Consider the following 101,928-nt stretch of genomic DNA (forward strand, 5'->3'; position numbering starts at 1 on the left):
AGATTTTTAAAAATACTTTCTCTGCTATCTGTTGGAGTGGAGATTGAAGCATCTTTATAGCTTTCAGCAGCTTGTGCATAGTCCTGGTGCTGGTGGTGCTGGACATTAATCAGTGCTGCCAAATTCTGCTGGGAAGGAATTGGTCCTGGCTGCTTTGAAGGGTCAGGGTTCTGTGTTCTCTGCTGTGTCTCAAAAACCTGCAGCAACAATGAAATGTGCAAAAAAATAAAGTAATAACCACAACAATTCCTGAAAGTTTTTCAGAGCAGTTTCATTTGTCTGTGTGAAGGGGAGGGCACATTGAAATCTCCTTTTCCTGTTCCAAACCAGAGCACTCAATTCAACAACTGGCTGTAAACTTCTCTCCCCAAGCTCTGAGGTGACTTTTCCCAAAATCCCAGTGATCCCAGAGTGCTGATGGCTGCATCACTGACTGCTGCCAGCCCAGCTGAGCAGCTCCTGCATCCATCCTAAAAGCTGGAGCATTTCCAAGGGCTCTGTTTGCACAGGAAATACCTTTGTCTACCAACCCAAGCAGCTCTGATAGCACCAGGACAGTGTAAAGGAGACTAAAGAATAAGCTGGGGAGGCTCTGCAAGGCTTTGCCATGAGAAAAATCAGATGTGAAACTCATATAATGCTCTACACAACTGCAATGAATAGAGCTGTACCACAACTTCCTTTACCATCAGCATCTTATTTCTATGAAATGGAAATTCTGTTTTGTGAATACAAGAGGGAGCTTGAAACACACCTGAACAACAAAATCCACAAAAATGGACATGGCTGAACCTTTGTCTCTGCCTGGCAACTCTTGAATGTAGAATTATTTTTCTTTATGCTTCTCCAAGGTTAAAAGATTCAATGCTTTACAAGTTCTGAAGAGGTGATACTGTTAACGAGGTGATATTGTTAACAAGGTGATGATAATTTAAATTCTTTATGTATGATGCATATATGAAAATGTTGTCTAATCACTGTTAGAATTCCCACTTATGAGCATCCTGTGCATGCCTTCCAAGAGGTATAAATAAATCTGACTGAGGATTGTGACAGATTTATTAATATTTAGCAGTGAAGTGGATAATTCCATCAGATACATAATTGTTCAGGACTAAATTCAGTTGTTCACATGATAAAGGTCCTGCAAATAATCTGCACAAGTGGAAGATGAAATGAATCTCCTTAAGAAAATGCAGTTGAAACTGGTTTGGTCTATGAGGTGCTCTTCCTTTTAATTTTGAATAATGACTTCCTGCAAACATTATTGTCCTCTGTAATGTTGACTTCTTACTCCCAGTTATTTTTACCACAGCATTTTTTAGGGTCAACTTATTTCATAACCCTAAAATTTATTATAGGTGCATTACTGCATAAATATTTTGCATTGATAATGAAGGAAGAACTAATATTCTATTAATATTTTTCATAATTCTTAACTAATGAAACTCATTCACAGAATTTCTCTCTGTATTTCAAGTTTACTTCTGAAGCTTACTGATTTTAGACAATCAATATTTGAAAACACGAATCCTTTGAGATTTTGAATGTTATTCCTTTTTAATTTCTGATGAGTTCTACAGTAAAACATTTCTGAAAGAAGCCAAAATCTTTCTGCTACACAATCCTTCTGCCATACTGAAAAATTACTTGTACAACGGGCTTGAGAAATGTTTAATAACAGCTCCAGTCAAGAATTGCCTGTTTTTTCTCCACAGACTGAAAAAAGAAACCTATAACAAGCTCAGCTGCAGCTTTTTATACTGTATCTACAGATCTAAATGTAGAGCAGCCAGCACACATTTCACATTTACATAGGAACCTTTAGAAAATACTGATATTGCAGGCAAGCTGTAAGTGCTAAGCACACAAAGAGCTTTGAAAAATAAGCATTTAAAGTGTGCAGCTCTCTGCAGGATCCGCCAGCTCTGTGTGACATTGTTTTATTTCCATTGCCATGAATGATAAATGACATTTCTTTCAAAATTCAATACCTGCAAAAGCAAAGACCTGATGTAGATATCATTGTGTGGAAATGACACAACACTGAAGTATTTGTAGTGGTTAAAGCCCTGTAACAACCACAATATATTTCTGATTTCTTGCTAGTTGTTATGGTTCTAACCTTGCATTGCCAATTACCTGGTTCTTATAATGACTGATTTTATTATAAAAGGAAAATCTTCCGTGGACAAACTCTTTTGGAGAATGCCTAAAATATTAATTTTAGCTATTTATTACCAATAATACAATTCTATTTTCACTGTCTAATACACAATTAACAGAATAAAATTTTAAAAAGTTAAATTTCAAAAAGTGTTTGCTAAGAAATTTGGTAAAAATTGTCAGCAACCACTTAAGGATTTACCAGTTTTTATGACATGAATGTGCCACCTTTGTTCAGCGTCACGGGGGACCAAAAAGTCTCCTTTGACCGTTTTCAGAAACTTTTTAAGATGCTAAAGCTTGAGCTTTTAAATGCAGACTGTTTCCTGTACAAGACAACTAACGAGGAAAGAATAATTACACACACAAAAAAAAAAAAAAAAAAAATCCCAACAAAACCCAAAAAGAAAGAAAAACAAACAAAAACCCAAAGGAAGAAGAGGCTGAAAAATCCTAAAGTCCTTGCACCTTTTTGTCACTAGGTCAGGATTTGCCTCTTAGTGGAACACTGAGTAAAACCTGTTCAGAAAGCTCTTTAATTCCAGCTTCCTTGCCTCTGGCATATAATTAAATCAAAGTAATTCCTAAGTTGCAACCAAATATAAGTAGATGAAACAGTGTTAACCCCAACCACGACTTTATTTTCCTCTACAGAAAGAAATAAACTTCCTTCCCTGTCTGAAAAAGTTTTGAAATAATATAGAAATATTTACCAAAAAAAATCAATTAATAATCCTGGATTTTATAGTAAAAAAGAAATGCAATCTAGATAATTATAAACTAAGGTACAGTATGCATTAGATTTTGCATATTTATACTTATTCATATTTGGCTAAAAGTCCAATGATCTCATTTTACTTTTTAAATAGTGAGGCCTTCTGCCTTGCTATGGGTGAAATACCATTGATACACTCCCTCTCAAGATCCAGGAGACATTTTCAGCCTTCTGTCAAGTCCTTCATCATTTTTATCCATTAGCTATAAAAAAGTTATTGTATAATATAATTAATTAGTTCCCACATTCTTCCCGTTTCTTTGATTTTCCAGCTCTAAATCATCCTCAAAATCCAAAACTGAAAATATTAAAATTCTAAAGACTGAACCAAAAATGGGCTAAATGTGAAAAATTTTGAGAAGTGAGGTAACATCAACAAGACTCAAACAAAGAAAATCCTCCCAACGCTTGAAACACACATGCATGCTTCTCAGATTGTGGTGCTGAAAGGAAAATTGTTCATCATTTACCAGATTGGAAAGTAAAGCAGTAAGTTTTCTCCTTTAGAAAAAATATTTTTAAAATTTAAATATTTTTGCAAAAAAAGTCACACTGATTATACAACATATATATTCACATACATATTATATATATGTCTCCACTGACAGATCTTTGTTTTCCCAAAATTTATTACCTCTAATGGCATAAATAACTTTCTTCTCTAGTGCCTGAAACACTCTTGTGCTGATGTTTCAGGAACACCCATGCAACCATTTAAAATAAATCTTTAGTGCAGCACAGAATCATCCTCGAGGGAGCCACATGAAAATAAAACTTGATTTCTCCCTGTGAGAAGACACAATGTGTCGCTACAAATCCTGCTATGCAATGCTGCTCTTTAATAATTTATTGGAGTCTCTTTGCCCCGGCTAAGCTGACAAATTTAATATGGAAGTGCTGCTCAAGTGTTGAATAAACATGAGCTAAAGTATTTTTCCAAAAAAACAAAACTGCTGCAGAGGAGTGGCACGGGGCAGATTAGTTTTTTTCCATTAATTTATTGACAGCAGCACTATTTTTGGGGCTAGTTTCTTTAGTAAATTAGATAAAATACTACTTAAAACAAGCTTACATTTACCAAATCACCCCTAGATTTCATTTGTTCTACAGCTCCCCATTGAACCTGCAGAGGTGGATGAAACACTGGATCATCAAATTTCAGACTGCTGGAACTTGTGACAAGCAAAATGTAAAAGCAGAAGTTAAAAAAAAAAGATCATCTTATCCATATTTTTACACCTTATGTCATCTCAGTGTGTATCTCTCTTTCCAGGCTTTTAGATTACGAGGAAAACCAGTGTTTGGTTTTTTTGATAATGCTTTGAATGATCTTTCAGTGATCCTTCACTCACATAATATATTTATCTTTTAGCCACTCATAAATATAACTCAAAGCATTGCTGCTTAGTTTCCTTTAAAAAGCCTTGATAAAACTTTGATGAGAGAGTTTTTGAAATCCAAGCCAGCAGATTGCTCCTTTTTGTGTATTTCCAGATGTGTGAGACAGGTATTCCTTTATCAGAGCCATGTGGGCTCTTCCTGTGGCATTCACAATCTCTGAAAAAATCCCTTCACCCAGGATTTTTCTCCTGGGAAGTTGAAAAGCCTCAGAGAAAAAGGAAAACAATTCTTATCTCATTTGCTTCTCCTGTGTTGTGCTTACATGTGGAATGTGTTTGGAGATTGTTTACCCACAGGTGATTGTTCCATTGGATTCTGATGTAAATTGTTTTCACTCTTTGGCCAATCAGTGCCAAACTGCATCAAAGCTCTGGAAAGAGTCACAAGTTTTCATTATTATCTTCTTAGAATTCTGTAAGTATCCTTTCTGTATTCTTTAGTATAGTTTAGTATAGTATTCTTTAATACAGTATAGTATTATAAAGTAATAAATTAGCCTTCTGAGAACATGGAGTCAGATTCATCATTCCTGCCTTCGCCTTGCTGGGCATTCCCAGCAAATACAATATCTTCCCAAGAATATAATACTCAGGTGCCCACTAAAAATATTACTTATTGGAGTTTCTCTTACTTTATTAAGGCTTGCAGACCTCCCCTTTAGATCTCTGCTAGAATTCCTCGTGTCTTATGTTGGAAATGGGTTTGTGTATTCTGAAATGGGTTTGTGTATTCTGTTCCTATCTGACGGGGCAGTTATCTCTGTCCATGGGGCAGTTTTTTCTTTCTCTCTCCCACAGCCAACCCTCCCTGCAGGAGATCTCTGCTGTCCATGGCCACTGAGTGTCCCTGCAGGGCTGATCCAATCCCAGCATCCCATGGGGAGATGCTCCGCCCAGGGGAGGAGCCAAGCATTCCTACCTGGATCCAATCTGAGCCTGGCACAGCACAGCAGCCTTTGCCCCCTGCACTGCCAGAGGAGCAGCTTTCTGCTGCCCTGCATGGCCAGAGGGAGCCCAGGCCCATCTGCAGCAGCCCTGGAGCTGCAGAGGAAAACTCCCCCCTTGTGCAGGATCCCTGCTGCAGCAGAGCCACAGCTGGCACTGCAGGAGGGCTGAGCCCCCCTGGGATGGGGCTGGGACACCCCCTGACACACAGGGGGCAGGGACTGCTCTCACTCTGGCAAGGTTGTTCGGTATCACTGCATTTTTATTTTAATTTTCCTAATAAAAAACTGTTATTCCTACTCCCATATCTTTGCTAGAGAGACCCTTAATTTCAAAATTATAATAATTCAGAGGGAAGGGGTTTGCATTTTCCATTTCAAGGGAGGCTCCTGCCTTCCTCAGCAGACACCTGTCTTTCAAACGAAGACACATTATTAAAAATTTGGATGTTTTGTATTTCCCAGCCTCCTGCAGCCCAAGTGCTTGAAGCAAGCAGTAGAAAACATCTGCTTGTGGTGTGCCAGCTCATTCCCTGGTTCCTCCAGAAAGATGGGGTAATTACCATCTATTCCTGAAAATTTATTGCTTATTTTCTCTCTTCATGGGCTCTTTCACCTCCACCTTAACATAAGACAATGCAAAGAAAGGTTGGGGATAGAAACCTCCTTATTGCCTTCTGTGATAAATGCAAAGAATTCCTCTTTCTTTTCTCTTCTCTTTCTTTTCTCTTCTCTTTCTTTTATCTTTCTTTTCTCCTTCTTTTCTCCTTCTTTTCTCCTTCTACTAATTTAGTACTGGAATCAGACTCTCTCCTCTGGCATCTACTTTTGGTAAGTCTGAAGAAATGTTTCTCATTTCTGTTGTTTGTAAAAATACAAAATAAAAATTCAACACTGCAGCTCCTCATTGGTTCACCTGTTATAAAGACACAAAAAGCAGTTTAATACAAAATACAGCTATGAGATAAGGTTCCCAAATATACACAGCATAAAAATCCCTCAGATAAATGTTAGGCATATTTTTTTTTCTGAATACTTTTATTTCCCATCTGCTCAATGAATGTGATGCACAGATCTGCAGTCACAGCTTAGAGACAACTCCAGGGAAAAGTTACTTAAAAAGGCTCCTGAGAATATCCTGTGCTTTCTCTGGATAAATATGAACCAAAGTGTGTGGATTTTCAAGCATAAATAGTTCCTGAAGTGTGACAGGGAATGTAAGAATTCATTTGGAAGTAAAGACACAGAATGGAAAGAGCAGCTTTTTTATTTTTTCTTTTTGTTTTTTCCCTTTTTTTCTGTTTTTATGCATTACACTTGAACCACAGACATTATGTGGATGGATCCTTTGAAAAATGAGATCTTGGAGGTGACAGCAGTACTACCAAAGAGTAGTACTGAAATCAGTACTTTTATACTGAAATGAACATGTTAATGCAAGAAATACAACTAACATTTTAACAATATTAATGTAATAACACTTCCAATTGTTTCTGCTACTTTGAACATTTTCAGAAGTTTTCTATGACTTAAATTCATGAGTTAAAGGCAGAATCAGAAGGATCCACCCTAAGTGGAACAGAGTGGGGCAGACATGAAATTTCAGGGGGGCATAAATACCACCTAAAAAACCTCTTAAATATAAATACCTACCTACTTAAAAATACCACAAACCATCACTTGTAAAACAGCAAGATTGGACTATTGATTTAATAGTATTAATCAATGCTAAAAGTTGTCTCAGCTGGTAGAAACACTGTTCTTGAACACAATTTCTGCCAACGGAGAGAAATAGAAACATAATATTTGTGAAAAATTGGCAATAATATCTTTTTGTATTATCCTAACAGGGGGGTGATTTTTAAAGGCTGCTAGAATTAGCAATAATATCTTTTTGGATTATACTCACAGGGGGATGATTTTAAAGGCTGTAAGAATGAGAACAGTAGTGGGCAATTTGGGGATTTTTTCACAGTTTTAAGCTGTGCCAGGGGAGGTTTAGGTCGGACATCAGGAGTGTGACAAATGCCAAACACTTGGTTTTTTACAATTTTAAAAGTTTAATAGTAATAAAATGGTTATAAAAATAGTAATACAATTAGAGTAATAATAATTTGGACAATTTTAATTAGGACAATATGAGACAATAGAACCAAAGAGTTACAGGCGTCCGGGTACGTTTTTATGGGCAGCATGAGCCTGAAAAAGGACCAAAGTTAACAAAGAATTAACCCTTAAAAACAATAACCTGTTGCATATTCATACATCTCATACATGATGCATAAATTCCATTCAAACACAGGATTCTGTCTGGTCATCATCAACTTCTTCCTCTGAATCCAACAGCGCCTTTGAGGTGGGAAGAAGTTCATTTCTTCTGATAAGAGGGCAATAAATTCTCTTTCTGTGAAAGATTCAGGTGTCCTGTGGTTGCTATCTCGCTGCGAGTCCTTTCTTTAGAAAAAGTATCCTACATAGCATAGTTTCTATTTTAACATATTTTTTATAACCTAAAACTATATTTAACACACTTACTTAAGGAAATTAATACAGCATTGCTTTCTAACACAACACATATAATATTCATTGTAATATTCGCGAAAAGCCAATCATAAAATACACATTTTTCACAGGAGGAATTTCTTCACAGAGGGTTGATCAGAGATTGGAAGGGGCAGCCCAGGGAGGCGGAGGAGGCACCGTGCCTGGAGGTGCTTGAGGGAACATTGAAGTGCCATGGGCTGTCCCCACAGTGGTGTTCGTTGATAGCTTGGATTCAGTGATCTCAGAGTTTTTTCCCAACCTAAAAAATTCCGAAATTCAGCGATTTTGGGACTCTGGGACTCCAGCGCTGGCCCCGCCCCTCAGGCCTGACCCCGCCCCTCAGCACAGGCCACGCCCTTCGGCAATAGCCACGCCCCTTCTCCGCCCCCCACAGCAACGCCTCGCTTCTCCCGCCCCGCCCCCGTCGCTAGGGGGCGTTCCCCACCGGTCACGCGCCAGGGCGCGGAGTCGAGCCGCGTTCCCGCATCGCTCCGCCGTGTGCAGGCGCTCGGCTCGGCGCTCTGCTGCTCGGGCCTGCGGGAGCGGCGTGCGGGCGCTGCCGGGGGCCGCGGCCGCCTGAGGGCCGGCTCCGCTCGGGTCCGGCGGAGCGCTGCCGGCGCGGCCGCCATGGGGCTGGGCTCCAGCTCCGAGGGCCCCGGCGGCGGCGCCGAGGGATTCCACGTGCACGGGGTGAGGCGGCCGCGGGGAGACGGAGGGAGGGAGGGAGGGAGGGCCGCGAGGGGCGGCGGGCGCTGGGGCGGCTCCGGCGGGGTCGCGCTGCCGCACCCGGTCCGCCCCGGCTCCGGCCGTTGGCTCCGTCCCGGAGCTGCCACGGCGGCAGGGGCGGGGCGGGGCGGCCGCGCCGCTCCCGGGACCCGCGGGAGCTGCAGCGAGCTCGGGGCCGCGACCTGGCGGGAATGGGTGCCGAGCAGCCCGGGGGAACCTGAAATAGTTCGAGAGTAGAGCAGCGATTCTTCCCTCCCTGTTCCCCGCCTTTCCTTCCTGCTCGCCTCCATCTCTCCCTGGTCTCTCTGCTCTTCTTGTTCTCTCTCCCTATTCCCTTCTTCCCTCCTTCCCTGCTCCCTTCCCTGTGGATCCCCACAGCATCACTTCAGGGGGTTAATTCCTTTTCCAGCGGTGTTTCCCCCGTGGCTGCCTCTCCCAGATTCAAGTCTGTTGTAACTCCTCTATTTTAGCAGATGTCTGCACATACAGAGATGTAAATGAATATCTGGAAGTTTAAGGATGGGCAGATAACAGCTGTTTGCTTGAGTTATCCTTTCTTTTAGTGTGTATTTTCTTTCCCTGGAATAAGAATGGGAGTGTTGCTGCCACGTGCTGTTTCCTCTTCATCTGCATTCTGCGTTTCTCAGCATCTGTATAAAGCTGCCTGCTCGCTTTTGATGCAGTTCAGGGCTGGGATAAAAGTTAATACTTCGGCTCCAGCTGTGGTTACAGTGCTCGGTCTTGACTGTTTAAAAATAAAGCATGATTTTTATTCTTATTTTTGCTTTAGAAGCTTTACTGCAGTAACTACGCTATTAAATATATTTTTATAACTTTTATAGGTAGTTCTGCCAGCAAAAGCCCCAATACCAATACAACTTTATCTATTAAAAAAAACTCCCATATGTATATTAAAAAAAGTTTTAAAAATTATATTTATATTTATAATTTTGGTAACACCAGACCAAATATAAGATGTAACTTTCCTAGCAATGAGCTTCCCAGTTTAGGTGGTGCCTGGGTTTTAATTTTTTGCTTAAATTGTGAGGTGGCCCTCAAGAGTCAAATATATCTCAGGTTAAGGGCTGCTGAGTTAACAAAAAAATGAAGTCAAGAGCAAACTGTCAGGGATTCCTTAACACCATCTTGCTTTGTCAGTGCACCTTGAGGTGGGTGGATTTAATGTAATTGCAGAATTTTTGTGGGGTTTTTCCTGGTATGAATGTGTTTTATGAGTGTTCTCTCTAGTGATGGCATCTCTTCTGTGACAGCTTTGGTTCTAGTGAAACTGAGATGTCCCAGCTCATATTTCTTAGGAATCTTTTGTAAGTGGTGGCAGTTTTCTTGACCAGAACTTGTGGGCAGTGTGTGTTTGTGTAAATATTCCTGTTCCAGTGGGCTGGGAATGTGGGAACCCAGCTGTCACTTGTGTTCATGGAAAAATGGCTCTGATGCAAGTGAGGACTCTCACAGTGCTCAGGTTGTGAGAACCACAGGAGAAAATCCTGCAGCAGCACCTTGAAAACCCAAATTTTCTCCAAAGTATTCAGAATTTAATAATTCCAGGCTATGAACTCTGAATCACATTATTTGTGTCTTATATGGGGTTCAAAACCTGCTTTTTACAGCTTGATTTGGATATCTGTTCATAGTTATATAAAAGTAAGAGCCTAATTATGCACTGCTGCTTGAGGGTGGTCATTTGGTGCCTTATCTCTGGCTCAGCTCAAAAGTAAATATTGAATCAAGTGTAAATATTAACACTTTCCCTTATGTAACTGGAGGTCAGTGTGGAATAACAATAAAATCTGTGTTCTGCAGGTTCAGGAGAACTCCCCAGCCCAACAAGGAGGACTGGAGCCTTTCTTTGATTTCATCATTGCCATAGGACACACAAGGCTTGTAAGTCTCAGATGATTTTGTTTTCCACCTCACATGAACTGTGGGCACTGTAGTGATGATGAAAGGTAAAAACCACAACTGTCACAAGCAGAGAAACTTTTCACATTGGACATTAAAAGTAAAGTAAAACTTGCAGAGGTTCAAAGTCTCTTTGGCTAGCCCCAAGTTTGAAGGAAAGGTTTTGTTTATGCCTTTACTCACCTTAACTTCTTAGCAGGTTAACACAATGTTTTTGTTATTGCTCATTTGGACATATTTTCTACCACAAGGTGAATACTGAACTGGTGAGTCAATAGTCAGAGCTCAATGTTTGTTTAAACAAACTTGTTTCAACACTTGATAAAACATGGAAAAGAATCAGTGTGCCTGCTTATACATCTGAGCCCAAGAATTCCTGTGTATTGAGTTATGGGAGAAGAGTTGAGTTTTGGTTTGATGGGGTTTTGGTTGGGGTTTTGTCAGAGCTGTGCCTTGTATGCTCCACCATAACCACATTCAAGCTGAATTCATTAAGTTTGTCTTGGTTTTATGAGAGGAGATGTCTTTTTTGGAAGTGATCATAATAAGGGCAGATTTTTGGGGAAGATCATTTCATTTTCTAACATGACAGAAATGAAGCTGTTCTTTCACAGTCAGTGTGCAGTAACTTTGGAGGGCTGTTGAAGAGGAATGGGGCTCAGAAACATGAAGTGAAATGTTGCTGCTCGTTGTTAAGACTACAGATGGCATCTGATACTGCTGGTGTTATTTAACAGCAGTTGTGAAGGACAGGAATGCCAGTGATGAAATGGAATAACAGGAAGTACTTATGTAAAGGGATGTGTGTTGACAGTACTGGCTGCCTTCTAGTAAAAGAAAATTGAACTGGAAATTGCTGGGATTGTTTGTGAGCCACACAGCCTAAACTTTGATAGTTTTGGCTCTTTGTATACAAATTCTGCCACATGTTAGAGGTGCAACTGGAAATAATGTTAATCCTGCATCTGCTTTACAGAACAAGGAGAACAATATGCTGAAAGACCTGCTGAAGGCAAATGCCGAGAAAGCAGTGAAGCTGGAGGTGTACAACCTCAAAACGATGAAAATCCGAGAGGTGGAGGTGATCCCCAGCAACATGTGGGGAGGCCAAGGCCTCCTTGGGGCCAGCGTGAGGTTCTGCAGCTTCCAGGGAGCCAACGAGCACGTGTGGCACGTTCTGGTGAGCAGCAGAGCTTGGCTGGCTCCTGACTGTCTGTGCAACCTTGTTTTACTGTGTGATGTTTAGTGATGTGCAGTGATGCAGCCACTCAGGGGAAGGGAACACTGTCTTGAAGGTCTGTCTGAGCTGCTTGAGTAGGGACAAGGACAAAAATAACTCCATCCCCAGCAGACCAAACAGTACAGGTGGAAAGGGTTTTTTTCCTTTTATGTTGAAGAATCAATGGCAAAAGTAAAAGGATTCTGGCCTGGTGTCTCTGTGTTGGCTAAACTTCACTGAAATAATTTTGATGTTACAAAAAGCACCACAAATTTATTTTAAAATTAACAGGAAGAGCTGAAAGAGTAGAACTGAATAGGAAAGAATGTTTATGTTTGTGGTTGTTTAAGCAAGTGCATTTTCTCAGCATCTTCAGAGGATGCAATTTTAGATTGGTAACATCTTCTTACTCATCATGTTCTACATCATTCTTACTCATCACGTTCTACAGGATGTCACAGGTAGATGTAGACTATTTGAGAACTTCTTTTTTATCCCGTTTACAAATTGTTCTTTCCCTCCTTGCTCTGGAATTAGTGCTTTTTGATCTTGCTGGTTTCTCCTGCTGGGGGTGCAGATGACTCGTGTCATTCTTTCACAGGACGTGGAGCCTTCGTCTCCTGCAGCTCTGGCTGGTCTCCAGCCTTACACTGACTACGTTGTTGGATCTGATCAGATTCTGCAGGAGGTAGGGTGCACGTTCCTTCCAGCAGGCAGTGGTTGTCTTTGTGCCTGCCCAGTGTTTATTGTTTTGTATAAATCTCTTCAAACACATGGGGGTGGCAGTGAGGGATTTTGGAGGGTTGATGTTTATGGCAGAAGCTTTATTGTTAAGGTAAACATTATCTTTCTTTTTAGTCTGACAATAAAAAAAATTTGCCACTTAAGATCAAACTACATTGGTGATTTTTCTATCTCTGAGTGTTTAATATCTCACATTGAGTAAATAAGTATGTAAAATGTTGACTTGCACATATGGGTTTATTAACTACTACTTTCTGGTTTTTTTTTTCCTAGTCAGAGGATTTCTTTTCCCTGATTGAGTCCCACGAGGGGAAGCCTCTGAAGCTGATGGTTTATAACACTGAGGCAGATTCCATCCGAGAGGTGGTTGTGACTCCCAATGGAGCTTGGGGTGGAGAAGGAAGGTACTGATCTCTCTTGGTGACAGGTTTGACACTTGCTGTAAATGAGCTCCTATTAGGAGTATTACTGCTATCAGTTATTGGTGTTTCCATGTTAAGCCTTGTTTCCTCACACTTGTCACCCAAAACTGTTAATCTTTACATTAAAAAAAATCAGCTTAGAATTAGGAATTGGGCACATTCAGGATCTAATCCTGCCCAAGTTGAATCAAATGGCAGAACTCCTGTTTGAGTTCCCCATTAGCAGATTCTTTATCTGCATTCTCATAGTCAAAACATTCAGCTAAAGCAAGAACAAAACCCACATCTGGTCAGATTAAATATTTTGTAAAGATATAAAATAGTTCACTGAAAGCTAAGCAGTGCATGTCTCAGAGTTGATTGCAGAGCATTCCTTGAGTACTCTTAAGTGGAAATTCTTGCAGGTAGGTATTTCCTGCTATAGATAAAAGACATCAACTATTCTTGTTTTAAAAAGTTAAAATTTAAAATAATAGCTTTGTTAAGAGCCCCTTTTTGTGTTTTGATTTTTTTTCTCTTGTACAGTTTAGGATGTGGTATTGGATATGGCTATTTGCACAGAATTCCAACGCAGTCCACGACATCAAAGAAAAAGCCAGAAAGCAAATCAGCTTCACCCTCACCAGAAACTGGAACTCCTCTGCCATCCACTAATGGTTACACAGAGGTAGGAAAAAAATAAATTCCAATCTCTGCCACATGCTCTGGAGTTTCAAAATTTTCTGCTGCTTGGGACAGTGGTAATACATAATGTTTGAGTACAGCATTCAAGTTTATTGAATGAAATGCAGTTGGGTGAAGGGAAGGGGAGAGCAGGTCCCAGATCAACAGTGGCAGCTGATATAAATTCTTGCCAGATATTTTCTCCCTATTTTCAAGTATTGCATCCTACAGCTGTGCCAGTCAATGGGCATCATGTTAGAACACCTACTTCACTAGGAGAAAGATAGATACACCTCCAGGAACCAAGTTCTGAGAACAGACTGGCTTTAAAAGGCTGAGCTGGAACATGTCCTGAGTGGTGTTTGTCTTTCAGTTTCAGCATCACAGCTTCTCTCCACTGGTGCATGTGGGGACAGGCAGGATGCTTTCATGGGAGGGTTGGGGACAGATGAAGCTTTTGATGTAAAACACTGTTTTTACTTCTTGCTGTCTTGTTCCAGACTCCATTGTTGGCACCTACCTCTCAGAATGACAGCTCTGAAGCAGTTCTGAACTTGGATCATTCCACAGAGCAGGAAATGAGTGCTTACTCACCAGAAAGCTCCCTTTCTCCTCCTCCCCCTCTCCAGAGAGTTATGGATCCAGGTATGTTTTCTTGGGTGCTTTTTTTCACCAATTCTTTAGAGTACATCTAAATAAATTAATATGGTCTTAAACAAGCTAGAGATTTAAACTCAGAACTGTGAGCACTGGTGGTGGTTTTCCTTGAGGTTTTTGATTTCCCTGGATTTCAAAGCTGTAGAGTTTAGCTACCAGGTAAGTTAAAGTTATTTGCCTTGAGTAAGAAGGGTACTTCACTGACTTCAGTCTGGATTGAACATGTCCTTTTGAATCTAGAATTTTGTGTTGCATCTAACTAATACTTGCTTTCTCCTTCAGGATTTCTAGATATGTCTGGAATTTCAGCTTCTGAGTTCACAAGCTTAACAGAAGTGTCCAACCTATCCTCATCTGCCCCCTTCAACATGCCAGCAGCAGGAGCTTCTGTAGGCTCTGAAACATTAATGCCAAAGAGTGAAGCCTCTGCTTATTTTGGTAAGTGCAGTCATTATTTCCTTTGGGTCTTGTTTCTGGAATGGCACCAACTCATGCTTGCTTAACATCATCACAGTTTTTGGAAACAGGCAGATTTTAATAAAAATCAGCAAAAATGGGATGGAAAAAGTAGTAGAAATCAGGTTTAGAAATGGAAAAATTGAATGTGCTTTTCCTTAAGCTTATAGCATGTGGGTCTCTTTCTTTAAATGAAAATGCTGAGGCACCGTCTGTTAGCCTGCTATGTTTTGGATTTTTACCAACTCTCTCCATTTCCCAGAAAACTCCTCAGCTTTGGACCCTGAAGGTTTAACCCCATATCCTGAAGGATCAGGCAAGCAGCCCTCCCTGGATGACCTCCTGCCTTCAATTCCATCTTTACCTTCTCTTGATCTTCCTCATGACATTTCTTCAAAAACAACACTAGGAACTGATGCTGATAACCAGGAGCCCAAGGTGCTTGTGAACAGCATGGAGAGCTCCCTACCCACTGCTCCAGACACACCACAGCATGAAACAGCAAGTGAGCAGAAAGGAGAAGCAGCTGCACAAGAGCCTGAGTGAAATGGACCCTGCTGCTGTTTACAGACTGCTGAATATTTTTCTGATCTTGAAAGAATTACAGTTACTCTATTTTGTTAGTGTAGACAATACTAGAAAAGAAATCACATGAAGTACATGGCCTGTTGTCTTTTCTAATCACTGTTTAATGGATTGATCTATGTTCAGAATTTGAATGCTGTCCAAAATCACCCAATCAATAGAGAAATTGATGCAGAAACAAGTTAGACACTGGCAGAATGTCAAGTTCATGAATTCAGATTTGCCTAAAAGTGCTCCTGAATGTATTTACAAAGGCACTGTGCCTGAAGAGTGACACTTAGTGATGATTTTTATCAGTATGTTTGATGGCATTAAAAATATTTATAGTTTTGATTTGTTAGAAAGCTTTTCTAATGGTACATATTGGTTAGACTGTTCTTGTGACTTGCAAGGCATTTTTACACTAAGATACTTTTACTTACTACTCTAGTACTCTTACTAGATTCTTCCTTTTCTTGGTTTAATTCCCTTCTCTGCAACTGTCCTTTGTGTACCTTCTTTATCCCTACTTGGGCAGGAAAGAAATACTGTGGGATTTGAAATTGCAGTCTCAAATGGGACAAAGCCATGGTGGTGGCTCCTGTCGTTCACTTCTGCTCTTGAGTGGACCAGGTGGGGGCCTTGCAGTTAAATAAACAGGGGGGGAATGATGGTGGTTACTTGAAATAAATTGAAGATGATTTTAAAGTAGGGGTGATGAATCTTTTTGCTGAAGATTGAATGTCTTGGCTGCTGTAGCTTTCCTTTGTGCTTTTCTATTTACTCATTGCTATTGTTATACAAATTATTTTAAGTTTAAAACAGGGCTGTTGTGCAGCACCAGTAATTGGTTTTTGTAGCCTTTTTTTGTTTGCATTTGTCTCCAAATCACTTCTGAATGTAAGGGCAAGCATGACATAAACAATGGAAGACATGGATGGTTTTATAATCCTCAGGGCAGTGATTTATCATGAATTTCAAAGCTGCTGATGGGCAATAATGGAGCTACTGCAGTGAAAACCCTTTGTAAGTGAAGAGAGTGGGGTACAAGGCTGGTGTGTGTTTAGGCTATAAACTAAAGTACACTTATTTAGCACAATATTGCCTGGTTTAGTTTTCCCTGCCCTGGCTCCTGCTCTGTTTCTGCACTGTCAGCAAGTGACACTGGTGCTGATGTAGGGGGGACTCAGGGTCCCACAGCTTTACCTGTGACAGCTCAGCTTCAGCCAAAGGGTGCAGGCAAACTCACAGCACATGAGGGCTTCAGATGAGTCCACCCCGACAAAAAAAATGTCTCTGATCTGTTGTTAGTCTGAAATACTGCAAGCACAGTAGTTCTGAACAGGATTGACAAAGTACCTGTTACTTTAAAGAATGTATTGAGCTCTAACTAAAAACAGTAGAATTGACAGTGCATTCTAGTCTGCTAAAGGGTCTGTTAATTGTGGGCCAGTTTTATTTCCCATGTTGCTAAAATAAATTTCCTATTTTGTTCCCTCAGCTGAATGTTACAAGGGTGAACAGCCAAACACTAAAAATAAATGTAATTTAAACTATAATTTAAACTATTCCTAGGCTTGTTTGATCTTGGAGCCTGATGCCTAAGACACTTAGGTGGTGTTTTATTCACGTTGTTTATTTAGGACTGTTTCTAGTCCTTTATCGTTCTCAAAAATGGCCATGAGATGGCAATAGCTTATTTAATTGACTCTGTACCATAAACACCTTTTAGAAATCTAAGAGCAGGGAATGTCAAAACTCATGCTAGATTTCAAATGTCACCATAATAAATGGGTTAAACTTACTTCAGTCTGTGTCCAGCCTCTGTGTGTTATGTTAACTGGCTCTGGGAAGGGGTTTGGAAAACCAAGTAGTTAAACCTTGAGCCAGAGAATGTTGTGTTCTCCAAACCTGAAACATGATCATTCAAATGCTAAATGAGGTGAAGAGTTGGAGCTTCTCATCAAATTTCTTTTCTCTTACCAACTTGGATATTCCCTCACAGCTGCAAGTGGAGAGTACTCCTGTTTGTGGGTGCGAAGTGAGAAAAGTGACTGAAATTTTAGTTTCAAAATAAAAAGAATGGGAGAAGCACCTGAGGGTGGCTGGATTCAGAGCCAATACCAAACAGCCACTCAGGCTGCTGCTGTCACAAAGATGTTTCCAGGTAAGCAGGAGCTGGATGTGACCTTTCTCCCACTGTGTGAACTTTGAGAGCTCTTCTGCAGACACAAGGAGGATTATCTGGGCAGCATCAGAAGGGTAGAACAAAGGCAGGAGGAGAAGGAGGTCACCTCAGATGGCACAGCAGCAGGGTGGTTTGCATGGCCAGACACAACAGGATGAGCTGCCAGCCCTGAGCTGCTCCCTAGAATTAGCAGCTGAGCCTGAGGACACAGGCCTGGCAGGCATTAAATCCACAGAGGCTCCCAGCAGCTCAAGCATTGGAGTGAGGATTAGGCAAAGCCCATCTCCCCTGAGCCCTGCTCCTGCCAGTGCCACAGCACCCAGGCATGGCTGATGGGGTGAGCCAGGAGGAACCTCTGAGTCCCAGCATCTCCTCCCACCTCTGCTCAACAAAGGCCACAGAGAGCTGGCCAAGCTCTGCCCCAGCTGAGGCTGACCAGATCCATGGGAACTTTCCACAGCATAACCCTGTATAGGAATGATTGTAACCCCCCAAGATCATGATAAGGAAATAGAGATAAACACACAAATCTCATGATTAACAGCAATATGGATGCTGAACTTGAACGAGAGAATGTGGATGTGTTTATTGTCTTTAAGTTAAGCCTACTAGTAGAATTATTTTAAGACCAAATTCAGGCATTGATGATTTAATTTTTCCTCTTAACCTTCCACAACAGGCCTGACAATCTACTGAAGTTCCTGCTGGACTGCTCTAGGCTCTGTGCAGAGGCTGCTCAGTCACACTTGGCAGCGGAAATACTGCAGGAAAATGGATCTCTGCAATGCTGAGCACAGATCACACCACTCACACAACTGGTGGGCTCATGTACTTCCACATGCATTCTCCATCTTCCCCCAAAACTGAGCAAGGATTTTCACCTCCAAGCAGTAACACAAAAACAGGCTCTTAAGAGAAAGCAAGTTACTCATTGCATTGATTAGCATGGTCCATTTCCTGGGCACTGCCACACAACTTCCTTCTTGGCTTTTGCCTTAAGCAAATACTTAACTGGCATTGCTTCTGCTGTAGCAGAATTTCAACTGCTTGCTCAAAGTTACATTTCTAAGCTACAATACGTAATTAATATGTGTCACAGGCACATATTTCTTTTATGAAAAATCCTTTCCTTAGGATTTTTCCTCCTAAGAAGCCTCAGGAACAACAGGTAGATCTTTGATTAACCCATGTTGGTTGTTTCTAATTAATGGCCAATCACAGTGAGCTGGCTCAGACAGAGAGTCCGAGCCACAAGCCTTTGTTATCACTCTTTCCTATTCTATTCTTAGCTAGCCTTCTGATGAAATCCTTTCTTCTATTCTTTTAGTATAGTTTTAATGTAATATATATCATAAAATAATAAATCAGCCTTCTGAAACATGGAGTCAGATCCTCATCTCTTCCCTCATTCTAAGACCCCTGTGAACACAGAGACAAATATGTAATTATTACATATGTAATTAATATGTAATGAAGCATTCAGAGTCCCCCAAAAAAGACATCTAGAATAGTGTCACAGTATCCTCAAGACAGAGATCAGACATGTCCCACCCAGGCTCTAGTCAGCACATCTCCTCTGCATGGTGTTTGCACAGCTCTGGACAGAAAAACCTCCACTGTAGTACAGGGAGCTCTTTCAATCAATCACTTTCCTGTTAAGTGTGTGTGTGCTCCCAGCAGCTCTGTGATCCAGCTGGGAAGTGACTTTTCCTGCCTCTGTTCAGGAGCCAGCACCACATCCACAGTGTAAGAGCATGTGCTTAAAGACTGATTCTAAATGTCATGTTAAATAAATTTCTAGGGATAAAGTTTAAATCAAACAGGACCTCTGTGAAAGGAAAAATCATCCCTTGGTGTAATGTCCCTAAACCAGTAACTGCCCTGCCAGCCCCTGGCTGCCCCTCTCCTGGACAATCCAACAAATAAATCCTAAGACCAAGAGGCAGAACTACACTAAGGTTCCTTCCAACCCAAACCATTTATGATCCTGTAATAAACTCATCCAGTTCCAACCCCCTGCCATGGGCAGGGACACCTTCCACTAGAACAGGATGCTCACAGCCCCATCCAGCCTGGCCTAGAACACTTCCAGGGAAGGTGAGTCTACCACCTTTCTGCCTAGAGCTTATTTTGAATTTTTTTTAGTGTTTCTTAAAGTTACTGGTAAATCCTTCAAGCAGTTCTTCTCATCCTAAAATGGTACTTACACTTCAGCTACAAGTTCTGAGCCAAGCTCTCCTGTTCTCAGCCCCACCCCATCTAAGAATAAAAAATTACCTGTCATACACAATTTAAATGCTTCTCTGGGAGACAGGCTGCACTACTAAACACCAGATTTACAACTCCTTCCCATTAAGAACATGGAAATTAATTAATTTTTGCAAATCTGCAGCCTTCTCTACGATTCTGGCAATCAAACTCTCTGCTCACAATGTTCCCAGGGGCTGTGACTCATATTAACTCAATGCTCTCCTCCTTCTGCCTTCAGGACTTTTACAGACAGCACAACTCCAGAAAAGGTGACAATTTTAAAGGTAATAGCAAAAAAACCCCTTCTCTCACTTTATACACCATGTAAGTCAGAGCTGGGAATCTGGGAGCACATTTGGGCTCCGAATTACTGTGAGCTCTGAGAGAGCAGCTCAGCTGACAATTCCCACAGCAAAAGCTCTGAGCATTCTGTCCTGGCATTTTCAACATCAGGAAACCCAGTTTGATTTCCCATGTGCCTCTTACAACCTTTCCACACCCAGACAGCTCAGCAGCAACTTGCACAGGTCACCTGTTAGCACAAAATACTTCCATGGTAAAAAAGCAGCACAGCCCATGTGACATTGTCCCCTCAACAGGACTCAGAGCTCACATCTGAAGGTCTGCTCACCTCAGAAATTTTTACATCCAACCACATTACAAGGTTATCTTCACAGAATTCTGCTAATTCTGCCAAGGCATTGCCATTTCTTCAGCCATTGCATTACTTGAGGCTTCAAAACACTCTGAAGCCCTTTGTTAAATTCAAGCTCCAAAATCACACAATTTATCTAGTACACAAAACAACTTGAAAATATTTTAACTAAAGCCTTTTATTCTATACAACTGTGAAACATCATTTACCCTTCTGGCATTGCAGACTCTTCCATTAATCTTTCCTGTTACTGTGTTTTGGGATGGTTAGAAAGAAAAAAACAGAAGGAAAGTTACAACCTTGGGCTGATTTCAAACAAAAAATTACTGTGAGCAACTCCAATGTATACAATAGGACAGGAAGACAACCAGGAAACAAAACATAACCCAAACAGTGCCTATTGGAACAGACAAAGACCCTTGCTAGTAATAAATACAAGTCAGGACAGATTACCAATAAAAGTTACAGTTCTGTTTAACCATTTAATTCACAAACAGCACGAAAAATGTGCAATTAAAGCACAATTGTGTCAAACTAAGCATACACAGAAATGGGGATAGACAACTGAACTTGATTCTCAAAAGATGGGATAAGACATGCTAGCTTGATTCTGAACCATGGTTTTGTCTAAGCAATGAATTTGTTTTGCTGGGTTTAAAGTGCAGAAGGGAATGACTATTTTGACTCTATTTTGACTATTTTTTCAAATAAAACATGATGAAAAATACTTTACTTTTTGTCTGACCAATACAATCCCAGTAATAGAATTTATTCGGACTTTCCTTAGGCCTCAACCTAAATCTTGATCACAAGATACAGGAAGGGCTAGAGCATGTGTCTCCTGAAGAAACTCAAATATTATACTGCCCCTTGAAGGCACTTGTGCTTCTGCTTCAGACAAGAGTAATTTTTAAACCATTTCTCTATGAGGATTTGTGATTTGCTCAAATCTGGCTACAAATGGTTTTCTGGGATATCCCCACATTTTCCTCACAAAAAGCTGAAAGGCCCTTACCCTCCCTCCCCCCAATAAGTTAAACTTCTATAAAAGATTACCATGAGCCTATGACAGTCACAGATTTTTAGAAATAGCAGTGAAAACAAGATCTGCATAAATCTCTAACAAAAGAACAATTGCATATAAAACCTCAGAAAAGAAGAATCAATATTTTTATCTCATGAATATGAAATCTGCTGAGAAGCTTTTAAAGTTTAACATTAAACATATGAAGTTATAATCAGAATGGTTTGAAGTTTTAACAGAATGTCACATACTTTTGGAGCACAGTTACCAAAAATTAGACTAGTGTGTCTTTAGAACACCTAGGACACAGTGCAGGAAGAAGTTATATATATTTAGGAAAAAAAAAATCTATAAGTTGCTGCAAAGCATGTTCACTCTATTATGATGCACAGCATCACTGGACTCGCATTGCTCTGATATTTTTCTAGTGTTCTTATCTTGCATGTCAACAGCTCTCTAAAGCAATTAAAACAATTCTCATGTTAACCCTTGGTTTGCAATTAAATGGGCCCATTCATTCAAGTATGAAACATCTATTTTGTGGTGTTTTCTCTTCCAAATTTCTTTTAGTGGTAGAAATGCTTAAGTAACCTGTGAGAAATCATTGCTGGAACTTTATGAATGGAATGTACTAAAAATACCTCATGTGCAGTTCTTAATTACATTGTGAACAGTGACTAACACGGCCAAACCTGTTTGATACCGAGCACGAGCAGATGAGGGATTATGTTCTGGAAAAAAACCAAAAGCCAAAAGGAGGAAGCAAAAGTCTGCACTGGGTTGTCATCCACTCTCTGTACACCTCACACAACACAAACCACTCAGGGACCTCCCATCTCATTGACTGAGACTAGGACAGACTTTAGTTTAAGTCATATAGATTTTTTTTGTTCCTCTATATTACAGGTCTATTAGTCACTTGAATTAAATGTTTACTTCCCATCCATACTGAGGCATTAGAAGTCTCATCTACCTTAGGGGTTCAGGGCTGCTCTAGAACTACTCTTGGAACCAGCACAGCAAGGTCAGGTCAGAGATGGCTGCTCTGGGTCCGCGCTGCCCTCACGTCGATTTCTGGCGGTAGTGAAGCGTCAGGTCCCCGCCACTCTTCCAGATGAAGTGCTTGACAGTCCGAAGGTCCATGTTGGGGTCCAAAACCTGCACAGCAAAAAGGCAGCTTTTACTCAACAATTCTGCCAGGCTGGCAGAAATTGAAAAAAAACAAAGCAAACCAAACTGAAAACTGATACCAAGATGAGCCATGCTGTCACCATCATATTTCCTAAAAAATCCCTTCACCAGGATTTCTTCTCCTGGGAAGCTGAGAAGTCTCAGAGAAAAATGAAAATAATAATTATCTGATTTGCTTCTCCTGTGTTTTGCTGCTTTGGGATGTGGTTTGAACACTGTTTACCAACTGGTCATTGTTTGATTGGTTTAATGTGAATTGTTTTAACTTAATGACCGATCACAGTCCAGCTGTGTCAGGACTCTGGAAAGAGTCACAGGTTTTTCATTAGTATCTTGTAGTATATCCTTGTATCATTAGTATCAGTATCATTAGTATCCTTTTTAAGCCAAAGGATTGTCTGTATCCTTTCCCTATCCTTTAGTATAGTATTCTTTAATATAATCTAATACAATACCATAAAATAATAAATGAGCCTTCTAAGAACATGGAGTCAGATTAATTCCTTCCTGCCACGGAAATACCACACCATGCAAAAGCTCAGATTTTTCAATTAGCAACTGAGCCTGATACATTAGTGAAGGATTTTAGCAGAGTAACATGTAACTTCAGATCACAACCACGTCCTCAGTGCCTAATCTCCATTACACTTATTAGGCAATTAATGGTTTTGGACCAATTTTGAAAACTGCCAAAAAGGTAGAACTCAAAACATTCAAGAAATGCTAAAAATACAACTCTATGGAATTGTATTAAGCCCATTTGTTGACTACGAGCATGTAACCCCATAAGGACCCCATGCCAGACCAAATTAAACAGGTTTATTATGAAAACTCCTTCATCTACCTATCTGCAACTGTCAGAAACTTGTGTCAGCTCTAAGTTAACACAGTCAAAATATTTACTTAAAGTTAACAGGTAATCTGTAGCATATTTCAAGCTCAGAACTCAAAAATTCACAACCAATTTACTGCTAGAGCCTGGTCTTGATCACAGGGAACTTACCTGGTCCTGGCACAGAAGTTCAATCTTCTCCTCTGCTAGCACAGCAATGTCCTCCTCCTTTTCTTGTTCTCCTGCTTTCTCGTTGTTGGAGGAGCTTGTGGTCTGAGACTCATTGTCCAAGTTGATGATTTTCTCATACACATGTTCCATCACCTTTCTCACCTGAAGCATGTCACTGGCTGACAGCCTGTCTCTGCAGGAGTTAGAGGAGTTTGTCAGGAGAAAACTTGAGAAACAAACTCTATTTCTTATCTTCACAACACCTCCCTTAGCTGTAGCAAAATATGCAGCTACATAGAGATCATCTTTATATTGTCTGGTAGTAAATTATCAGGATCATCCACAATGCCATGATCATAACAGCAATTTAGTCAAAGAGTCACACAGCAAATAACTCAAAAAAGGAGTTGAGATATTCAAAAGATGAGATAAAAATCTGCATTGATTTCTAACCAACCCAGCTCCCAGTTACAGCTCATGTGAGTGGCAAACTCGTTTGCATTCCCTACTGATAGTTTTTGTCCCTTTTCCTTTCAAAAAGCAATTATTCATCTCTGTTAGCAACAGAAAACAAAGCTGTGGTTCTGAACAGAGAAACAATCTATAAATTCATCTGTTTTCTGATTAAATACCACAAAAGACAAAGTGCCATTTCAGCAGGCACTTCATAGACATTTCTTAGCATAAACTTGAACAACTGCCTGTTGAACCAAAATCCACAGTGCTTTTAAATATTCTGATATAACTTAGAGCTTTAGAGCAATGCTGCTAAATGACTAAGAACTTCTATAAATCCATCAAGCACAAAACAATTCTCTGGAAAAAAATCAGTGAATTGGTTTGGTGGTTTTTTTGCTGTTTGGTTTTTTTTTCTCCTTGAGCTTGCAGGTTTTTTCTGCAATTTGGATATTCAATGTTAATAAGTCATATTTGCATTACTTACTTTTTTAGAGTTTTTGCCCCTGATGATGAATGAGGTTGGAGGTAGAAGGGAATCTTATTGAACTTGGGCATATTTTTCTAGAAGACAACAAGTTTCAGAAGAGTTAATTTAAGATGAACCATTATCAGCTCCTACTTGCAGCAGCTGCTATGTGAAGTATATTCAGCTCCTAATTATCAAAACTCACGAGATTCCTAATCAACATCCCCACCACAGCTAAATTCCAAATTACTCATACTCCTGAGACACTTCAATTTAGATGATGCACAGATCATCTAGCTTTTGAATATAAATTATCATTTATTTCAAAGGCAATTAGATAGTATCAAAAGGCAGCAGCAATATGAAGTGTATTCTCTATTCCTGAGTTCCTCACTAGGAAAGGATACCAATTATGCACAGGACTTTGAATTCTTTATCTAAGACAGGCTGTCAAAAGAAATTGAGCAAGAAGTACTTTAACTAGAAACATCAAAAAATGATGCATCTCAAAGGGTCTTGATTACAGACCTTGAGACCACTTATTTTAAATACAAACACAGCAAAAATTTAAAATGTCATTTCAGATGCTGCAAAGTTAATTGTACTACATCTTAAAAAACCTAAAAGAAGCCAAACTTATACACCCAATACTCACATCCACAGTGATGTCAATTACCCATTGTGGCACTGTTTCATTAAGAAGCATGGATTCAGTTTCACCACCTGAATCCCGACATAGCAACCTGAGACACAAAGAAATAACCTTTATTGTAACAACAATTATTGCCATTTGCATTAAAAAGCTTTCAGGAGAAGTTCTGCCCTTTTAATGGGCAGAGAGCCTGAACTCTGTTAGGATCATGAACTTACTGGGGAAGAAATTATTTATTTTCTGTAAAGAGCAGAAGGAGCTGTAGGAAGACAGATCCCAGAAACAGAGAGTAGGATCTCAGGAGACTACAGCTATGACACAGAAAATAGATAAAAGTACTTTGCTCTGGATTGTGTTATGTTTGTGTGTGAAGTACAGAACTGTCAGGAGAAGGGGAGAGGCACCTGGCATAAAGCAGTTCTCTCCTCTTGAGAAAAATGAGCTTTGCATGTCAAACATCTGCTAAGACCTCACTTGAAGGAAAGAATAAAACCAGTTTCAGATAATGTGCGCATGCAATGATGCAAAAAAGCCACATTTCATTTCATACATTGCATTTAGGTATTTTGTCAGAGTCCTGCAAGCCACCTTTTAGCTCCCATAAATGTGGCTTGCTCCCTCCAATGGGGCCTTTCCAGTGCTCCCTTGAGGAGCAGGAGCAGCTGCATAAGAGGGAAGATCCACCAGAACAGAATGCAGGCAAATACTAAGCCCCAAGCACAACACATTGATACATTGATACTGCAGGGAAAAAAGTCAGTTTTCCAAGCTGAAAATGGTTTCCCTGTTTCACTGACTAAAAGTTACATCATTTGGGGCCTGTTCAGCCTGGGAAATAAAACCAACAAACCAAACATGCCCCATCCCTTAAAGTTAAAATCCACTATGTCAGTAAATATCAAACAATTCACAGTGTTTGCAAGTTCAGCATTTGTTTTGCAGCACTATTAAAGTGTCTCTGATGTATCACACATCACAGTTGGGTTTTTCAATGTAGAACAAGAAGAAATAGAAGGGTACCAGTACACACATTGCAATACAGAACCTGTGTTCCTCCCTGCCAGAGATCAGGACCTTCTACTGGATTTATCAACTAATTTTGGGAGCAGAAGTCAATTCTCTAGTGAGCAGCAGCTCCTGAATAATTCATCCTCAGAGATCAGCACAACACACAATCTAAAGTAGCACAATTTCATTCTAAAATACAGTTTAATTTCTCAGTTTGCAGAAAGAGGGCACTCAAAAATATCACACACAACTAAGGACTGTACACAACTCTTACTGCTTTAAAACCCCACATGATGCTCAAACTCACATGCTCAGCTGGACAAATCATCAACAGCTGCTTATTCTGCCTGGCAAGGGCATGTCTTAAATGTACAGAAGAGAGTGAAATAATATTTTTGATAACATGCCTGCTTGCACTAAGAAAGGGACTGCTCAGCCACTGGATTTATATTTGTAAGTTTTTATACCTGAACAAAGTGCGTCCTCCAGCCTCACCAAAAATAACTGGTGTATGTGGTGGCACTTGGAAGTATCCATTTCCCTTCTGAACTCTGTTCTCCTGTTCCCCATTCACTGTTGGGAAAAAAACACATAAAACAGCAGTGAGACTGCACTAGGCCTTAAAAATGGGCACACATTCCACCTACAGCAGGTGCATTTTGTAAATTAATAAGGTCATGAGCCTCATGAAAACCAAGGAAATCCCCATTTCCAACATACAGCAAGTATATAAAAAAACACTAGAGAGTAACAAGATCCATACAGGTTTGTGGCAGACCTATTTCAAAAGCCTGTGAAAAAAGGAAAATAAAGTCCAGGAGTCAAAACCCAATCATGAAGTTTTTCCCCATTTCTTTTGTCAAACTGAACAATAGTAAAATTAGGACTCAGCTAAAGAGACTCTGCTAAGACAAGACTGTTCTGCCCTCTAGAGTGACAGTACAGAACTCTGAAGGGTTGTTTGCACTGCTCTTCTACCTGGATTTGCCAGATGTCAAAACACCGTACTGGGAAAGCTCAGACTCACAGTGCCTTGAACTTCCTCTGTTATAAATTCAATTTATTATAGCCAATTACAGCAGTAGGGTCTTCAAAGACTGAAGAACCTGATTCTATATCAGGTGGATAGGACAAGATTAAAGAAAAATCAGCATTATTTATACACCTCTTGAGCAGTGCAGCTTCTAATCAGTAGGTATCTTGAAACAATGTAGAAGAATTTGGATGCCTGACTTGCACTTGGGAAAATCATCTCCATTACACTGTAGCACCTCATTTGTGTTGAATTCAAGCAACATTAAGAAATTTAAATGGCACAGACTGAAGAGATGAGTGATTCCTCAGCTTTCTAACCAGAAACATATGTATTCAAAGAAAGGTCAGAAACTGTAACAAGCAAAGAAAGAAAAAAAGAAAATCTGTATTGGAAGGGGTAAACATGATACTGAAGTTACAGCAAGTGAAAAATCCTATAGTTTGAAAGATTTTTTTCATAACACTTCTCTGAACAATTGAGAGGAACAACACTGCACATAATTTGTGTTTATTTAAATTTGTATCTCTACAAAAATGCCAGTGCCCAACAGGTACACTTCACCTTCTCAAGTCACTGCTCAGTGCCAGTCTCCTAATTTTTTTTCTTCTGGAACAGCAAAGAAAATATTCTGTTGGAGTACTCCAAACATTCCACTAATCCACAACTCCACGCAGGAACAAGCAGGGTAGCATCAATAATCCAACACCACAGAAGCCTGTGAGTGACCCTTGTCAAACCTTGTCTGGCTCTAAGCTGCAAACTGCCAATACACAACAGTCTGAGAATCAGCAGCTGGATCCAGAATAATCTGCCAAGAGCTCTAAACCTCCTTGGAGGCCAGTTTTGAAAGAAGAAAGCAACTAATTCTTGGCACAGTCCTGTCACAAAGCAGTGAGATATGCTGAATGTGCAGTTTTCTTAATTGCATCATCTATCTGTAAAAAGCAATTTCTTAATCACCAAAAATGAGACTTCAGTTAACTCTGACCTGGGTTGAGTTGATTTCCAACTCAAGAGTTAAGAGAGTTTCTTATTTTGCCAAATTCAGCCTCTACCTTACATTTCACATGGCTTTCATCTAAGGCCTGATTAGGCTTGGCATTATTGCCTTAAAAATGCTAAGGACTTGAAGGACCACTTTAAGGACTTCTCTATGGAATTACTTCATGTATTATTACCCTGAATGTATTTTTTCCAATCAAGCTTTTCTTTGTTCACAATACCTAGAAGAAAACTGGAATTATGTCAAGAGAATACTTGCTAATGTTGGATAACTGAATTATTGCTATTTCCTGTCATTATCTAGTGTTTCTTTCCCAAGTCAAGCCTCAGTTTGCCAGTAATTGTTTTTCATCAATATTTTTCATCATGTTTCTGTAACTTCAGAATCATTTATTCACCTACTTTTTTTACAGACAGAGGGAAGATTTTTGATGATACTTTCAGAAATACAACAGTTTCTAGTGTAAAGCACATTTAAAAGTGCTAAAAAACATGAAGTCTATAATGGACAGAGAGAAAGGTGTAAGACAACAAATGTATCTGTTAAAGAAACATATAAACAAACAATGTAATAAAAAAGAAAACATTAAAATACTAACCATGGTTTATCTCATTTTCCTCTTCATCCATTGGATTGATATGTGTTCTAGGCCAATACTCCAGAAGTGCTTGCAGCAGAAGCCCTCCAAGGTTTACTGTCAACACACAGTGAGGCAGAACATCAATCACACAAAAAACCATGGGCAATACAATATTGTCCATTTGATCCACAGCTGAAAATTCCCCATGAGTTTGAGCAGGTCTGTTCCCAAAGCAAACTATTTATGGGCACAGAAATCTGCTTGTCACAATCTGGGAGCTGCATGTTACAATTTTTCAGGAAAAGCTGATTTTAGAATCCCTGCTGTTGGATCACTCCTGTGCTTTAACATTCTCTACATTAGGTTATAATTATTTTTTCCCTATTGCATCTTGAAAATTTAAAACAAAATTAAATGTAAACCCTGAAGATGACTGTTTCAGAAAGAAAGGAAGTATTTTCTTTGGAGAATATGCTACAGAATTTATTATTTAGAAAGCCTCACAATCCAATCAGATACTGACATAGGTGGTACTGGAATACTTCAAAATATATATACTGGAATTTATTCTGATTTCTTTGTTAAAATAAACCACTATTATTAGTTAAAACTTACATTTTGGATCAGAACCATCAGGACTGCTAAATCCAGCATCCTTTGCTGAAACCCAGGCTGCAAAGCAGTCACTTTCATCCAAAGTAATTGTCAACATCTGTTGGCAAAAAAACATGAGAAATGTAATAGTTGTTTGGGATTAAGTAAGTCTATAAATCTCTAACTTTGCTCCAATAAATCAAAGAAGTTCTGAAAGCATGACAGCACAATTTGTTTACCAAACTGTATTAATTCATAATTGGTATTGGTGGACTGTACCACAAATTAACTTAAAAATATGTTACTCCAATTATTAAGAAATAAAATTTGCTGTTTTAATTGAAAATAAATGTAATCCATCAGATAAGCAATTAATGTTCTTCTAAAGTTAACAAACTAAAATATTTTTGAACAAACAATACATGAAAAAATGTGAAACATGACATTAAAGCAACAGATGTAGGAGCTGTATCTCACCCCAGTTTTCAAGTCCACTGAGAACCAGTTTGGCACATAAACCATTTTAAACCTCTTCTTAATTTCTTCTTCAAAATCTACTTTCCCAAGGTCTTCAACTTTACATGCCTGTTCACCAAAGGAAATGTACAAGTACTGAGTGATATCAACACCTCAAGACTTTTCCTTGATTTTCATACACACTTGGAATGATTGTTACTTATGATCTCTCCCTGAGGACTGCAGTCCAAAATCATCCAAGTTAAAGGTTAAATCTTTTTTAAGAAGTCGAACTGTGATCTATATTGTGAGTAATTTTTATTCTTCATTTATTTCTGAGGTAGTGGAATCAAGCCAGTAGAGAGGTCTGGAAATGTTACTTCAGATTATTAGAAAATATTTTCCCTACACTGAGTAGGCTGCTGTCTTCCAATACCCCCTGTCATTTCTCTCCCCACCAGTACCAATATTTCAGTACTCCATCAAACACCAATATTTCCAGCACATCAAGCAACAAATTCAGCTCAACTACTGCAATGGGAACTGTAGTGAGTGAATTTCTGTGAAGATAATTTATTTCTGTTTTTTTCATACTTTTACTTTAAAAGTCCTCTAAGTAATTCTGTTTAAATCCAAATTATTATAATCCACTTGCAAAGTCATCCTGAAATACTTGTTTTAGGCAAATTCTGAGGACTGCAACCTTGGAATTTATTCCCTCAAAATCCAGGAAAAGTTACAGGAAGCAAAGACTGAAGAGCAGCTTCAGGTAGGAAAACCTCCCTTTCTTCCAGCATCTTCAATAAAGTCTCAGCTTTCAAGTGCAGGGAGCAACACTGACCTGGCAAATCATCTCACCTCTACAGTGAATATGGATTTAAACATGTATCAAATGACACTTCTCACAGCCTTACTAAGAAAAAAATACTTGAACGAAAGTAAAAATTACCATTAGCATTTAACTTTGGTCCTGAGATCTAACACTGCACACTTAAATACAGATTGAAATAAAGAAAACTTTAAAAAAAAAATCTAGATAATTGTTAGTATAAATCTATATCCTCCAACTTAATTTCTTTTTTGCTTCAGTCAACAACTCAGTAAGTTGGCTGAGCATGCTTTACCTCATTACTGATCTTGGCTGCTGCACTGCATAGCTCAAGAAGGAAAATATTTAGAATTTAAACAGGCTTTTGCCAGAGAATAAATTGCTGACCACCTCACTGATGTGGGATTTGAGTCCTTTCTCTCTGCACTCTTTCCCCTCTCCTCTGAGCAATCATTGGGTAAAACAACATTAAGAAATGTCACACCAAGTCTCCCCAGGCAACACCTGGCAGGAGCCAGGCTTCCTTCTGTTCATTTTCCTGCCTTCCTGACTTACCAGCAAAGACAAACCCCCTTTGAAACAAAACCCCATCAAAACACACATTACTATTTCCTGGAAAAAATTCAAGGGTCTGCACTTCAGGAGAATGCAGATGACAATACTGGATTGAACTCAGTTGCATGCAGATATCAACCTCATCTGGGAAAGCTACAAAAAAGCTCAGAAACGCCCCTTTTTCTAAAAGCAAACTTTGCATAACATCCTGAGACAGAAAAATGATTTACTTTCTACAACAGAAATCTCAGACACTAAAAAAGTATAGATAAAAAAGTGGCACAAAATAATTAAACATCCAACAGTAGAAAATCTGAAATCACATCCTTACCTTCAAGACATCCCAGTATGCCACATTATTATTTGTGTCTTTGGTTAATATGTGCCTCTTGTCATTAAGAATGTGGCACTGAATGATACTAGCACCCCCTGGCAAACAAACAAGAATTAAGATTACTACTGTCATTTTAATCTAATATCACATTCAATTAAATTGCATGACATGACATATGCTGTTCTTTGGTTTCACTTTTTTGTGTAAACCTTGGATACCACAAAAGTTTAAACATGATTTTAACTCTAACCAACAGTGGATAGACAATAACCACATTGTTCTGGTTGAAATCATAGTAGCAAGTTTTTTAAAAACTGAGTCAATCTTAAAGCTCTATCACTTGTGCTAAAGAGAACAGATTTTACAAGATTTTTTTCCTCTGCAAAACAGCTGTTTACCTTTTATAACTTGGTCAGGCTGTGTACACAGGGGTGGAATGGGATTGGTACAATCATTATCATAATCTCCTGAAGCTCTAAAATTATGGATTCCCTTCAAAGTCTAAAGAAAGAAAGAAAATAATGACACATTCATAATCATCTAAAAACTCTGCTTTAATCTATGAGTAACAACTGCCAGTTCATGCTGCTGTTTAGATGTTAACTACCCAGTTCCAAGAAATACAATTTGTTTTTAAAAGCATCATAAACACAGAGCAAAGAAAGTAATTCAAAGCTTCATACCTTTTGAGCAATTTCAATATTAGCATTTTATGATTTATTCGAAAGAAAACTTACACATCACAGTACATCCAAATCCCCTGACTACTCCATTGTATTCACAGACTGTAAAATGTATCACTTACCCATTTATTCACAGAGGATTTAGTTGTTGCTACCCAAAGTGCTGGAGGAGGATCAGCTGATCTATCCAGTTCCATCTAAATAATGAAACAAATTTTCAGTCATGCTTAACTTAGTTTCCCTTTGATAATTTGTATTGTCTTGTATAGAGCCACTCCTATAATCAAGAGTATCTCAGAAACAGCACTACTTTCAGTTTACTGCAGAAATACAAAGTTTAAATGAAAAGTAACTAAGATGAAACTTGTGAAAAATCAAGAGGAATTATAACAAATACTCAACAAATGAATTCTAGACACGGGCAATCATAGATGCAATGTGTATTAACAAAGTAGTTAGAGTTACTTCCAGCATGATGAAATTTTGCCTAATGGACAGTTTCCTAAGTACAGGATTTTCTCAATTACTTTGTGTTCAGACACTTCATATGGTTAAAATGAGAATTTAAGAAGTTTTATCCAAAAGAAAAAGCAGAATTTTATATATTTGGCTCTGCCATTACATTTCTCAGATCACTGTAGCCAAGATTAGAGGCTCCTTCTGACCTTTGTACAGCTGACCAGCACTTTCATTTTCCATTTTGAACTGAAATCTCACATCCTGACTTTTCCAGAACTAAGTTAAGGTATTCAGGATTTTATCTTAACACTCCAAGCCAGAATTCACTCCCAAGGAAAGCCAGGCTGCTCATATCTATTAGCATATGTTTTGATTGCACACTCCTTATACTTTTGAACCTTATATATAAAAGATTCAAAAGTCATGTCATTAAAGTAAAAGACAGCAAAAAAAATTAAAAAACAGCCTCTTGGAAAGATTCAGACTTGTGCATGCAAATATCATGTTTAGGTGTTCAAAAAAACCCACAAACAACTTTACTCCTGGTTCCCATGAGTATGTAACAGATTCTAAAGCAGTCCTGTGCACATATGCTGCTGCTAAGAAAAATCCACTTTTTGTACAAAACCTTGGCAATGCCAGCTCAGTTTCTTAAAATTTCTTAAAACTGTACTAGAGCCTGATAAACCAAACTTCTCATGTGTGAAGCATATTCAATTTCAGTAATATTCAAATTTGCACATTTTCAGTAGCTGCCAGGCATCCATCTTCTTCAGGCAATTAAACTTCAGATGCAATTTGGGAGACAGAGGCAATCTGCTGAAGATGTGGTGTAGTAAACACTTGTTAGCCAATGTGAATTATGTAATCAATTTATACCTCAAGCCACTGTTTCATGAGAAAACATGCAATTATCCTTTTATACTGTGAGAGTGACAGAACACTGGCACAAGTTGTGAATTCTCCATTCTTGGAGATACTCAAAACCCATCTTGATGGGTACGGGGGGAAAACTGGGGGGAAAACTGGGGGGAAAACTGGGGGGAAAAACTGATCCAGAGCTCTTGGGCAGGGCAGAGAACTGGACCAGATGATCTTCAGCCATCACTCCAAACTTCAGACACTCCACGATTCCCTGAATTAAACTCATTTACCTTAAGAACTGGTGCCTTTTCTTCACAGATCAGCACCCTGATATCAGGATTTCTTAGATCTGTACAATAAATCTTCCGGTCTCTTCCTCCTGAATAAATATGAGTGAAGGCTTCATTGACCTGCAGAGCCCAAACACCCTCATCATGGACTCTGTACGTGGCTATGCACCTCTGCTGCCCAAGGGACCACAGGCGGATTGTCCCGTCAGAGCTGCCTGAAAGACACTGAGCAACAACCAGCACACTTCAATCAAACAGTTATTTAAGGATTTCAAAATATTTTTTAATAAAAAAAGATTTAATCATTTATGTAGTTATATTTTTCCTCTAAAATGGTATTAAATTCTCATCAGGATTTCCAGTATTTTATGTAGTCCCAACACACATCTGGATGAACAGCAATAAAAACAACTTTCACCCATCAGCCTCTCCACCTTAAACCACTAAATATCTGCAATCTATGATAATAAATAATTACATTGAAATGGATTGATGACTTTTTTCTGCTCTCTGTAAAATGCCTCTGTCTCAGGTTAAAGCACATACCTGGGTGCCATCTCTGTTCAACAACAAAGCTTTGACATTGTCTGTGTGCCCTTTGAGTTTCATGAGTTTTGCACAAGTCCTTGGATCCCACACCCTTAGAACCTATGGGAACAGACATTGGATAAATGACATTAACACCATTCTTCCCACCAATGTGAGAAATTGAGCCTTTATTCCCTTATTCCAAACACGTGGACATTCATCACTGAAAACATGTCAGAACAAGACAGACATAACTATATCTCATCCAGCTCTAATAATCAGATGTGATCTTCTCCTAATTTCAATTTAATTTGTTCTGGCTTCTTTTGTCATAAAGAAATTAAAGAATGGAAGTGACTGTAAAAAGGACAGTGTGATGAGGACATAAAATGTGCTTCTGAGAATCTTCTCAGATGCTTCACTGGTGTATCCTAATTTCTGTTTTATATTGTCTTGGAAATAAAATTCTCTCAAGGTTAGATTAGGTAAAAAAAATAAAAACTCAGAGATTTAAGTCTATCTTATCTTCCTTAACAAAGAGCAAGGGCTGTCTCTTGGGAACATTTGAGTTTCATTAGCTCACTTAATTTCCCACCTCCTGCAGGGATTTTGCAAATTGCTGGTACCTTCTCTCCTACCTGCAGCAACTGCTTCAGTTCTGATAATCATCTGAGTCATGTGTCCTCAAAATCAGAGCTCTTGTGGGGAAATGTAATGATCCCTGACAAAGAGGGTTACACAAGATGATCTGATTGTCTCCCCTATGTATTAAAGCTCTATGGATACATCACATCTTCAGACTGAGGCAGGGTTTGTATCCTACACTTGCACTCCCACTTAAGAGAAGTGTCTGCCCTCACTATTGAAAACACAAAAGCTGCTACAGACATGACATTGAAAATGAATAAAATTGTCTCTTTATATTGAAATTGAACTGAAGTGAAATGAACCCCTCCAAATTTTGCTTACCTTTTCAGTGGACCCTGATACAATAACTGTTCCCATTTGATTCATTGCAAGGCTGTAGATTGAGTCTTTGTTCCCACTCAGGGAAGAAGCTATTTCAAAATAAAATGCACATTTTCAATTTTAATGCTGTTATTTGAAGACCATACTTATTGACTCAAAACTGGTATTTCAATACTCTTTGACTCATGAAAATAGTGCCACTCTGCCCCATATACAGAGTTGCTTTCAGAAAGACTATATATAGTCAGCATAGTGCTGGGAAAACCCCATTCCAATTCTAAATCTACTGCTGCATAAAAACAAAGTAACCCCTCAGATTTATGGTTATTACAATTTTGGTGACCTTTTGGCCTCACAGTTCTGTGCCAGGACCATCAAGCCACCCTTGCTAACTTATATCATTGCAATATGACACTTCTTTGTCATCTTGTAACACACAGCATTTGGATTTAAGTGCAGAGGTTTTTTTTTTCCAAGCAACAGTAAAAGTCTATATTTTGTATTAAAGGCTCTTCTAGTTCAGAAGAAATGCAGAGAAGTTACACTGCAGCACTGAAATGTGTTATTTGAGCAGGGATGCTACCTCTGCACTTATGAAAACCATATGGCAGCTCCTTAGCATCACACCTACCATCAGAGCTGAGGAATTCCATACCAACCAGCCTAACCCCCTTTTGGAGATTGAAGTACCAGTCCCTCAACTCAGAAAAGCACAGACAGAGCAAATGAAAATCATCTATTTAGAGAGCACAATCAGGCATTTCATCAAGCCTCAAATCCATACCATCAGTATACCAAGAAGGCTGAGAATAGCAACAAACTGCATGGCCAGTAAAAATGTGAAACTCCACAATGATTCATTTATATGATGGAGCTAAGTTTCCAACACAGGATTTTTAACCTAATATCATAATTTAATATTACATTTTGTCACAGTGGAGAAACCTGTGTCAGGAGGGTTTAGGCTGGAAATCATGAAGAGGTTCTTCCCCCAGAGGGTGGTGGGACACTGAACAGGTTCCTCAGGGCATTGTCACATCTGCCAGAGCCCCAGGAGCATTTGGACAACAGTCTCAGGCACAGGGTGAGATTTTTGGGGCTGTCCCATGTAGAGCCAGGAACTGGACTCAATGATCCTTGAGGGTACCTTATAATTCAGGATATTCTATAACCCTATACTCTATAGATATTCTACATTCTATAATGCTTTTCTGGGAGAGAGAAGCAGGACAGGTGACTTCCTAAAAGATGAGGGTGACATTGAGAATTAACCCTGATGAGTAGAATTTACAGTTTCTCCTTGCCTTCCACTCTCTACTGAGTTAGATCTCACCAGGGTGTTATCCTTATATGTAATCAGTGCTTTGTGTTACTGTGTGCTTTTTAGTCTAGTTTATCTAGTAACTATTCTTCTGACAGATTTGACAAATGTATCAAATCCTGCTTTATGAGCTGCACTTCCTGGGTTTTTTTCCAGCATCTATACCAAGAAAAAACCAACCTCAAATCACAAAACACAGAAAAATGTAGCAACAAATAAGCTAAGAGAACATTTCTATAAAAGGCTGGTTGAGAGGTTAAAATCTTCTCAAGTTAAAGTTCTATCAAGTTTCAGAGAAACCAGCATGTCACAGTTCAGGAGAAACAGTTCAAAGAGACTTGTCCTCTATTCTAAATGCCATGACTGTTGGCTGCTCTAGATTTCCAGCTATTACATAACACAACAAATGGACTCAATACATGCAAACTCCTCCTTCAAATTTCTTGCCCTTTTTTCATGTACAGACAGAAAAAGGCATCCATAGTTTTAAACTGACCTCACAGGTTATGCTACTTAATAAAATGGATTGCATTTGCCTCCCCTCCCCAGGTACCTACTTGTGACAGTATTATTTGAGGCAGTCAGTGCTGTGAGAGTATTTACATCCCAGAGGAATATCTGTCTGTCAAGCCCAGCAGATGCTACCAGCTCCTTATCTTTTGCATATGCTAAGGCTTTCACATAGTCCTACAATAAAATAAATGGAACAATATGAATCAATGTTATCATCTTGAGGTCTACATCTTAATAATAGTAAGAATGGCACTGATCACACACAGTATTTACAGATAATGTTTTTCACCTTATGCGTCCTTAGTGTTGACATGCAAAATCCCTTATGTGCATTCCACACTTTAACAGTAGTATCTGAAGAAGCAGATATCACTAAATTGGAAAGAATAAAGACTAAATTTTAATGGCTTATATATTACTTTAAAGCATATTCGTACTACTCTAATTTGTTTTTCAAAAGAGATTAAAACAATTCATATAACATTTCAATTTTCATTAGAACAGCTGCTTACACTATTTACCAAAATTAAAATATACATCAAAAATTAATTTTACATGCTAAGAAAAGATGGAAAACAATTAAAGCAGCAGATAATTTACTTGTATACAGTTTCTGAATACTGCAGTTCTGAAACTTTTAAGTACTTACATGTTTTGCCATTGCAGCAGAGCACAATGTCATTTACCCAATCTGTGTGATGTTCCATAGATGCTATATAAGGGTCTTGCTGTAAATTAAGAAAAAATAAACTCATCACCAATGGAGAAGATTGTGACTATCTGTCCTGGGGTGACGTTATGATGCTTGTATCCCCATTCATCTGTTCTGTGCCTTAAAGACTGTCTCTGAGGAGTGAAAGTTTTGTTTGGGTTTCTCTTATCAGGGACACAGAGACGGGCAGTACATGGGGCTGCTTTCGCTTTTTGCTTTTGGCTTTTCTGCTTTGCTTGCTGTCTCTCTGCTCATTAGCTAGTTTAGCTAAACAGTCCAAATTCCTTCCTGGACTGTTTCTCCTCCCCTGTTCCTGTGACCATCTCGAACCTGCTCCGGACTGGGACTACCGAGGGTTGGCACTGTTTGGCTGCAGCAGCTGCCCCAGCGCCGGAGGGACTGAGAACAGAGCAACCACCCCCGAAAGAGACTTTCTGATTTTGTCATCTTTCTCAGAGCGGTGTCATTGGGTATTGTTCATTTTGTGTGCTGGGGGGTGCTGTGCCTGAAATAAACAGGTTCTTTCTACTTCTCTCCAAGAAATTCTTCCCGAACCAGTTGGGGGGAGGGGCCGCGTGGGTTTGCTTTTTGGAGGGGCCCTCCTTTGCACATTCTTTAACAAATTTGCCCTAAACCAGGACACTATCACATCCTGTTGTGGTACCTTCTCCAACCTGCATATGGGTTCAAAGTTTCCTAGTGCAGAGTTGTTTGAAATCACTCTCCCAGAACCCTTTTTGTGAGAACTAGAGTTATGTAAGACACCACAGTACGAACAATATCAAAAGGATTCTGTGATCGCAATAACTGGCAGCTGTTAAAACACAGCATCAGGTACGGCCCTGTAGGCAGCTTACCAGCAGGATAACTTGGAAAAAAAGCACGTTTAGAGCCAGGGAGGCTGTCCTGACTGACCTTGTGCTGATTGACACTCCATATCCTTATGATGGAGTCCCGCCCTGCCGTGAAGAGTCTGTTTAATGCTGGGTCCAGCTGAAGCGCATTCACCCCGTTCCGGTTGTACTTCTCCACTTCATCTCTAATCACATAGGAGACCTACAACACATTTGCACAAATCCAATTATGGTACTAAGATATTGACATGGCCATAAAATCTGAGCATCTAATTTCATCTTTCTAAGGTTCTTGAGTAGAAAATGCAAAGAGTTTTACAAGCTTTGTCTGTCAGCTTGAGAGTTCAGCACCACCAAAGTCATTTGCTCCCAAAAATGGGGAAGAGTCAGAGGAGATTCAGCTGGAGCCCAGTAGATTATTTTAATCACTGCAATTTAAGCTCAGTTAGACCCAGAGAATCCTCAGTTCAATTCCCTGCTGTGTGTGCACATTCTGGGTGATCTTACACAACACACTGGGTCTGTGTGTCACTTCCCAAGTGGGTCCCACAGTTTCCATAGCTGCAATGCCAGTATTTCCCAACCTCACAAAAGAGGGGATATGGTCACTGTGGATTACAAAGCACTGAAAGACTGCAGATACAAATTCAATAGGTGTCTCTACTAATTTTAAACCAATTTTTAAGAACTACCTACCTGCCAATATAATAAGAAACTCAAACTCTTAGTGCTCTTTCAGATAAATTATCCCATTAGTTTCTTTCCTTCCATGTTTGACAGTACTGTGTGTAAAGGTTATTTCATTGATTTGTTTAGAAAAACTAAGAGGAAATTTCAGGAGACCCTGAAAGGCCACAGCAGTCTCCATTATTAGTGTTCAGTAAATACAATTCTAAGACACTGCAGTTGCTTCAGAGCTACTGTACTCACTTTCCTGATCCCTGGGTTTACACACTGCTCTGAGGAAAGCCCTCAAAAAAAAAAAAGCTCAAAGCTGAGGGAAAAGGAGGGGAAGACGCCAGTTATGCATCGTCCCAGATTCTATAAAATATAATCAGAACAAGGTAAAATTTCATGCTTGGTGTAATCAAACCTGCTGAAAACAGGAATCCTCTGGATACACAAGCACCAGTGTTCTGACAATGCTTACAAGGCGTAGTCATGGGCTAGAGATCTGAAATCAATTTTTCACTCCAGTAACTGTGTTAAAGTAGTATAAAGAAAATGTTTTCCAGATCAGATCTCAGTGACACAAAATAAATCCAACAAATTATGATGTTCAGTGGTCCTTATCACAGAAGTATTTCACAGCAGCTCAGATTCTGTACCATGAGAGCTGACAGGTCCATTTGGTGAATGTGGGAAACATCTCCACCAAATTATCCCATCCTCAGGCAGCACAGCCAGAGCACTGATGCTTCCAGAAAAAACATGTCCAGTGCTATTCTCTGGTTGAGAAACAGCTGCAGCAGCTCTACAGACCAACACTGAAGGACCAAAATTAAGAGCCTCCTGCCTCAACACTCTCCATTAACATCCCACAAGTCCTTCACTACACTTAATAATGTACATGATAGATAATTGTATATGTACAGCACCATAACTGTATTATTATATCCTCAATGCTCTTAAAGACCTTCTGTCAGCCACTCTCAGCCCTTTTAGTACCACAGCTCTTCCAGCTTTAGTTTGTGTCCTCATTTCCAATACTTTCAGCTTCTCTCACCCATTCCAGACTCATCCATAACATTTTCACTCCCCATGCTCAAGTTTCCACCTACACACAGCTCCAGAGATGCTGCTGCAAGGAGACACCACCAACCACACAGAAGTGCTCTGATAAAGCACTTCAAGCACTTGAGGTATTATTTCTTTGTGAGATGCAGGGAGCAAGATCTGTGCCAATCCTTACCTGGGCTTAATCATATCACGACTCTATTGCTGAAAGACCCACAGATTATGTGTACAAAAGTCAAGGTTTAACATCATTCCAAATTCACATTGCTGTCAAATTCTTTGAATAAAACCAGTGAAAACACTCAGTTAAAAATACTAAATGTCAGCAGCAAGACACAAACCTAGAGGTCAGTAGATCAAATTTAATATTATTCATTAGAGAGAACAACATTTTCCTGACACAGTATCAGATTCAAGATCAGCAGGGCCCTCCACTTCTTGTTTTCCCAAATGCTACCAGGATATTCTTGGAGAAATCCTCAATTTCTGGATTTGTTCCTCCTCTGTCAGTCACCTCCCATATTTGTTATATAATAGGGCCCTTCACCTTTCATTTTCCCAAATGCTACCAGGATATTCTTGGAGAAATCCTCAATTTTTGGATTTGTTCCTCCTCTATCAGTCATCTCCCATATTTGTTACATTTTCAGGTATAATTTAAGAGCTCTTCATTCCACTCACAAGTTAGATTGTCAAACTATGTTAGTCACCTAAGCATGATAATGCTGATGCTTTCTGCACATAATGTTACTTCTTTTTAGTTTAAAAGAAGTCAAGAAAAACACAGCCATAAATATTTAAAAATGCAAAAAAATCCCCAAATGGTGGCTTACTTTAGTAAATAAGGTACTTTTCATGTATGATTAAGACTTTCACAGGACTTTGGAAATTGAGTCATATTTCTACATTAATCTTGATGAAATTAAAGTCAGCTCAACCAAATGCTGTTTTTCCCTCACAAAGAGACATAATCAGAGGAGAATGACAACCATTTCTCATTATCAACAGCACTGAAATAGTCAAAGTTAATTTGCCCTCTATTGCCTTTAATGACTTCCACATATTAATTCAGTCAAACATCTCTTGGCAAGTATTGTTTTTATTTTAAAAGAACTGGGATAAAGAGAGGGGTTATATTTTTTCAGTGCTATTGTTCCCTGGTAGATTTGAATTGGATCTCAGCAGAAGTTGAGCAGGAAATCCAACATCATCTTTCTTTCTCCCTGTGACAAACTTGAAAATAACTCTGCTGTAACAGAATTAAACAAGATTAAAATCTTGTGTTCCTTTTATTGGTGTAAATACAAGAGATCTTTGATGCAAAAAATATAGCAAAACAACAAAAAGAGTTTGATACAAAATTTCCCATCAATGACTGCTACTGTGCACAGAATTCAACCAGTTATTTTTGTCTCTCATAATTTTACAAAGTGTTATTTATTGTCCAAGAAGGAAGAGCATACATGTCCTGATAAATTGTCTTAAAAATTGAAGAACTAACAATAAAAAAAAGAAATTCCTATTTTATTAGGTAATGATAACTTCCTCCATGTCATGTGGAGAAACCATGACAGATATTTTTCAATCATAACAGTAATTCTAATCCAAATTAAATAAGGACTTCTTATTTTTAATTTCTGATACTACAAGGACAAACAAAGAAAATTATTCTGTGGTCAGCAAGTTGATAGGACACAACATCAACACTTGAAATGAACACTGCAATTTGAGCAGCTGGCTAAGGACAAGGCAAACCATCTGACCTGAAAACAGTATGAGCTGAAAAGGACTACAGCAAAAAATGCATTCTCCAACTCCTTTTGGACACCTAATGATGTCCAAGTAACTGTCAGTTGTTTACACTGAAAATACTGAATAAATTTATTTGCTCATCCAAAATAATAAATATTGACTGGTCTACTCCTGGTAACCAGGCATTGGGACTGAAATAAACATCTTGTGAATTAACAAAACTAGAATAAGACATGCAGCACATGTGGCTGAACTAAAAATAACCCCATGAGACATCTGTTGCACACCACATGGAGCCCTTTGGAAAGGGAGGTATCACACCAGAAGCATCCAGGCTTGTACTTAAATGCATTAATTCCACATTAACACAGAGGGAAAAATTGGGGGCTCCGCAAAATCTGTTGAAAGGCTGTTGAAATGCATGGGGAACTTAAAATGTATCAATAAAAGCAACAGCAAGTTGACTAAAAGAGCTGAAACTTGTGTAAGAGTGGTGGAGACACAGCCAAGTCCACAAAACCAAAACATTCACAAAGAAGGGAGGAAGATTGCTGAAAACCCACACGTGTTTGTCCATTATGTTCTTATTTGGGGAGAAAAAGGTGAAAGTGCTTTTTTGTTTGGTTGGGTTTTTGAGTGACACTTAGCAGAGACTTAAGAAATATTAGAAGATTTAGTAAATATACAAAACTACAAAAACAAAGTATATTTTCAAACCTGCGTGTACAGAAACATATCTAAACAATATAAACGTAGTGAAGTTCTGGCTGAGGAGAAACTGCTGGGATAAAATTCACCTCTGCTCCTGAAGAGCACAGATCTTATCATTGAAGATAAAGCACTGGAAAGGAGTGTGGAGACCCCAGAAGTGAAGGCTCTGAGACATCAGTGGCATTTTCTCCATGCAGGACAGGATGGAGCAATCCCTGCTGTGCCCTTTCCAGTAGGGGCAAACCACAGGGGCAAAACAAAAATTGGGATTTAGATCAGCACTGGCTGGGAGGAGCAGAGCTTGTGGCATGTGAAATATTTAATAACAACCAAAGCTGTGCCATTGACACTGCTGCAGCTTTTATAAGCTCCCAGAATGAGTAAGAATCTTCCACAGCAGCACTGCACAAACATCCACTCATCATAAAGAGTTTATGGGATTCAGGAGCCTAAATGGACCAGGAGTAATCATTTTAATGACTACCTGAGAGCTCCAGACACAAAGCTGCTGCCCACAGATACATTTTGGCACACAAAGCCAAAGGAATTTGTTGCAGGACTTACACTTATCCATGCAGGAAACACTTATATCAACTGATGTGGGATGATGTTACCCTCGTTACATTACATGCATTATAATACTTTATCTTCACAGATAGGTAAAATCTGCTTTTACAACAGCCCACCCAACCACACAGAGGAAACAGTAACCAGCTGAACTCTGAGGACACTCATTCCTTGTTTCTACGTGAGCAATTAAAAAAAAAAAAAGGTATTTCTCAAAATCATGGGAGGGTTCTATGAGATCTGAATGAATGAGATAAGCAGCAGTGAAGTACCAAGGAGAAAAAAAAAAATCAACATTGCTTTACTGTCTTGGTGGAGCATATGTATCCCAAAACCATGGTTTTTAATTAAGTAGATTATTTGAAATTTTATCGAGGCTCCAGAATAAAAGTCATGGAAGGCATTAAGAAGCTCATTTCATTTTACCCTTTTAAAATGGAATCAACATACCGGTTATTTGTTTGCTTAAGCATTATATATGAAATCAATACATTTGTAATTATAATTTTTATATTTATTATATAAAAATAACAGATATCACATCTAGTAAGCTGCAGTATTAGTGCACAAATATGACAAAATCAGTTCAAAGAGATCACAATGGTTTGGGTTGGAAAGGACCTTAAGGACCATCTCATTCCAAGCACTGCCACAGGCAGGGACACCTTCCAGGAGGCCAAGCTGGTCAAACCCCCATCCAGCCTGGCCTTGCACACTCCCAGGGATGGACAATGAGATTTTCTTACTCTGTACAAGATGTGAAGCTAAAAAATGCTTAAAATTCATGCAATCATATTATAAGGATGCTGACCCTTATAAGGAAAATTCTCTATGCTGTTCTGAGTTTGGGAGGAAATTTATTCAGGCCAGGGAGCAACTTTGGGAGAGCAGTTACAATGCAACCCCTCCAGGGCAGCTCCTTCAAGGCACCTGCTGGGAAAGCTTCACCTTGACTTGACTGCCAGGACATCTGAAAGCTGCAGCACATGGCCAACAGCAGCATCTGACACAGCCCTGCATCCTCACTGCCTCCCTCCCAAATCAGTGTCTGACACAGCCCTGCACCCTCACTGCCTCCCAAATCAGTGTCTGACACCCTCACTGCCTCCCAAATCAGTGTCTGACACCCTCACTGCCTCCCAAATCAGTGTCTGACACAGCCCTGCACCTTCACTGCCACCTAAATCAGTGTCTGACACATCCCTGCACCCTCACTGCCTCCCAAATCAGTGTCTGACACAGCCCTGCATCCTCCCTCCCTCCCAAATCAGTGTCTGACACCCTCACTGCCTCCCAAATCAGTGTCTGACACAGCCCTGCATCCTCCCTCCCTCCCAAATCACTCAAGCTCACTCCTGCAGCCTTCAGAAAGGCAGGGCTAAGCTTCACAAACACCTGCCACTGGACACTTCAAATGCCTGACTCCCATTTAAAGATTTTAGCTACTCTTCTTTTTCTATACATGGAATTTATTTTGAGGCCTAAACTCTGATTACACCATTAGAAACTAAAATTATATGCAGAAGCACCCTAAACTGGCTATTTTGGATGGCTTTGCTTACCAGCAGAACAGGTGGATCCAAGCTAATAATAGTTCTGATTTCCATAAATTTCCACCAGCTCTCCTGCCACATAATGAATCAATGTTCCTTCATGCCTGAGAGGTGTCTTTTGTAAAAGCCTCTTCTTCCATCCCCACAGGTTTGGAACAAATTTCTCCAACTCTGTCTCTCTCTCAAAAACTCTCTGTGGAAGCATCCTAAATGCTCAGCCATTGGGAATTAAAATAAATCATGAGTGGTTTTATTTGTTCATTTGCAGCTGATGGATAAAACAGTCACTTAAAACTCCTTTACTCAACAAAATCCTGTCACTAACCAAGCAGGTGAAATAATAAGAGTGAAGAAAAGAAAAAAAACAGCTTCTAGTTAAGCTTTATAAATGTTTATCATGGAATGGTTTGGGTTGGAAGGGACCTTAGAGATGCTCTCATTCCACCTCCTGCAATGCACAGGGACACTTTCCACTATGCCAAGTTGATCCAAGCCCTGTCCAAGATGGTTTTGAGCACTTCCAGGGCTGGGAAACTTCTCTGGGAAACACAACCAACCTGGATCTAAATCACAGTGCACTGCTCAGACACAGACCAGTGTCATGTACAACAGTGTCATTAGTACATGAGGTGAAAAAATACACACAGCACAATGAGAAGAGACAAAACATCACAAACCAGCACAAAACCACCTGTAAAAACAAACTTGGACAACAAAAAGTAGTAGTGACAAAAGGAAAGAGTGAGCTCTTTGATGCATGCTGCTGTCAGGGAAATACTACTTCATAAATAGGAGTGCATCAAACAAATATCAAGGTACAATAAAATCCCCCTGCTTAGGGGTGTAACCTGCAGAAACTTGTTCACAGCACAGGCATTATTTATATTTTAAATCATACCCCGTTTTTTTCTGTCAAGGCAAGGGAATTCTTTATATAGAATTGAAAGAGTGCTTTCCTTAACCACAGAAAACACCAAATGCTCTAAAAGATGCCATTTCCTCTGTGTGATAAATGAAATGTCAATAACCAAACCCATCTCTGTTTTTAAAGTTCCTAATGCTATTTCAAGCCTAATCAATATTTCATTTGATCCCACTGGATAGGTACAGCTGAAGGCAGGCAACATCACAAACAAGAAGAAAAGCATTGAGAACCATAAAATAAACCCATTTTAATGGCTTTTAAAGTTAAGTCTTGACTTTTTATACATGCTTTAGTAATGCCAGTCTCCACCAAGGGTACAATGAAACACTTGGGCCCAAACCACAGGGTTTAATTCTTCCTCAAGTGTGTTGAGAAAGTCTACACCCACCTGGCTGCCTGTGCCACGGGTTTCCTTCAATAAATGCTGCCTGGAGCTGGCAAGGAATATTTCTGAAACTTGAGAAGAAAAAACCCTGCTCCTTGCTCATGTGTGCAAAGGTACAGAGTGTTTTACAGAAACTAAGCAGAAATATGATGCAAACAGATCACAGAATCATGGAATGGTTTGGGTTGGAAGGGACCTCGAAGATCACCCAGTTCCAACCCCTGCCCTGGGCAGGGACAGCTTTCTCTAGACCAGGTTACTCTGAGCCCTGTCCAACCCGGCCTTGAAATATTCCAGGGATGGAGGAGCATCCACAGCTTCACTAGGAAAACTATTTCAGCGTCTCACCACGCTCGCAGCAAAGAATTTCTTCCCAATATCTAACCTAAACCTACTCTGGCACCGGACACAGCCGAGACAAGAACCGCAGCTCTGTCGCTGCTGGGAACTCCCGTTCCACCCAAGCAGGTCTGGGGACACCGTTCTCCCTCTCTCCTCCCGTGCTCCGCCGCTTTTGATCCGAGCTGCTTCAGCTCAGCCTCCGGCGGGCTGCAGAGCCCGGCCCGGTTCGGCAGCGAGCAGCAGCTCCCCCCAAGCGCTGCCTCAGGCGGCCGCTCGACCCCTCGGCCGGCGGAGGGACCCCGGGGGCGTGCGGCGCTGCCTCCCCTCAGCGCGGCGCGGCTGTGCGAGACGAGGCGACTGCGCTGCCATAGAAACCCGCAAGGGCTGACACCCTGCAGCCGCTGGCGCGGCCCGCGAGGCTCCGGGCTCCCTTTGAGCCGTGCCGGCCCCGCCGCGCCCTCACCTGCACTTTCCGCCGCCCCGCTGTGTTCTGCCGGTGATGCGCCGCCATCTTGCATGTTGACACTGTGGCGTCATGTCCGACCGGAAGTGCCGGCCCCCTCACCCGGCCCGCGCGAGGCTTTTATACGCGAGCGGCAGGGGTGGGCGTGGCTAAGAGGGCGTGCCCAATGGGGGCGTGGCCGTCGTTCCCGCCCTCACGGGGTGGCCGCCATGTTGCCGCCTCATGAGGCGCCGCCTCAGCCCGGCCCCAGGGCGGGTCAGGTCTGTTTCCTTCGCCGTCCTGCTGCTCTTTCTCCGTCCCTTTTCGCCTCCTGGTGCTCCTGAGGTGTGTTCGTCCGGCTTTGCTTCGTCTCGAGTGGTGGCGAAAGGCCAGTGTTGAAATAAGAAGGGCCCGCTTGAATAAACTAAATCAGCGGTTTCAGGTGTTGGTAACAGTGAAAAACGGCAATCACTTGTTTTTTAAAATTTTAAAAGTTTAATGATAATAAAATGATAATAAAAATAGTAATATAATTAGAGTAATAATAATTTGGACAGTTTGGATTAGGACAATATGAGACAACAGAAACAAAGAGTTACAGGCGTCCGGGTACCTCTTTCTGGGCAGCACAAGCCTGAAAAAGGACACACATTAACAAAAGATTAACCCTTAAAAACAAAAACCTGTTGCATATTCACACATCTCATACATGATGCATAAATTCCATTCAAACACAGGATTCTGTCTGGTCAGTGTCAGCTTCTTCATCTGAATCCTGATGGCATCTTCAGAGCTGAGCAAGGCAGGAAGAAGTTCATTTCTCCTGATAATTGAGCAATAAATTCTCTTTCTGTGAAAGATTCAGGTGTCCTGTGGCTGCTATCTCACTGTGAGTCCTTTCTTTGTAAAAAGTATCCTACATAGCATAGTTTCTATTTTAACATTATGTTATAACCTAAAACTATATTTAACACACTACTTAAGAAAATCAATACAGCATAACTTTCTAACATAACACATGCAATATTCATTGTAATATTTGCCAAAAGCCAATCATAAAATACACATTTTTCACAGTAATAATCAGTCTTTTAGCAGTAGTTTTATACTTCATTAATAATAGCCAGAGATTTCTCTGTGTGGGATATATCAATTAAGAAGTGGGGATGTTGGTTAGAGCATGTTGCTGATGGGTTTGATCCCCATATGGGGCAGTCTCTTAAAAGTTGGACTCCATCATCCTTGTGGGTCTCTGCCAACTCAGAATATTTTGTATCTCCTTCTGTATCTGCTGGGTGAGGAGCTGTATGAAGTTGTGTGCAAGGCTCTATTCTCAGCACACCATTTCTTAGACTGGTTACTTTATGGTAGATCAGTAAAGGTGCTAATAGTTAATCAGTGAAAGAAGAATGCTGTGAGAGATGAAATGATGCATTCAGGTATTCCCATTCAATGCTGGCTGCAAAGCTAAGCAGAAGATAAGGATATTTACTATTTCTGCTGATTTAAACTTTGCTTGTTTTGATACAGATCAGTTTTTCTAGCAGTGCAGAGTTCAGTGTCCACGTCGCAGTTGCAGGTGGAGTGTGGGGTTGTGAAATGAGATCTGCCTTGGCCAAAGCCCTTCCTTCACTGCAGTGTTTCACAGAATCATGGATTTGGATTGGAGAAGACCTCAAAGCTCATCCAGTGCCATCCCAGGTTGCTCCAAGCCTTGTCCAGCCTGACCTTGGACAATTCCAGGGATCCAGGAGCAGCCACAGCTTCTCTGGGCACTCTGTGCCAGGGCCTCACCATCCTCAGAGGGAATAATTTATTCCTAATAACTGAACTAGAATCCAGTATTTACTGGTTAGATTAAGCAAATTTAACACCAAGTTAATGCTGCAGTAGTAATTTCTGTCCTTTAATCCATCAGCAAGAGTTGCAGTTACAGACACAGCACTTCCAGAGAGCCACTGCAAACCCTGGGCTCACTGTACATTGTTATGTGAATAACAGTGAATATTTTTGTGGCTTTTACAGCAGATTTTGGACATGATGGAGTCTAAAACTGTGGGTTTACTGGAAAGCCTTGCTTATGCAGATGTAGAATATGATATCTCAGGAGATTTTAGTCACACAAAACATTTAAGTCGTATTTTAGATCACCAAGTTTCACATCCCATAAAGCACAGCCTAAATACAGTATTTTCAAACAGTTGCATCTGAGTCATGCCATAAATTATATATAGCCTACAACACTTTTGGTTTCAAGCTATATAGAATCTACCATTCCTTTGGGTATTTTTTCTGTGATTATCAGATCTTAAATGTCTTATATCTTGAACTTGTGTAGCTCTTATCCCAAGTAGAGACCTATTACAGCTTTTCCTGCAGGATTAGAGAGGTCTTTTTTTTATGCAAAACATTTTCTACTTGTAGTTGTATAATTATATCTTTTAAAAATGGATTTGGGAGTGATGTCCTAAAACCAATTAGTTCTTTTATCCCAAAACAGCATCAAGTCCACTGATGTAATTCCTGGAGAGATCTGTTTAGTCCCTAGTTGCAACAGATGGTGATTCCAATACCTTCATCTGCAATATATTCTATTCCTTCACTGTTCTTATGCCAAAAAAAGGTTTTCTTGTGCTTCATCTGAATTTCCTGAGCTCAGTCTCAGCCTTTTACTTCTTGGTTCACTTCTAGTGGACATGAAGATGAGTTTGTTCCACATTTCTTCTTAACTATTTGTCATGCTGTCATGTTTCCTTCCATCTTCTCTCCCCTGGACAAAATCATACTTCTCAGGCTGCAAATCATTCTTACAGTGTATTCCTAAAATCTTGTAACATTTTAATTCTGTGACTGTCAAGCTTTATGAGAGAGAATGCAGCAGCACACAGAGGAAGCTGGGAAATCCCACAGCATTCTAGAAGTCACTGTTATTAAGGAAATACAATCTCTATACTCTTACTTACATTGCTTGCTCTTCATTACAATGTTTATTCACTCAACGCTGACATTCTGGGCACTTCCATTCTTCCTTCTCTCCCCATCTCAACATCCTGCCTTCACTCCTGAGACCTGCTTGGCTCTCCACCACTTCCTTTTTGACTCAGCAGCAGTTTGCTCACTGCAGTGTTCTCAGAAATTCACAATCTATCTTAGGAAGATCAGATTTTCATGGAAATTGAAAAATAATCCCTAGACTCATATAAACATCAAATTCTTTCTCTTCCAAAACCTAAAGCAAACAGCTAATGTTATATACCAGATCATCTTACCACTTTCCTACTAGGAAATGACACAAACATGATGAAAGGCTGGAAGGTTTCCTGCATAACAAAGAAAACATTATCTACAATGATTTTTTTAATGTAATATTGCCTTTATTTGGGGTTTGGTACACATACACACAAAAACCAGAAAATTATCACTATTATGATACTCATATTTTTAGCTGCCCTCAGTAAATGTGATCTTTGTTGGAGCAGGCAATCTCCAGAGATCTCTTCTGACCACAATGGTTCTGTGATACAAAGGCATCACTGTACAGTTTTTCTTCTCCTTAAATTTAATGTCCTGACAAGTTGAACAAGCACTGCATTATATACACTAATAGCAGCCACAATATACTTAAAGTTCCTTGTTGCACCAAAAAAAAAAAAAGAGGAAATCCTATTTTAAAATTGCATAGAAATGTAAAAAGCAAACTTCTCTGTCTATAAACAAAGTCAATTTCAAATCAAATGTACAAAAGATGCTGACTTTTGTACATTATGTACATTTGTACATTATGTAATACTGACACAGTATTATCTTTATGAAATGAATAATCCATTGGTGATTATGGATAATGAAGTTATGGTTGGGGTTTATGAATGAAATTATTATTTCATTTATCAAAGAATAACACAAAATTAACATCAGAATTTCTCTACCTCTAAGACAAGACAAGAAATCACTTAAGTGTGTGCATGGAAATGACTTTGTTATGAGAAGAAGTAATCTGCTTCTTAATGGACTAATGTATAGTGGAATGTAGTCAGGCACTTTGCTCAGTATTTACTTACAGGGAAAACTTCACTTTGCCTCATTCCTTTCCATCCCAGAATCCAATAAATCTCCATGCTTTGTGTATGACAGCATCTGAAACACTTTGGTAATTACCTCTAGCCTGAAGCCAGCACACATCTAAACAGAAAAAAACAAGCCTTCATTTAATATTTAAAAAAAATAAACAGTAAACACATTTCAAGTTTGTCTTAGGAGATACCTTAAATCATAATCTCCCACTGGTGTAACAATCTTCCCAGTGTGAGTAACAATCAGGTTCATGACAACTGAATTTACCTAAGTCTATGTGACCTGATGGAACACATCCAAAAGCCTGAGGGATTTGTCTGATGTCTCTCTCTAAGTATTTGAAAAGTCAGGGGAAGTCCCAGGTAACTGAGAAAAGGGAAACATTTTTGCCCATCTTTAAAGAGGGGGGACAGGAGGCTGCTGGAGCTCCCACCCTGTTCCCTCTGTGCCTGGGGAGATCACAGACAGATCCTCCTGGAAGCTGTAGTGAGGCACACAGAGGACAGGGAGGTGACTCAGGACAGCCAGCATGGCTTCACCAAGGACAAGTCCTGCCTTGTGGCATTCACATTCTCTGGAAAAATCCCTTCACTCAGGATTTGTCTCCGGGGAAGCTGAGAAACTTCAGAGAAAAAAGAAACAATTCTTATTTCATTTGCTTCTTTTCTGTTCTGCTCATGAAAAATGTGTTTAGAGATTGTTTACTTGCAGGTGATTGTTTCATTAGATTCTGGTGAGTTGTTTTCACTCATTGGCCAATCAGGGCCAAGCTGTGTCAAGACTCTAGAAAGGGTCATGAGTTTTCATTATTATCTTTTTAGCCTTCTGTAAGTATCCTTTCTGTATTCTTCAGTATAGCTTAGTAGTATGTTCTTTAATATAATAAGAATAATATAATAATTACTATATAATAGTATCATAAAATAATAATAAAATATTTATAATAGTATAATAAAACAATAAATTAGCCTTCTCAGAATATGGAGTCAGATTCATCATTCCTTCCTTCATCAGGGCACCCTGCAAATACCATACTGCCTGACCACCCCAGTGGCTTTCTGTGATGGAGTGACCACATTAGTGGATGAGGGAAGAGCTCTGGCTGTCATTTCTGTAAAGCCCTTGACATGGTCCCCACAACATCCTCTCTGTTATGCCTCAGGTTTTGGCTTTTCTATTTTTCAGATTCTGGGCTGCTTTAGTGTGTAGTTCTGAGCTTCATATTAGGGAACTGTGAGGTCTCTACACAGAGTAGGGAGACAAAACAATTCCTGCTCCAGCTGGGCACAAGGACAAATGATCCAAATCTCAGCCCAAGAGCACAAACAATGTGAACTGAAGAGAGAGAAACAAGAAAGATGGGACTGCATGGGCTAAAGCTGGAATGGGACAACGAACTGCAAGATGCAAATGGAGCAGAACTGATCAAAGTGAGAGACCCTGTGACCGGGCATCCATTTTGTGACCATTTTGGTTCATCTTGGGTGCAGCCCTGGCTGGGCTCTTATGCTGCCCAAGGTGGATCCATGGGGGCCTTCTAATAAATCCCTGCTTTATTCTTTAACTCTGTCTAGCCTCTGTTCTAGGTCAGCCTTCACAAGGCATCATTTGAACTGGAGAGAGATGCATTCAGTGGGTGCAGTGTTTAGTGAATAAGGAATTGTGATTTCACCCCAGCCAACAATCAAAGCTCCTCAGAGCCACTCGTTGACTCCCCCACCATTTTACCCTCTGATTCAGGGAGGGAATCAGAAGGTTAAAAGCTGGAAAACTCATGGGTTGGGTTAAAGACAGTCTAACAGGGAAAGGAAAAGCCATGCCTACAAGCAAGGAAAACCAAAGCATTAACTCCCTGCTTCCCATGGCGGGGCAGGTGTTCAGCCACCTCCAGGAGAGAGGGGCCCCATCATGTGGAACAGTGACTTGGGAAGACAAATGCCAACACCCTGAATGTTCCCCCCTTCCTCCTTCTTCCCTGCACTTTTTCCTGAGCATGATGCCACATGGGCTGGAGTATCCCTTTGGTCAGTTTGGGTCGCCTGTCCTGGCTGTGTCTCCTCCCAACCTCCCATGCCTCCCCAGCCTCTTTGGCCAGTGTGGCCATAGGAAAAGCAGGCTCTGGGTAAGCCTCACACAGCAATAACAAAAACATCTCCATTTTAGTTTTTTTACAAGTTGCACTCTTGACATGTTGAAGTTTAGACTTTAATCATACAGGGAGGTACAGTAAGAAATAGGTGTGAAACCAAATCACTCAACCTTTCCTGGCCTCTTGGTGTTTCTCATTTCATGGTTGTGTTTGGAGGCCGTGCATTAGAAGGGGATACTTCGTAAACTGTGTTAACGAGACTACATCAGAAATGCTGGAAACCTTTCAGAGGTTGTAACAGCAGGATTTTGCTCTTAGCATCTGACTCTGGAGAAATGTTAAATGCTTCAAAAATACAAATACTGTTTTTCAGAACACTAAGAAGAAACAGATGGAATAACTCGAACTTCAGGCACTGAGATAATTTTCAGACTTCTTCAGTGTAGGTTAGGTCATTAGGCAGAAAGCTATTTTGTGTAACAATGCCTTTAATGTGTACTTACCATAAAAGCTATTTCCTGTTGTTCTGTAAAGTCAATTAGCTATTTACCAAATACCAAATTTCATGTCTGTCGATTTCTTATTTCATTGTGCAGCATGAGAAAAGGGAAATGGCAATCATGCAAATTATTGTCGTGATAAATACAGCATGTCCTTTACACTCTTAGATTCTTTTCTAAGAAATATTGAGTTGCACATTTTGTTTATCTCACAGATAATTTGCCAAAGCCCCTCCTTTCTTCTGGACTTGTGCCTTTGGAGATTTTGTATATTACTTTCTCTGTGCATTGTTTTGGTTTTACTGTGTATGTAATATTTAGTTATTCTGTGTTCAAGTGTAACAACCAGATGTATTTCTGTATTTCCCCACCCCTTTTTTTCTCTTTTCCTGATATCCCCTATTACTCTTGTTCTTGTTCCAGGGTTATGATGTTTTATAAGACATTCCAGGAATCTCCTCTACGTCTTGAAATTAGTCACCCTTGAAATTAAGGGGAATCCTGATGCTTCTGACCAGCAGCTGAATTAGCTGGCCCACAAAGGATACATTTGAGTTTGCATTGTAACAAATGTGTGTGCATTCCTTAGAGATCACTCTTAATGTGATATTCCAGAGGTTATAGTGCTTCCCAAATTGTGGGCACTGCATTCCCTGTGTGCCAGTTTCAGACAGGAAGGAGGATTGAAAATTCTCTGAAGGTGCAACTGGAGTAAACAGAAATCTCTGCAGATAATTTTCATTGCAAGTGTCTCCAATGCAAATCCTTGAATTACCAAGGACTATGAAGTTTTATTGCTGAGCAGTGAAGTACCTTTTTAAGATAGGTTTGTAAGAAATATCATTTATGAGCTGTTTGCATCAGAGTTAGCAACTGTTACACTTGATGCCTAAGGAGGCTACCTAGAACAGAGGCTATAAAGGAATTAATAGGTATTTATTAAAAGGCCTTTAAAGGATGCACCTTGGGTAGGACAAGAGCCTGGACATGGCCCTACCTAAGATGGACCCAAGATGGACTCTGTCATGAGTTTTCACACTTTTATAAGTTTTGATCCATTTACATATTGGGGTTAATTGTCCAATTACAGCTTCAGGTTATGCAGTCCCATCCTCCCAGTTTGCTCTCCTCAATTCACTTTTGTTTTGACTTTTTGGGCCTGAAGCTGCAATGGTGTCCTTCTTTCTCAGGCTGGGAAAAGATTGTTTTGTCTAATTAAACTGTGAAGAGAACTTGCTAACATTTTATATAAAGTTCAGTTATATACCAATGCAGTACAGAATCTGGAAAATATGAAAGCTAAAACTTAAGGTATCACACTGCTCAAGATCCGTATTATAATTAATTATTGCCCTATGAAAATCAGCTGTGAATTTCTTGTCTACATAAAGCAAGGTGGAGATGCAAAAACAAAGGTCTGCTGATGCCATCAGACACCAATGATTTTGGGTATTTGAGAAGGCCACAGGTGCTCACAGGCTGTTTTGGTAGAAAATGATCCATCCTTTTAAACACTGGTGCCATTTTATTGGTCTGCATTTGACGAGTTTTAACTTCAACTTGAAAAGCCATCCAATATTAAAGCTCTCATTCATCTCACATCAGTCTTTATGATTTTCTGTTGAGAAATTCTGTCTGTCACAAAATCACTTGTTCAGGTTTACAACATTTAAACAGTTCCTCCTCTTTAATTCAACTTTCTGATTTTTACCTCTAAAGTTACTTGGAAACCTTTTTTCTTTGCATATAGTAAGGAGACAAAAATAACAACTGATTTTTGTTAATAAAAGCTTTTTACTATGATTATGACTTGTGTTTATTTTCATTATGCCTAAAAAAGACAACCTCTATTCCTGTGGTGCATCTATCTTTAACAAAACTCAAAATCTGCCTGTGCTCCCTCTGACATGATTCCATTTCCTGCTCTCCAGAGTCTGAGATTTTGCTTTTAGGAGACTATTTTGGTGTCTGTGTTCACACCTCTTTGCTTTTATGTGCACAGCTGAATTTTCTGTGTTTTGTGGGGTTTTCTATGTGAAGAGTGATTTGCATTTGCTGATTCTAATGGAAATCATTGTGTTTGTCTCAGACTCACTTGTGGTTGGTGCTGGACAGTGAACAATAACCATAAACTCATAATCATAAACTGTAATTAACAGTTGTGATTTGCCTCTGTGAGAATCTTGACCTAAATTAAAACACTTAAAATGATACTTATATTTAATAGCGTTCTTTGTCAGTGGATGACATGATCTAGTTATGGATTGTATGATTTTGTTTTGCAGAAGCCATTTCTTCAAAATATGAAATATCTTTCCCAGGCTTTAGTAGTTTTCCTTCCAACTTTTATGCTCAAAGCTACTGGATGTTTTAAACTTGCAAGTAAAGGAATGTTGATTTCTCCATGAAATCTTTGGTAAATGTATTTTTATTTTGTCTCTGTAAAACACTTCTTTGCTCAAACTTTCTGTGCTTGTATGAATCATACAAATACACTGTTGGAGAGATCAGTGCACAGATTTCAGGATTAGGTTTACAGATACATTGATGGCAATGATTTGTTTGTTTGAAATTCTTGTTCCATTCCCTCTTTTATCCATCTGGAATCTTGTGTCCAGCTTGTGATTTTAGCCAATTTGAGAAACAGAGTACTTTAATAATACAGATATATCTTGGAGGATAATGTAGTGATAAAGAGATTTTTGATGATCTGAATTTCAGGTGTCCCACAGCAGGATTCCATGGTCAGCAAGTTATTGAGGGAAAGTCTCAGTCACACAGGAAAAGGATGGAGGTGGCTGGATGGAACCTGAGGATGAGAGGGTCATGCAGTGTGCATGAGCTGTCAGATGCCTTGAAATCTTTCATCACTGAATTTCTGATCCATAATTTAAAGCAGCAACTAATGTTTAGAGTTATGGCACAGTTACAAGATACATTTAATTATGCAAAAATCTGGTTTATTCAGCTCTTGACATTTGTACACTCTTAGTCATTAAGCTAATGGTGGTGTGCTAATGCTACCAAGAAGAAATATTTGTCTTGTGCTCTGGCAATAAAAAGGAAAAAGAAAAGGGCTGTACTTTGCAGTTAATGGAGGAAATAGATCCACGTCAAAAGCATGGTGAATAAATTAACAGTAATTTCTGTAATGAATCTAATTTTAGTAACTTTTATAACAAACATTATCTTTTTGCTGTTAAATGTCAGCTTTTTTATTTCCTGAATTTTCCTCCTCCTATTTCCACAGGAATAATGAATGAAAAAGGGCAGAAGAGAGTGCTGTTACTCTGAGGCTGGTTTTCTGCCCTCTCCCACTGTAAGAAACTGTCTTCCTAATGGGAGAAAGGAAATTTTCCACCGTAGCACAAGAGAAGTAACTTGTCTGAGTGTTTTGTGGTTAGCTGCAAGTCCTAAGCTACTGCAGATAAAAAATCTCTGAGCTCTTGCTTTTTGGATTTCAAACATTACAGTGTCCAGGAGTGCAATCCTATTTGCTGTGTTGAGGTCTGTGCTGATCCCCTGTGCCTCATTTTTCACAGGGCCAGATGGATGGAGAAGATACAGCAGAATAAATGCATGCAGGTAGGGATCTTTATTGCATTTAGTGGTACAGCATTGTAAATGTAGTGCCTTTATAGAGGGATGCTTGAGTGATCTTGAAAATTCTGCTCTCTTAATTGAACTTGTCTTGAGAACATAATCTTGCTTTCTAGAAAAATAACTTACACTGGTACTTAAAATGTCCTGTTGCTGCTTGCACCACAGAACACTTAGAGTTTTATTTCTTTTAAAACCATCTGCAGTTGTAGCTATCCAGAAAAGTGTTTAATCACTGTTTGTTTCTTTGTGTGCATTAGTGCTGCCTGGCTTTTAAGGATAGCGTAGTTCCTTCAGTAGAATTCTTCCTGCAAAACCCAGAGTAGCTCTCTTATCATCAGGAAAGATGATAGGAAAGATTTATATTCTACTTAATAAAGAAGAAAAGAAATTTCAGACAGTAATGGGTTCTGTTGATGTAATTAAGAGAAATAACTGTACTTACCATTAGGGCTTACCATGAATGTGGATGTGTGTTACTGTCCAGGACCTGTTGCCAGCAGGCTTTATACACCACTTTAAAAAAAAAAATAAGTAATTTAGTATATGAGGATAAATGCTGTGATTTTCATTTTGCTCAGAGAAGGTTTGTAGGTTTTATTGAAGGTTGTGATATGATATTGAATGTATTTTGGGCTCTGGTCTTGGGTATAACAGATAGTATATTTGAATTTCAGATTTTGCCTGTATAAGATATAATGAATGTATGTCAGAGACTGAGAATAATATAAAGTGAAAATGAATGAATGAAAAATAGTAATATTCGCTCCAATTTCTAACCAAAAGCTTTTAATGAAAGACAAATTTTGTGCCAATATTTAATGCATGACTGCATGGTTAAAAGCTTAGAATGAAATGTGAGATAGGAAACCTTTTGTTTTCTTACCATTTTACACATATATTTCCAACTGAAGAAAAATCCATCTTTGCTTTTAATAAATATAGCTGTGATTTAAACAGAAAGAAAATAATTAATATTTAGGTGATTATTCTTCAGAAGTATCACCCAAGCACTTTTCCCTTTCTTACAGTGTTGTCAGTGAGAGCACAAAATTTCATTTACTGTTTTCAGAAATGCAAACAAGCTCCTCCCTCCATCCCTCCCACAGGCATCCTACTACAAAGAAAACTTTCTGCATGGGAGCTGGCTCAGGAGAAATGATGTTGTTGGGAATGGAAAGGTGAAGGTGAGAAAAACCAAGACTTTGTTGGAGATAACAGCCAGCCAACATTACCTTCAGAAATCTGTGTGAAGGCTTGTCTAGTTTGAAGGGGATATTGTAAGTATTTTGATTTTGCGAAGTATTTGTATACTAGAGAAAACTCAATTGCTGATTATTTTGATTTAATTCTATGTCTATTTGATCAGAATATTTGGGGATATATTTATACATGTGTGTGTCGGTATATAAATAAAATATATGCAGATATGTTTCCAAGTATTAGATGTGGTTTTATTTTAGGTACAGGGAGCATCTATGTAAGAAAATCTGTCATTAATGTAAAACCACTACATTGCTGTAAACATGTAGCTCTTCCTATAATTAACATGTCTCAGGGAAACATTTTACTGATATATTTGTCATCTTAATTACTACTAATTATTGTTATATTAATTATTGTCATATTAATTATTATCGTATTAATTACTGACTGCTCTGTTTTATCACCTCATGCAGAGTATTCCTCAAATTTTCTTTAGAATTATCTAATCTTATTTACACTGAACCTGACATACAAAAATTTCTCTACCTACACATGTCTGGAATGTTTTTCTCATAAAAATACTGGTGAGTGATTTTTTTCTAGTCTAGCCTATTACACAGATTTCTGAATTTGGAAGTAATGAGTGATTATATTATATTATATTATATTATATTATATTATATTATATTATCTTTGTCTTATTTTTTACACATGTTAAAAATCAAACCACTGAAAAACTGCACTGGTAGGAAAAAAATTCCAAAAAAACTGCATTGATAGATATTTATCCAACCCATCCAAACACAAACTTTTCCTTGAGATGGGGTGACAAGTGAAAAGTGGAGAATGGGGGACAAAGTGCTGGGTGGAAGAAATGGCCTTGTATTTTAGAAAAACCAGTAGTCCTCTAAAATGTCCAAGTTGGATTTTATTGAGGATTAAATCTGTTAGATCTTTTCACCATCACTGTCAATTAAATAGAATAAAATGGTGATCAGAAACAGAAATTTTTTTCTGTTTATTGAAACTGAATAGGTGTAGCAGAAGCTTTTGGCAAGGTACGGAACAGAAAATAGGGAATTCCTGTCCTGTTTCATAAGGTGTTGCTGTGAGCTGCTTTCTCTTTATTTTTTCTTATTTCAGGTGAAGAGGTGAACACATTTTATTCTTTATTCCTGTGTGAAAGACTATACTAAATGCACACTAAAACCAAACTACAGTTGGCTTACTCTTTATTTTTTTTCCAGATCCAGGTGCTCACGGGAAATATTCAGTTGGTGGCCCTTGACAAGGGAATAGATATGAGTGATTTGACACTCAGAATTGGTTAAAATCCATGCAAACTGGATTGAAACACAAATAGGGACATTTTTATATTTACATTCCTACTAATTTTCCTATTTTGAGAAACATCTCATAAATGCCCCTTACTGACTTTTATAGTATTTTACTGAGCAGTTTTATCAATTTCAATTCTACATTTGGGGATTGTTGATATCTTATGGTCAGTAGTTTGATGGCTGCATCTAAAAGGAACTCTGTGCTTTTAGGGAGCTAAAAAGAGTTCTGAAATTTATACAAATGGAGTCAAATCAAGGAGTTGTATATAAGACTTGAATTTGTATTTTGCTTTCCAATCCAAAAGTCTAAATTTGTTAGTTATCATCTCTACTGATTAGTCAGTACCCCAGCAAGCATTTTGTAATTCACGTCTCTGAAACCTTGTATTAACAGACTCATTTTTTGACATTGCTTTCCTATTCTAGAAATATCCTTTATCTTAAGGAATTTTAGTGACAAATTGTACTTTAGTAGTGCTCATTGTCTGTTTCACTTAATGACTCTTTTTTTATCCCTTTTTAGTACCTTGCAGGTCATTTGTTCACTAAATTTCATCAGTATATCTGGAATTCCTTGGGTTTTGACATAAAAATATTCTATGTCATTTTCACAGCATCCTTAAGCCAACTAGATTAACCTCAAGCAATGCCTAGCTTTGTACACTGGACGCAATTCCTCTCAAGATGGGAAAACCAAGTCATTTCCACTTTAATTAAAAATAAAAATGTGTTAATGCATCCCTGATCCTGTGTGTTAATGCATCCCTGATCCTGTAGAAAGTGATACTTTAATAACTGAAGGTACCAGTGCATTTGTATCTGTTACTGATGGACTGGTCTCTGCTAAAGGACCAGAGATGCAAAACCTGTTGTAGGATTTCCAGCTCTTAATTTAATTTAAATGCAAATTTCTTTCATTTGTTATACTGGAAATTAACAGATCTGAGCTGTAATCTTGCAGCTGCCTCAGCAGCATATTGACACAGTACAAACTGACCTGCAATTTCTTTGCACTAACTTGTAGTCACACACCCAAGTTTCTTCTCTCAGTTTCTAGAATAAATCTGATGCTTATGCTACTACTAAGAAAACTTGTTCTGTATCTTCTCTCCCAGTTACTGGGGAAGCTTTTTTGTCCCATACAAAAATTGAAATTATTTCTCAGAGTAACACTTTACCTCAGTGTCTTCCCTTAAAAATCCAACTAATTCAGTAGTATATGGTGAAGTGGTTGAGTTTAGCTGAGCCTCAGGAATTCCAAGTAGTCACTCTGTCTTTTTAATATAATTATAGGCCTTTATATTAGAAGTATTTTTCAGTCACATCTTCTTAGCTTCCTTTTTCCTAACCCAAGTCACAATCTATAAACACTTGGAAGTTGATCAAAGGCCAGGAACTCTGTTTCATGTGAGCACAGTGCATTTCTGGTACAGGTCTGCTGAAGAAATCCTCTCATGAATGTCCATGGAAGTTTATCCAATTATGACTTCTTGTCACAGTTGCTGAAGGGAAGGTGTTGCATCTTTTTGCTCTTGATCAATACTTTTGTCTCATTCTTATTTTTTCATTATTATTATTATTATTTTAAATGCAGCTCTGAAATCCTTAATACAAAACTGATATTTGCATTTGCTAAAACCATTTTCTTTGCTTAATTTATTTCAGTTGACGTAGTTCCCTAAAAGCTGAGTTTCTCTATTGTCCTTAAAACCACTTTGAAGATAAAATTGGTCTTCTTAGAGTTATTGGAAATTAAAAAAAAAAAAATCTCGATTTTCAATTTATCTTCTGAGTTTTCGATTGGAAATGGGTCTGTGTGGTTTGGCAAAGTAACAGTTCTTTGGTTATATACTTCCATTTTGTTACCATGGTAAATTCTGATCTCTGAGTTGCGGTTCCTGATCAGATCTGAACATGCTTGGAAAGTCCCAGAGGAGGAAAAAAAAACCTCTCCCAAGTCCCATAAACCCCAACAAAATCATTACACAATCACTTTTGCTTGCATATTCTTTTAAAATAAAGATATCTGCATCTGAAGATGAGAGCTGTAATTGCAAGAGAATATTGATTCTCTAACATGGTCCAGATGCGAGCTCACAAGGAGTAGCACAGCTGGACCTCAGCAATCAAAAATGCAGAGTGTTTTAAGGCCTTGGCAGTGACCAAAATTGTTTATTAAATGGAAGTAATTGGTTTTGACGTGAGTCACAAAGGACAAATCATTCTGTAATGGGTCAATATTTTCTTCATCTTCTGTGGATGAGATCTGGTGTCATGTAAATTGCTGTCATCTACAGTTCTGTGGTAAATTTGGGCATTAGTAACTGAATACTTACAGTATTTGCCTTGTCACCTCAGTGCTTCTCATTGCCACCCTTCCCCTTTGTCAGGGATTTAAACCTCAAGCAGAATAATTGAAAATGCAACTGGACAAAGCCTTGAGCTGAATTTGGTGTTGGCCTTGCTGTGGAAGGGATCAATCTGATGAGTCTTAGAGATGGGACATGTGAGACTTAATTCTGTTTTCAGGAAGTACAGAAGAGGAGTAACAGAGGTGCAAGGCTGCTGATACTTTAATTTACAGTGAGAAAAAGATTAGATGATTGTCAGAGTTGTGATAGAGTGTGATCTTGATGCTACCAAGCTGGAAAGGCAAAGGAAAAAAAGTTTCTCTTTTGTAACCTGAATTGCACAGGGGGGATCCAGATTAAGTAATTGATCTTTATTGGGTCTGGTTTTCATTACTCATCCTTCTAAATCCATGTACTTCTAGTTGGTTTTGCTTTATATCTTGGGTGCCTCCTATATATCCTAATTTGCCTTGCATCATGGGTGCCTCACAGCAGGACCAGCTGGTCAGAAGAGGTGATTGTCCTGCTGTGTCCAGTGTTGGTGTGGCCTCATCTGGAACACTGTGTGCACTTCTGGGCCCGGCTATTTAAGAAGGATGAGAAGGTCCTTGAGTGTGTCCAGAGGAGGGCATCAAAGCTGGTGGAAGGGCTGGAAGGAAAGCCCTTCAAGGAGCTGCTGAGGGCTTTGGGCTTGTCTGCTTTGGGGAAAAGGAGGCTGAGGGGTGACCTCATGGCTGTCAGTGATTTCATCTACAGCTTCCTGAGGAGGAGAAGTGGAGAATGAGGTGCTGAGCTCTTCTCCCTGGGATCCAGTGATAGGACATGTATGGGAATGGTCCAAAGCCACACTGCTGGGGTTTACATGGGACATGAGGCAACGTTTCTTTGCCAAAAGGGTGCTCAGACACTGGAACAGGTTTCCTAGGTGGATAGTTGATGCCCCAGGCTTGTCAGTGTTTAAGAGGCACTTGGGCAGTGCCCAAGGCCTTACAATAGTCAAGAAGTTGGGCTGGATGGTCATTGTAGACTCTTTTCAATTGAAATAGTCTGTTCATAATCTACTCTATTTTATTCTATTTTGACAAAGAGTTTCAGAGCAGTAAAAAATAATTTATCTAATAGATATTAAAGCAGTGTGTTATTTCTGGTATTCTGTAACTGTCAAGAGCTTTCTTTCTTAAGTTACCTCTAGTACTGGAGACAAACAGTCAGAAGGAAAAATGGATCCCTTGTTTTGGCCATCAGAAGCTAACAGATTTCGACGATTCACCCCTGAGTCCTTGGCAGCAATCGAGGAAAGGATTGCCAACAAAAAAAAGGAGCAAGTCAAAGTTAAAGAGAAGACTAAGGAGACTAAAGAACAAGGAGTTGAAGAAGATAAACTTACTCCTCAGCTTGACCTGAAAATCTGCAAAACGTTGCCATCTCTGTATGGGGACATTCCTGCAGAGCTGGTTGGGGAACCCCTGGAGGATTTTGATCCATACTACAGTGATCACAAGGTTAAAACTTCCCAAAACTTTTTTTTTTTTATTTTTATTTTTTCCTGCTGAGCTCTTAAGAGATAGTAAAAGCTCTGTTCAGGACGTGCTGGGGTTTGGTTGCTCTGTTGACAGAGCTTTGAACATTACTGACAGCTTTTGGGGGAGAGTTGTAAGGTATGCTCTGCATTATGGAATGAAGAGGTATTTTAAATTCCAGTCAAGAATCAAAATTAATCATGAAAAAATGATATGTGAATGGTGCACTTTAATAGTAAATATGTTCTGGGCTTAGTGATGCTTTGTTTTCCAGAGCAGTTTCTCTGATGCCTGTGGGGCTGAGCTCCCTGTTGTGTAAACAGTGCCTGCCCAACAGTCAGTCACACTGGAATTGCAGATGCTTTCACTGAATTACAAATACTATACAAATTAAGAGAGGCACATTTAAGATATTTCCATTACTTTGTGTAGCAAACCTATATACTTTAATTAAATTAATTTTCTGTCTTAAATTAATATTCTGTAACTTTGTCTCACTGACTTTGTTTGTTGTTCCATCTTTATATTGCACATACTCCATGCTATTCCAAAGTGGTTGGTGATGCTGACTATAGCAGTGTATAAAGTTGATAGTCTAGGAATCCCTTCTAAATTAAATACTTAAATTGAATTATTACTACTGTCAAAGAAGACTTGATATGAACAGCAGAAGGTTTCATCCAGTCCTAGCTGCTGTTTTAATGTATGCCAGCAAGGTATTGGAGTGTAATAATTTTATCAGAGAACATGCTTTAGACTTTGATCTTCCAGATACCTTTTTCTTAAAGTAATCAAAGTGATACTATTGATGAAGAAGAACTAAGGTTGATTGAGCTGAAGAAATTTATATTAAAGTTAGGAAACTGTTTTTCATTCAAGAGATTTCATTTTTACTATATGACAAATGTGCTGAGCTACATGGACCTTAAGGTAGCTTAGAATGAATTTACAGTGTTATGTGACAATCTAGAGATATTTCAAAATTAAAAATTTTCTATGGCTGTCCAGGATTTTGGCAGTGCTACACAATCTACATCTTGTAAATAATCTCTTGTAGCCTGTAACACTGTCTACGAGTAAGGTATTAAGACTATTGTTACAGTCCCAGAGTAGTAATTTAATTACTTTGACCAAATGAATATGATTACTTGCTCTTCATATTCATTCCCATTATGGTTTCTTCCTCTCAGGCAATAATGAACTTCAACAGAGCTGCTTTTCTCCAAAATCTGAATAATCAGGTCACAGCTCCAAGTTAGAATAAAAGAAAGCTCTGCTCCTAATTGCAGTTAGATATAGCTCTAGATGCAGACTTGAAAAACTCAACAAGTAATTTTTGCACAAATTTTTAATTCATTCAAATGTTTCATGTACTGTGAATCTTTTTTTTTTTTTTAATAGACTTTTATGGTGTTAAATAAAAGGAGGACCATTTTCCGATTTTCTGCCACACCTGCCTTGTTTATATTTGGTCCTTTTAATCCAGTTAGAAAAAAGGCAATTAAAATTCTGATCCATTCATATCCTTTCATTGGTTTCCATGATTTGAATATGAAAATATTCTGTGCCATTTTCTGTCATTCTGTTCCTCTGTTTCTGCTTTTTCTGCTTTTATTTGGAATTATTAATTAGTGGAAATAAGTCTTTTTAGGTGAACATATCTGAACATGTCAAACATGTTATGTCCCACTACTGTCCTAACTTCTAAAACCATCTCCTCATGCAGAGAATTCATTTTTATATTTAAAACATGAATTTTACCCAGCTGAGAAGATTTGATCTTGGTGGGAGGTTCTTGAGATGGTCCTATGCAAGGATAGGAATTGGATTTTGGTGATCCTTGTGGGTCCTCTCCAACTCAGGATAATTTGTGATAAGTTTTTTTGGAAAACACGTGAAAAATTCGGAGCATATTCAAATGAAAAGTTATCTTATGAATGCTTGTGTGGTGTTTGTGTGTGGAAATCAGCAACTTGCATGAACCTCATTTTGTATAATATAGAGGTTTTTTCCTTGACTTACTATTCACAGTTTTTATTGGCATTATTACATTTACTGTGTTACTCAATTGTATGACTATGACTATCCCTCACCTTGTAGAAACCAACTGGACTGAGTAAGTACCTCAGTGGCTATGTGCTCACTATTTTTTCCAAGGATACTAATATGCAGGACTAAAAATTCAAATAATGTGGTGGTCTAATTCTGGGGCTTGAAAATTCTTGGATAGACCCCTGAGGAAGGCTGAGGATTGTTATTATATCACCTAGTCTTTTGTGGAGATTCAGTGCCTTTTCTTAGAGGTTCTCACCATATGCCCTTTTTTCTGCCTTGCCTAATTTTGCCATCTGGAGTAACAGAGGAGGTTGGCTTATTTTTCCTTTTGAGGATTAAATCTTTCTGAGAGACTGGGCAGCAGGATTTTAACTTAATATCTTTCATTCTACAACAATAACCTGAATGCCTGTTGTAGTTTCCTCATGCAAAATCTATAAAGGAATAAATATTCATTCTGTTCTTTCCTCTGTTTCCTGGTGACTCTCCTAAGTCAGTTGTTCCCACTAGGAAGCCACTTATTTGTAATGTCTTTCTTCCTTTGGTACTTGTGCACTGTATCCAGTGTAACTTGAGTTCATATTCCAGAATTAAATCTGGAAAATGTGCCTGGAGCCTCAGAAGTTCTGTAATTTTAATTCCTTTTATTTTGGGGTAAGCATGGCGAGAACTTAATTTTCTGTAGGATTTCTTTCAGTTGTAGTGTATTTGTCAGAATAAATATATAAAATGTGCAAACTTAACAGGCTGAAATACATCTTTGTTGTTATTGTTCTGCCAGAAGAGTAAGGCTTTGAACTTTCCCAGCCTGCTTTAGAACCTAAACACAGTCTTGAAAATGTTCCTTAAGGAAATGTGAGCTATCTTTCATCCAGAAATAGCATCATATGCTTATGTGAATGTTTGTGTTTGTAGATTTATATGGAAAATTTACTAAAATTCAGGAAGACATCTTGTCCCCATGATGCTTCGGAAAGTAATGCAACCTGTCCTATTTTGCTTCACATTTTCTACCTTTATCTCCATGCAGGGACTAAATCAGAGAAAACATAGAAATGTGCCTGAATGTGTATCAGTCTCATTGATATTTTTATTTCTGTAACTTTAATATACACTTTCCTCCTTAGACATGTTTTTACTGCTGTCTATACCACTGAAATATTGATTAAAGTAGTAGCAAGAGGATTTGTTTGGAATGAATTTACTTTTCTTCGAGATCCATGGAACTGCTTGGATTTTTCTATTATTATTGTAATGTAAGTAAAACTCAGTTTTTCTTTTACACTCAGGGGACAAATAAGAGAAAATAACATTTGGTGTTGCTGAAATTCCTTACAGTTGTTGGCATCCTCCCTGCTAAACTGTGCTTGAATAACATTTTGCATGCCTGCAATGAGAAAAACAGACTTTAAACTAAGACCTAAATGAAAAGCTCATCTTAGAACTGTGTGATTGTTCTCAATTTAGTCTTTATTTGAATTTTGTCAAGAGGTAATTGCATAAACAGCCCAAACCAAGCCTGCCCCTTTATGTTGTCTTAGCTGTGCTCTGGATCAGATGAAACTCATTTGAGAAGGGTCCAAAATGGGGCACAAGGTGTTGAATGACTTGGTGGTAAATAACTGGTGAAATCTCGGTGTCAAATGATGCTCAAGGAAGAACACACCTTGCTTTACATACAAATTTATGGGCTCTGGAATAGCCTCCACTTGCTTGGGAGATGATGTTGGAGTTTAAACAGACAGCTTTGTGAAAGCACCACTGCAGCATCCAGGCATGGTCAGAGAAGGAGGGGGAAAATGAAGATATCAGGAGTAAGGACTAAAGAAGAAGAGCACACATTATTTCTCTGTGTAGACTTTGTTTTAATTCAGGACTTTGTATAGTTTTGCTCCTCTCATGTCAAAAGATGTCAGAATTAAAAAAGCTGCAGTGAATATGTATATCTGCAATTCCACATACCAAAAAACTACATAGAGTAAAACTCACATGAAAAGACAATTGCAGAGCAGGAACACAGTTGAAGTGTACAGCACAGAGACAAAAAGAGAATAAATAATATTTTTCTTCCTACAATGAGAGCTAAAGGCACCAAATGAAGTTTTCAGGTGGCAGAATAAAAAAGAAGGGAGTAGTTTGTAGCACTACAGGTAGGTTTTTCCTCATTTGTAAGTAATAGATGATATGTACCCATGTGTCATCACACACATCAATATTTATATGAACTATTATTCTTATGGGTAATAATGAATTCCTAAGGAGCTTGAACACTGTTGATCATCAGCATCTATCACTAGATAGTTACTCATAGTTGCAATTATTACAAGACAGTCCAACAGGTAAAAAATTTACAGCATAAAAACAGCATAAAAAATTTAATTTATGGTCCTTTTTCCCTACCTGCATCCCTAATTAATTAATGTTCAATTTTACAATATAGTACCTCCACCTGTTTTTTTTCCATGACTTATAGTACAACAAAGAAAACTATTTAGAAATGAGATCACCTGCTAACTCAAGTGTAAATATTGCTTAGGGTACTTGATAATTATTCAGTCTTAATTATTCAAGACTAGGCAAAGCCAATGTGCTCTGATCTGCTGCTGACAAAGTCGTGCTTTGAGGGGGAGGTTGCCTTTTCAACCATTTTTGTCTCAGATTTTTTTATTGAGACTTTATTTTTTAAGGAATTCTGTTACCAGTTATGAGCTTGTCATGAGATGAGTCACAATTCATATCCTATCTGACATAAAGAAGTCTTAGAAAATTTGTGATAACATGTTAAAGGGCTGTATAGACTATGCAATGCTTTAAAATACTGATTTGATGAAATTTTCTAATTGTTGAAATGTTAAAATTGAAACAAGTTGCAATACTCAAGTTCTCACTGACTGTTTAAGGTTAGAGAGCCCCATGTGGTACAGAATAAACACATTATAAATCTACTGTTGCTCAACTTCCTTCTGTTGCGTGTATTTTGTTTTGAGATAGCTTCAATATGTATTTTGATGAGAGAAGTCTGAGTATAAGAGTGTGGTTATGACATTGGCAGTTTTATATTTATTTGACATTTTGATGGATAAATCTTCCAAGGTTACAGCATCCAAATCCACCCAAAGTAGGAACCTACTGTATTTATTTTCAGAGGCACTGCTCCAAAGCCCCACTGCTTTAATCCATGCCTAGAAATTGAATTAGATTCCTAATTTTAGGCATGTATCTTAGGATGCATTTTATGCAGTGAATTCATTACTGCCTGCTCCATAAGAAAATGCTTTGAAAAGCTCCATCTTGGTCATTCAGTTGAGTGTGGGTTAATTTTGCAGGTACCTGGCTGCATCTCATAGTGTTGGCAATGTCTCAGTTCTTCGAACTTTCAGAGTACTGAGGACTTTGAAAGCTATTTCAGTAATACCAGGTAAGGAACAACACACCTTACTGATTTTCTCTCTGCTTCACCAGAAGGCAAATTCTAATTCCACTCCTGTTTTTATCTTCCAGTTCTCTGGTCACTTTTTGTGACCCCAAGGTGTGACTGTTTTGCACCCTCAGCAGCATCCAAACAATTTTTTAAATCATTTTTCCTTCAAATGACAAAGGCAAATTTATATTCTGCATTATTATTTTATTATTTTTTTATCCCATTACTGATGTACATTTATATTTAGCCCAGTGCCTTTGTCTCTTTAATTTGTCTTCCTGGAGCAACCCACTGTATGTAATATGTTTTCTTAACATAATATACCTAAACCACCATATTTCTGGTTTCATTTTCTTCCTCATTAGCTAATCCTTGTCTGGTTTATTTCCCAGAATGTTGATTTTACATTTTGAGAAACTTTAATTTGTTTCCTTACTGACCACAGCCACTCTCTTGATTGTATGTAATACTTTGGACAGTGTGTTGTATATGCCATCCAGAATTCAATATTTTTTGTAAGTTGTGTCCTTAATTAGGGTACCAAGGATGACTTCAGAGTCCAACTGCAGAAATTGGCTTGAAAAATCTATAAATTACAGTATCTCTCATGGTCATAACATATATTAACTTTATCATTTCCATGTAATTGTAAATATATTTTGATTTTTTATGAAATTATAGCATTAATGAAGCATTGAAGGTGTTTAATTTTAGTGCAAAAGCCACACATCAATACTTTGTCTTTAACAAACCTGCATCTGTCATGACTTGTCATATAGGAGCATCATTACATTCCTTTTCTGACATTCTATGTTATTGGATCTTATTTTCCTAGGTCTGAAAGTCATTGTAAATTCACTTGTTGAGTCTGTTAGGAAGCTCTTGGATGTGCTGATCCTGACTGTATTTTGCTTGAGTATATTTGCACTAATAGGCCTTCAGCTCTTTATGGGCAATTTAAAATCCAAATGTATCCTCGATAAAACTCAGTACAATGACTCATTATGCAAGGAGGCCAAGATATATGTACCAAATGATGCAGGTAAATGTTTTTCTTTTCTCTCTTTACATAATCTGTGTATCTTCCTATGTATGTATTGATTTTTCACAGACATGTTAATGTATAGTTGAATGTATTTCTGCCAAGAAGGTTTGTCCTTCCATTTGCACAAGTAGTAATATGAAGTCTCTAGGACAACTGAATATGAGATTAGTGAATCTTGGATTTGGAGAAAGATCAGCAATCTGTGGGAGGGAGGGACTGAGTTTTCTACAAGCATTTTCTTCCTTATCTGTGCATTGCACAGGGATATTAATTTTAGGGTTACTGCACAGAGAATGATTTTTTCCATCACTTACTCTGTAATTAATGGATTTTATTTACTTTACATAGAGATTCTTATTTTTGCCAAAGATCAAATAGAATTTTACATTGTTAGTTGTGCAGCAAATTGTTACTGTTTATTTTAAATTGCCAGAGAGACAGATCTGCTGAGAATCAGTCCTGTTGAGAAAGGATCTTTCACAGAGGTTTGATCCACCAGTGTTTATAAAGTGTAGTGATATTTGGTTTACTGTCAGAAAGCTGTAGAAACTGAAAACTTCTAATTTTATGATTCTTTCATTTTTTTTTAATATTAGACCAATGCTTCAGATTGAAAGACACTTCTGAAATATTGCTGTGTGAGTACAGTGGAGGTAACAAGTAAGTGAACAAAGCACTTTTAGTACTTCCTTCATTTTTTCCCCCAGATGAACTATGGTTTTATTTTTGGTCTAAAAGAATGGTGATGATTTTTCAGGAGAAAGAAATGGATCAACAGATGTGTTAAAAACCACATATTTCACACCAGAAAAAGGATGAAGAACAAGAATGCAGCCAATTTTATATGTACTTTGTTGCTAACTACTGGGAGTATAATGATAAGGTAGAATGATAAAAATGAGAAGGAGAACAGATCACTAAAGACTTTTAGATATTAATAAATTCTCCTCTCCTCATCTTAGTGAATTATTTAAAAATAAAGGCATTTCCATTTTCCCCCACTCTCTGTATTTGTTAGGACATATCCCACATCAATAAGAGTTTTTGTCTAGTCCCAAACTAAGGTTTCTGTCTAGTTTTCTTTACTAGATAAATGGTTTTCTGGGATGGTCAGATATGAATCAGCCCTTCTGGCAGGAATATTTTGGGGAATAATGAAACCTCTTTTCAGACAAACTGAACAAATCTTTATTTGTCGCCGTGTATTAGTTGCATTCAGATTCAACTGAATCTCCACATAAGTATTGTTTAACATTTCTTTTGTGGTTAGAAGTGGGTGTCCAGAGAACTATACCTGTGAGAAGATTGGGAAAAATCCTGACTTTGGTTATACAAGTTTTGACCACTTTGGCTGGGCCTTCCTCTCTGTGTTCCGGCTGATGACCCAGGACAACTGGGAGCGTCTGTACAGACAAGTGGGTACTGCTGGAATGACTTTAGATGTGCAAATCAGAGCTTTATGTCCACTAGAAAAGTCTGTATTGGTTTTAACATTACTGACACCAAATTTCTTCTAAAATCAATGTAAGTATTAAGGAAATAGAGTCAAGTGACTGAGCTGTAGCACCTTATGCAAGTGATGTTGGGTGGCAGCAACCCTGATGTGAATGCTCATAGTTTTGTTGGAGAACACTCTCAGGTGGTTAAGAGCTACGTAAGAGTTAAATATTTGTGTGTAACCACCAAAGGACTGAGATATGGAGCAGACCCAGCCAGGGAGCTCCCTGCTACTGCAGGGAATGTGAGGATTTGTCACGTTCTCTGTTCGTCTTCCTTTGAAATGCTGACTCCTCACCAAACCTTTTGGCTCAACGTACACACTTTCATTTTTGACAACATGGTACTAAAAAAACTGGGGACTTTATATTTTGATTCTGAGAGTAGAATGTAACTTTTCAATTCTGTGTTTTTTTGAAAAAATGATGTAAAAATACCTGTAGAGAACTTCCTGGATCCCTTATATCTATACAGTACCTTTGCCACACAGGAACAATACTCTCTGCCTTATTCTGTACCTTTCATATTGCACCATTTTAAATCTTTTTTCCATCAGCCTTTATTAGCTGTGACTTTTTTAAATGGATGCAACATCTTTTGCCCTTTGAAGATCATGTTACTTTTAGTTTTTAATGTCTCGGAGCTTAGTTTTGAACCATCTCCTCTGCTACCATTAAAAAAAATATAAGATAATCAGTCTAAATGTTGCCTCTGATTCTGCAATTAAAACATCTTTCATGATTTTATAGTAATTCTAGCTTTCATCTTTATTACTGAGTTTCATTAATGTCTTCTACAGTCACCTGTTTATGTCTTTACAGATGAATTTGTCTTCTCATAGCTTAAACTCTGTTGATCATTTGCCTGATTTGCTGGAAGATATTTGATTTCATTTTAATTTGTTAATTCTTTTCTGCAGTATGTGACATTTTTATGTATGACTTAGACCAGAAGCAGATCCTAATGTTTTTCATTGAAAACACTGTAATACATTAACCTTTTCTATTGCATAGAAAAATAAATTGTTTACATTTATTTTGAAATTGCTTTGTAAATATTAGTTTGTTTGGAATTTATTACCACCTTTCCCTTTTCCTCACAGACCATCCGTACCTCTGGAGTGTCCTGCATCTTTTTTTTTATGGCAGTCATCTTCTTTTGCTCATTTTATCTCTTCAATCTGATCTTGGCTGTGGTAACCATGGCATATGAAGAGGAAAACAGAGCAACACGTGCTGAAACAGAGGCAAAAGAAAAAATGCTTCAGGATGCCAGACAAATTATAGAGAAGGAACAGGTTTGTAAATTATCATATATGATCTGTAGTTCCTTTTGTTTTTTTCTGTTTGTGAATTAGGGAAATGATGTTTTGAATTAAACATGGGCTTCTTAAAATACTTTCTGACACTCCATTTCTCTTTATGTCTTTATAAATGTACGTATGCATGTACATATATGTTATACAAAACCCCATCATAGAAGCAAGTTAAAATATACTAAGTTTTAGGATTTGCAGACCTGACATTGTACAGAAATGGCTTTCTGGCAAGAAAGTAATTTTTATGACATTCCATGAATGCTGCACTCCATAGTTTGTCCTGTTGTTGTACAGTACCATTATTGCTGTGCCCAAAAATCCCTTTCTCTGGGTATCCCTTCCTGATATTACTGCAGGAAGGAAGCATGAGTGGACACATTTTATCTTCTACCTTAAAAAAAAGATATCCCTGATCTTCTGCTAGCAGTTGGTAAAGTCAGACTTGTAAGAGGACAAGCAAATATTCTCTAGCAACTATCAAATTTCATCACTGAAGTGTTAGGCATCACCATTTTACCAAAATAGTTCAAAAAGTTTCCAGAAGTTCCTCCTCTACAGTTGTTGACAGCTCTGTAATATTTCTGTGTCTGATATTCCACCTTGACAGGCTTTGCTTAGGCTTTTCTTCCTTCTGTTTTTCTTTTTCCTTCTTTCTATTTTTCTTTCTACAGGATTAGGATTTAGGAAAATTTAACATTTTAGGATCTAGTTTGAGCCCTTAGTCTTCTGCTGTCTTGGACTCAAGGTCCTTTTCAAATCAAGAAACGGAAAGTGAAAGGATAAGCCCTCAGATACAAAATACAATATTTAAAGTGACAAGGGCAGACTTTAATTAGAGTAGCTCACAGGTAACCCTGCTTTGTCTTTCAGAATTGTGAATAGCATTTTGTACTCCTGCCTTTTGATGGCAATTTAACATTTGAAACCTAGGAATCGTCAGTGCAAATAATTCAGATATCATAATAAGTACATGTATATGATCCTAGTCCATGCATTGCTATTTGCCTTGAATTAACAGACAAATATTCTGCTTTTCTTGTTACAGATGTTGGCTGTGGAAGAAAGCAGTAAGGCCTTGCATACTGCATCTGAAATGCCAGTTGCTGACTTGAAAAATTCAGAAGGAAAAGAGAGTAATAAAGAAACACCTACTTCAAGACAAAACTTAATTTCAGATGACCAGGAAAAGGAGGAGCAAATATTTCGTTCACAGCCTGATCGCTGCCACAAGAAGCTTGTAAGTATTTGAAGAAGAAAATACATTCATTAGATTTGCATGTGATATGAAAATTCAAGGAAGAGATTTTGGGAGCAGAGGGAGCCAGCATTACCTGCACCTGAGAGGGAAGTTGGAAGTGGCTGTCACTTGTGGCACATCATAGACCTGTGCTCTGTCAACATCTCTGTTTGTGCTGCAGAAATAAATGTATAAAATTCTTAAATTTAAGAGTTTTCATAAAGATCTAAGTATTTTTTTCAATTTTATTTTTAAAATTATTATTCTTTTCTACAGACAGCTCATTCTCTGACCTAAATATTTAGGAGAGGGTTTAGTTCAGGATGAAGGTTTCTGATCTTTGGGGTGTGATTCACTTGCTGACTTTAAGCATCTGGTGCCAGTTTAGATGCTCTTGCATATGGTGCATGTTCTAGATATCCTTATTATCTGTGGCACATCTTCCAGCACTTTGTGGGTATCTCATAAACCTTACAGCATCTCAAATGTTGCTAAATCTCTACATTTAGGCAACTAGATTCTGTCCAGGGTTTGAATTTTTGGATTTTTGGGGTTTTTAAGGTTTCTACATGTGTTCTAGGTTCTAAACTCCCAGAGTCAAGTGGAGATACAATTTTTCAGGTCACAAATTGATACCTAGTGACATTAGACCTTTTCTAGTGTCTTACTTGGCTTTCACCTCCTCTATGGAAGGGCACAGATGTTGTGTGCCATGCCTGCTGCTGTGGATGTCTCAACTACCAAATGTCTCAATAGTCCATCTCAAATGGCTTCAGAAACATTTATTTATGTGAATCAAACTTATCAGAAACATATGTGTCCCATATACTGGGATTTTAAATGCATTGCACACAGGAAAAATTAAGCATGGATATCTAAAACATTAGGCTAAATCCCACACATATTGTTTCACATCTTGTTTACAGCAGTGATTCCTGGCTCCTCTGCTGACCACTCATATTTAAGTCCATTAAGAAACTTCTATTAAGACTCATTATTCTTTCTTTGCTTAATTTTGGAGATTTTTTTCCCACAGTACCTTTGCCACTGACAAAATACTGTATCTTTTAGAAGACCATCCCAACTTTATTCTTTCTCTGGCTCTTTGTCAACATCTTAATTTAGATACCTTTATTTAGATATTTTAATCTTGAGCTGTATCTTTCAAAATAATTCTCAGGTACTTATCCATATTACTTAACTCTTTTCAACAATATCTAAAAAGAAAGCTTCTAATGCCCTTATACTGGTTTCATCCTGTGACAGATTCTCTTTTGCTTCTGAGAGAACATCAGAATTGTTCCACCCATCTCGCTGAAAAAGAAAATTTTCCCATAGCAGAACTAAGAAATAATGTTCCAACTTTGGTTTGTTTGAAAAGTATTCTTGAAGGGGAGCCTTTCTCAGACATATAATCCTAGCTAAAATTGATTAAATTCTCATTCTGACAGTCATCATGGTCAGAATTTCTTCTAAATTCGATAATCCCAGCTATAATAAATTCTATATTTGAGCTGAAGGAATCCAAATCACCCACTTGGCAGCCACCTGTCATCTCCTTTAGTAAAGCATTTGCTTCTTGTAGTGTCAAAACCCCTGCTGTGTTAAGAATATAATTCAATTTTGTGACCTAGTTTGGTTCTACTGCACTTAAAGGAAATGCTGTGTCACAGCCCATGGTAGTGTTTTGTTGTACCTATTTAGAAAAAAAAATATTTCATAATAGGTGTCATATCTTCTGTAAGTATAAAAATCGCTTTTATGGCTGTTTATTTCTATTTAACTTAAGTCTTCTAAGTCTGTGGCTGTGCTGCAGGAGATGTATGAGAGGAGATAAATTTGGATTATTTGCTAGACCTTACTTCTGCAAGGCTGCAAGGTCTGCACAGATGGATGCCAAATGTAATCTGGATTTTTATATCTCAGAAATAACATCTTCAGACTTTTCCAATGTCCCTTCCCCTCTTTATGTCCATGGAATGACAAAGTTCTGAAGATCTCTAGGAAAACCTAAAGCATGATCCAAGCACTGTGAGTTTCTCCAATGCAGATTTTTGCCTTTAATCAAATAATAATAATCTGCAACACACATGGCAGTTTATTCCATGCTATGACAACTACTGGTAGTACAAGCTCTGCTGTTTGAGGACTCCTCAAACAATGTCCTCTCTACTTTCATCACAATAAGAAGCTAAAGATGCTAAAAATCACATTGGGTAGAAGATTTTTGGTAGGACAGAATGAGTTTATAAACATTATTTCTCTAATGTACATCCCTATTTTAAATCCCAATTTGTCAGAGGACTTCTCATGCCCAATTATTTCCTTCAGCTAAAGATCAATGAGCAGCAGTAACCAGTTCAGTGTGGGCGAATGTCCTTGTCCTTTCCAAAACCACAACTCTGAGGTTCCTTAACAGCTGTGAATTTCAACAAGAAGACAGAGAACTTTAGTCAGGCTGACACACAAATTATTCTGGGTTTCTGTTTTCTGACACACGAAATCTTAGAGAAAAGAATGAAGGGTGACTTGCACTGGCCATGATTACAAGAGTCTTTGGAGCCTTTTGGATTGGAAAGAAATAACAGAGGGGAAAATGAGCATTTTAGCACTGTACTATCAATTCATTTTATAGGTTTGTTCTCTGATAGCTCTATCAGCTAAGCTTTGCTTAGATTTTCATTAAAATATCAGAGTGAAAAAAGAAATAATTGTTATTAAACTTTTAAGGCCGAGGATATCAGTCACATTCCCTGAATAACAGTTTTATGGAATAAGTTTATAAAAATCATAATATCATAGGAGTTTGAGGTAACATTATGATATATTCTTATGCATTTATCCTTCCCAAAGAAGAAAATTATGCAAATGCAGTTGTGTTGAGAGAGAATTCTAAAATACAGTGCATTGTGATGTGGTCAGTCTGTCCACTCCCTGGCTGTCAGGTTCCTTGTCATCTGGTAGTTCTAATGAAAACAAAAGTAGTCCCATTCCTGGTTTTAGGCAGTTCAATATTATTTAGATCTTGATATGCTTAATAGGGCTAAAAATCCCAATAATTTGTATTAACTATGTGACTATTTTTCATATTAATACACGATTGTTTATTAATAATCAGTAGTTCATAGTTAAATAGCAAATAGTTTATTCAAACTGATGGTCAGTGTTCTTTTTGTCTGTTGTTTTTATCATTCACTGGAAAAGACAGATTGATTATCTTCCCTTGCCCCCTGTTAAAGTTTCTGTCATTCTTTTATAATGGAAACATAACTGCTAATTAAATATCTTCAGAAAGAAAAAAATTCTTGAAATATTGTGCTGCTTTTGATGACATGTTCTTTGTCTTCAAACATCTGTTGTTTTTTTTTTTTTGTTTTACATTCTTTCAGCAAGTAAAAGCTTTGCTATAATGTATATTCGAAAAGGTATATTTATCTCCTGCTGGATATAATTTTTGTATTGCAAGTATTGTAATATTTGTATTATAATTATTACATCTTCATGTTCCCCTGAAATATTTGTGTTGTAATTATTACATCTTCATCTTCTGCTGTCTTTCTGACCAAAGAGGCAGATCCTGCTGGACTATGAGGTCTCAATGGATGCTATCAATGATCCTGTCCGAAGACAGAGGTTAATGAGTGCAGCCACAATTCTTACAGATAATTCAAGTAAGTCATTATTTCCTCTTTTTCCTGTGGTGATGGTGTAACTTGACCTGAGAGATCAAACTGTCACAAACACCATTCTTTTCAAAGCCACTAGGGGAAATTATGCTGCCAAAATGTAAATTTCAGTAAAAGAAATGTTCTCATATCTCCTGTAACTCGCAATTACCAAGGGTAAATTTTGCCTCACCTTTATTAGTCTGTGATTAGTTTGTGCAGAATGAGGAAAACAATTTTTTTCTATGATATCATTCTGCTCATGTGAGATTGACTTTTCAATCCTTTTAATGAATTATTGTCTTTTTCTTCATTCTGTGATATTCTACAAAGGATTATTCATATGTCACTTTCCCTCTTTGTCTGACAGAGTCAAAACTGAACTGTCCTACATTTTGGAAAAATTTCCCTCAAAAGTATCTAATTTGGAATTGTTGTCCATTCTGGAGAGCAGTCAAAGAGAAGATGAAATTGGTAATTTTTAATCCATTTGCTGATCTCTTCATCGTGGTTTGCATTATCTTGAATACCTTGTTCCTGGCTATGGAGCACCCTGGCATGGAAGGAGCAAACCAACGATTGATGATTTCTCTGAGTGACAAGGTAAGTTAAGTCTGTATTAGATGAAAAATTCAGTTATAACCCTGTATTCATACTGGGACACTCCCATGAAGAGACAGACTTGTTCGGTGACTTTTTTTCTGAAATTCATTTTTGTCTTTCCAGATCTTCACCCTGATTTTTACTGCAGAAATGATCTTGAAAATCATTGCTCTAGATCCTTACTACTATTTCCAGGAAAAGTGGAATGTTTTTGATAGCTTGGTTGTTTTGATTGGCCTAGCAAGCTTTGGAACAAAACTGTCACCTTTCAGGCTGGTAATTATTTATTTAAAAAAAATTATTTTTTTAAAAGTACATGTGTTGTATAGTGAAATACCCTCATATTATTTTACTGATGAATATGTTAAATCTGTTTTCTTTATTGGTAAAAAAACATGAGCTTTTAATTGGAGTGATTTTAATTGCATCAAAACAATTAAAAGGCTTTCTTTGGGGAAAAAATAGTGATATTACTGCAGTAAAGACATCATGGTTAATGTGGGGTCTGGCTTTCTTGTGTGCTGTGCTATCTGGGCTGTTTTAACTTTATTTTCCCCTGTGTTTTATTTACAGCTCAGGATCTTCAAATTGGCAAAGTCCTGGCCAGCCTTAAACACTCTTATGAAAATAATTCTACACTCGTTTGGTGCACTGAGTAACCTCACTCTGGTTTTGGCAATCACTATATTTATTTTTGCTATAGTAGGAATTCAGATTTTGAGCAGTGATTATAGCAAAAATGCCTGTAAAATAAGCTCCAGTTGCAAATTACGCTGGCATATGATGGATTTTAGTCATTCAATCCTCATTATATTCCGAATATTATGTGGAGAATGGATTGAAACTATGTGGGAATGCATGGAAGTGGCTGGAAAAAGGAAATGTGTCACCATTTTCTTGCTCGTCCTGGTGCTAGGAAACCTTGTGGTGAGTTTCAAGTCCATTTTCAGTCCCTACTGAATGCATCCAGTTACTTTTTTCTTTGGAGGAAAACTTAACTCTTTGAAAAGTATTCACTTTATTCTCTTTTCTGCGTGTCACTTGACATAGTTTTGTTCTGTCTCTTTTTTTCCTTTTCCCCTTTCTTTCTCTTTCTCACACAAGACATAGAAGCAAAATAAAATTATTCCTTCTAGCCACAGTATAGAAGCGTAGAGCTTATCATAATTTGGTGTCAGATGTCTTCATCTTTTGTGTTGATGGAACCAAATCACCAAACTGAGTTCTTTTGATGAGTTCTGAGCTCATTGAGTTCTTTTAATGCTTAACACATTGCCCCTATGTTATCAAAAGTTTACAGAAACCAGATTTTTGGGTTTTTACTAGATTTATTGTAAATTTACTGGCAGAGAAAATCTTTTTCATCTGCTTGGTTTGTTGGTCTATATCAGATCCTTTTTGATGGTGATGTAATTAAAATTCATCTTTGCATTCTGTTTTACTACAACTGCCTCCTCATACACTATGGACATCAAAGCATGTGAAAATATATTTGATATACCCAAACTCTCACTTTCCTCCATTTTTCTGCTGCCAGTCCTTCAAGAAGGAGCCATATCATGCTATTTCAATATTCTAGAGTAATAGTAAATAATTTCATTATTTATTAGGGGTTAATGAAAGCAAGTCTGAAGTGTCTCTTCTGTTAGCAATTGTGTCTCCAACTTACTTTATTTTAAGGTGCTCAACCTGTTCATTGCTTTGCTCCTGAGTTCATTCAACATTGATGGCCCAGAGGCACAAGAGGAGCCTGGAGAAGGGACTAAATATCAGATTGCCATTGCACAGATTCACAAGACCCTGAAGGCTGTGAAGGACAGAATTTGGGATCACTGCTGCAGGAGAATGAGGGGAAGCCTCAGAAGAGCAAACAAAAAGAAGACTTTGGCACAAGTTTCTGGGAAGGGCATAGAGGTTACTAATTGTCCCATGACAGATGTCAGGAAATACATAGATCACAGCTCCTTTGATATAGAGTGTGGCCATATGGAAGAGAGTTCCTCACTAGCAAGGAAATATGAAGAAATTTTGAGCAGCCCCAGTACCTGTGTTCCCATTACAGAAGCAGAGGCTTACCCCAAGGAAGGTGATGATGGGCACATTTTGCACACAGCTGTAGAATACAGGAAACAGGTAAGGAATATTGGTATTTGAAAAATTATTGTGACTTGCTATTGTATTTGCAGGGAATGCCCCAAGGAAGGAAGGAATGAAGAATCTGACTCCATGTTCTCAGAAGGCTAATTTATTATTTTATAATACTATGTTATATTAAAGAATACTATACAAAACTATACTAAAGAATACAGAAAGGATATTTACAGAAGGCTAAAAAGATAATAATGAAAACTCCTGACACAGCTTGGCCCCAATTGGCCAGAGAGTCAAAACAACTCACACCAGAATCCAATGAAACAATCACTTGTGGGTAAACAATCTCCAAACACATTCCACATGAGCACAACACACAAGAAGTAAATGAGATAAGAATTGTTTTCCTTTTCTCCGAGGTTTCTCAGCTTCCCAGGAGAAAAATCCAGGGCGAAGGGATTTTATCAGAGAATGTGAATGCCACAACTTGCATCCGTAAATACAATCTCAAGGACTCAAGAGTAAATATTATCCTTTCAGTCATCTCTGCAATTTTACCTTCTTCTTCTAGTAAAAGGGCTACCAAATAGTCTTGGCTATTCAGTGATATGTTGAATATTCACTTTTTCATCATTCTCCTCAATGACAGCTAAAATTCTGCTTCTGATTGTTTTGTTTCCATTTATTTCTGTAAATTTATAAACAAAGTTCAATCAAGACATTCTTTTTGTCTCCTTTGCCTTTCACCTGGACTTTTGGAAGGAAGGCCTCTTGTGTTGATTATATGTTGCTTCTATGTTGCATGGAATCCAAAGGGAATGTAAACAAAAGCTATATCTTAAAAATAAATTCTTACTATTGTTTGGGTTATTTTTAATCACCTGCTCACCTCCATGGTACTTTTGACTCCCCTTTATATCTCTTGATTTTGTTGTGTTGGGCAGGATAAAGCTCAAGTCTTTCTGCATGTGAGACATTTTTACTTCCATGACAGCTGTGCAGAGGCAATACTGGAGACATTTCAGGTGTCTGTCACATCCACACAGGAATGTCAAATATGGAACAGAAGATACAGGAACTCTTTTCACAGAATCAAAGAATTGTTAGGGTTGGATGGGTCTTTTTTTTGGATGGATTTGTATGGTAATATTAGGAAACATTATCAGTGCTGTCTCTTTGGACAAATTCTCAAAGAAGCAAAAATCACTGATCACCTTAGAATCATCTGTGGCTGTTTCAAATGTCTTGCCCATAAGCATTTGATGTCAGAAATTCATTCCCTGCTGCAGTGGAATCTGGTATTTCTTGGAATTTGTAGTGTCAGAAGAACTGAGGTCTGATTCTGATCACTTAGATCTTCTGCCTATAACTGAAAGCATAAATTTTTTACAAGCATTTTAGGAAAACTATTTAATTATTTGTAAAAAGACAAACTTGCTAGTGAAAGATTCTCTTCTTATTGGACCTACATGGTCCAATGAGAAGGCCCTTTCCAACCCAAACACCCAAATCATTCTTCGATTATATGAGTCTAAACTTCATGGATGTTTTACACTCTGTGAAAAAATTTTGCCTTTCAAGAATGACTGTCAGGAAAAAAATAAGTGGAAAATCAACTGATTTGCATCATTTCATGCAGGGAGAGAAATTAAGAAGAAGAGAACAGTGGAGGAATTCAAACAGCTTCAATCAGAGTTCTGGGACTTCTGAAATGGCAAACGCTTCCACAGTAACACACACAAAGAAAGATCAAAAAGAGGTAATTATAAATTTTAACGTTTTGTATTAATATGTTGGGCCTTCTCCTCTTCAAGCCTTTTGAGACATAATTTGTATCTCTAAAGATGGACTGGCCTGAAGAAATCAGAATTTTCTCTACAACTGTAGCATAATAGAATATTTTCTAAACATTTCCCTTCCTTCAAGTCCACTGTGGATAACTAAAAGAAACTAAGAAAGTTGTTAAAATAAAATGATGAAAACAAAAAGTAGGGATTGGCTATTTCTGTCCTATTATTTATAATTTATTTTGGTAGTTCAGCAACATAAAGATAATTTATACACTGCAAATTTCTTTTGGGGAGGGAGAGGAGATAATAATTTTAATTTATTTAAGGTTTGTTAACCTTATTAATGAAAAGCAAATAAATTCTTTTCTTAAATCCCTAAATTCTTTAATTCTTAAATTCTTCTCCTTTGCAGAAATATCATTCTGTTCGCAGCTTTTCTGAAGCCAGCACTGTGGATCCAGTTGTGCTTCTGGAGATGTTTTCCCATACTAAAGACTCCCAGCTGCCCAAGGACTGCTGTGTTGAGAGTAGGAATCCTTTTTTTCTTTTTCTTTAATGCCAAATGAACCAGTGTACAAAAATATCCATTTAAAACATGTCCAGAATAGCAGCAACTGTTTGTCTGCTCATCCCAGGGTGAATATCTACCTTTGATCTCCTGAAATTCTCCTTAGACTCTGTTGACTCTCATGGTTCAATCCTGCTGCCTTTGCACATTAATGAAGAGTGTTTCTGCCACAGAGCAGTGAACAGAGTCCAGATGTCATGTCTCTGCAGTGCAATAAAGTGAAATAATTAGTAAAAATAATAATTTACTGACCTGCTAGTATGGTAATATCTCTTTTCAAAATAAAAAGAAAGGGAAAAATGCAGAAAATAAACACATTTTTAGATAAAAGTAAAGGCTTCTTTTGTGCCCACAAACCTTTCTGCAGAAAGACACAAAAAGATGTTATTCCATATTTTTTAAGTTCTAGTTATCTTATAGTTATAATAAAAGTCTGTTATTCCATGTATGCATCACTTTATTAAAAGAGATTATTTTGGCATAAAATTTTTTACTTTAGCTTCAGATAATTTCAATAACAGCATCACCTCATAGATAAAAGAGCACATTCTTCCTATAATATGTAAAAAGCCTTTTTTAAGACGTTTCATACTTTTTTAATCTGTATCTCAACATTTTCCATTGAACCAATATGCTGTTGTGTCTCTTTTCAGGTTGTGTTGAGTGTTCCCCATGTTGTGTAGTGGATACCACCAAGTTTCCAGGCAGAACTTGGTGGAACTTTAGAAAAACCTGCTACAAAATCGTGAACCACAGCGGGTTTGAATATTTTATGGTTTTTATGATTGTGTTGAGCAGTGCAGCACTGGTAAATTTCATTTAATTTCTCCACTTTGGAATTAATTATTATCAGTAAAGGAATAGTATTTAATTGATTTCTCCTACTCTGACATTCCTTTTCCCAAGGAGAGACAAGAGTGTAATAAATATAACCTTTAGAAGTTATAATGCTTTCCTCCACTTGGATAAGATATTTAAATAGACAGATTTAAATATATGGAATCATAGTTCTTCATTGAACATCATTTTTCACACTTTTGTGTTAATTACAAAGCTAAACCAGAGTCTGATATTACTTGGGAAAGCTTGAAAAAAAATAATAGCCCTTCTAAATTTGTAAAGCAGACTAACTACTCAGAAAAAATGTAGATTGAAAATCATCCAAACACTGTGATCAGAAGCCAAAAGTGAAGGTGGCTGTAAATTGGCAGGTGAGGTAATGTTTCATTGCTATTCTGATCATATCCATTTCTACTGAAAAATAAGGGAAGGATTATTTTATTTGAAATTATATTCACTGTCTACTGAGAGTAACTTGTTAAATAAAATATTATATAATGCAGAAGGAACATAACCAAATAGTCTGAAGGTGATCTGTGTGGCAGATGTAGGAATTTCCAATTAAAGTCAATTCTGTGTACATTAGATTGAGGTTGTTCCCTGAACTGTAGATTTGAACTGTCTGCTTTAAAATTCACCTGACAAAACCTCCAGGGGAACTTCCTGGTGTCTTGGTTTGAAAACACAGGTGTTTGGTAAAGAAGGCAGGAGCCTCCCTTGAAATGGAAAATGTAAACCCCTTCCCTCTGAATTATTATAATTTTGAACTTAAGGGTCTCTCTGGCAAAGATATGGGAGTAGGAATAACAGCTCTTTATTAGGGAAATTAAAATAAAAATGCATTGATACTGAACAACCCTGCCAGAGTCAGAGCAGTCCCTGCCCCCTGTGTGTCAGGGGGTGTCCCAGCCCCATCCCAGGGGGGCTCAGCCCTCCTGCAGTGCCAGCTGTGGCTCTGCTGCAGCAGGGATCCTGCACAAGGGGGGAGTTTTCCTCTGCAGCTCCAGGGCTGCTGCAGATGGGCCTGGGCTCCCTCTGGCCATGCAGGGCAGCAGAAAGCTGCTCCTCTGGCAATGCAGGGGGCAAAGGCTGCTGTGCTGTGCCAGGCTCAGATTGGATCCAGGTAGGAATGCTTGGCTCCTCCCCTGGGCGGAGCATCTCCCCATGGGATGCTGGGATTGGATCAGCCCTGCAGGGACACTCAGTGGCCATGGACAGCAGAGATCTCCTGCAGGGAGGGTTGGCTGTGGGAGAGAGAAAGAAAAAACTGCCCCATGGACAGCAGAGAACTGCCCCAGCTCTGACAGATGGAAATAGAATACAAATCCCCAGCCACATCTTCTAACCCAAGACACCTGGGATTCCAGTGAGGGCTCCTCTGTGTTCATGGGAAACCAAACTGAAGGAAGCAAACTGAGTCATTTTAAATGTCCTGTTGAACAAAAAGTTAGTTGGTACCCAGGTGCAAAATAACAAAACAATAACAATTTCTTGTCATCAAAGATGATTTGCAGTCTTGAGAACTTTCCCATTTCTAAGATACACTTGATCTCTTTCAGAAAGGGACATGCTAATTTTTTGCTTGTTTATAAAGTTTACTGATATTAAATTTTCTGAATGAGTATGAATGAGCACCAGACCACCACACATGTCCATGGCTTGTAGTGAAAATAAATTAGGCGGTGATCATGGGAGAATGCTCAGAAAAGCAGGGGAGATGTGGATGAAAGGAAAATTACAGATATTGCCAAAGGCTCGGTGAGGAAATAATGCATGGTGTTAAAAGCAATTGGGAATAGATTGGCAGCATAAAAAAAAATCTAAAATAAATTAGCAAGACAGCAAATACGTTAAACTTGAGCAAACACTGATGTGAATGACAGCAATCAGTGAAACATTTTCCTAAAACCTCAAGGTCAAGATTTAGGTGAAAAAACCTGTAACTTCAGGAATGAGCAGTTCCAGATGAGGTGTTCATCACATTTTTCCATTTCTGTATTACAACTCTGCAGGATGACTCAAGATGACTCATTTGGAAGGTCAGAGTCTGACAGACACTGGTTAAATCTTTATTCACTGGTTAATGAAATCAATTCAGGCTTTTTTGTGAAGAGTTTTAGATAAACCCCTTCAAAATTATCAACTACATTGGGAAGTCAAAAATTTTTAGCGACAACTGACACTTGTTAGACATTTTTTGAAGTGTTGAACATAAAAACTTGAAAGTATGAGATTTTTCAATTACTGTGAAAATGAGATTGTAGTAATTTAAAAATTTACCTTTTTACTTTTAAGTATAAAAATAAGTGGTGGTTGTCAATAATTTAATATTAAATTATTCTAATAAGCCAAACTATTTATTCTTGTGCAATTCAAAAATAATCTTCCATTCATAAAACTATTGACCTGTTTTAAAACTGAATTCTGAAATTCCAGGCATTTGAAGATGTTCACCTGCAGAAAAACAAAAAAGTTAAAATTATCCTAGATTATGCTGATATCATATTTACCTACACCTTTTTTACGGAGATGCTTCTGAAATGGGTGGCTTTTGGTCTGCACAGTTATTTCACAAATTCTTGGTGTTTGCTTGACTTCATCATTGTGTGTGTAAGTATTATACTCAGCTTGTCATGCATTTTAATTTTTGATATTTTCTATCTAGAGAACTACCTCTAAATTGTGATTATGAATTAATACAAGTCTTAAAGACAGTTTCCAAAACATAAAAAATCTTCAATCCAAAAGAGGTTTTAGGACTTGAAATGGAAATTGTCAGCAATAATCAAGAAGTTGCTGAAGGAAATTTTATTTGGTATCACCATCACTGAGGACCATGATGGTTCTAAAAACCTTTTCAATTGTAGAGGGAGAGTTCAATTAGGGATCAGAAATAAATTTAAAATAAATTGATTAAGACAATAGAAAATGTGAAGCTATTGACAGTTTGGGACTAGATGATTTTAAAGGTTCCTTCCAACCCAAACCAAATCTGGGATTTTGGCATTTAGAAAGAGAAAAAAAGCAAGAGTTCCTTCCTTGAAGGAGAAGAAATTTAGATGGCAAAGACAATTGAAAAACATGGTTGGAAAAATAATTTACCAGGGAATTAAAGATAGGGAAGTATCTTTTGCTTTGCATAGCACTAAACACAAATGCTGGAATCACCAAGAGTGAGGTAAGTGCAGGGTTCAATACATTTGCTCTGAATGTAGAATATGTTAAATATTATAATCTTGTTGTATAAAAGTGAAACATTTTTCCTGTCAACATCACAGTGGGACTGTTCGGAAGTTAAATATTTTAGAATAAGAATGTCTAAACTGCTAACTTGTGACATCAGAGTAGCTTTTGATAGACTTAGGATAGTCAGCAGTGAAAGTTGTGAAGTACTAGGAAATTTCAACAGAAAGATCTAATATTATGACTATTTGCAAAGAATACTTGAGCAGTTACGGTTTTCTAATGTAAATAACAGTCCAAAACAGAGGATAAGCATGGAAATATCCAGTGGCTGAACATTGAGGCAGCAAATTCAAACAAGAAGGAAGAGACAAATCATGAACAGTGAAAAACCTAATTATTGAAATTATTTTAAATGTCTTCATTTCACTCTTAGAAATATCTAAAATGAACAAGATATATTTTTAAAAAAAATCTGTTTCCACATCCCCATCCTCCATTATAATAATAAATTCCTGTATACACTTTTGAGAATAACTATGTAGAAAATGAGAGTATTTTATCTGAATAAACCTTTCTGGTCTGGTAGTGTATGGCAATATCATAGTTACCAATTTGATTGTTATACTAGTATTAAACAAAATTATACTAACTGTTTTTAAAAAAGTCAAATCAGAATTAATTCCATTTTATTCATGTGTTAGAAAAGAATGAGGTAAAATTATATCTATTGTTATGATATGTTATGTTATGTTATATTATATTATATTATATTATATTATATTATATTATATTATATATAAACTTTAAATGTGTATTTTCTTCATTTGACTTAGTGTGAAATACACTGTAACTTTCATCTCAGGACTGTCTACTAATATAGATAAAATAAAATTTTGTATGCCATTTAATGATGCCAGTTCCAATTCAATGAACACAGCTGTCCTTTGTTTCCTGGGGACAAAATTCTGTTTCTGAAGATTCCTCACCTTGTTCCTCTGGGACCAGCCTGAAATCTCTCAGGACTTTCAGAGCACTGCGGCCTCTACGAGCTTTGTCAAGATTTGAAGGGATAAAGGTAAAGATATAGGGGGAGGTCTGGGTTTTTATATGGATGACAGTTTTCAATAGATATTGAAGAAGTAAAAATCAGTGGCTTCCTGGGAAAATTGATCTGTTGAATTCAATTAATGAATTATTTTCATTAATTTCATTCAGGTTGTTGTGAATGCACTCTTTGGAGCCATCCCCTCCATCTTCAACGTTCTGCTTGTCTGCGTTGTCTTCTGGCTCCTCTTTAACGTTCTAGGAGTCAAATGGCTTGGAAGCAGGTTTTGGAAATGCACACACAAAGTAGAAAGTACTGATCACATTTATGGCAAAAATGATTGTCTTGCCTTGAATTGGACATGGACAAATGCTGTTGTAAATTTTGACAATGTTGGCATGGGTTACTTGGCTCTTCTCCAAGTGGTAAGTTCTATAAAAACATTTTCATTTTATTTTTTCTCAAGGAATGGTTTGAGCAGCCAACCAAGGCACACCATTATGGTTCTGTTTATCTTACTGTAACTGTGGATTTTTTAGCTCCCATTAATATTTTTCTCATTTATGAGCTGCTCACCTCCTCCTAAAGAACACTTGGGCACATGCAGCCTTATGTTAAAACAAAGAACTCTTTCACAGCTTTTAAATTTTGTTGTAAATTTCACTTCTGTTTAGATTTTGATTAACAAACTAAGCCTGAAATAGTCTGCCTCTTACTGTATTTAAAGTTATTCTTGTTTTCTCTAATTCAGAGTGGATAAGAAAGAAAACTCATGGACCAATTTGTTTAGAATTCTGTGTCTTCTTTTGTTGTAAAAAATCCTGAAGTGTTGGGGTGCTAATTCACTGAGCTCCCTAATACCCAACAAAGGAGAGAAAGGCATTGTTAAAAAGTTTCCATTATCCCTGTATCTTTTCTAGATTGAGTTCTTTGCTCTGGATCCTCCTAAATGTTCTATGCTTGATAAAAATTGCAGGATGGAACCATCTGTTGTTTTGTTAGAAATTGTTTTTTTCCATTTAAGTTATATTTGGTGGTTAAGCTGAAACTTTTTACAAAAATTTCAATTTAATGGGAGTTCGCATTAAAGCATTTGACATGAATCATGACTTTTCTTTTGTTTTCTTTTCAGGATAATTTTTTCTCTGTAATAAACTCCAGTGAATCATACTTCCAAACATATCTTAGAATTGATGCATATTTTTTGCAGCACACTTCTATTAACACATTTATATTAGCAATAGCTTTTTTTTTCTTAGTTGTAACAGTGCATTTTCTTTCAGGCAACATTTAAAGGTTGGATGGATATTATGTATGCAGCAGTGGATTCACGTGAGGTATGTCACTAAAATGAAATTTTAGGTTTTTCCCTTTCCTTCTTCCCTTTTCTATCCATACAGTCAATTTTTCAGCTGTTTGCAACACCAGATCAAAAATACAAGTGGATGAGTTTATCCAGCTACACAGTGAAACAATAATCCTTGGACTACCAAGTATCTGAAACTTAGATAGAAGAAACTGATCACAATAGAGTGATACCACACAAAAAGAGGGCAAGAAAATATACAATTTTGTACAAATCTGATTTGGAAACAGAATATGGGTGTGCCTCTGAAGCAAATTCTCTTCCTTTTTAAACATGTGCAGTAGAACTGAAATAGCCTGCAGCTTTATCAGTTATTTGAGGTTTTCTTCCCTACATTTGACACCTTCTCTATTTCTTCCCCATTTCCATGTCCTGTTTCTCACTCTCATACTAGCACAGTGAGTTTTAACTTTTCTATATTTAGTTGACTTTGCCTCTTTTCTTGCTCATTCTATCACAGTACTCTTGACTGTAGTTAAATAGCTGCTAAATAACAATATTGTTCTTTTTTATGGCTGGTTTACATTGCTTTTGCCTGGGATGGCATCCCAAAGGAGGGAATTCACCATTAGGTTTAATCCTGTTTTTCTAATCAGGACATTCACAGGATCCCTTCTAATTGGAACTGTTTATTTATTACTAAAAAAAAAAAGTGCTAGAGCATGATTTGTCTTTGTTTTTCATTATCTCTACTAACAGTAACAAGATAGAGCAAGTTCTACTTGTACAACTAGATAAAGGTTTAAATGTGAAGAAATAATTTATCCTTCATGACAATTAAAAAATCTGCTATAATAAATTGGAAATGCTAAAGCTGAGATTATCTATCTCATTTTTACCAATATTATTTTTCTGATTTGATTTTTTTTTTTTAACAGATTGGTCAACAGCCACAGTTTGAAGCACGCTTACATATGTATGCGTTCTTTGTGGTTTTCATTATTTTTGGATCTTTCTTCATGCTGAACCTTTTCATTGGAGTGGTTATCAGCAATTTTAACCAGCAAAGGAAAAAGATAAGTACTACATGGTCTAACCCATGGTCTCCTGTAATCCCAATTTGATTAAGTGAATGCTTGCTTGACATCTAGAGGTCTAACATTGTGAAATAAGTGTTTGACTAGATAAATTTAAAATAATAATGTTTCAAACCAAGTTTTGAAAACAGGAATCCCCTCTTCCTCATGGTTTTTACCTGTGAATTCTATTTTCCTGGGTTTGTTCTAAGTAGAGGACGAGGAAGGAGTGAGTCAAAAAAGTTACCTAGACTTTGCTACAGGAGAGTGGAATTATTTCCTTCTGCTTTGAAGATTTTCTTTGGGGAACAGAAAACTCCTTTTTGCTGAGAGTGAACACCTCACAAATGTGAGCAGGGTAATCAGTCATGGAAGAAGCAGTCATGGAAGGAGTAACCTCTTCTTTCCTGGTAAAGAACCTTGAAAAGGTCTTGCTGATAGAACTTCTTCTAAAACTAGCTACACTTTAAAAAGTCATTCATCTACAAAATGAGCCTACAGATTAATTTAGTGAGGTTTTAAAAAAATTCTGCATTGGGATCCAAGCCATGACCCCAGGACGAGGCTGTGTAGAAATTTAAATGCTGCTTAAAGCCCATGAAGCAATGACTACTTCCACTTTTCTCCTCATAATTGTTAAATTCCCTGTTCTTGTTATTCAGTAAGAAAAGGAGGGCAAAATCTTAGAATGGAAAATTCAGCAAAGAAAAGCAATAGTCATCTCTGCCTGGAATACTTCACCTTCCTTGTGCCAAGATTGTTTATCAATTGAGTCCTGACTCATTTAAAGGTTTAAAGTGTCCAGAATATCGGGAGAAATTGGGTCAGTTAATCCACTTGGAAGTCTTACAATAAATAAGCATCTTGCTCATTGAAAAAAATAACAGAAAAGCAGACCCCAGCAGGAGGTTTACAACTTCAAGGTTCCTATTTGGAAGGCAGAATTTCTACTGGAATCATCTATTCTTTCCATAGACTGACTTACACACCAAGTATCAAAGCATTACTGCCTTTGGTAGAGAAAAATAGAAATAAAATCCACAAGAAATTCTTTTCTCTGAATTTGGACAGAGAAAAGATGTGTAGGGATTGAGGAACAGCAGTCCAACTTCACTGTAAGAATTTCCTTTTATAACAAAGTCCCAGTTACAATAATCCCAATAGATAAAAAGATTAAGTAGTTGATAAGCTTGAACATTTGTTAGAAGTTTATGTGAATATAACACTTTTTTTCTTTTCTTAGTACATGCTGTAACTGACATTTTTTATTTTTCATTTTTCTCTTTCATTTCTTTTCTGGTTATTTGGGCTTTTCATTGAGAGTCCATGTAGTGAAGTTAAGCAGAATTTTCAGAGGTTTTTCTGGAGTGATTCCAATTGCAGGTGCCCTGCTGAACATTGTTTTGTGTTTGTTGTACAAAGTACTGATCACTCAATGCTTTTATGACAAGTGAGTTCTGATTACTGAGGTCCAAGTGATTGCTCAGTAATACAGGTGATGTGGATGCTCATAAGAAATTCACTGCCAGGAACTTCCCATAGAACTTGGTCCCAAAATTCTTATTCATCATCCTCTATTTACTTGCTAGTCCAGCAATCTACTTCTGCTTCTGCCTTTCTCAAAAATATAAAATATTCTTCTTCTTGATGAATCTTATGGAATTTTAAAAATAGGAAATAGATTTGCAAAACTTTGAAAAGTCTCTCAGACTTGAGGGAACTGACTTGTGATCACTGCCTGGACTTGACTTTCATGATCAACTCAGATCAGATCAAAGATCAAGGGGAAAAGGAGAAATGGTGAAGACACATTTGGTCTCTGTGCTCCCTTAGGTCCCACTCAATACAAGTGTAACTTACTGTCTTTAACATTAATTTGTTGGTATTTATTTGACTTCATCTGAACAACAATGTTTTTTCTCTTTACTTAGGTGGGAAAGATCTATTTTTGACTGAGGAACAGAAAAAGTACTATAGTGCCCTAAAAAAACTTGGATCCAAGAAACCCCAAAAACCCATCCCAAGACCAGCGGTGAGGCCACCTTAAGAAGAATATGACAGAGGATATACAGAGGATGAAATTTAAACTCAGTAGCCAGGAATTGGGAAATAAACCTTGCCCCTCATCTTCCTCAGTCAATATAGTATTTAGATTTTACTCTGTTTTATTTAAAAATTCTATCCAACACAGTCATCTTTGAGGGTATTAATTAAGGAAATTTGCAACCTATTTATCACCTACTCAAATGTACAAACTTTTTGAACCAGTTCATATTAAGTATTTGATATTCATAACATGATCTTGGTTATTTAATTTGCAGGATGTTTCTTCTGCAACTAGATTGGATTATTGCAGGTTAGAATGAATAGAGAGCAGCACATGCCCCATGGCTGTTATTTGCTTTTAAATAATCTTATGCTTTATTTCTTACATTTTCTTAAATTGAATTCCAGGCCTGTCTTTGCACAGTAAATACTCAGAGATTTTCCTGTTTATGACATTTTAATTAGAATTGCTTATCCTAAAATATCTGCTTCAATAAGTATTTGTATTAAAAGAGCAATGATAATGTACTCTGAATGTTTTCCTGCTATATATATTATTTTCTTAACCAATGTGCTTGCACGACGCCTGAAAATACTGAAGGTATGGTGAGTTTTCTTTGAGGGTCTAAAGAAATCACCAAAAAATGCTTCTAACAGCTTCTTGTTAATTTATGTCATCTTAAATTCCTTTTCTAAGCCCAAATTACTGGTTAATATTTGAATGCAGGCTGGGTCTCAGAACTGGCATTTAGTAGTTCTTCTCTCCACAGAATGCATTCCTGGGATTTCTGTTTGACATCGTAAATCACAAAGCTTTTGATGTCACCATTGTGATTTTCATCTGTCTGAATATGATCGTTATGATGGCAGAAAACACTGACGGACGCACCAAGGATGTTCTTAATAAAATCAACTATTTTTTTGTGGCTGTATTCACTGCAGAATGTGTCTTAAAAATACTGGCCTTAAGGCACTACTACTTTGGAAGTGGCTGGAACGTGTTTGATTTCAGTGTTGTGATCCTTTCAATAGTGAGTAAGTATCAACCACTAGATCAGGTAAAGTATCTGACTAATATTAAGCAAATTCTAGTTATATTAAGCAAATTCCAGATCCATTGTACTATTTCAAACTATCTGCTAAGTAATTCCTTCTAAAAGGATGCATTTTTGTTTTCTCTTATATTTTTGCAGAGTACTAAAAGGTAAATGGAGTTTTTGAATTTTTTTAAGTATGATTTTTATTAAGGCATTAACTGAATATTAATTTAATTCAGTAACATCTTTTTAAAGTTATTGTACCTAAACTGTTTTCTAATGTTTTATGCTTTCAATTTACACGTTGTCACAGGAAAAGAAAAATCAGGTTAAAAATACATTTGCATCAAAAATGGGGTTTAATTTAATTTTCCAGGACTTCCCTTTAAGAAGGCAGAGTCCAGTTGCAGATTTGGAAAGCTCAGAAAAATTTGGTTGCTCGACACCATGCTAAACCTGGGCCACTATTCGTGACTGAAAAAATTATTAAAACTGGCTTGTATTTTTTTGGCTCTTTAAATAAGAGTAGATGCTGATCATTGACTCTGCAAAGGGTCATATACAGCTCTAGTTTCTTGTACAATTTATTTTGTCCTTCCTACTCAAGCTCAGGTCACATCATATAATAAAGGATGGGAAAGAAAAACTGCTCTGATTTCTCTGCTTCCTGCCCAAGCATGGTAGCCTTTTGCCATCCTGTACAACCCAGAAAAATTATGACTTCTTAACTCTTCTGTTTGTAATCATTTGCATTGCTACTGTGCCATAGAATGACGTGTTATGGAGGATAAACACTGAGACAATTTTCCTTTATTTTCTTCTTGCTCTTCTCTGATCTCATTTGAGTGCCAAGCATTATCAAAGTCTCACATTTAGGCTTTGGCCTAAAGGAGAAGCAGCACTCAGACAGTGGCTCAAAGACAATGCCAGAGCTTCTGGCACAAGACCTGAATGGATTTTAAAGGATTTTTTTTAGGTACTTGAGCAATGAATGCATAAATTCACTCCCCAAATTACAGAAACTGGGAAGAGCACAGCTTCCAAACTGTGCAGAAATCTTGATGCCTCTTTTATGTTGAAAGCTATTACAATTTTTCTTTTTTTACCTAAGCTTTTATCTGAGCAGTTTCAGAATTGATGATGTTTATATTGAGACCAATGTAAAGTGATGAGTGTTACTGCCAACGCCTAAAGCACAGAATATAACAAAACAGACATGAATTTGACTAACTTGACCTGGCAACATTTTGTTTTCCTTTTCCTTTTAAAGGTCTTGGAGTTTCTGAAGCGTTTCAATCTTTCTTCTCCCCGACGGTTTTGAGAACTCTTCGTTTGGCGCGGGTCGGCCGAGTCCTGAGAATTGTTCGCAAAGCCAGAGGGATTCGAACTCTTCTTTTTGCACTGCTGATGTCCCTTCCTGCCCTGGTCAACATTGGCCTTTTGCTTTTCCTGATCATGTTCATTTATGCCATCGTGGGCATGGCAAACTTTGCCTGTCTCCCCGAGGATGGTGGGATTGATGACATTTTCAACTTCAAAACCTTTTGTGGTAGCATTCTCTGCCTCTTCCAAATTACCACATCAGCTGGCTGGGATAACCTTCTGGCCCCTGTGCTAAGGGAATCTGATAAATGTGCTCTCCAATTAGATGCAACAGGGACAAAGAAAAATAATTGTGTAAATAAGGGCTTTGGTATTTTATATTTTGTAAGCTATGTCATTATATCGTTCCTCATTGTTGTAAATATGTACATAGCAGTCATTTTAGAGAACTTCAATGTTGCCACTGAGGAGAGCACAGATCCTCTTTGTGAGGATGACTTTGATATGTTTTATGAGACATGGGCAAAGTTTGACCCTCTGGCGACGCAGTTTATAGATTATTCTGCTCTCTCAGACTTTGCAGATGCTCTGGCAGAGCCCCTGCGCATCCCAAAGCCCAACAAAATCCAGCTCATAGCCATGGACATCCCCATAGTTAGTGGAGATAAGATCCACTGCTTGGATATCTTGCTGGCTTTCACTAAAAGGGTCTTGGGAGAAGCTGGAGATATGGATGGTCTTGAATTAAACATGGAAGAAAAGATTACAGCTAGCAATCCATCTAAAAGTTCTTACAGCCCAATTTCTTCTACCCTTAAAAGGAAACAAGAGGAAGTGTCAGCTCTTGTTATTCAGAAGGCCTTCAGGAGATATTTGAGACAACGTTCTCTTGAAAATACATCCTTGTACCATTGTAAACATAACAGTGCTGTCTTTGGACGAGAAATACAGGACAAGCAAAGTCTTCTTGAATCACTGCTTAATGAAAACCTTGGGAGGAAGGCAGATAAATTACGTCCTGCTTCTTCCATATCCCTCCCTTTATTTTATGATGGCTTTGCTGAGACAGACAGCAAAAAGCTTGACACATGAGGTCACCCCTGGCTGCAGCATTTCCAGTTAAACCAATGTCACTTATTTTCAGATGGAGACCATGTTTTGATCCCACAAATACTCTAAATTTAGAAGAATACTGTCAGCCTTCAAGCATTGTAATTGTTCAGATTTGCAAATCCTCCTCAAAGCACTTAAGATTTGAACAATTTGAACAATTTGAACAAACTATGTCATAAATATTAGAGGCAAATCTCTAACTATGGAATTTTTTCCCTCAGCTACTGGAGTTAGTGAGTTAATTTTTTCAGCTGTCATTTTTGTATTAGTTCATGCATTTACAGAAGAAGCCTGTAAAAGATCAGTTGTAAGCACTTATTTATAAATACACAAGGATATAGGATAAGGTCTATGTCTTTAGGGAGAACCAATTTTTCCAAAAAGGCTTTAAGGTAGCAAAGTTAAGTAATAACTGCACTTCTGTAAAAGAACTCACTCAAGACACTTGAGTATAATCAGACTCTAACTTTGATGTATTTGGGACAATCCGTCTCCTAATATCTTTGAATGTATTTGTTTATGTCTAAGAATTTTTGAGGTGCCTTTATACAAACACCTAAAGGGATTTAACAGATCATCCTCAGTTGCTTGTGCCTGAAAGTTGTACATAATTTGTTCTTTGTATCTTTCAGTGTATGAAAATTGTTGTAATCATAATTAAAATCAAAGAATGTTGTGCAGGAGATATTGTTTCCAGAAAGGAATAATTGTACATAAAATTCCATCATTATTCTTTATCCCTAGAAAGTACTACTTACTAATCTGAAAAGAAGTTCCTGGTGTATCTTGTGAGGTAGCATTTATTAAATTTAGACACAGCATTTATTTCATTGATTCTGAAAAAAAAATATATATGAACAATGTGTAATAATATTTTACTGGTTTTTTTTTATTTTGCAGTTTGGAATATGACTGGTTTAAATTCTTCATTAAAGACTTCAAATACTTAATATGTTTTTGTCTATTTTTAAGAAGTATCTTCAATTTCATTTATTACAAGACAATCTATTATTGAGGGGTAGAACACCAATATAATTTTCCCAAAGTAGGTATCTATTAGCACAAATAAACTGAAAATATTTTGCTGTTCACAGGGAATCAGAAAAGATCTAGCATTTTCAGGCCAAGAATATAAAGAACAATAAGGTAATGAATTTTTACTGTCATTTACCTTGTTAAAGACTATTAAAATAGGACAGATTTAGTAAAAAAAGTAAGCTATTTTCAGGACAAACAAAGGCACAAGCAAGCTAAGAGTTAAGGAGCTCAGATACAGTATAGTCTGAACTAGATTATGGTCAAGCATTGGAACAGCCTCTTCAGGGAAGAGGTGGAGTCCCTGTCCCTGAAGAGTTCAAAAAATGAGTGAATGTGGCACTTGGTGCTGTGGCTTTGTGGGCATGGAGGTGCTCAATCAAAGGGTGTGATGGTATAGGGATAAAATGTTCCTAAAATCATGGAATATTCAGGGGAGTTAGAAAGGAAGGCTAGGCCTGCTAGACCCAGGGAAAATGTTAAGGTAGGCCCTGGGAAAATGTTAGGCTGTATATGTATAATCATTTAATGACTATGATAACTGATATGATTGTTAGATGTGATGATTTTTTGGTAATTGGATATATTTAATCCCAACAAGAATGTTGGAAGGGTTTGATGGAAATTACAAAATCCATGCTTGGATGAAATCAATGTATACAATAGAACAATATAATTTTAACAATTAATATGTAGCCATATAATGATAAGGGTATAAAAACACGTTCATCCCAAACCCATGTCAGAGTCAGATTTGGGTCTGTATCCCTGACACCCGGAGTTCTTCAATAAAAGCACCTGCCTATATTTATTCTGTGATTATGTGTTCCGGAATGCTAACAGGTGGAATTGATGATGTTGGGGGTCTTTTCCAACCCTAACGATTCCATGATTGCTTTCAGAACCAGCTCCTGTTCATAAAAAAAGATCTGCAGAGCTCTCAGGAGATGCAGAGATACCAGGTGGGTCTGTCTCCTGTCCAGCCTGGATTGTTTCATGCACAGTGATGCTGCTCAGGTGAAACTATAAATTTTATTCAGTGTGAACTCTGGAATGAGCTCTGGAATGAGTGAACAGCTTTTGTTCAAGGATGAGGCTCCATTAGATGGCAGCATTTACTCTGGTTTAGGATTTAGCATTTACTGTGGCCAGTCTTCAGTGGAACAGGTGAAATTCACACACTTCAGCATAGAGGTACTAAATTAATTCTAAATTGTTCAGAAGAAAAGTGTCACAAGTCTCTTTTTTTCCTGTCCTGGGCTTTCAGGATAGCCACAGGTCTGTCAGTAAGTGCTGATTTGCTAACTGTTCTGGTATCTGATAGACCTTAATTGTTGTGAAAAAAAAATAAAAGTGTTCTCCTGTGCTTGGACTTTCCAGAGGGGTAGTTCAAGCATTTCTTTATAGCACTGTAAAAGGAAATGTTTCTTAGAGAAGAGGTAAGACTGCTTTATTCTTGCATATTGGAAAAAAAAGGGAAGATTGGAAAAACCATGTAAGAGAATTTTAAACATAATTCACTCTGAACTTTGCAATTAAAAAATGTTTGTTTGAAAGCAACACTGGGTTCTCTGTCCATACCTAGAAATACTTCAAAGATGAACACTTCATTTCTGTTGCAGGGGCAGAAATTTTGGCAAAATCCCATCTGAACACATCCTTAGTGATTATGTCACCTCAGCAACATCAAAACCACCTGAATTCACCATGGGGCTAATTTAAAAGTCTGACTAATTCTTTAGTATTGCTTAAGCATTAAAATTGCCTTAGGAGAATGGTGATATCCAGCTGCTGCAGCTTCTTCCTGCTGAATTTGTCCAAAAGCCAGTTCAGCTCCTGAAGCAATTTCTTTAATAAGTCTGTAAATGGTGATGAGTTAAAGCAGTGAACAGGTGGGAGCTTTTGACAATTCTGTTAATCTGGAACTGTGAATTCCTCCAGGTAAAACTCTCTGGATTTATGTGAACTCTGTGAGAAATTCGGGAATGCTTGGAACGCAGAGGAAGAATATTCCTTTTTGTTTGTGAAGTTTGACACTTAAATCAGAGAACAGCAGAAACAAAGGAATATTGGATCCCTCCAGTGAGGAAATACTGTGAATGTGGAGCTCCCAGGGAATTTCTGAGGGTCAGCAGTACAGTACAAACCAGCATTGCCTCCTTAGTGCTGGTGCAGTTCTCTGTTTTACATTTCCACGTGTCACTGTTCCTGTGTCAAAATAGAATGAAACAGACCCCTGGGAAATAAGAGGTTTTTCCACCTGGAGCTGATTCCCCAAATGTTTTGTGGAAATTGTCCTGAGACAGTGTTCACAGTGGTCTGAGGAGGAAGGAAGAGATGAGGATCTGACTCCATGTTTCAGAAGGATTGATTTTTTATTTTTATAGAAAGATTTATTATTTTTATAGATTTATTATTTTTATAGAAAGTCCAAGCCAGCTGACTGTGATTGGCCATGAATTAGAAACAACCACATGAGACCAATCACAGATCCCCCTGTTGCATTCCACAGCAGCAGATAATCAATGTTTACATTTTGTTCCTGAGGCCTCACAGCTTCTCAGGAGGAAAAATCCTAAGGAAAGGATTTTCCATAAAAGATGTCTGTGACATTGTCCTTTTACTTTCTGTAGTTCCTCAGTTACTGCTCACCTTGCAATGTTTGCACTATCCACTATTTCCTCGGGATTCAAAAGAGACCCCATGTGTAAATAAATAAGTTATTTAAAAAGAAATATCCTCTAGTGGAGGGTTCCCTGCCCATGGTAGGTAGGTGGGAACTGCATGATCTTTGAAGTCCCTTTCAACACAAATCATTCTGTGATTCTATGAAAGGTACCAGAAAGAGAATCTCATAATTTCATCTTATCCCTGAACCTACCAGAGGTTGTTGTGCTTGACAAGTGTGTCATCTGCAATGTCACTGTCCAAAGCCACCAGTGAGCTGAATATTCTCTCCCAACATGAGAAATCCTCACAACGTTGGTGGTGCAGGAAGACATCCCAAAATCTGCTCTTATAATTCATGTTTAGAGTGAATATTCCCATAAGAAGAGCACACCAAACAACCTGAGCAGCTTTAGGCAGAGGTCAGGGTCATGGCTAGAAGTAGTAGAGAAGAGATTTATTGTGTTGGAACCAAATAGAACAAATTATTCAATATTTATGGTGAAAGTTTCAAAGATGCAGGAACTGTGTTTAAATAGTTTCATTAGCTACCACCAGCTAAAAGCAAGCCTGACAGCAGCCAGATGCTTTTCAAACTTAAATATAAGGGCTAAATAGACACTTTAATCAACTACCTTAGGGTCTATCAATTGATATTATTTGGACATGCACTTCTATTCTCTTGTCTAGGGCAAATTACCAAGAGATTTCTCACCTGCCCACCACTGAAAATGAAATTACGAGTCCTCTGTGACATCTACAACATCATTTCAGGTTTCTTTCTGCAAGTTTCTTCAGCACCCTCATCCATTAAATCTATTTGGATGAAGGCACAGAGCAGTGTCAGAGCTGAATGTGGTGGCACAAGTTGTGACTCTTTGCTCTGCCAGTTCCAGGGAAAATGTGTGAAGGCATCAACTTAGTAAGTGGTTTTATTGATCTTCAGAGACTTTTGAAAGAGCAATAGAGATGTTTTGGCAACTCCTCAGGAAAAAATAGCTGTTTGGGCAAATCTGTTGCCGTTATCTGCTCTGTGGTTCCATGGAGTTAAGGTAAGAGAGGCCAAGCTGATATTAATGACAGTCCTTACCTTAATGCAGAACTGTTCTAGTTCTGGACATACTGAGAGCAATTAAAGTTTCCTCTCCTGTTTCCAGGGAAGTTGGGTTTGTGCAGGAGCATTCCAAAGTTAGATAGCCATGGGTTAGATTTCAGACAACAGCCACCCTACTTTGCTGCCCAAACATTGATAGAATTTGTCCTTAGGGACAATTTAAAGTGGTCACCAGAAAGAGCAGCTCTTTTCTAAGTTTTCCTTTATATATTCATACCTTTCTTGAAATGAAGAGGGTAGAACTGGAGGTAGTATTTTAGTAATGCTACCAGTCTCAGCAGTCTCTGCAGAATTCATCAGCAAAGATTTCATACCCTAACTCCAATTATCTATTTTTTGTGCTTGTGGCTGAAGTAACAACACAGACATGATGAGGCAAATAAAAAGCCATCCTTGTGTTCTTCACCTGGTATATTTTTTGCTGCTGCTACCAGTGAAGCCTGTAACTGCTGCAGCCAGAAATCTGTGTTTGCATGAGAAGACAGACTCTCCAACATCAGTGCACAGAAATTCCCCCAAATATTTCCAGCTGTTCCTTCCCCCAATCTCAACCTGAACAGAGAGAACAGAAAATTTCTCCCCCTGTCCATAAGACTAAGCTTCAATAAAAACAGCAACAGGATTCCACCACAGCATCTTTAGGCAATTTCCTTCCTAAACATACATGGGGCCCATCACTCATTTATCAGGCTCTGACATCCCATTCAATAAAACACTTGTGCTTATGTCCATTATGTCCATTGCACTTATCTTCAGCTTCCTCCTATGAATTGTTTTGTCTGCCAGCTCTGCACAAGACAAATCCCATGGCTGCCAGAACATCAAATAAGATGGGTAGTAGCTAATATCCCTTCCTTTCCTAAATGTGGGGCTCAGCCCTTAACAAACAGCCAATAATACAGAACTCCAAAAATCCAGATAGGAAAGAGAGAATTAATGCACAAGACTGGGTAAAATCAGTGCAAGCTGCACTTTCTAATACACCTGGGAATCCACCAACAAGAGGGCAATGGAGCTCACACAGGTTTTGTGATTGAAATCTTATGTTGCTGTATTTTGCTGAGTGTAACCTTATGTTTGTGT

At 38.0% G+C, this 101,928-nt stretch overlaps 3 protein-coding genes across 4 annotated transcripts; 2 read left to right on the plus strand and 1 right to left on the minus strand.

Annotated features, from left to right (window-relative positions):
• Positions 1-8,374: 8,374 nt before the first annotated feature.
• Positions 8,375-17,004, plus strand: GORASP1 (golgi reassembly stacking protein 1). Its single transcript, XM_059483292.1, has 9 exons — positions 8,375-8,519; positions 10,377-10,457; positions 11,452-11,655; positions 12,296-12,382; positions 12,712-12,842; positions 13,386-13,527; positions 14,024-14,168; positions 14,463-14,618; positions 14,899-17,004. The coding sequence occupies exons 1-9, from the start codon at positions 8,457-8,459 to the stop codon at positions 15,180-15,182; spliced, it is 1,293 nt and encodes a 430-aa protein (XP_059339275.1). The 5' UTR covers positions 8,375-8,456; the 3' UTR covers positions 15,183-17,004.
• A 3,447-nt stretch (positions 17,005-20,451) lies between these two features.
• Positions 20,452-47,194, minus strand: WDR48 (WD repeat domain 48). Of its 2 annotated transcripts, XM_059475218.1 has the most exons (19): positions 47,112-47,194; positions 38,738-38,878; positions 37,760-37,838; positions 37,400-37,482; positions 37,155-37,284; positions 35,277-35,365; positions 34,326-34,427; positions 33,780-34,004; positions 32,289-32,363; positions 31,882-31,984; positions 31,481-31,578; positions 29,787-29,894; positions 29,331-29,427; positions 28,734-28,829; positions 26,564-26,669; positions 25,092-25,179; positions 24,455-24,531; positions 23,512-23,704; positions 20,452-22,475 (listed from the first exon to the last, which is right to left on the minus strand). In XM_059475218.1, the coding sequence occupies exons 1-19, from the start codon at positions 47,157-47,159 to the stop codon at positions 22,380-22,382; spliced, it is 2,034 nt and encodes a 677-aa protein (XP_059331201.1). In that variant the 5' UTR covers positions 47,160-47,194; the 3' UTR covers positions 20,452-22,379. The 2 variants fall into 2 exon arrangements, with proteins under 2 accessions (XP_059331201.1, XP_059331209.1); XM_059475226.1 differs by lacking the exons at positions 37,400-37,482; positions 47,112-47,194 and having other exon boundaries at positions 38,738-38,836.
• An 11,410-nt stretch (positions 47,195-58,604) lies between these two features.
• On the plus strand, positions 58,605-96,008 carry LOC132079980 (sodium channel protein type 5 subunit alpha-like). Its single transcript, XM_059482959.1, has 27 exons — positions 58,605-58,630; positions 59,030-59,140; positions 63,430-63,749; positions 65,169-65,287; positions 65,797-65,883; positions 66,950-67,078; positions 69,149-69,240; positions 70,079-70,291; positions 70,885-70,948; positions 71,559-71,703; positions 72,888-73,082; positions 74,149-74,340; positions 77,909-78,011; positions 78,376-78,608; positions 78,732-78,884; positions 79,182-79,535; positions 80,289-80,741; positions 82,902-83,016; positions 83,711-83,865; positions 86,334-86,523; positions 88,061-88,158; positions 88,299-88,553; positions 89,412-89,465; positions 90,373-90,514; positions 92,442-92,542; positions 93,327-93,591; positions 94,864-96,008. The coding sequence occupies exons 3-27, from the start codon at positions 63,468-63,470 to the stop codon at positions 96,006-96,008; spliced, it is 5,334 nt and encodes a 1,777-aa protein (XP_059338942.1). The 5' UTR covers positions 58,605-58,630; positions 59,030-59,140; positions 63,430-63,467.
• Positions 96,009-101,928: the final 5,920 nt, after the last annotated feature.

Source organism: Ammospiza nelsoni, chromosome 1 (assembly GCF_027579445.1).
Source record: "Ammospiza nelsoni isolate bAmmNel1 chromosome 1, bAmmNel1.pri, whole genome shotgun sequence".
Taxonomy (NCBI): domain Eukaryota; kingdom Metazoa; phylum Chordata; class Aves; order Passeriformes; family Passerellidae; genus Ammospiza; species Ammospiza nelsoni.

What these genes read in the sequence shown, in the direction of transcription:
- GORASP1 (XM_059483292.1), top strand. Translation starts at nt 8,457, where the DNA reads ATGGGGCTGGGCTCCAGCTCCGAGGGCCCCGGCGGCGGCGCCGAGGGA. An exon ending in CCATAGGACACACAAGGCTT is followed by an intron (nt 10,458 to 11,451) that starts GTAAGTCTCAGA and finishes TCTGCTTTACAG; the next exon opens with AACAAGGAGAACAATATGCT. An exon ending in CCACTAATGGTTACACAGAG is followed by an intron (nt 13,528 to 14,023) that starts GTAGGAAAAAAA and finishes GTCTTGTTCCAG; the next exon opens with ACTCCATTGTTGGCACCTAC.
- WDR48 (XM_059475218.1), bottom strand. Translation starts at nt 47,159, where the DNA reads ATGGCGGCGCATCACCGGCAGAACACAGCGGGGCGGCGGAAAGTGCAG. An exon ending in GCCTGACCAAGTTATAAAAG is followed by an intron (nt 31,579 to 31,881) that starts GTAAACAGCTGT and finishes TTTGTTTGCCAG; the next exon opens with GGGGTGCTAGTATCATTCAG. An exon ending in GGAAAATGAGATAAACCATG is followed by an intron (nt 26,670 to 28,733) that starts GTTAGTATTTTA and finishes TTTTCCCAACAG; the next exon opens with TGAATGGGGAACAGGAGAAC.
- LOC132079980 (XM_059482959.1), top strand. Translation starts at nt 63,468, where the DNA reads ATGGATCCCTTGTTTTGGCCATCAGAAGCTAACAGATTTCGACGATTC. An exon ending in AAATTATAGAGAAGGAACAG is followed by an intron (nt 73,083 to 74,148) that starts GTTTGTAAATTA and finishes TTCTTGTTACAG; the next exon opens with ATGTTGGCTGTGGAAGAAAG. An exon ending in TGTGATCCTTTCAATAGTGA is followed by an intron (nt 93,592 to 94,863) that starts GTAAGTATCAAC and finishes TTCCTTTTAAAG; the next exon opens with GTCTTGGAGTTTCTGAAGCG.